This window comes from Schistocerca gregaria, chromosome 2, assembly GCF_023897955.1.
Source record: "Schistocerca gregaria isolate iqSchGreg1 chromosome 2, iqSchGreg1.2, whole genome shotgun sequence".
Lineage (NCBI taxonomy): Eukaryota > Metazoa > Arthropoda > Insecta > Orthoptera > Acrididae > Schistocerca > Schistocerca gregaria.
The window spans coordinates 815723165-815867343 of NC_064921.1; the positions used below are offsets into that span (position 1 = coordinate 815723165).

General features: G+C 39.4%; 1 protein-coding gene across 2 annotated transcripts; it reads right to left on the reverse strand.

Moving 5' to 3' along the window:
• Window positions 1–15376: 15376 nt before the first annotated feature.
• LOC126335146 (adrenodoxin-like protein 1, mitochondrial) lies at window positions 15377–93921 on the reverse strand. Of its 2 annotated transcripts, XM_049998110.1 has the most exons (6): window positions 93621–93921; window positions 78958–79009; window positions 78748–78849; window positions 74930–75036; window positions 29306–29446; window positions 15377–15931 (listed from the first exon to the last, which is right to left on the reverse strand). In XM_049998110.1, exons 1-6 carry the CDS (start codon window positions 93730–93732, stop codon window positions 15828–15830), a joined length of 618 nt encoding a protein of 205 aa, XP_049854067.1. In that variant the 5' UTR covers window positions 93733–93921; the 3' UTR covers window positions 15377–15827. The 2 variants fall into 2 exon arrangements, with proteins under 2 accessions (XP_049854067.1, XP_049854068.1); XM_049998111.1 differs by lacking the exon at window positions 78748–78849 and having other exon boundaries at window positions 15394–15931; window positions 93621–93914.
• Window positions 93922–144179: the final 50258 nt, after the last annotated feature.

Here is a 144179-nt window from a genome sequence, read left to right on the forward strand (position 1 = left end):
AATAACTTAAACTAGAATGATTACATGGATAATGTTGCAGGGAAACCAAACTAAAGACTGTGATTTATTGACAGAACACATGAAAAATGCAACAGGGCTACTAAAGAAACTGCTTACACTACATTTGTTTGCTCTCTTCTGGAGTACTGCTGTGCAGTGTGGTATTTCCATTAGATAGAATTAATGGAGGACCTTGCAAAAACTTCAAAGAAGTGCAGCTTGTTTTGTTTTATTGCGAACTAGGGGAGAGAGTGCCACAGATATTATAGACAAATTGTGTTATCAACCATTGAAACAAAGGCTTTTTTCAATGTGGCAGGATCTTCTCATGAAATTTCACTCACCAACTTTCTCCAAAGAATATGAAAATAATTTGCTGTCTTCCCCCTACAAAGAAATGACCATCATCACAAAAAGGGTGCATCACAGCTCACATTGAAAGATTTAAGTGCTTGTTTTCCTGCAGGCTGTTTGAGAGAGGAAAGGAAAAGAAATAGCTTAAAGACAGCTTGATGAACCCCCATCAGGCACTTACTTGTGAATTGCAGAGTAATCATGAAGATGTAGAAATAAATATATTGATATGAAGAGTGAAGATGAAGAATGTAATAACATTTGTTTTACTAAAAAGGGTTTAAGAGAACTCACAGGCATTACTTTTCTGCATGCCCTCGAATTTCTAAGTTCTGTTTGTTCATTTAAAATGTAATTTGAACTTCTTGCCAAACGTGTGTAGTTTTCTATTTTCTCTAAGATGTTCAAATAGCCACCTTTTTAAGATCTATGAAGAATGGGAAGATTAATGCTTGTGTCTACTAGCCTACAGAAGAGCGGGGACAAAAAAATTTCACCTACAGCACATCTTGTAATAATTGTACTACTGGTCTGCCTATTACAAAACATATTTTTATGGAAGGGGTATTTTCTTCCTCCACCCTTCATGGCCAAGGATAAGTTGAGCGGTTTCTTCCCAGTTAAATGCATCTTACTTCTCAGTTTTGACAGAAGTATTCCTACATTAAACTTAAAGAACATTTGAGATGCTTCACTTTTATGCCCTCTCTAGGACTCTTTTACGCCCCACTTAGCAGACTTGTGGTCTCCCACGAGTGCACCTCGCCACACTACATGACAGTGGTTGAACATGGTTGCTACTCACCACCTCAAATTCTAATGCTCTACTCAATTAAAACTGACATAGCTCTTGAATGACACATCAGATTTAGATGTATATTGCAACAATAAATTACAAAATCCTCAAATCATATATTTATGATATATTCTATCACAAGTTATTCTTTTCCTCAACTTAAGATATTATGTAAGTTTATGCTCGGGAATGAGCTTGGACAAGGAAATAGCATGTCACAGCCACTCCTCAGGCAGCAGTCAGGGAGAGTGAGGAAGCACAAATAGAATGACGAAATGAAGATATGTGATTATTATTATTATTATTATTATTATTATTATTATTGTGGTTGTTGTCAACAAATGGAGATGTTGATACAATTTTTAGTGTAAGGAAACATTAAAGAATAATTATCTGCAGATAATCTTATCTGTACCAAGTATGTCACAAGTTTTGAGTGGAATGTTTGGGACTGAAAGGTGACCTCCCTGTTAGAATCAATATGATGTAGACATTAAGACACAGAATTGTTTGTTTCATGGCTCCACTTAGTGGCACTCTTCACCACAGATATCTCCATCCAGGGCCACAAGCAGCAGGTGTCCATGGCTACTGTGTCAAAATGAGGAAGCTGTGGTGGGGAAACAGGAGTTCTGTCATACAATGCAGGTTCTCATGGCCAGTATTCACATCCTTGATGATTTTTGTTTTATACACACTAAGACATGGTCTAGGGCTTATTTCTACATTTACATCTACATCTATACTCTGCAGAGGGTACGTTCCATTGTACCAGTTATTAGGGTGTCTTCCCATGTGTTGAGCACAAGAAGAATGACTCTTTGAATGCCTGTGTGTGTGTGTGTGTGTGTGTGTGTGTGTGTGTGTGTGTGTGTGTGTGTGTGTGCAGTACTTATTCTAATCTTATCCTCACAATCCCTATGTGAGCAGTATGTAGGGGTTTGTGGTATAGTAATCATTTAAACCTGGTTCTTGAAACTTCATTAACAGACTTTCTTGGGATAGTTTACACCTATGTTGCGGCCACATGTAGTAAGCGTTGCTTCACGCAGTGGAGAATGGCGAAACAGAGGCACGCCGGCGACCGAGGCATTGCGAAGTAGACAGGCACAGATAGCCTTACTGACAGCAGCAGTCTACCAACAGACTGACGGAAGGACACACACAGACTGAGTGCCGAGCAACGCCTGGAGAGTGCTGAGTAAGGGGAAGCGAGGCCAGCACGCTAAGTTACGCTGCAATTTACTGTGGGAGTAATAACAAGAACCCTTCCACCAAGGGTAAAAAAATGTCCTGCTGCCGGATATAAATAGTGGAGTGCAGGCAGACAGGGAGAAGCCGTTAGGAAGCAGTTCGGATCTGAGGACGGACGTGGTCCATGTCCAAATGTTCAATCTTCATAGGTGACAATTCCGGAAGTCTGTTCCAGCTCGCAGGAGTCATCCGTTCGCCTCCAGAAGTCAACTTCAGCTCTGGAGGTCGGCCTGAGTTCGGTCGGCACCATGGCTGACTAACTACAGCTAGAACTTCCAGCAGACTGGTCGCAGCACGGTCTTGGTCACAGGCGCCGCCGGGGACTGGCGCCCGGACTTCAAGGCAACCTGGCCCCAAAGTGTCTGGTCCGTCCATGACAGGACCTCGCTGACATTGCTACTGACGGCTTCCCAGCTGCCGGTGCAGCAGGTATCAGCAGCTGACCTCACGGCGATGCGGCTCCATGGGCATGCCCGTACTGGGGCACCGAGCAGTGACGAGTTCATCTCAACCACAGGGCATCCTGGCTGCAGCGGAGCACTGGTAGCCTGAGGCTCCCGAGTGCGATCAGCGACGCGTGTTGCGCACATTGTCGGAGAATCTACACAGCAGCAGCCAGGCGGAGGGAGCCGCAAGAATTGGGAGAAACAACGAGGGAGAAATTGTAAAGAAACTTCAATAAATAATTGTAAAACTCCACGCCATCTCAGTCTTTGGCACAGCCACTGTGTCTGCTGCTAACAAGTGGTGCACAAGGCGTAACACCTATCTTCAAGGGTCTTCCAGTTCTGTTCCTTGAGTACCTCTGTGACACTCTCCCATGGGTCAAACAAACCTGTGACCATTCATGCTGCCCTTCTTTGCGCACATTCATTATCCCTTGTTAGTCCTATTTGGTATGTGTCCCACACACTTAAGCAATTTTCTAGAACCAGTCACATGAGTGATTTGTAAGTAATCTTTGTAGACTGACTGCACTTCCCCAGTGTTCTACCAATAAACCAAAGTCTACCACTGCAAAGTGTTACACCCAAGAACTTGTTTGAGTTGGCTGATTCCAATAGTGGTTCACTACTTTACAGTCACAGGATACTATGTTTTTTTCATTTTGTGAAGTGCAAAATTTTACATTTCTGAACATTTAAATCAAGTTCCCAATTTTTGTGCCACTTTGAAATCATATCAAAATCTGACTGAATACTTATGCAGCTTCTTTTAGACAGTACTTCATTATAGATAACTGCATCATCTGCAAACAGTCTGAGGTTACTATTAATATTGTCTGGAAGGCCATTAATATACTACATCAACAGCAAGGATCCCAACACACTTCCCTGGGGCACACCTGAATTTACTTCTGCACACACACACACACACACACACACACACACACACGAGAATAGTCTATGGCTGCCAAAGCCAGACTTATACATAACAACACTGTTTTGATGAATATGTGTGTTTCATGACTTCGTGTTTTTCATTACACTTCTTGGAAGGAGACTTTATGGAAATCTGAATTTTTAAAGCCAATGCAGTACTTAAAATGCATTGACAACTAAACCCCAGCTATTTTATGTATTACTACAATAACAGTAGATAGTTAGACCCAACTCACTCATGGTTTATCACTGGACTGACAATCTTATAAATTTGCAATGTAACCATATGAAAACACTCATTTTGGTTATGAGAAATTGTAGGTGAAATCAACTTTGAGTTTACAGCTAATCATTTCAACACAGATCAACTACTGCACTGCACTGTTCCATGAAAGTTTTAAAACATGTAGCAGAAAGTAATTATGCATTCTTATGAAGCCCTGAATCATTTCTTAAGCAACTTCAGCCCACATGCATTTCATGCAGGCCTTCCAAAACATTCTAAAGTAATGTGAACATTCTACTGTTGACATGAATATCTTGTTTTCCTTTACAAATGGGGACAGCAAAATGCACAGGTTTTTCATTTTTCAAACAATTCTTTCTGTGCTTGAAGCTCATCTTGTATGTGTAGTACTCTTTTGATGGTATGTCTCAACTCGTGTGGCGAGCATCATGACAGACTCAACGAGGTCTCTTACTAGTCTTTATGAAGACCAATTTCATCATTACTTGTGACTTTGGATAAGCTTGATACAACACATAAGAATGCACATCACAAGCAACAACATCCAAAGGCCATCTTCTTGTTCAGTGACATGATCAATAAGTTGAGCACTTTTGGTTGAGGCAGTCCCCACCAGCTTTAGTCATGTTGCTCTCAGTTTTTCCTGAGTCTAGGTAATTGCTTATTGAATGGTGCATAGAAGAGACTAGTATTACAGCTTTTGCTTTTTGAACACAAAAGAAACAAGTGTTATGTCTTCAGTACAACCACAGACAGTTGGATTTGTGTGTTGATTCTTATTGGTTGAAAATTTCTATGGAATCTCCTTTTTCTTTCTTTTCAGCATACCAACATGTGAGATTTGTTCCTTCTTTTGTTTTGAATGTTCATTGACTAATTCTACTGGTGAGCACGAATTGAAACCAGTGATATTTCTCCGTGTTTTCAGTAGGTTTCACCAACAACAGAACAGCTTGTGTGGGAACTCTGTTACCTTTTTCATGGTTTGTAAGTGTGTGACCACTGCTACCTTTTCTGAAAGAAATGTACACATTTTACAACTAATTTGCACATGTCAGTCAAACACTAATTTTTGAAGCCATATTTCGATAGTATGTTTGGCATAAACATTGTAAAATCAGATCTACCCTGGAAATGTACAAGCTTTTCACCTACACTCACTGTTGCACCCACATAGTAGCAAAGTTGAGTATTTTCAATGAAACATGAAAGTGTTGTGAAATTTCTGCTGATTTGTCTACTTTCATTCTTTCCTCCTGATCATCTGCTTTGTCTAATTGTAATTCAGATAGAAAAACAAAAAAAAATCTTTCTTTATTAACAACGCATCTGTAAACACCTCCACCTGTTCCACGAGTTTCTAACAAGGAGAGGTCCTCAATGATGGGATCAACTTTTGAAACCAAATATATGGTGACTTCATACCCTGCAGCTACTCACTGCGGTGGGCCCTTGTTTGCGAGTAATTGATGAAAAACATTGTGCATTTTGTGTGATGCTCAATAGCATCAAAAAATTCATATGACATAGAGTGACTGCATGGTGTAATGGATAGAGTAAGGGCTTCACATGCAGCAGGTTGTGAGTTCAAATCTTTTCAGTTGCACAAATTTTTTATTTTATTTTTAAATCTTTATCAAAATGACTTCGATCATGATTTTTATTCAGTTAATTGGTTTAAAAGTAATTTTTATATCTGTTTTTTTGTCACATCATTTTAATCAAAATATGAATTTTTTAATTTTTTTAAATTTATATTTATCATTCTTTTTCAACTCGGAATTTTTGTAGTGTGAATTTCTATTATAACATTCAATTATTTGAAAATTATGATCTATTGACTAAAAAACAAAACATGAAATAATTTATTTCTACTGACTGTACAACGGTGTGAAAAATGTTTGATTTCTTTTTGCATAGTAACTTTCATAGAAACATTTAAAACTTATCCTAAATACCTACTGCGCTATGGGGGGTGGGGGGGGGGGGGGGGGGACAGATGAAGATTTAAACAAAAGAAAGATTTATAAGTAAAATGAAAGTAAAGCAAAATGAGAAATAGATATAATGAATGCAACAATCTGGACAAAAACACATGATGGTAAAAACGAAAGAAATTATATCAAAATTAATACATAAACAAAGATTTCAATGGGAAAAAGAATGCTAGAAAGAAAAATGAGAACAAATGAAGAAGTTGATATTTTGTTTAAAATTATGTGGCAAAGGAACTGAAATAAAAATTACACTTAAATCAATTAACTGAATAAAAATGATGATCAAAGTCATTTTGATAAAGATTCCAAAATATAAAAAAAAAATTAATGCACATGATGAGATTCGAATCCATAACCTCCTGCATGTGAAGCCCTTACCCTACCCATTACAACATGCAACCACTCACTGCAATTCAACTTTTTTAGTATACTGAGGGTCATTTAGAATTCTGAAATTTTTTCATCAATTACTCAAAAATGAGAGCTCATCAGGGTGAACGGTTGCAGTGTGAGATACCTGGGATCTTAACCACATAGGTGATTTCAAAAAGTTGAACCCACTACTGGGGACCTCTCCTTGTGAGCTTAGAATGATTCTATCAACAATATCTTGGGCAAAGAGTGGATTCCATACCTACAAACAGCAAGGTGTCCTCCAAGATTTTTTGCCATCTGTTGCAACCGCAGGGCGGTGATGATGTATTTGCAATGAATTAGCTTATCAGCTGTCACGCATTCATCACTTTCAGTTTTCTCTTCCAAATTAATATTGCAGTCACTAAATATCTTGAAAGCAAGGTCATTCGTGTTGTCTTCATCTAAGAATTCACTGAGTCGTTCTTGAAAATCTACATCTGTCTTGTGTAAAAACACGTTTTATAGACGGTGAAGGTTTCCCTGCCATGGAGAAACGGTAGCATTCAACAGAAACACGACACGGAAACATTATGGTACATCCGAGTCCTCTCAAGGCCCAAAAATAACAAGGTGCAACAACAAGGCAAGAGCTCTAGCTTGCGAAATATGCTATCAACAGGAAGGTACACAGGAGTCACTTCACAGGGCTGAGTGAAATATCACATTTCAAAAAGTCATAGTCATCTGAGAGACTGTTCATAGTACTAAGTGTTACCACTTCTCTATTCAATTTCATTCAATTTCTACATTATGGCATTAAGAATTATGTTTTATTTTTCCATATTTTAGAATAAGAGTTGTTTTTGCTGTTTCTTTAAACGCATTCCCTAGCGAATGAAATGTAAAAAGTTGTTTACACATCGACAAGTAATGCTATGATTCACATTTTTCAGTGAAGCATTTCTTTGTGTTTTTGGTGAATTAGGAGATTTGCGATACAGCAAAATAAGTTTCAGTATGCTGAGAATGAACAGCTTTATTGTTGTATACAACCACATTTTCTATTTATCATGGCATTGGAATACCACTTACTTTATTTTGACTAAGTTATTTGCAGATAACTGCTTATTTAGCAAAAATGGAGATACAGAACTAATCACAGTTTAGATGATCTTCACAAACACTCCTAGTTCTTTGTTTACACGGGGTCAAGTTATGTGTTGTTCTTTCTCTTGAATACTCCTCAGTACAATCTTCCCTTAATTTCTAACATCGTGTATGTAGCTGGTTGGTTGATAAAAAGACAAAGATTAGATAGAGAGTCGGGGGGGGGGGGGGGGGGGGTCAGAAGTAAAATTATCGGGCTGGTCGGTGCATTCACCACAAATGTGCAGGTTAGGGGGAGCAGGTGCAAATCCAGTCATACTCAGGTTGAGACTATTGATTAATCTCTTAGGTTAAGCATCCATCAGAGATCCAATGCCCATGTACAGAAGGTGAGGGATGGGCTTTGAATCCACAGCCCCTAGCAAATGTGTACTGTCAAGAACCGAGCCACAGCTTGTATACAGTGCAGTGTGGTTCGGAGCAGTGCCTGTTAGGTAGGCATTTGGAGTAGCTGACACTGAGTCACTGTAGACCATGCAGTCTTGCCTTACAGCCTAATGGTAGCCGTATTACGTTGCTGTTCTACCAACAGCGGCTAGCAGCAAGGATGGTGTCATCCTGGGAGAGAACAACACATCTCAGTATCTGGCTGACTGCATCTGGCAACAGTAGATGGCAAGTGGGTCAGTGGCTAGAACAGTCCTAGTTCAACTCTAAGCCCATGAGAGCTGAAGCTGGCCCACATAGCAGGCTCTGTAGCTTTATTGACAAAAATGACTACATCAGCAGACAGTGGTAGAGCAACAGAGCATCTCTGGGCCAGACAGCAGTAGTCCACTCCATAGTGGTCACTGATTCAACAACTCTTGTCAACTGGGCAGCCAGTACTTACATGCACCAGGTGTCACAACCTCCCCTGCTGTAATACTGAAGTTCATTAACACCACTGGTTGTAGATGAAGTTGTTGTACCAACATACAGAGGCCAGACATGATGGCAAAATTCTCTGACAGCAGGTTATTGCAATCAGTGCCATTACAGCACACTGCACTATGTAATCAGTTGGTTATACTAAGAAATTTGTCATGGTAATAGAAATATTTGGTCAACACATTCTTTAGGCTCCTCTTAATCCGATGTTGTTCTGGTTGTTGTTGTGGTGGTCTTCAGTCCAGAGACTTGTTTGATGCAACTCTCCATACTACTCTATCCCGTGCAATCTACTTCATCTCCCCGTACCTATTGCAACCTACATCCTTCTGAATCTGTGTAGTGTATTCATCTCTTGGTCTCCCTCCACAATTTTTACCCTCCACGCTGCCCTCCAATACTAAACTGGTGATCCCTTGATGCCTCAGAATATGCCCTACCAACCAGTCCCTTCTTCTAGTCAAGTTGTGCCACAAATTTCTCCTCTCCAATTCTATTCAATACTTCCTCACTAGTTATGTGATCTACCAATCTGATCTTCAGCATTCTTCTGTAGCACCACAGTTCGAAAGCTTCTATTCTCTTCTAGTCTAAACTGTTTATCATCCATGTTTCACTTCCATACATGGCTACGATTTCCTGACACTTAAATCTATACTTGATGTGAACAAATTTCTCTTCTTCAGACACGCTTTCCTTGCCATTGTCAGTCTACATTTTATATCCTCCCTACTTCGGCCATCATCAGTTATTTTGCTCCCTAAATAATAAAGCTAACTCACTACTTTAAGCATCTCATTTCCTAAACTAATTCGTGCAGCATCACCCAATTTAATTCGACTACATCCTTGTTTTGCTTTTGTTGATGTTCATCTTATATCCTCCTTTCAAGATACTGTCCATTCCATTCAACTGCTCTTCCAAGTCCTTTGCTGTCTCTGACAGAATTACAATGTCATCGGTGAACCTCAAAGTTTTGATTTCTTCTCCATGGATTTTAATTCCTACTTCAAATTTTTCTTTTGTTTCCCTACTGCTTGCTCAATATACAGATTGAATACCATCGGGGAGAGGCTACAACCCTATCTCACTCCATTCCCACCCGCTGCTTCACTTTCATGCCCCTCGACTCTTATAACTGCCATCTGGTTAATGCACAAATTGTAAATAGCCTTTTGCTCCCTATATTTTACCCCTGCCACCTTCAGAATTTGAAAGGGAGTATTCCAGTCAACACTGTCAAAATCTTTCTCTAAGTCTACAAATGCTAGAAATAAAGGTTTGCCTTTCCTTAATCTATTTTCTAAGATAAGTCGTAGGGTCAGTATTGCCTCACATGTTCCAACATTTCTACAAAATCCAAACTGATATTCCCCTGAGACTGGTTTCTACCAGTTTCTCCATTTGTCAGTAAAGAATTCGCGTTAGTATTTTGCAGCTGTGACTTATTAAACTAATAGTTCGGTAATTTTCACATCTGTCAACACCTGCTTTCTTTGGGATTGGAATTATTATATTATTCTTGAAGTCTGAGGGTATTTTCCCTCTCTCATACATCTTGCTCACCAGATGGTATACTTTTGTCAGGATTGGCTCTCCCAAGGCTGTCAGTAGTTTCAATGGAATGTTGTCTACTCCCGGGGCCTTGTTTCGACTCAGGTCTTTCAGTGCTCTGTCAAACTCTTCACACAGTATCATATCTCCCATTTCATCTTCATCTACATCCTCTTCCATTTCCATAATATTGTCCTCAAGTACATCGCACATGTATAGACCCTCTATATACTCCTTCCACCTTTCTGCTTTCCCTTCTTTGCTTAGAACTGGGTTTCTATCTGACCTTTTGATATTCATACAAGTGGCTCTCTTTTCTCCAAAGGTCTCTTTAATTTTCCTGTTGGCTGTATCTATCTTACCCCTAGTTATGTAAGCATCCACATCCTTATATTTGTCTTCTAGCCATCCCTGCTTAGCCATTTTGCACTTCCTGTCGATCTCATTTTTGAGACGTTTGTATTTCTTTTTTGCATGCTTCACTTACTGCACTTTTGTAGTTTCTCCTTTCATCAATTAAATTCAATATTTCTTCTGTTACCCAAGGATTTCTACTAGCCCTCGTCTTTTAACCTACTTGATCCTCTGCTGCCTTCACTACTTCATCCCCCAGAGCTACCCATTCTTCTTCTACTGTATTTCTTTCCCCCATTCCTGTTCCCTTATGCTCTCCCTGATACTCCGTACAACCTCTGGTTTAGTCAGTTTATCCAGGTCCCATCTCCTTAAATTCCCACCTTTTTGCAGTTTCTTCAGTTTTAATCTACAGGTCATAACCAATAGATTGTGGTCAGAGTCCACATCTGCCCCTGGAAAAGTCTTACAATTTAAAACCCTGTTCCTAAGTCTCTGTCCTACCATTATATAATCTATCTGATACCTTTTAGTATCTCCAGGATTCTTCCATGTATACAACCTTCTTTTATGATTCTTGAACCAAGTGTTAGCTATGATTAAGTTATGCTCTGTGCAAAATTCTACCAGACAGCTTCCGCTTTCATTTCTTAGCCCCAATCCATAATCACCTACTATGTTTCCTTCTCTCCCTTTTCCCACTGACGAATTCCAGTCACCCATGACTATTAAATTTTCGTCTCCCTTCACTAGCTGAATAATTTCTTTTATCTCATCATACATTTCATCAATTTCTTCATCATCTGCAGAGCTAGTTGGCATATAAACTTGTACTACTGTAGTAGGCATGCATTTTGTGTCTATCTTGGCCATAATAATGTGTTCACTAAGCTGTTTGTAGTAGCTTACCCACACTCCTATTTTTTTATTCATTATTAAACCTACTCCTGCATTACCCCTATTTGATTTTGTATTTATGACCCTGTATTTGCCTCACCAAAAGTCTTGTTCCTCCTGCCACCGAACTTCACTAATTCCCACCATATCTAACTTTAACCTATGCATTTCCCTTTTGAAATTTTCTAACCTACCTGTCCACTTAAGGGATCTGACATTCCAAGCTCCGATCCGTAGAACACCAGTTTTCTTTCTCCTGATAATGACGTCCTCTTGAGTAGTCCCCACCCGGAGATCCGAATGGGGGACTATTTTACCTCTGGAATATTTTACCCAAGAGGACGCAATCATCATTTAACCATACAGTGAAGCTGCATGCTCTCTGGAAAAATTACGGCTGTAGTTTCCCCTTGCTTTCAGCCGTTCGCAGTACCAGCACAGCAAGGCTGTTTGGGTTAGTGTTACAAGACCAGATCAGTCAATCATCCAGTTGCCCCTGGAACTACTAAAAGGCTGTTGCCCCTCTTCAGGAACCACACATTTTTCTGGCCTGTCAACAAATACTCCTCCGTTGTGGTTGCACCTATGGTATGGCCATCTGTATCAATCGCTGAGGCACGCTAGCCTCCCCACCAGCGGCAAGTTCTATGGTTCATGGGGGCGGGGGTGTGGGGGGGGGGTCATCAGCAGTAGCAGGATTTAATGTGATGGGTCGGGAAATCATCTTTCGAACTAGGCCTTTGTGATAATTACGTCTAGTGATGTCTGAGGCAAGAGTGTCAGTGTATCTGGACAAACATGTTTGCCTCAAATGCTAATGCTGTATGGGAGGGGACGTTTAACATGGAAAGGATGGCAACTGTCAAAATGTAAGTACTGTTGTTTGTTAATAGGTTTAATGCGGACTGAAGTATGTAGCTAGCCTTTGATGGACACCCCATTGTGGCTGGTTAATGTGCCCCCACCGAAAGAATTTCAGCCTTCACTGACCAGCACCTCCGACCAACTGCCCACAATCTAGCCTCCCATGTCAAAGACACCAACCCCTTCCTTCACCAACTCTCCACCATCCTAACCCCTTTACCTCCTGGATCCCTATTTGTCACTGCTGACGCCACCTCCCTATACTCCAACTTCCCTCATGCCCATAGTGTTACTCCTATTATTGAACACTACCTTTCTCAACGTCCTTCAGACTCCAAACCCAGTACCTCATTCCTCGCACGATTACTAATTTTATCCCAACCCAGAACTACTACTCATTTGAAGGGAAGGTACATAAAAAATCCACAGCACAACCATGGGCACTTACATAGCACTGTTCCATGCCATCTACTCCCTATTATCGTCTCACACACTGTTTATTTGCAGCCCTCTTCACAAGGATTTAAAGTCACTTACTCTTGAACAAAAAGATGTGTGTTATTCAGGAACACACATTTTCAATAACTTGCCAGCTGCCATAAAAAGCTTTAGAATCAATTAATAAAATCAGTTTAAGAGAAGCCTAAAGGATGTATTAGTGGCCAACTCCTTCTACTCCATTGATGAATTTTTCAGTAGAACCAACAGATGTGTGTGTGTGTGTGTGTGTGTGTGTGTGTGTGTGTGTGTGTGTGTGTGTGTAAAGTACAATCAATTTAACTTCTGCACCATTTCAGTGCAGTAACATGTCCATCATAAGTAAGCATTGTAGTAGTTCCATTATATATTGATTACCTTACAAATAAAAAAACTTTTTTTTTTTTTAAATTTTAAATTCATTGCACTAGTATGATCTTAGTAAATGAGTGTTGTAAAACATCACTACAAATCAATTGGAATGAAAGTAAATCTAATCTAATCTAATCTAACACGTCTGCCCACCTTTACCCGCTCCTTTTCCCGACCTCCCTGCCCCCCAACCACCTAACACTGCATATGTTGCCAGTCTAGTCCCTCCACACTCCACCAGACAGCGTTCATCTCTTCCCTCACCTGTACACTACCATCCTCTCCCCTTCCTCAGCCTCTCCAGATTGTTGCTTGCTTCCCATGTGATAGTTGCACTCCAGCGCGAAATGCTGGAGTTGGCAGTCATATGTCCATGAGGTGTGCTTGCTTGTTGTGTCTCTTTTTACTGATGAAGGCTGTCGTCGAAAGCTTTATGTAAGTGTCTTTTATTGTGCCTGTCTGCCACTTGACATATCTTCTTTATGGTAAGTAGCAATCTGTCTTTTCCTACATTGTAGATATTCCTACCTGGAGTTTTCATTGTTTAATATGCAAAGTCAAAAGATTTTCAGTGAATAGTGTTGAAGATAAAAAAAAAAATTAAATTGTTGTATGTTACAATTGAGACACATTTGATGAAAAACATGATTGAACCCTTGGATACGGAACAAATAAACTCTACTTACAGTTACGTCCTTTTAGATCTGAATTCATCACACGGCAGCCACCGACATAGTTTCTCATTCATGTGAGGACATTTTTAGTGGGCAACAAGGCGTGAAATACTGTACTTGTGACAAACTCGGACAGCACCAGTCAATGCAAGCAAATACATTTACAATATTTATAATAACTTATCAATGAAAATTCATAAATGTTAGAATTTCTAATTCACTCTGATGTTTTAATTAAACAAAAATTTCTTACACTTAAGTGCAGAAACTCAATTACTGCCACAAATAAAGGATCTGCCTTTTTGGCCAAAAGCTTATTTGTTTAACAATATTTTTGTTCTGTCTATCTGCAACTCAGCACCACCACTATATGGTGAGTAGCAATCTCACCATTTCATTTTCCACTGTTGGACCTGGTGTACAATACTTATCTTCTTCACAGTGCTCAAACATCAGTATGTAAAATAACTTTGATTATCAAGACAATGGGAAGTCAAGGATGGAATAACAACAATGTGGAGAGAATAAATTAACAGTCAACACATAGAGGATGCATTAAGATGGTACATTCTTCATCATCAGAAATAGAAAACTCACTCTCTCTCTCTCTCTCTCTCTCTCTCTCTCTCTCACACACACACACACACACACACACACACACACACACACACACAGAGAGAGAGAGAGAGAGAGAGAGAGAGAGAGAGAGAAACTGTCTTCACACACTCAAAGATGACAGAGGTCATGTGTATGCAAGTTGTGTGTGTTTTCTGCTTCTGATGAAGAATTTAGTCCAAAAGCTGAACATTTCTAGCATTCTTTTTCACTGTGCCTGTCTATGCTTAGCCACCTCTATATGGTGAGCAGCTATCTATCCTTTCCATTGGTCACAGAAAAACAGTACACGAAAACACACAAAATACGAGGCACGAGGAGTGCTCTGAGTAACCAAATGGACATACAAGTCAAACAGACCAACCATGAATGAGAGAGCAGCAACTAAATACAAAAATTTTTGTTGAGCAGGCACGATGATGAAGAAACATCAAGCAGTCCTGGCGTGAAAAATGAGCCCAAATATCAAACATGGCTCTGTATATTCATGTGGTGTAAAAGGATATAATGCACACTTAAGATAAGTAGATTTTAATTCAACAAGATCTTGGGAAGGAGTATGCCATGCTGTGGAACCACCCAGGATTCAAACAAGTAAATTATGTTGTCATGAGGTAGAAGCTTGGAAGATACACCTCCCACCCTATGTGTGTGTGTGTGTGTGTGTGTGTGTGTGGGGGGGGGGGGGGGGGGGGGGAGAGCCGGCAGGCAGGTACGTGCGTATGTGCAGGCGTGCGTGCTTTGTGAGGGACAGGGTGCATTTTTCAGTCTTTTTATGCAGATCCTCACTCTCATTGACAACTCTATTTTGTGAAAAGTCATTGGCACTCATGTGAATTATATTAATGTCAAAATTATAGTACCCCTTGCATGATACACAGATAGAGGTGTGATTCTCTTGCTTGGGCACAAGAATTGGTTTATTATTGTGTCACATATTCTGAATGCTTCTGAAGCACCTAGAACCGCTCGATCACACCGCCCGGCCCGAACGTCTGATTCGGAGGTTGTCTGCTCTGTAACTTAGGACAGACGGTGGTCTGTGGCATCTCTGCCGAAAGTGAGCAATGCTGGTGCACGCCCAAGACGTGTTTCAGAGTACATCGTTCATCGTACATTGGGCAACATGTGATTCTCTTACTTGGGCACAAGAATTGGTTTATTATTGTGTCACATATTCTAAATGCTTTATAAGTTAATAGTTCTAATTTCTATGACTTGGCCAGAGTTAGTGTCTTGTAAACATTGATCACTGGTACACTGTATAAGATAATTCAGATTTAAAACTTGAATGTTAGTTCATTTCTTAAATAAAGTTCACAAACAATGCAGTTAATATGCAATATACATATATTTACATCTCTTACAAAATATTTTCTTTTCATGAAATACTGTTGCAAATTACTTTACAATTACTCTTCATTACAATATATTTACAACATTTATGTCTATACTTGCTTTCTATGTGAGATTCCCATTACAATGGAGCACAACATTTTTATACAAAACTGTAGCCATAGAGTACATTAAAAAAACACACACACAAAAAAAATATCTACACAGGCACTAATATGTTCATATAGTTAAGTGAACACTTTAGTGAGGCTTTGGTTTGTGTCCATCAACATAAAAGTTTCGGGTTGCTTTTGGAAGCTGAAGAACCATGCCATCATACTCCTTTTTCAAAATTATCTGGCAACCTGATGATAAAGAAATGCATAAATCAAACCAGTAAAATACATAATCATATAATAGTACATAAAACATTTAGATGAGCTTGGACTAGATAGCAGAAAAGCCTGCATAGCCTTAACTAATTAACTAAGGAACATTGCTGGAAATAAAAGAGCTGTTGACAGAGACCAAGCTCATTTCAGTTTCAGGTATTTTTATTAAAAAAAAATACCAAGTTGCAAGTTGCTTTTTCTATTTATTGTCACTACATAAAAATTTGTATCTGAAACAAAGGGTCCAGTAATTGCCCATATGAAACAGTAATAATATTTCTGTAAACACAACATGTTAAATTCAGAGACCTTTAAAATGGTAACTATCTTATTTGCTCTCAAAGACTACACATACTTTGTGATATCCAAAATACAAACTTATGTACCATACATCAGGATTTAAAGCTCTTTCAAATGTTGCTACTGGATTTAAGTGTTTTTGCTACAGTTTATAAAGAGACAGTTTGTTTCAACATGTGAACAATATTTTTTAGCTTTGTGTGTGCAGGATGAAGCAACAAAACTTGCTAATTTAAAAGGTCAATGAAACAAAAAATATTGTATTTACATTCTGATTTCTACTTTGCATTATTAATAACTGGAAATTTAAAATTACACTTTTATAAAAATTATATCGAGCAAATTACACCATTGTTTTCATCAAATTCTGAAGTTGCCAGTCAATTACAAACAGGCTACTTTTGAGCAAATATTCTCCTTCAAAGGTACAAGAGTCCTCGGATGATTGGTATAAACAAGTTTTAGATATCTCCATAAAGGTCTCAAGTGGCTACATCAGGGGACCACACAGGCCACAGAAGATCAACCATCAAGCAGATCAGGCAACAAGGGAACTTTACTGCAAAATATGCATTACAGTACAGAATGGTGTGCCAGTCACAAATCTGTTAAATACAAGGCAAGAAAGTTGTTATCTTGTTCACAAATCATAGCATTCACAATTATTGCATGGAGATTTTTCAGAGAGAGAGAGAGAGAGAGAGAGAGAGAGAGAGACCAATGATCTCCACCATAACAGATGTTATGTTTATTCACAGTTCCAGACAGATGAAAGGACATATTTTGAGGCAACTCTTCTAGCCATTCTTCACATGAATTTTGCCTGCAACCAAATCCTGTTCAGCACAGCTAACTTGTATGGGTGGAAACTGGGGTCATCATGAAGAATCCGGCTCACAGAACAATCAGAATCAATGGGCAGCTGCATGCTTGCATGTCTAGCACTGAGGAGATCACAAAAATGACCATCTCATTGCTTTGTCATCCCCCTTGTCCATTGTGGTATACACCACTACTAACAAACACCGAACAACGTGCTCCAGTACGCGGCCGCCAAATACATCACTGGCCACACTTCTCTGGGCGGCCCGCTGCTTCCATCGCTGGCCGTCTTCACACGCAGGCTCCCTTACTTGGCCGAGAAATACATCGCTGGCCGCACTTTTCCGGGCGGCTCGCGGCTACCATCGCTGGCCGCCTTCGAGCGCGCCTTTGTCAGCACACAGCAATTGGCTATGCCAGGAAACATTGCGATTGGTTTTCCCTGGAAAACAGCGACCCCAGCTGACGGCTCCATTAACTAGCAAGTCTTATATAAAGCCAGCCGCTGCCGCAAATGACAGTTCTCATCGGGAAGTACAGTACGCCGTGTTCCAGCTGCTTGTGGATGACTCGCCGCACCACTCGAGGTTACCTGGCTGCTCGGCGGAAATCTTGCAACTTCATTTGGAGAGACTGAACGTCACTGGACTCGGGAATAATTACGGGATGTGCACCTCACCATGCACATTTGGACATTGGTATAACCAAACTTTAATTATGCATTACTTCTGAGTGTGAGGCAGTGTAGACGCTTGGCTAACATAATTGTTAAAAAGTGATTTGTGATTTAATAAACCAGACTGAAGAGGTTATTGTGTTATTCCTGGTTATAACAACCATCGTATTGTCACCTAAAAGATTGTGGTAAATCTATTGCTCTTCTTCATACATTTCCAGTTGCCCTAAGGTGTCAACCCACACAACAACTGATTGCCAGTTAGGAACAGATTTTCGAGCAGAAAAATTCAGATGTACACGAAATGTACACTTGTCAACAACAATCACCCGACCATTACACAAGTTGGCCTCTAAGGAAAATGTGTGCTGCTTCTTTGTGCAATGAATTGTCACTACTGAGGCAGGTGTTGTTGTTGTTGTTGTTGTTGTGGTCTTCATTCCTGAGACAGGTTTGATGCAGCTCTCCATGCTACTCTATCCTGTGCAAGCTGCTTCATCTCCCTGTACTAATTGCAACCTACAGCCTTCTGAATCTGATTAGTGTATTCATCTCTTGGTCTCCCTCTACAATTTTTACCCTCCATGCTGCCCTCCAATGCTAAATTTGTGATCCCTTGACGCCTCAGAACATGTCCTACCAACCGGTCCCTTCTTCCTGTCAAGTTATGCCACAAACTTTTCTTCTCCCCAATTCTATTCAATACCGCCTCATGAATTATGTGATCTATCCATCTAATTTTCAGCATCCTTCTGTAGCACCACATTTCGAAAGCTATTCTCTTCTTGTCCAAACTATTTACCATCCATGTTTCACTTCGATACATGGCTCCACTCCATACAAATACTTTCAGAAACGACTTCCTGACACTTAAATCTATACTCGATGTTAACAAATTTCTCTTCTTCAGGTACGCTTTCCTTGCCATTGCCAGTCTACATTTTATATCCTCTCTACTTCGACCATTATCGTTATTTTGCTCCCTAAATAATAAAACTAACTCACTACTTTAAGCGTCTCATTTCCTAATCTAATTCGTGCAGCATCACCCAATTTAATTCGACTACATCCTCATTTTGCTTTTGTTGATGTTCATCTTATATCCTCCTTTCCAGACACTGTCCATTCCATTCAACTGCTCTTCCAAGTCCTTTGCTGTCTCTGACAGAATTACAATGTCATCGATGAACCTCAAAAGTTTTTATTTCTTCTCCATGGATTTTAATACCTACTCCGAATTTTTCTTTTGTTTCCTTTACTGCTTGCTCAATATATAGAGTGAATACCATCGGGTATAGGCTACAACCCTGTCTCACTCCCTTCCCAACCACTGCTTCCCATTCATACCCCTTGACTCTTGTAACTGCCATCTGCTTTCTGTACAAATTGTAAATAGCCTTTTGCTCCCTGTATGTTACCCCTGCCATCTTTAGAATTTGAAAGAGAGTATTCCAGTCAACATTGTCAAAAGCTTTCTCTAAGTCTACAAATGCTAGAGACATAGGTTTGCCTTTCCTCAATCTTTCTTCGAAGATAAGCCGTAAGGTCAGTATTGCCTCAGGTGTTCCAACATTTCTATGGAATCCAAACTGATCTTCCCCGGGGTTGGCTTCTATCAGTTTTTACGTTCATCAGTAAAGAATTAGCGTTAGTATTTTGCAGCTGAGATTTTTTAAACTGATAGTTCAGTAATTTTCACATCTGTCAATACCTGCTTTCTTAGGGATTGGAATTATTATATTCTTCTTGAAGTCTGAGGGTATTTCGCCTCTCTCATACATCTTGCTCACCAGATGGTAGAGTTTTGTCAGAACTGGCTCTCCCAAGGCCGTCAGTAGTTCTAATGGAATGTTGTCTACTCTCGAGGCTTTGTTTCGGCTTAGGTCTTTCAGTGCTCTGTCAAACTCTTCAAGCAGAGCCATATCTCCCATTTCATCTTCATCCACATCGTCCTCCATTTCCATAACATTGTCCTCAAGTACTTCGTCCTTGTACAGACCCTCTATATACTCCTTCCACCTTTCTGATTTCCCTTCTTTGCTTAGAACTGGGTTTCCATCTGAGCTCTTGATATTCATGCAAGTGGCTGTTTCCTCCAAAGGTCTCTTTTATTTTCCTGTAGGCAGTATCTATTTTACATTTAGTGAGATAAGCCTCTACATCCCATTTGTCCTCTAGCCATCCCTGCTTAGCCATTTTGCACTTCCTGTCGATCTCATTCTTGAGACGTTTGTATTCCTTTTTGCCTGCTGCATTTACTGCATTTTTATGTTTTCTCCCTTCGTCAATTAAATTCAATATTTCTTCTGTTACCCAAGCATTTCTACTTGCCGTCGTCTTTTTACCTACTTTACGCTCTGCTGCCTTCGCTATTTCATCCCTCAGAGGCAGGTGGTGAACACATTTCCTGATCTACCATATCAAATGAGACCATCCCCACCATTGGCCAACTACAAGTCCCTTTACAGTGCCCCATTCAAATTGGCAGGTTTCATTGCCATACCCTGTACTTTGAAAGTATTCTCTGCAGCCATCCCAGCTGAATAGCGGACAACAACATTGTAGAATGAAATTTTCACTTTGCAGCGGAGTGTGTGCTGATACGAATCTTCCTGGCAGATTAAAACAGTGTGCCAGGCCGAGACTCGAACTCGGGACCTTTGCCTTTTGCGGGCAAGTGCTCTGCTAACAACATTGTATTTAACAACATTGCATTTAGTTTGCTACATCATCATTCACCCAAATCTTTTCAAATACTAAGAAACACAACAGTATGCCAGCTTTTTTATTAATAAAATAATGCTTTACTATACGTAGATAACTGCAGAAATATCTATAGTTGAATTGTGTCAATAGAAGTTAATATGTAAAAATTTACTCCACAAATTGAAATGTCTACAAACTGATTATGAGGAAACACTGTAAACCACAGTCAGTGTACTAAAAAGAGAAGCAGTCAATGGATAGAAGACAAATGAATTTTGGTTTCTAAACACACACTAGCAAAGCACAATACAGTCTTTTTAATTTCTGTTGTTGTCTTGTCTCCACATTGGTTGTAAACAATTCGTGTCAGCACAATTTTGTCATAGATAGACATGGTTGGAGACCATGGCTCTTATATACACACATCAAAAAACGTTTTGTGTCATCCAGGTTCCCAGAACCCCTGAAGATAGACATTGACTGTGGATACTGTATCACAGACATAGTCCCTTTGACTGTTCAGAGATGTCACTAAACCCACCAAAAGATGTAAACAACCATGCATGAGCAACGCCTTATTAGACAGAGAGGGTCCGACAGCCGATCAGTTTCAGTCATTCCAACAGGAAGGAGGTGCACAGCTCGTGTTGCCTGCAGCTCAACCACAACGAGATGGTCAGTGCCACGGTTCGATCATATCCTCATTGGTACTTTGTTCGAGGAAGGACTCAACAAGGAAAGTGTTCAGGCGTCTCGGAGTGAACCAAAGTGATGTTCTTCAAACATAGAGGAGATACAAAGAGACACGAACTGTCGATGACATGCCTCACTCAGGCTGCACAAGGGCTACTACTGCAGTGGATGACTGCTACCTATGGATTATCACTAGCAGGAACCCTGACAGCAATGCCACCATGTTGAATAATGCTTTTCATGCAGCCACAGGATGTATTGTTACAATTCAAACTGTGCGCAACACAGTTGCTGCATGATGCGCAACCTCAAGCCCAACGTACATGGCGAGGTCCATCTTTGAACCACAACACCATGCAGCATGGGTACAGATAGGTCCAACAACATGCCAAACGGACCGCTCAGCACTGGCATCATGTTCTCTTCATCGATGAGTGTTGCATATGCCTTCAACCAGAAAATCGTCGAAGACGTGTTTGGAGGCAACCCGGTCACGCTGAACACTAAGGCACACTGTCCAGCAAGTGCAGCAAGGAGGAGGTTCCCTGCTGTTTTGGGGTGGCATTATGTGGGGCCGACGTACACTGCTGGTAGTCATGGAAGGCACCTTAACAGCTGTAAAATATGTTAATGCCATCCTCCGACCGACAGTGCAACCATATCGGCAGCATATTGGCGAGGCATTTGTCTTCGTGGACAACAATTCGTGCCCCCATCATGCACATCTCGTGAATGACTTCCTTCAGGATAACAACACTCAACTAGGTGGCCAGCATGTTCTCCAGACATGAACCCTATTGAATACACCTGGCATAGTTTGAAAAGGGCTGTTTATGGACAACGTGACCCACCAACCACTATGAGGGATCTGCACCGAACCGCCGTTGAGGAGTGGGACAATCTGGACTAACAGTGCCTTGATGAACTTGTGGATAGTATGCCACAACGAATACAGGCATGCATCAACGCAAGAGGACGTGCTACTGGGTATTTGAGGTACCGGTGTGTACAGCAATCTGGACCACCACCTCTGAAGGTCTCACCGTATGGTGGTGCAACATGCAATGTGTGGTTTTCATGAGCATTAAAAAGGGTGCAAATGATGTTTATGTTGATCTCTATTACAATTTTCTGTACAGGTTCTGGAACTCTCGGAAAAGAGGTGATGAAAAACTTTTTTTGATGTGTGCAAAATAAATTGTTGGCTAGTTGCTATTCACCATCAACAATCTAATTTGTGTCAGTATTTTGCAACCATGACTTATTACGCCTATGGCTGGGTAGTAGTCAAATCCTGTCAACACTTGTCTCCTTTCAGTCTGGACTTATAACATTCTTCTTAAAATCTAAGGGTATAATGTATCTTGCAGACTAGGAGGAGTTTGTGGGGCCAGCCATACACAATGTAATCTACTGTAGCAACACGAGTGTACTATCATCCACCCTTATGCAATATTTGAAAGTTCAGCAGCGCGCTTGTAATTTGACTGGTGCATTGTCATCAGAGCTGGTCACTCCTCGCCAGCACGACACAAGGCAGTCAGTGTGTGTCGGGAATGGCATAAGCACGTAGAAATAGACACACTGTAATTAAATCACTTTATGCGGAAATTGGCAACACTTCTACTAATGTTTTTCTGCAATGGTGATTCGAGTATTGAGAAGAACTGGACCAAACCATATGTTTTTAAGGAAATTTACTGAATTTGCTAACAAATGGGAAGTTTTGTAGCTCGCAGTGTTGAATTCCACCATATCACTAATAAACTTCAGTAACATGAAACTGATCTGTGCTTCTTGTTTATAGGGTTGGGTTGGGTTGGGTTGTTTGGGGAAGGAGAACAGACAGAAGGTCATCGGTCTCATTGGATTAGGCAAGGAAGGGGAAGGAAGTTGGCCGTGCCCTTTCAAAGGGACCATCATCCCAGCATTTGCCTAGAGTGAAAGACCTTTGATGTGCAGCAACATGTACGCTGCATGTTTTCGTATTATGAAGTTATAAATTTGAATTCCACCAAACACTGCAAATCACTTTCAGAAGCATTGAAATCAGCATTGTGATGTGATTTTGTAAGCCATAGCTCATGTCACGTGATCTCACCAGCTGATGACAGCATGGGACACGTGATGTAGTCAGCCAATAGCAAGATCACACTTAAGTAGTGCGAACACACAAGTAAGAAGAGTGAAAGGTTGAAATTAATATTTACATACCATTTACCTATAATATTGGTCTCTAACATTAATAAGCTGGAAGAGAAGCTAAGCTTCCACATATAATGTTGATCTTTTTTGCATTTGTTACACTTTAAGATACATCACACAAATGTGTCTTCTGGGCTCGAAATTCTTCTAAATGGTCGTCCTCAGAAAGTTGATTTTTAAATGAGAATCAAACACTTTGTGATTTAAGAAATTCATTGTACATTATCACCCATAGCTCATCTTATGTAAAAGAAAATCTCCTTTGAATGTAACGCTTTTCAAAACCACCACTCGCATTATTTTCCCGCGAACTGTTAGAAATAGGTTCATTTCGGCAATTGCAAGAGAGCGCCAGATAACAAGCGTCACCACGCTTGCGCAGCTACGATGACGCAGGAAGCCCATATGTTCATAGGTGTAAAACATTAAAAGATATTACATTATGTCATAAAAGAAACAAGACATCAGAGGATACTTCAAGAGCATCGGAATTTCATAAACCATACTAAAACACACAATTCGGCCCAAGTGCACATTCATATGCAAATTTTCTTGGAGTACCAATACTGTATTATCTCGGGTCTGGTTCTTTATTATGGCATAATGCGAAACGTGCACTTGATATGCAGCGAACAGTTGAAACTAGCCAATAGTGTGAAATTAGACACTTCGTTTCAAATAAATTGACTGCCTCAACAGAAAAGATTAATAAAAGCCAAATCTCTTTTGCGAACCAGCCAAAATAATTTCATTGTTCTGTAAGGCGATTAATGTTTGACTGTCAGAAAGGTGGAAAGAAAATTTAAAACTAATAACATATTTTAGCCTTCCGTAATTACGCGAATGTATTTTAATTCATTTGATAGCTCCCGGCCACAAAAATCCGTTTTGTTATCATTTAACATGAGAGCAATAAACGAAGAGGAAACAACAAAATCACTAAATGTAAACACAGGTCATGTGGAGACGACTCACCTCCCCACCGCAACTCAGACTGCTCTTTGCATCAGCCCCAGATTTACTAATTTCCTAACTGGGGCAATATTAAGCAGTGGCGCCCAACCACACATCTTAACAAGAAGCGGGAGAAGGTACTACTCATACGCAACTTAACTGTGCATGCACAAGAGCCCACCAGCAACTGCCCAAACAAATCTAATTTAAACAGTTGTCACGCCACGCTCATCGGAGGCAATTTGTTGTCACAAATGAATGCATAGTCTTCCTAAAGCCTTTGACACACTTTGCTGTTGGCAGACGCTTGTATGAGCATTGTTTTGTTGTTGTATACTGCACATTTCCTTTGCAACTTAAGTTTTATTTTCTTTATTTTATTTTCTCCTGTTCATGTTTTGTTGCTGCAGAATTATCTGCAGTAGTGGGATACAGTAATATCCTTAGTTAGAGTATTGGTTCTTACCAGTCAAAATCACAAAAATTTAACTGGAAACCAAAACAATGAAAAATTCCCGGAATTCTAAACAATTCCCAGGTTTTTCCCGGTTTTCTACCGGATGAAAAAATTCCCAAGTTTTACCTGGATCTCCCGGTTGTCCCGGGTCGTATACACCCTGTAATAAAAAATGGGGGTTCCTATTTTTTACACACTCACTCGAAAATGGCATAATGGCTAGACGTGAACAATAAGTAAAATATAAAACTTTTGTTCGAATGAATAGACAATCTCAGTGGGAAAAAGTTGTTTCTTTTAGTCTATTTATTGTTCCTGTTTGCCCCAAAACGTAGAACACAATTATAAAGTGCTGGACAACTCATCACTGAGTTGATACATCACATATGCTTTGACAAGCTATTCTATCTTAATAATGTATTGCTTCACCAGTGGTTTATTGGAGTATATGATAATGGCACACTGTGTAATACAGGTTTTACACAAGAAGCCATTCATACATTCTGTAAGGGGGCGTGGTTTGCCATGTCGCATGGCTATGAAATACTAACACCTTGCGTGCATGGAGAAAGTTATTCTGGCAGGCATGCCTCTAAATTGCTTCAACATCTTCCTTTAATCCAACCTGGTGGAGGATTCCAAAACTTTCTCGTAACAACTAGGTTGTGGTAATGACTTCCTAGTTGTAATGAAAGTTTTGGAATCCCCACTAGTTTGGATTGAAGGAAGATGTTGAAGCAATTCAGAGGCATGCTGCTATATTTGGCATCGGTAGCTTTGATCAACATGCAAGTATTACAAAGACTCTCCATGGACTCAAATGGAATCCCCGGAGGAGAGGTGCAGTTCTTTTCATGAAACACTATTGAGAAAATTTGAACCATAACTGCAGAACGATTCTACTGCCACCAAAGTACATTTCACATACGACCCTTGAAGTTAAGGGAAATTAGGGTTCATATGGACACACATAGACAGTCATTATACCCTCACTCCTTCGACTCTTGGAACAGGAAAGGAAACCACTAGTAGTGGTACAAATCACCCTCAGCGATACATCATACAGTGCCTTGAGGGGTATGTGTGTAGATGTAGATGTATTGAGAAAGGTGTTCTCTGTCCTGTTCCTCATTTTCTATTTTCCCCTTTCTTTGGATATGGGGAAAGATAGAAATGAAACAAAATTAAATGAAACATCATGTGGTTAGGGGCCTCCCGTCGGGTAGACAGGTCACCTGGTGCAAGTCCTTTTAGTTGATGCCACATAGGTGACTTGCATGTTGATGAGGATGATGTGATGAGGGAGACAACACAACACACAGTCTCAGAGAGGAGAAAATCTCTGGTCCAGCTGGTTTTCGAACCTGAGCCCCTTGCATAGTGTTTTGCCATACTGACAACTCAGTTATGAAGCCACACAGAAAGCTACAAACCATCACTGGATAGTTTCTCAACAGAAAAGTAATTACAATTTAAGTTAAACTGACAAACACTATTTGTAATTACTCTTAGTTTATACACGGTCCAATCACATTAAAGTGAGCACTACCTATACTCTACATCAACGTGCAATAACCACTCACAGAATGCAGGTGGCAGCACTAGCACCATACAGCATGTAAAGTATGTCGGGGACACATGGAAAACACTTCAGTCCTCATTGTATTGTGGAAACAGAGAGATTTATCAGATGTTCAATAGGGTATGATCACTGGCTTTTGGGCCAAGGGTGGAAGCATCTCCGAAACCACTACGTCTGTAAACTTTTCGTATGCGACCATAATTAAAGTATACTGTGCATGGCAAAATGGCACTATTCAAAACCAGTGACGAGGTAACTGTGATCCACTACAGGCCTTAGAAGACAGGGGTATATGACCTGCAGAAATGTGAGCACGTAAACAGATATTCAATTGTTGAGCAACTGACCACCCAGATGAACCAAGGGCCTACATACAGTGTCTCCTCAATGACCATTCAGTGAACATTACTATGTATGGGCCTCTGCAGCAGGTTGGTAGGATCATGCAACCATGCTGGCTGCTGTTCATCGGCAAGGACAGCTGGAATTTGCACAGCAGTACCGCAACTGGACGTCCACTGGGTGGCGGCAAGTGGCCTTTTCAGATGTCTCATGTTTTATGCTCCATCATCTGAAAGGAAACATCCTGTACCTATTTTTGGAAGGGTCCAGGCAGGATGAGGGAGTGTTATGGTGTGGGGATTATTTTTGTGGCATTCCCTGGATGATCTCATCATTCTGGAGGATACAATGGGTCAATGCAAGTATACATATATCACTGAAAACCATGTCCATCCCTACATCAACATGCAGTTTGATTTTCCTCCATATAATGTCATCCAACAGTGGGACAATCCAATATGACACACAGCTTGCAGTATAAGTGCATCGTTTCAAGAACAACAAGATGAATACTAATTTACTGGATGACTGACGTGATCAAATGTGCCAAACAGTCTCCCCATCCCATTCCCATGCACCCCCCCCCCCCCCCCCGCCTCAAGAGCTGCCCTCACATATTGTAAAAGGCTATTTTCATCTTTTGGGATGATATTAATCGACAGCTTTTGAAATTACTATGTTACTGCTTAGATCTTCTTTTAACCTTTGCTTACAAACAGACGGGGAAAATTGTGTGTGTGTGTGTGTGTGTGTGTGTGTGTGTGTGTGTGTGTGTGTGTGTGTGTGTGTGTGTGGTTTTATGGTGATAAGCAAGCAATTAAATTTCAGTCAGCTGTATTACTTTTTGATTTATATGTTTATGATATGGTACCTAAGCAGGAACTGGTCTCTAATAATTTGACAGGTGTTGACAGATGTGAAAATTACCAAACTATCAGTTTAATAAGTCACAGCTGCAAAATACTAACACAAATTATTTACAGATGAATGGAAAAGCTGATAGAAGCCTACCTCGGGGAAGATCAGTTTGGATTCTGTAGAAATGTTGGAACATGTGAGGCAATACTGACCATACGATGTATCTTAGAAGAAAGATTAAGGAAAGGCAGACCTAGGTTTCTAGCATTTGTAGACTTAGAGAAAGCTTTTGACAATGTTGATTGGAATACTCTCTTTCAAATTCTGAAGGTGGCAGGGGTAAAATACAGAGAGCGAAAGGCTATTTACAATTTGTACATAAACCAGATGGCAGTTATACGCGTCGGAGGGGGGGGGGGGGGGGGGGGGGGGGGAGTGCGAAAGGGAAGCAGTGGTTGGGAAGGGAGTGAGAGTTGTAGCCTCTCCCCGATGTTATTCAATCTGTATATTGGGCAAGCAGTAAAGGAAACAAAAGAAAAGTTCGGAGTAGGTATTAAAATCCATGGGGAAGAAATAAAAACTTTGAGGCTCGCCGATGACATTGTAATTCTGTCAGAGACAGCAAAGGACTTGGAAGAGCAGCTGAACAGAATGGACAGTGTCTTGAAAGGAGGATATAAGATGAACATCAACAAAAGCAAAATGAGGATAATGGAATGGTTGAATTAGATCGGGTGATGCTGAGGGAATTAGATTAGGAATTGAGACGCTGAAAGTAGTAAAGGAGTTTTGCTATTTGGGGAGCAAAATAACTGATGATGGTTGAAGCAGAGAGGATATAAAATGTAGACTGACAATGGCAAGGAAAGCGTTTCTGAAGAAGAGAAATTTGTTAACATCAAGTACAGATTTAAATGTCAGGAAGTCGTTTCTGGAAGTATTTGTATGGAGTGTAGCCATGTATGGAAGTGAAACATGGACAATAAATAGTTTAGACAAGAAGAGAATAGAAGCTTTCGAAATGTGGTGCTACAGAAGAATGCTGAAGATTAGATCAGTAGATCACATAACTAGTGAGGAAGTATTGAATAGGATTGGGGAGAAGAGAAGTTTGTGGCACAACTTGACCTGAAGAAGGGATCGGTTGGCAGTACATGTTCTGAGGTATCAAGGGACCACCAATTTAGTATCGGAGGGTAGTGTGGAGGGTAAAAATCGTAGAGGGAGACCAAGAGATGAATACACTAAGCAGATTCAGAAAGATGTAGGTTGCTGTAGGTACTGGATGATGAAGAAGTGTGCACAGGATAGAGTAGCATGGAGAGCTGCAGCAAACCAGTCTCAGGACTGAAGACCACAACAACAACAACACTATTTCTGCTCAAACCACCAAAGTGTAAACGATATATTTATTCCCCATTTTGATTTTTGATTTTGTGTGGCTTCTATTGTTGTCTTTTATTTTTGGCATATCTCTAACATGTTGCTTATCCCCTTATAACTTATGTTTTTAGATCTTGTATGTTGTTAGCATTATTTGTTGTTTTCCCTCAAAATCTATCCCATTTGACTTTTATTGATATGGATTGGTTCGACTCTTACAAACTGCCTATCTCTCCATTTATTTCCTTAGCCTTGGCCACAGAAGCATTCAAACTTTCAAAAACTACTGAATTTAGCATCTTTTGTACATATCTGTTACAATCTGCTCCTCTGTGCAACTTGATAATCAGAATAATGAGATTTTCTTACCTAGTCTTGAATTTTCCTTAAGAAAGGGAGCAAGATCAAGCAGGTCCTCTTCTTGTTCTTCAGCAGGTGGAAGTTTGTCCAAATAATCTCCAAGCACATAAATATGGCAAGTTGTGCAAGCTAACGATGCTTCACAAGCACCTGCCAATAAAACATATCAATGATATTACAGGTGACAATATCAGCTGAGACAATTAGTAACAGCTGTTTTCTGGAAATTGTCTTAAAAGACTAATTATGTTATTTTATGATCAAAACATTCTTATTTCCTCATGAATTTCAGCATTCACACAAATAACAACAACGTTGTTGTTGTTGTTGTTGTTGTTGTCTTCAGTCCTGAGACTGGTTTGCTGCAGCTCTCCATGCTACTCTATCCTGTGCACACTACTTCATCACCCAGTACCTACTGCAACCTACATCGTTCTGAATCTGCTTAGTGTATTCATCTCTTGGTCTCCCTCTACGATTTTTACCCTCCACGCTACCCTCAGATACTAAATTGGTGATCCCTTGATGCCTCAGAACATGTCCTACCAACCGATCCCTTCTTCTAGTCAAGTTGTGCCACAATCTCCTCTTTTCCCCCATCCTATTCAACACCTCCTCATTAGTTATGTGATCTACCCATCTAATCTTCAGCACTCTTCTGTAGCACAACATTTCAAAAGCTTCTATTCTCTTCTTGTCCAAACTAGTTATCGTCCATGTTTCACTTCTATACATGGCTACACTCCATACAAATACTTCCAGAAACGACTTCCTGACATTTAAATCTATATTCGATGTTAACAAATTTTTCTTCTTCAGAAACGCTTTAATTGCCATTGCCAGTCTACATTTTATATCCTCTCTACTTCGACCATTATCGTTATTTTGCTCCCTAAATAATAAAACTAACTCACTACTTTAAGCGTCTCATTTCCTAATCTAATTCGTGCAGCATCACCCAATTTAATTCGACTACATCCTCATTTTGCTTTTGTTGATGTTCATCTTATATCCTCCTTTCCAGACACTGTCCATTCCATTCAACTGCTCTTCCAAGTCCTTTGCTGTCTCTGACAGAATTACAATGTCATCGATGAACCTCAAAAGTTTTTATTTCTTCTCCATGGATTTTAATACCTACTCCGAATTTTTCTTTTGTTTCCTTCACTGCTTGCTCAATATACAGATTGAATAACATTGGGGAGAGGCTACAACCCTGTCTCACTCCTTTCCCAACCACTGCTTCCCTTTCATGCTCCTCGACTCTTATGACTGCCATCTGGTTTCTGTACAAATTGTAAATAGCCTTTCGCTCCCTGTATTTTACCCCTGCCACCTCCAGAATTTGAAAGAGAGTATTCCAGTCAACATTGTCAAAAGGTTTCTCCAAGTCTACAAATGCTAGAAACGTAGGTTTGCCTTTTCTTAATCTTTTATCTAAGATAAGTTGTGAGGTCAGTATTGCCTCATGTGTTCCAACATTTCTACGGAATCCAAACTGATCCTCTCCGAGGTCCACATCTAACAGTTTTTCCATTCGTCTGTAAAGAATTTGTGTTAGTATTTTGCAGCTGTGACTTATTAAACTGACAGTTCGGTAATTTTCACATCTGTCAGCACTTGCTTTCTTTTGGGATTGGAGTTATTATATTCTTCTTGAAGTCTGAGGGTATTTCGCCTGTCTCATACATCTTGCTCACCAGCTGGTAGAGTTTTGTCATGACTGGCTCTCCCAAGGCCGTCAGTAGTTCTAATGGAATGTTGTCTACTCTCGAGGCTTTGTTTCGGCTTAGGTCTTTCAGTGCTCTGTCAAACTCTTCACGCAGTATCGTTTCGCCTATCTCGTCTGCATCTACATCCTCTTCCATTTCCATAATATTGTCCTCAAGTACATAGCCCCTGTATAAACCTTCTATATACTCCTTCCACCTTTCTGCCTTCCCTTCTTTGCTTAACAACAACAACAACAATAATAATAATAAAAGCCAACTAGAAAGCTTCATTTGAGACATGTGATGCCCACGACGTCACTCGGTAGCACACTGCTCATACTGTTATAAAGCTCATTCACAGTGATATCTTCTTTAGGAAATTACATTTCAGAAAATGGGTTACAAATGGTCTGTAGTTCCTTATGGTACAAATGTATCAAAGTACAAATTGTAGAAATACACCATAAAAATTGTTTAAAAAAATGAGAAGATACATAAAATCTAGTTGCAACATGCTCTTGGAGATCCAAATGACATAATGGTCACTACATGTTTTTATTTCTGTGAGGATCATTTTGATATATGTAAACACTCCATATGAACATATTGTTGCTTGTAGCATACTAGGCAGCATGCTGGAGTCCTAATGCCATGTTCGCAAGACTGATTCTCATTCAGAGCAAGGTTTTGTCCCTCCCAGTTCTCTTTGCTTAATACTACTGTCTCCTTAAATTTATTTTAGTCATAATATAGTTATCCCCCCATGAACCATGGACCTTGCAATTGGTGGGAAGGCTTGCGTGCCTCAGTGATACAAATAGCCGTACCCTAGGTGCAACCACAACGGAGGGCTATCTGTTGAGAGGCCAGAGAAACATGTGGTTCCTGAAGAGGGGCAGCAGCCTTTTCAGTAGTTGCAAGGGCAACAGTCTGGATGATTAACTGATCTGGCCTTGTAACAATAACCAAAACGGCCTTGCTGTGTTGGTACTGCGAACGGCTGAAAGCAAGGGGAAACTACAGCCATAATTTTTCCCGAGGGCATGCAGCTTTACTGTATGATTAAATGATGATGTTGTCCTCTTGGGTAAAATATTCTGGAGGTAAAATAGTCCCCCATTCGGATCTCCGAGCGGGAACTACTCAGGAGGATGTCGGTATCAGGAGAAAGAAAACGCGTTCTACGGGTTGGAGCGTGCAATGTCAGATCCCTTAATCGGGCAGGTAGGTTAGAAAATTTAAAAAGGGAAATGGATAGGTTAAAGTTAGATATAGTGGAAATTAGTGAAGTTCTGTAGCAGGAGGAACGAGACATCTGGTCAGGTGCCTACAGGGTTATAAACACAAAATCAAATAGGGGTAATGCAGGAGTAGGTTTAATAATGAATAGGAAAATAGGAATGCGGGTAAGCTACTACAAACAGCATAGTGAACACATTATTGAGGCCAAGATAGATACGAAGCCAACACCTCCTACAGTAGTACAAGTTTATATGCCAATTAACTCTGCAGATGACGAAGAAATTGAAGAAATGTATGATGAAATAAAAGAAATTATTCAGATAGTGAAGGGAGACGAAAATTTAATAGTCATGGGTGACTGGAATTCGAGTGTAGGAAAAGGGAGAGAAGGAAACGTAGTCGGTGAATATGGATTGGGGGCTAAGAAATGAAAGTGGAAGCCGCCTGGTAGAATTTTGCACAGAGCATAACTTAATCATAGCTAACACTTGGTTCAAGAATCATGAAAGAAGGTTGTATACATGGAAGAACCCTGGAGATACTAAAAGGTATCAGATAGGTTATATAATGGTAGGACAGAGATTTAGGAACAGGGTTTTAAATTGTAAGACTTTTCCAGGGGCAGATGTGGACTCTGACCACAATCTATTGGTTATAAACTGTAGAGTAAAACTGAAGAAACTGCAAAAAGATGGGAATTTAAAGAGATGGGACCTGGATAAACTGAATGAACCAAAGGTTGTACAGAGTTTCAAGGAGAGCATAAGGGAACAATTGACAGGAATTGGGGATAGAAATACAGTAGAAGAAGAATGGGTAGCTCTGAGGGATGAAGTAGTGAAGGCAGCAGAGGATCAAGCAGGTAAAACGACGAAGACTAGTAGAAATCCTTGGGTAACAGAAGAAATATTGATTTTAATTGATAAAAGGAGAAAATATAAAAATGCAGTAAATGAAGCAGGCAAAAAGGAATACGAACGTCTCAAAAATGAGATCGACAGGAAGTGCAAAATGGCTAAGCAGGGATGGCTAGAAGACAAATGTAAGGAGGGTTATCTCACTAGGGGTAAGATAGATACTGCCTACAGGATAATTAAAGAGACCTTTGGAGAAAAGAGAAGCACTTGTATGAATATCAAGAGCTCAGATGGAAACCCAGTTCTAAGCAAAGAAGGGAAAGCAGAAAGGTGGAAGAAGTATATAGAGGATCTATACAAGGGCAATGTACTTGAGGACAATATTATGGAAATGGAAGAGGATGTAGGTTGAAGATGAAATTGGAGATACGATACTGCGTGAAGAGTTTGACGGAGCACTGAAAGACCTGAGTTGAAACAAGGCCACCGGAGTACACAACACTCCATTGGAACTACTGACAGCCTTGGGACAGCCAGTCCTAACAAAACTCTACTATCTGGTGAGCAAGATGTATGAAACAGGCGAAACACCCTCACACTTCAAGAAGAATATAATAATTCCAATCCCAAAGAAAGCAGGTGTTGAAAGATGTGAAAATTACCAAACAATCAGTTTAATAAGTCACAGCTGCAAAATACCAACACGAATTCTTTACAGGCGAATGGAAAAACAGGTAGAAGCCTACCTCAGGAAAGACCAGTTTGGATTCCGTAGAAATACTTGAACGCGTGAGGCAATACTGACCTTACGACGTATCTTAGAAGAAAGATTAAGGAAAAGCAGACATACGTTTCTAGCATTTGTAGACTTGGAGAAAGCTTTTGACAATGTTGATTGAAATACTCTCTTTCAAATTCTAAAGGTGGCAGGGGTAAAATACTGGCAGCCAAAAGCTATTTACAATTTGTACAGAAACCAGATGGCAGTTATAAGAATCAAGGGACATGAAAGGAAAGCAGTGGTTGGGAAGGGAAGGAGACAGGGTTGTAGCCTCTCCCCAATGTTATTCAATCTGTATATTGAGCAAGCAGTAAAGGAAACAAAAGAAAAATTTGGAGTAGGTATTAAAATCCATGGAGAAGAAATAAAAACTTTGAAGTTCGCCGATGACATTGTAATTCTGTCAGAGACAGCAAAGGACTTGGAAGAGCAGTTGAATGGAATGGACAGTGTCTTGAAAGGAGGATATAAGATGAACAGCAGCAAAAGCAAAACGAGGATAATGGAATGTAGTCGAATTAAGTCGGGTGTTGCAGAGGGAATTAGATTAGAAAATGAGACACTTAAACTAGTAAAGGAGTTTTGCTATTTGGGGAGCAAAATAACTGATGATGGTCGAAGTAGAGAGGATATAAAATGTAGACTGGCAATGGCAAGAAAAGCGTTTCTGAAGAAGAAAAATTTGTTAACATCGAGTATAGATTTAAGCGTCAGGAAAAATAAATTATTTTTAAAATAAATTATTTTTAAAATAAATTATTTTTAATCTCTGATTGCATTTTGTAACAGATATATGTATATTGACGAAAAATGCTATCTGAATGGTCTAATCATTCAGAACAACAACAATCTGAGCCCTATTTTTTTAACACAGAAAAATAGCCTTCACTGAGTAGCAAAGGGTTCAAGACCAAGAATTTTGTATTACAGCTGTGGAAAGCATATTAAAATAGAAAATTCAACTCCAAGCACAAGCAGTTGAAACATAACCACAAGTCAAGTCACTTCTGTGATAGTATTCTAGTTAACAGGATCTGTGGATGGGTTCCACAAGTAGTAAAAAGATATTAGAGATGAAGAGTACAGGAGGAGAAATAAACATGAATGGTTACTTGTAAATAACATTGTGATATTGCATATAACAGGGGTTTTGGGGCATTTTTTCACCTCAAAAGTAATTTCATTGACTATTGGCCCTTCCAAGATCTGTAAAGTAATGGATTTTCAAGCATATACTTGGTTCTTGCAATCTTAATGGCCTTCATTATATTTTCTTAAAACTTTCTCCACCTTATCCCCTTCCCCTCCCTTTTACATAGTTTCCTCCTGCTCACACTAACAATGAAACCTTTGTAATACATATTTTTGTTTTTTTTTTAATGTTATCATACTCTCTGTCCAACATTTCATCATTACCCTGACCATTTCTTGCATTTCATTATTATTTGCGTGTTCTTTAAATATTCTTCTTTCTCTTCTGGGGTGTTCATGTCTTTATTACATTCCTCCAAACACCTGGATGTAAAATGTTAGCCTCACTCCAATCCACAGCCTTTCCTACCTACGAGGGTTTTAACTTTAATTGTGGCAACTATTTATTTACAGCTCGTACAAAATAGATACGTGTTTTAAAGGTTTACTGACCTTCAAAGTAGTCACCAGTATTGTGTATAGCCCGTTGCCAGCAATGTGGAAGTCTTAGGATACTCTTTGCAGTGCCAGTTGTGTTGACAGTTCGAGTGGTGCAGTCTATTGCCCGACAAATTTGTAGCAGTTCTGAAGCAAATGCCGTGAAGTGTTTCCTTCAGTTTAGAAATCAAGATGAACTCATGAGGGCTTAAGTCAGGGGAGTGCAGTAGGTGGTATAGCACTTAGTAGCCCCATCAGTCACAGAAATCAGTAACAGCTTGCACTATACTTATTTGAGCATTGTCCTGCAAAATGATGGTCAGCCCTGCAGAAATTGACATCACTTCTGTCTCTATGCTGTTCATTTTTGAAACACAACCTACAACCAGCTTACAGACAGAAGTGATGACACTTTCTGCAGGACCTGACCATCATTTTGCAGGACAACGCTCCAGCACGTACAGTACAAGCTGTTACCGATTTCTTTGGCTGATGGGGCTGCTAAGTGCTATACCACCGACTGCACTCCCATGACTTAAGCCCTCCTGAGTTCAACTCGATTTCTAAACTGAAGGAAACACTTCACGGCATTCGCTTCAGAACTGCTACAAATTTGTCGGGCAACAGACCGCGCTGCTCGAACTGTCAGCACAACTGGCACTGCTAAGAGGATCCCACGACTTCCATATCACTGGTAACGGGTTACACACAATACTGGCGACTACTTTGAAGGTCAGTAAAACTTTGAAACACATGTCTCTTTTGTACGAGCTGTAAATAAATAGTTGCCACTATTTAAGTTCCAACCATCAGTTTTTTTTTCGCCCTCAAAGTGAAAATGATGTGTTGTTTGTGCAACTGCATTATATCTGAATTAAACAAGACTAATTCTTTGCCATTTTTATCTTAATTACCTTCCATGTCCACTGCACCATTTTGGAGCACGCATGCCTTGATGCACTGTTCGCTATCTGCCTCGTTTTCTTTTTCTGTATTCTCTCTCCCTTCCTTTGCTCTCATTTTCTCCCTTTATTTCAGTTTCTGTATTTGCATTCCAAGTCTCTCAGCTGTCTTGTCTGAATCTCTCTCCTTCCCCGATCATTATTTCCACCGTTCCAACTTTTAAAGAAGCCTCTTCAGTTAATCTTCTTCTTTTCCCCACATCTATTATTTTGCAATCAGTTTTTAAAAACATTAATAGTTTCATGTTTTATTTTGGACAGTGAGCTCAAGAACAGAGGTTTAATGATGGAAGTGAAACAAATAGGTTTAGAAATATTTTGTGAAACAATTTTGAAAAGGAGGGATGGGAAAGGCAGTCATCTCAAGGGGGAAATGTCAATAACAATTCATGACAAGTATCAGACACAATACATCAATAAAAAGTTTATTTCTACCCATGTAATGAGAGTTCAACAAAGACATCAGACCCAACAGTTACATTCACCAATTATAGCTGCCTTTGCAACAAAAAACTAGATGTTCTTATGTGGATCAAGAATAACAGCAGAGTTCCTCAATGACAGAGCCAACTTCCCTAGGCTAAGCAATTTAAAGTCAAGTGTTCAAGAATCAGAGTACAGGAAAATATGGTTGAATCAGCTGAGAAACTTGACAAGTTGGACAGGCCATAACACATTTCAACTTGTTTCACACTTACTAGCCTCAGGTGAACACTACTACACATTTTGTATGAAAATACTTTAATGCTTGATCACACAGTGAAGAGAGAAAAGACTTGATATGTTCAGGGATGTAACTGAGGTAGTGACATGAATACTATTCTTCTTCCCTGAAATATAATGACAAGGACTGTCAACTTTCCCTGTATGAACTGATGAACGCGATTAAAGCCAACTTTCATCCAACAATAAAAACTGTGAAAACCCAGTAACCAAGAATCCAAATAGTGCCAATTATATGCTGCAGGATCTTCACACAATTCAGGAGACAGCTGAGACTTATTGTCAAAGCCATTTAGTTCCAGGTGTTCATTAATACACAATATCTAGGAAAATTACAGGGAGCTCATTTCAAAGATACTTCGCTCTTTTATTGACACAGTTGTCCTGAAAAAAAAGTGCACAAATGATACAAGGAATACAAAGTTAACTGCAATTGCATAAGACATTATGGGTGACGTGATCCAAAATTAATTTCTTTTATCATTGCAAATACATATGATATTACAAATTTACAAAAAGTAAGACTCCTGGAAGTTAACTGATGTGTGGTGTTCCTGAGATTCCATTCCACCTAAAATGAAGCTTCACATTTGATGTGTTGGCGTTCGTGAGATTCCATTCCACCTAAAATGAAGCTTCACATTTGGAGTATTAACCATCATGAATCTAACTCTGAAAGTTCACGGTTGACATTTCTCTCAACACAGATTTCAATGCATGGACATTTGATGGTTACAGCATTTCTCTCATTATGGAAGTCAGTGTTTGTATCACCCCAAAATTTGTGGTTGCTCCAGACCAAAAATACCCACAGACAAGGAAAAATTTTAAAGTGTAAATAAACAATCTTGCTGAAACTTGGCAGATGTGCAATATGTATTTTTTCATTTTTGTCCAATTTCATTTTTAAGGGGTAAAACACACCCTGAAAAGTAATTTGGTTTATTAGGTTTAGTGGGAATAACTACAAAACCCTGATATACAAAAAAACACATTTCACATAAAAGGTGAAACATAATTAACATTCTTGAAAACTGTATAACTAACTTTACAATAACATGAAATTTTGCAAAATACCCCACTGCCATTACTTAATTTTGTAAAACGAAAACTTATGTTAGAACAAAAATTAAGGAAGCTTTCACAACACATCCATTCATCTGTAATAAAGCTGGTTTCTGAGATACTGATATTGGAAAAAAGGCTGTACACAATATGCTGTCAGAGCATCATCATTATACTTAATTACCTAGTTTTCTTTTATGTTTTTAATTAATATATTACATTTTAAATTCATGTCTTTTTTGTTTTTAGTTTACAGGTTCACAGGTGTCTATTTTGTTAACTGAAAATAAAAAGTATTTGTTAATTGAAAATAATAAGTAAATCATTATTATGATACAAAATCATTATAATAATCATAATTTCTAAAGAATGCTTAAAACATAACTTTTTTTGCACGACGCACACAAAGTTATTCAAATTTCTTCACATAATGCACACAATGGACAACAAAATACGAAACAAAATTCATAAGGGTTCTCAAACTGAGGTAGGGAATCTTCTAAATATCTTGATTTGTATCAAGCATATTTCAGTACATTGTGAAACATTGGCAAAGAGAAATGATCCTGTAATGACTGCAGCTTAATTATGTTGTTTTTCAAGTGGACACAAACAACATAATCATTGATCAGAAGCCTACCTGACAATCTTCTTGCTAAGTTCTTCCAAAATTAAATATAATGTATGTTCAAGTGCTGTACCTGTTCCATTGATGCTTTTGGGATCACCAGATGAACAAGTGCCTTGTCTTGAGGTACAACACTCAAAACTGTTCATTCACATTGGCCACCACACAAATCTAACAACACAGATCTTTCTACCACACTGGGAAAGAGAACTTTTGTCAAATATTTTCTGAGGTGGACCGGTGATTGTTTACCAGATTTTGATGTTGTCACAATAATATTTGGGCTTCAAAAAGCGATTCCTGAATTCTTCGTCCAAACTGTCCGTAAATTTCTTTTAAAACTACGAAAAGATGGGTGCTCAATGTGGCAGAACCATTTTGAGCATCATACCTGAGGACAAGGAAACTGTTCATCTGGTAATTCCAAAAACTTGATGGGACAGCCATAGTATGTACACAGTCTTTGGTACTGGAAGAACTTTGTGAGATTTTCCAATCTGGTTCTGGTGAATAATGATGATGTCAATGTGCACTTGATGAACAATGTAACCCAGCTGCAGTCACTATTATATTATCTATTCTCTTCACCAAGATTTCCCAATGTACTGAAATCTACCTAATACAATTTGGGATATTCAGAGGATTGCCCGCCACAATCGGAGAATCCTGCTGAATTTGTTTTGTATTGTGTTATTTCTTACACATATTACATGAAGAAATTTTGTTGACTTTATGTGTATGGCGTAAAATAACACACACACGCACACGCACACGCACAGGGTGGTCCATTAATTGTGACTGGGCCAAATATCACGCAAAATAAGCATCAAACGAAAGAACTACAAAGAACAAAACTCATCTAGCTTTAAAGAGGAAACCAGATGGCGCTAGGGTTGGCCCGCTAGATGGTGCGGCCACAGGAAAATGAATATCAACTGCATGTTTTTTTTTTTGTTTTTTTTTTTTTTTAAATAGAAACACCCATTTTTATTACAGATTCGTGTAGTATGAAAAGAAATATGAATGTTTTAGTTGGACCACTTTTTTCGCTTTGTGGTGGATGGCACTATAATAGTCACAAATGTACGGCTCACAATTTTAGACGAACAGTTGGTAACAGGTAGGTTTTTTATATTAAAACACAGATCATAGGTACATTTGAACATTTTATTTCGGTTGTTCCAATGTGATACATGTACCTTTGTCAACTTATCATTTCTGAGAACGCATGCTGTTACAGTGAGATTACCTAGTAAATACCACATTAATGCAATAAATGCTCAAAATGATGTCCGTCAACCTCAATGCATTTGGCAGCACGTATAATGACATTCCTCCCAACAACAAGTAGTTTGCCTTCCGTAATGTTCGCACATGCATTGACAGTGCGGTGACGCATATTGTCAGGCGTTGTCGGTGGATCACGATAGCAAATGTCCTTCAACTTTGCGCACAGAAAGAAATCCGGGAAAGTCAGATCCGGTGAATGTGCGGGCAATGGTATGGTGCTTTGACGACGAATCCACCTGTCATGAAATATGCTATTGAATATCGCTTCAACCGCACCCGAGCTATGTGCCGGACATCCATCATGTTGGAAGTACATCGCCATTCTATCATGCAGTGAAACATCTTGTAGTAACATCGATAGAACATCACATAGGAAATCAGCATACATTGCACCATTTACATTGCCATTGATAAAATGGGGCCAATAATCCTTTCTCCCACAATGCCGCACCATACATTAACCCTCCAAGGTCGCTGATGGTCCACTTGTCACAGCCATTGTGGATTTTCCGGTGCCCAATAGAGCATATTATGCCGGTTTACGTTATCGCAGTCGCTGAATGACGCTTCGTTGCTATATAGAATGCATGCAAAAAATCTGTCATCATTCTGTAATTTCTCTTGTGCCCCGTGGCAGACCTGTATACGACGTTCAAAGTCGTCGCCATGCAATTCCTGGTGCATAGAAATATGGTACGGAAGCAATCAATGTTGATGTAGCATTCTCAACACCAACGTTTCTGAGATTCCAGATTCTCACGCAATTTGTCTGCTACCGATGTGCGGATTAGCTGCGACAGGAGCTAAAACACCTACTTGGGCATCATCATTTGTTGCAGGTCGTGGCTGATATTTCACATGTGGCTGAACATTTCCTGTTTCCTTAAAGTAATGTAACTATCTGGCAAACGGTCTGGACACTTGCATGATGTCGTCCAGGATACCGAGCAGCATACATACCACACGCCCGTTGGGCATTCTGATCACAATAGCCATACATCAACATGATATCGACCTTTTCCGCAATTGGTAAATGGTCCATTTTAACATGGGTAATGTATCACAAAGCAAATACCGTCTGAACTGGTGGAATGTTACGTGATACGACGTACTTATACATGACGTACTTATACATTTGTGACTATTGCAGCACCATCTATAACAAAGTGAAAAAAGTGGTCCAACTGAAACATTCATATTTCTTTACATACTATATCCGTTTTCCCTAAGGCAGCGCCATCTAGCAGGCCAACCATAGCTCCATCTGGTTTCCCCCTTCAAGCTAGACGAGCTTCGTTCTTTGTAGTTTTTTCGTTTGATACTTATTTTGTGAGATTTTTGGTCCATTCACCATCAGTGTACCACCCTGTGTGTGTGTGTGTGTGTGTGTGTGTGTGTGTGTGGTGTGTGTGTGTGGTGTGTGTGTGTGTGTGTGTGTGTGTGTGTGTGTGTGTATTTTAAGCATTTCTTTACAGATTATCATTATTATAATTCCTAGTTGTCATATTTCAAAAGTAATGAATGGTGGTGGGGTATTTTGAAAAATTTCAAATTAATAAAAAAAGTTGAGTATTCAGTGTTCAAGACTAATGACAACATTTTAACTTTTATATGATACACATGTTTTACATTGTACAGTTTTGAAGGTATTCCCTTTAAACCTATTATGTCAAATTATCTTGTAGGCTTTGTTTTGCCTCTTAGAAGTGAAACTGGGTAAAAATCACAAAAATATTTATTAGATTATTTTTCCTCATCCACACACCCGCAAAGTTGTATCAAGATCAAGACATAGCCCCCAACTATTCCTGTAAAGTTGCAGAACTATTCACTAACAGCTTTTCAGCAGAATAATGATGTTGGGCTAACTGTAATTAAAATACGTAACATAAAGTCCCACACTCGAGGAGTGAGGGCTGGGGAGCAGATGCAGCAATCCTGCATCACCGAGCAAGGAAAGGTCCTAGTGGAAGTGGCTTGCTGTTGCCTTTCTTCAGTCAGTTACAGAGTGCCAACTGTGTATCCTTGAAGTGCCGATGACCGACGAGTGTGCTTGTACAGCATTGTGTCAGGTTGGATGAAAGAAAGGGAGAGTGTGAACCCAGGTGCTAGTACAGTGCATCAAGGCAGCTGCCTAATGTAAAGTCTGCATCCTACAGGTCACATGCCCTCACTTCACAACAAACTGTGGTGAGATCTGGAATTTAATACAGCACATTGGCGCAAAGACTAGTGATCAGGAACTTTACACCACAAACTCTCCTCCCTTTGCCAGCCAAATTCTGGCAGTGAAAATTTCCACCACAAAGATTCAAAGCAGCTTACCTCCAAGAAGAGCACACTGCACATCAGCGATCCTGACTAATGAGGCAGGTAACTGAGATACAAGGTCTTTGTATTATTCATTCACTCTTATTCCTTCACAGTACGACTTTGTAGGGAAAGCAAAGACCTTCCAGGTACTAAACGCTGGAACAAATCCCAGAGCAAGTCACCCACGATCTTTCTTGTGAAATAACCTTTGCAAGCTGCCACCCATCCAGAAATACTAGGATAGTTTTGTGGAAAATACTGAAGAATTGCATCAGGAATCTTGTACATATTATCAGTGACTGTACCCAAAAGATATTTTAGCATCTCAACATTGAGCCCCAAATTTTCAAATTTTGTCATAAGACCTGGTGGATTCCATCACCTAATGTCCTTAATGGGAGTTATAAGTTTTGTAAAGAGAGTATCCTGAAGGATCTGCTCATCATCTTTCATGCCCTATCAGCATCTTTCATGCCCTTTGCAGGTGAGCAATGTTTTGAGGGAAAGGATCCCACACTGCTTGAATCTTCTACAATAAAAGGACAGAGTATAACAGAATGTAAAATTCTGTATGTCAGTAATTTCTTTACATGTAATGTTTTATGTAAATATAGCCTTTGACTGCGAGTGTAACAACTAAGAGACGGTTGTCTTTGGTCATGGGGGAAGGAGGTCGGGCTTTGAAGGTGGTGGTTGATGGTCTTTGGATCGGGAGCGTGGGTTGGAGGAGGTGGCGATACAGATGTGGTGTAAAACAATGTCTTATTTCATATTATTGTAGAAGTGTTAAATGTGAATAAATGAATTAAATAGTGATGTGCAAAAATAATTTAACGTTTGCTCTCTAAAAACTAAAATACCACGTCACCCTACAAACCAGTTAGTCTCATCCAAACACAAAGAAAACTGCGGGAATATCGCAGTGGAATCACCTCTAGACTTCACGAAGACAACAACGCAGCCATCGATATGAGTTAAGTACCAAACTGTTCGTACTTGTTAACGACCTCGGCCTATAAATTTGAATCTCCTGTAGTGCCTGAAGTCACCATGTGGACAAAGGAGTAGGACAACTTATAGACCGTGGAAATCTTAGGAAGAGATCCGTTGAACTTGGGGGCTCGTCCAGGATATTACAGTTAAATGCGATGAGACTAATTGTGCTTCGTTTGCAGAACATTATAAAGTTTATAAATCGTAAAACATGAACAACATTATACACATTTCCTGGACCAGAAAAAGTTGTGTGAGAACCAAGAAAGTGCTGGCTTATCAGAGAGGTGGACCTGTGATCGACGTCGTGGTGTGAAAAGGTAAGAACAATTCTGCTTTGTTTTAAACTTTTCGTCAAAACTGTGTCCAAACACGTGGTGCCATCATGACGTTATCAGAAGAAATGAAAAAGGAAGTGGGAGAAATGTTAGACTCGAACGTGTGTGGTGTAAGTGCCGATCCAAATGACTCACAAAACGAAAGAAAACTGGATCAACCGGACTGAGTAAGTTTACTCTTTGCCAGAATGGGACAAATGCAGTCCGAATTAACAATGGCAATGAATTCAAATAGTCAATTCCTAGAATCAAAAATAAATGCATCCAGTGAGTCGCTAGAAGCGAAATTAAACTTAACTAGTGAATCACTGGAAGCAAAAATGAAAAGCAACGGTGATGTACTGAAAGAAGAGATCTCAAATTTAAAACTTCAATTAGGAGAAAGTTTGAAGGGCGTGAACTCCAAAATTGAGGCTATAGAAAATAAGTTTGTGAACTTAGAAAATAAACTGGCCACAGTTAGCTCAAGTCAAGAAAAAGAGATTGAAAGGTTAACTGCAGCTCAAAGAACTGTGGAGGAGAGAGTAGATAAATTAAGTCTAGATACAGAATCAAAAGTTAATGCCTTAGATGCTGAATTAAATAAGATACAAGAGTCTGTAACATGTAATTTAAATGTAATAGACAAGAGATTCACTGAGATGCAAGATAATTTTGTGTCTAGAAATTTATGTATGAATGGTGGGAATGTGTGGATTAATTCACCTGTAAAAAGTTTTCCTTGTGATAATTTACACCCTGTAGACTTTTTACAACACTGCTCTGACAACCTGGTTCCTGGCATGTCTGATAATCTAAAGATTAAGTTTGTAAAAAAATTCCTTGGGGGAGAAGCTTTGTCTTGGGCAAACCAACATTTTGATGAGTGGAAAACATTTGATGATTTTAAGAAGAGATTCTTAAATAAGTTTTGTTCTGAGACTGAACAGAGTAGAATAAAAAGTGAATTTTTAAATGGGCCTAGTTTCAGGGGCAAAAACCACTCAATGAAAGACTTTTGCAGGGATCAACTTAGGAAATTGGTGCATCTAGATAAACCCTTCGACGAAATGACGCAAATTGATGCCCTTAAAAGGAGGTTACCTGAAAGAATACAGTGGGAATTAGTGCATGGACCTGATGACTGTTTAGATCAGTTTCTAAAATATATAGTCAAATTAGACAGGGCAATGGAGAGAAATGTGCAACAGTTTAGTAATGAAAACCATTACAGTGGGAGGTGGAATTCTGATTACCGTGAGGAGAACACTAGAAGGGACGCTAGAGATTTTCGGAATGAACACTAATGTGATAGAACAAGAGAGTACAATGCTAATGGGAGAGGGAGTAACTGGGAAAACAGTGGTGTAACTAGGAACAACAGATGGGAAGATAACAACAGAATGAATACAAATTGGAGGAGTGAAATAGAGGTAGACATCCGGAAAACTCCAGTCCGCCTCAATGAGGGTCCCCAGCTTTGGGGCGAACAGATTTAAACATAATAGGACCACTAACGTTCACACAAAACCCAATAGTGTAAATAACTGTACCATTAACAAACAGGTTAAAAACCAGGAATATCAAGTGAATTATATAAATTTTGATAAAAAAATTTGGGATGCTATGTGGCACAGTAGACCACCACAAAATAAACATAGGATAGATCAAAGTTCTGAGTTAATTCTGGATGAGGAGATGTTAAATGATTTTTACAGCTGGCCAAAAAGGGGAGAGCAAGCTACTAATGAAGAGAGTAATAAATGTTTTAGTTCAGAATTGGGAGGATTGTTCACACAAGAAGGTAATAGTGAATCAGCTAATGATATACCTAAGCAACAGGAAAAAGAATCAACCATAGAAAGTGAGAAACAGAGAGAAATAGATGAAACTGGCAGTAAAGTATACCATAGTAGTGATGATGTTAGTATTATTGATGTGAAAAGTATGGTACGCAAACCAGAAGGTGAGTACAATGTTTTTATTGAAATAAATAATGAAGTGTTGAAACGTGATGATAGATGTGGTGATGAATCAAAGGAATATGACAAGAATAATGAAGTGACAGCTGAAAATCAATTGCTACATGCCTGTCCTGATGATTTCATAGTTAATCAAAGTGGTGATAACAAAAGTGAAAATATTGTGAAAGAATTAGATTTGCGTGATATTATTGAAAGTAAAGGAAGCCAATTTTTAGAAATCCTGTGGAACCAGTATAACGAGAGTTGTAGTAGCAAAGTGTTTTGGTATCATCTAAGTATAAAGTTCAGTTTTATGCCCACGCTGGTGGGAGAGTAAAAGAAAGAGTCTGAGTGAAAGGTACATAAACAGTAGGGAGGTATTTTGTGTGCAGGCAAAGTGTAAACTTGACACTAGTAACTTAGAATCTGAAACTCAGGTGAACCTGATGAAGACTGAAAGGGAGGAAGTAGATGGAATATAAAGAAATTGAAAAAGATTTATTATATTAAGTCCCTGAGGGGAAATCAGATGAAAAGGAATTAGGCTGTCCATACATTCAAATAAGAGTCAATCAATGGGAAGGACACTGTCTTATTGATAGAGGAAGCCCCATATGTGCAATATCAGAGAAAATTTAGAGATAAAATTAGAGATGGTAAGAACTTTGTAGAAATGCCGGTTGTAGGGGTAAAAATCAGAGGTGCCACTGGCAGGCAAAGTAAGGTAGTTAAGAGTCAAGTATTGTTAACGTTTGAAATTGAAAATGTGGAGTTTGAGCAGGGTTGACGTATGGTCCCAAGGTTAGAAGAAAATATCATTTTTGGCATGGATTGGGTCTTAAAAATGGGTGTAAGCTCCTCTTGGGAAGGTAAGAGTGTTATAATTACTGAACCTGAGAAAAATAGTATTCTGAAAACAGAAATGTTCATCCTTAACTGTAGTAATTCTTGCAACCTTATCAAAGCTGTTGTAAGCGAGGTAGATAATCAACCCATAAGTGATAACACACCCTTTGACCTTCTAAATGAACAAAATTTCGAAGAATTAGTCGAAGTCAAATTGAAGGAAGCTGTAAATCTAAATGAAAGTCAGAAAAATCAGTTAAGAGAAGAGTAATGGGAATTTCAGGATATATTTATTGATTTATTGATATACTGATTTATTGATATATTATATTGCTCAAAAACGTGTAATCAGAATAATTGCTGGAGCCCACCCACGGTCATCCTGCAGACATCTATTTAAGGATCTAGGGATCCTCACAGTAACCTCACAGTATATATATTCACTTATGAAATTTGTTGTTAATAATCCAGCCCAGTTCAAAAGTAATAACAGTGTGCATAGCTATAACACCAGGAGAAAGGATGATCTTCACTATGCAGAGTTAAATCTAACTTTGGCACAGAAGGGGGTAAATTATGCAGCCACAAAAGTCTTTGGTCACCTACCAAACAGCATCAAAAGCCTGACAGATAGTCAACCAACATTTAAAAATAAATTAAAAGAATTTCTAGATGACAATTCCTTCTACTCATTGGCTGAATTTTTAGATATAAATTAAGGGAGGGAAAAAAAACTAACTTAAGCATTAGTGTCATGCAATATTTTGTGTAATGTAATATCTTGTACAGACATATTTCATTAACCTGACACGTTCCACATCATTACGAAGTGTCGTATTCATGATCTATGGAACAAGTATTAATCTAATCTAATCTAATTTTATCTAGAGACCAGGGAAGGTAAAAGACTATCAGTGCAGACTTCAACTCAGAGATCATCATCCTTTCTTCTTAAAACCATATGATATTCCATTCTCCAGGAAAAAAGATGTAGAAAGGGAAATCCAAAAAATGGAAACTTGGGGAATCATAGAAAGAAGTAGAAGTGCTTACAACAACCCATTAGTAGTTGTGTCTAAGAGAAATGGTGGGGTTCAACTTGTGTTAGACTCTAGGCACCTTAAGAAGTTCTTGATTAGAGAAAATGACCATCCTGACAATATGGGTGAACTTCTGCACAAATTTGATAATGTAAAATTTATGAGTAGCCTAGACTTGACATCTGGTTTTCACCAGATACCACCTGAACTTGATTCTAAGAAGTATACTGCCTTTTTGTATGGTGGCAAAAGTTACCAATATTCTGTTGTCCCTTTTGGATTGAATGTATCTGTGGCTGAATTTATCAGAGCACTGGATTTTGTATTAGGTGATGAATTGTCCTCAAAATTAATAGTATATGTAGATGACATTCTTGTAACTGGAAAAACCTGGGAAGATCATCTAAATCTTCTGAGACAAGTCTGTTCAAAATTGAGGGAAGGGGGAATGACTGTAAAATTGGAAAAATATTGTTTTGGAGTTAATGAACTGAAATTTTTGGGGCACAATATTTCAGAAAAGGGAATCTTACCTGATAAGGATGAACTTGAGGCCATTGTAAACTTCCCTAACCCCAAGAACAAAAAACAACTCAAGTCCTTTTTTGGTCTCACTGGATTCTATAGAAAATTTCTTAGTGCCCAAGCTTTAAATGCAAACTGCTTATGTAACTTACTAAAAAAGAATACTGTTTGGGATTGGACACAAGAATGTCAGGATGCATTTGTGAAAATAAAACAACAACTGTCCCAAAGTCAGATGTTGTATAGACCTGTCATGTCGTTACCATTCTGTATAACGACAGATAGTAGTGAGGCAGGTTTAGGGGCACACTTGTTTCAAAACATAGAAGTAGAAGGAAAATTAGAACACCATTCTATTGCTTTTGCTAGCCGGGTTTTACAAAAGTATGAAAAATCATATACAGTCACAGAGAAGGAACTACTTGCCATCCACTGGGCATTTAATTAAGTTTCAAAGTTATCTGTTAGGGCACAAGGTAATTGTTTTCTCTGACCATAAAGCTCTATCTTACATTCAGGAGTGCAGACTCTATCATGACTGTATAACAAGGTGGGTTTTATTCCTTCAACAGTTTGACTATGAGATCAAATTTATTCAGGGTAAACATAATATCACTGCAGATGCCCTTTCCAAACTACCAGTAGGTGCAGATGTTGAAAATACTTATGGAAAAGAGGAGAAAGTGTTCAAACTTATGTACTTAAAGGGTGTAAAAGATGAAGCTGAAATACTGAAAATCTGTAATGATATTCGTAGAAACCAAAACCATGATGAAAATTGGAAGTTGGTTAAAAGTTATATAGGGAAAAAGGGAGGAGAAAAGGTAGATCAATATTATAAAGTACAAAAAGGGATTTTGTTTAGGAGACCTAGACCTGACTTAGACAATTGGAAACTATGCTGGCCTGAGCAATGTATTGACACGTTAATCAGGTACATACATGAAAGCTTCGGACACTGCGGAGCAACAAAATGTATACAAAAGGTACAGGAAAATGTATACTTCTATAATATCAGTAGAAAAGTGAAGAAAAAACTTGAAACCTGTGATCGTTGTCAGAGGGTAAAAGTGAGTAACCAGACTTCTAAAGGGTTGATGCAAAACATTTTACCAAATAAAAACCTTGAATTGACAGCTATTGATCTATATGGACCACTACCAAGATCAAGGGGAGGGTACAGTTACATCTTCGTTATACTTGATGTTTTCTCTAAATTTATAAAATTGTAACATTAAAGAGAGCAACCAGTAAACAAATTATCATCAAGCTGAAGAATCATTATTTCACAAATGTTGGTATACCCCAGGCCATCATGTCTGATAATGGGTCACAGTTTACATCTAAATTATGGAAAAATTTTATTGAAGATACAGGAATTAAACATATTTTGATTTCGGTTTGTCACCAATCAAGTAACCCAGCAGAAAGGTAGATGAGGGAAATTGGAAGGCTCTGCAGAACATACTGTAGTAAAAATCATGTTAATTGGACTGAAAATGTTACTGACTTCGAGGATATAATGAACAGCCTACAGCATTCATCCACTGGTTTTTCACCTTATGAAGTAATGTTTAATAGACAACCTGCAAATTTGATTTCTGAGAATGTTGATTTCCCACCTTGTCAAACTATGACACCCCAGGAAAGAGAGACAGCTGTTAGGAACACTATGAAAAGGCAGGGAGAGGTAAGAAAACGGAGACATGATGCAAGAAGTAAAGGAGTACAGTTCAGGACGGGAGATCTGGTTTTAGTAAAAACACAGGAAAAATCTAAATTGATGAGTCTGAAATAAAGAAATTTTTCAACATCTATATAGGCCCCTTTGAAATCAAGGAAAACCCGCACCCTAATGCCTATAGGCTAATCTACCCAAAATCCAAGAAGTTATTTGGACTGCACAATGTTACGGAGTTAAAACTCTACAAACATGACCCATAAAATAGTCATTAATAAGTAAAATGCTGCTCGGAAAGAACTAGTTGACTGGCCCAACTATATCACTTTATTGCTTTATCATTCAAGGAAAACTTCATGTCAAAGTGTGGGACTATGTCAACTAAAACGATGAGGTAGATTTTGTGTATGTGAATTATGTCTGTACTAATGTCTCTTTGTTCTCTAATATACCCATTCATTAAATTTGGTATGAGATCAGTGTGTCAGACTACGAACCAGTCTACAGTGTCATAGTAATGTCTCTTAACAGAAACCAAAGTTAATGATGTGGACACTTTTAAAGTAATAAGATATGAATAATGATTGTGCGTAAGAAGACAAAACCTTGTCATTTGTAAGCTGTCAGACGGAACATTATTTAATGGATAAAGCAAAATGGAGGTACTTGTCAGATTATGAGAGTGTGCATTGAAAGACCAGGCATATTATAGTGTGTTAAAAATATAGTAGATAGTCATGAAATTTAATTATGCAAATTAAGAATATATTGAGGTTTAGAGCATTATGGAGACAGATGTTGTGTTACTTTTGAAACCCCTGTGATGGATTTAAGATTATGTGATACTAATTTTGAAGTTTATATTGTGGGAGAATATTTTTTAATAGTTTAGATAATTTAATGCTAAAGTGAATGAAGAGCTGTTAGGAATTTATCCCATACCCTGTTACACAATTTGAAATAATTTCCATTCATGGCAATATGCTATTTGAGCACAAAAGAGTAAATAAATAAATAAATAAATAAATAAAAATGAAACACTGTTTAATAATGATGTAAAGTTAAGGTATAAATACTAACAATCTTACACAATTTAAGTGTAGAGTTTGTCATAGTTTGACCTATAAAGCTGATATAGATGTACAATGTGAGGATACTGCAATGATAGTCACAATCATATATGGAACATCTCAGCTACCTCATTATAAAGGAACATTAAATCATACAATATGTAAACCAATCTGACTCTGAAAATACAGTGCGGATCACACATAACTGAATTTGCACTGGATCCACCATGGATTCTATTCATCACATATACATGAATTTTCCCTAAGAGACAACCATTTAACATTGTGTATAAGTATTACAATATTTTGAACTATGTCTATTTTATGTATGTGGTTAAAAGAACCTGTTTATTTTAGAATAATGATTTCTTTAGATTTAATGGTTGTTTTGGGCACAAGCCATGCCATAATGTATTTTCTTGAAGCACTAATATTAAAAGATTATGAGAGATGCATCATTTCACAGTTCACTTAATACATTCTAAAGAAACCACTGATAATGTTTCCTGCTATCAGAAGAGTGAGTTTAACTAAGATGCATTAAGTCTGTATTGAAGTAAGCTTGAGTTTATACATATACTATATAATTATGTACCCATCTTAACACGGCTCTGCAGCTAACATGATCAATTAAATTTAAGGTGCCATATTTTATTGTTAGTTATAAACTCGTTACACTTATTCCTCAATACAGCCAATGTAACCTTCAAATTGTATATCTTGGAAAGTATATATACAAGATCACTTGGGAAACCAATTTTATTACTAACTTTTGGAACTGGAAATTTTGTCATGATGTGTGTATTAGATTATTTTATTCCATAGTGACACACAATCCCATGCATGGACTTTGTGTGTGTGTGTGTGGGGGGGGGGGGGGGGGGGGGTGTATATTAACAGAACGTAGAATCATGTATGTCAGTAATTTCTTTACATGTAATGTTTTATGTAAATATAGCCTTTGACTGCGAGTGTAACAACTAAGAGACGGTTGTCTTTGGTCATGGGGGAAGGAGGCCGGGCTTTGAAGATGGTGGTTGATGGTCTTTGGATCGGGAGCATGGGTTGGAGGAGGTGGCGATACAGATGTGGTGTAAAACAATGTCTTATTTCATATTATTGTAGAAGTGTTAAATGTGAATAAATGAATTAAATAGTGATGTGCAAAAATAATTTAACGTTTGCTCTCTAAAAACCAAAATACTACGTCACCCTACAAACCAGTTAGTCTCATCCAAACACAAAGAAAACCGCGGGAACATCGCAGTGGAATCACCTCTAGACTTCCCGAAGACAACAACGCAGTCATTGATATGAGTCAAGTACCAAACTGTTCATACTTGTTAACGAACTCGGCCTATAAATTTGAATCTCCTGTAGTGCCTGAAGTCACCATGTGGACAAAGGAGTAGGACAACTTATAGACTGTGGAAATCTTAGGAAGGGGTCTATTAAAAGAGGGTACCTAAATTTCATCATTTACTTTCTGTAATTTTATACTTTTCCCATACATAATAATGACATTATAATAATGATAAGCAACAAATTAACTGCTACTGTAATTTTCAGAAGCAAATACTGCTAAATGTCGCAACAGTCCAGAAAAGTCATTAGACTCAAGACTGCAAAGTTCTAATATGATAAATAATGGTGTTACTTGAAAAATCAGTCTTTCAAGTTATGAGAGAAAAAAAAAACTCTGTATTTCTTTTTTTTATTTAAATCTTTTTACAGTTTTTAGTTGGGTTTGAGAAAGTCATGTTGAAATTCATAATCAGCATCCCAAACAACATAAATGAGCAAATTTTCAGAACTTCTCCAAAACATTCCACGTAAAATTACCAGACAGACACCTTCCACCCCTTTTCATATAAATGTTATCAGCTGATGTAATAAAAATTTATACACAATGTGAACTGTTTTGATACCAATAATTGCTTGATTTTTGCTTTACTGGTGTCTATTAGAAGCTTGTCAAGTTGATGTACTTGGCAAAATGGTTGTAGTTGCTGTTCAAAGACTGTATGTCCATTGATGTTTAAAAGTGATGTTGTTATGTTATTTCTATAGTAAGAGATATTCTTCACCTTAATTGCATTGAAAAACTGATGATGTATGCAATGAAAACAATTGTTGACAAAATAATTTCACTGGATAGATAAAAAAATGTACTCACCACGCGGTGTTGGAACACACACATAAAAGATGGTTCTAATTGGCAAGCTTTTGGAGCCAGTGGCTCCTCCTTCAGGCAGAAGTGTTGAAGGGGAAGGGAGAGGGGCAAAGGAAAAGGGCTGGAGAGGTCCAGGGAAAGTGGTAGATTTCAGGAAAGTCACCCAGAACTGTGGGTCAGGGGATATTTACCGCATGGGATTGGAAGGGAAAGACTGATTGTTGAGTCCCCAGCAGTCAGTGTTCCTTACCATCCCGTCTGACAAGTCTCCACAGACACACGGTTCTGAGTGACTTTCCCGAAATCTACCACTCTTCCTGGACCTCTACAGTCCTTTTCCTTTACCCCTCTTCCTTCCCCTTCAACTCTTCTGCCTGAAGAAGGAACCGTTGGCTCCAAAAGCTTGCCAATTACAACTGTCTTATGTGTGTTCTGCTGCCACTTGGTGAGTAGATTCTTTAATCTAACCACTTCAATTATTTTGATGATATATGCATCTTTATAACACACTGAAATACTATAAATCAGTGGACTACTGGTAATGTGTGTATTCCTTGGACAGAATACTAGTTACTGCACTTAGGAGTGTTCTACAGGCAAAGCAGGTCACTGGCAGCACAAATGGCTGTTCAAATTAGGGAACGGCTGACAAACGAAGATAATATAATAATCAAATTAGCTATCCACACAAAATACAGAATGGAGCAAGACCTGCCAACAAAATAAAACAGCAGTTAATACAGATAAGATGAGCAATGAAACTACTGATCTTTCTAAGCATCACATATTAATTGTGCCTTTTGTTAGAACAAAAACAGAAACAACAGAATAGGGGCACACCAAATTAATGGAACCGAAAGCCTCATTTTGCATTGTGGAGAGGACAGGTGGACAAACAAAATTACTTAAGCAAATTACATGTAAATGTCCTTAGTAAGACAGAGCATATGTTGCAACGGATACAACACTATTACAGTGAAGCAATGACATTTCTAGCATTAAAAGTAATTTGCAACAGCAGAGTTCTGAATTTTCTATTTGTCAACCTCTGCATAAGCACTCGGGCCAAGCTTGGCCAAAGTGTAGATCAGCTGGACCAGATGGACAAATGACAGGTTTAGATATGTAGAGGTAATGCAGAAGGATACAAAGAAGCTAACAGAGATATGAGTATTGTAATAAAACTAGGCAGGAGCAACTGTAATGTATAATTGGCAAAATGGACAGTTTATTGTAGTAGGGAGTTTCGAGGTACATCCGGAAAGTAAGTACCGTTTCATCCTACAGTCACTGCAGCAACAGTGTCTTGGTTATGCACATTCACAATCACCTCCCTGGTTCACTGCCTTCGCAATGATGTCATTACAGTCAGATTGTGATGTGTTTACCTTTTATTAGTGATCAATCAAAATGTTTAAGGCAATCTTCGAACCCACCGACTGTAGCATGTTCCATAATATGGTTTTTGAATGCAAATAATGTTAAACCAGTTGAAATTCATTGCCAACTTGTACAGATTTATGGTAAAATGTAATGGCTAGTGGAACGATGAGAAAGGGGGGTCAGATAATTCAATGATGGACAAACCAATGTTCATGACAGGTCAATGCTCTTGTCAAGTCAATGTTATGACAAAGCATAGAGTGGGTGGGCTCCTGTCGTCAATGCTGATTTGGTGGAGAAAGTTAATAAGAAAATTAATTAAAACTGACAGTTCACAATAAGAATTCTTTGTGAAGAGTTTCCACAAATTTCAAAAACTCTTTTGCATGAGATGGGCACAAATCACTGAAATTTTCACAAACTGTTTTCTCACTTGGTTCCAAAAATGCTTACAGATGTCCAAAAAATGAAGTGACTTGGCAGTGCTTTGACATTTTTCACCCTGCACAGTTATGAAGGAGAGGACTTCATAAACAGAATTGTGATCAGTGATGAAACTTGGATTTGTCGTGTCACTACAGAATCAAAATAACACTCGATTGATTGGAGGCACTCACGATTCCCCAAAAAATAAAAATTTGAAACTATCTAGTCAGCACAAAAAAAATAAGAAAGAAAATCATGTGTACTGTGTTCTCTTTGCTGAGCCCCCCCCCCCCCCCCCCCCCCCCCCCCCCAGATGTAAAACCGTCAATGCAGTACAATACTGTGAAACACTGAGAAAATTTTGGCATGCAGTTCAAAACTAAAGGTGTTGAATGCTCAGTCAACACACAGGGTTACTTCTTGACAACAAACACCCACATTCTGCTGGCACCACTACAAGACCTTTTTCAACAATTTGGATGGGTCCAGTTTGACCATATACCACAGAGCCACAATCTCGTACCTTCTGACTACCACTTGTTCGTAAGCAAGCATTATTTTTGGAGGAGGGTGATAATGACTTTTGGCTGTCTTCACTGCAGCATCTTCCTACACACAGAGCATAGAAAAGTTGGTTTCCCAATGTGACAAGTGTCTGAACAAAGGAGGCAATTATGTAGATAAATTGTTTAAGAATTGCTCTTTCTTGTAAAAATATATTTTGGTTTGAAAAAAGTGTTTATGGGGTTTTTTGCAAAATAATACTATCTCAAACAGTGTCGTATAAATGGGTAAGGAGTGTGCCAAGGAGAACACTACAATCCAGAAATAGATGGTTTGAGTACAGAGCCAATGTATTGCTGAATGTAAGGGCTTATGAGGACAAACGTCACTACTGAATGTCAAAGTGCTGAAGGTAGAATGGAAAACTTATCAAAAAGAGTCCAATTTGTCTTAAATGAGTACCAGAGTAGATAATTGCTTTTGAAACTAAGCCCACTGGCAGCAGATGTGTAATTAACAGCATAAATTTCATAAGATTGATCCACTTGAAATTGTGCACCCTGTGGAATTGCTGAAACCTGCCGATGTTCTGGGTTTGTGAAAGACTATCTTTAAATAAAACAATCGGATGATGTATGGAAACTCGATTGTACCATATCTAAGGACACCATGCTCTTCAGCAGTCAGACAGACATTTGATAGGGATTGTGGTGTTGACAATGCAAGTTTCTGTTTGAATTCATGAGTGTTTTTTGTCAAACGTTTTGAGTGTAACAAAAACATGACTCCTATAAATTACACACAGGTTTTTGGTCTGAATTTTTGTAGCCAAACAGAGTGGAAAGCGATGTGTAGTTTTGGAGGGGGGGGGGGGGGGGGGGGGAGGAGAAGATTTGATTGCTTGAAAGCATGGTAATTAAGAAAAACTAAGTGATTTGAGGGAAAATTTAAATTGAAGTCTCAAAGTTCATCTCTTCAAGGCTTAGCTGCTCCACGCACAAATAGTTGCATTGGTGTGACATTTAATGGTCAAAATCGCTGCCTTTGAACTACATACCAAATTAAAGACATTTCTACAACAGAAGATGCCAGGAAAGTGATTTTGTAAACATCTCTAAAGTAATGTCTCAGTGTTGTCAAGGCTGTACATGTGCAGAAGTCTAGGCCCTGAAGAGTTAGTTTTTCTTTATTTTTTACACAGGTAGCAGGATTTTTTCACAAAACACTTCAATTTCCCCTCAAATCACTATGTTTTTCTTAATCACTATTTTTCGCAAGCAATTTAATCTATATTTTTGCCAAACTACCTATCACAATGGTCATTTCGTTCCCGCGTATTGTCCATGTCCCACTCTTTCGGTTATGAAAACACAAACCTTTCCTCCATTACCCACTCCTCAATTGGCAGTGAAACATCAGACAAGAATCTGTTGTGTAATTTATAGGAGTCATGTTTCTGTTACACTCAAACATTTGACCAAAAAAGAAAGAGCCAGCCACTCACCATTCAAATGTGCTACTTAACAACTCTCCTCTCGCCGATGTTCTTCAATCTGTATATTGAGCAAGCAGTAAAGGAAACAAAAGAAAAATTCGGAGTAGGTATTAAAATCCATGGAGAAGAAATAAAAACTTTGATGTTCGCCGATGACATTGTAATTCTGTCAGAGACAGCAAAGGACTTGGAAGAGCAGCTGAACGGAATGGACAGTGTCTTGAAAGGAGGATATAAGATGAACAGCAGCAAAAGCAAAACGAGGATAATGGAATGGTTGAATTAGATCGGGTGATGCTGAGCGAATTAGATTAGGAAATGAGACACTTAAACTAGTAAAGGAGTTTTGCTATTTGGGGAGCAAAATAACTGATGATGGTTAAAGTAGAGAGGATATAAAATGTAGACTGGCAATGGCAAGGAAAGTGTTTCTGAAGAAGAAAAATTTGTTAACATCGAGTATAGATTTCTGAAACTATTTGTATGGAGTGTAGCCCTGTATGGAAGTGAAACAAGGATGATAAACAGTTTGGAAAAGAAGAGAATAGAAGCTTTCGAAATGTGGTGCTACAGAAGAATGCTGAAGATTAGATGGGTAGATCCCATAACTAATGAGGAGGTATTGAATAGGATTGGGAAGGAGAAGAGTTTGTGGCACAGCTTGACTAGAAGAAGGGATCGCTTGGTAGGACATGTTCTGAGGCATCAAGGGATCACCAATTTATTATTGGATGGCAGCGTGGATGGTAAAAATCGTAGAGGGAGACCAAGAGATGAATACACTAAGCAGATTCAGAAGGATGTAGGTTGCAGTAGGTACTGGGTGATGAAGAAGCTTGCACAGGATAGAGTAGCATGGGGAGCTGCATCAAACCAGTCTCAGGACTGAATACCGCAGCAGCAGCAACAACAACAACAACAACAACAACAACAACAACTGGGAGGGAGTCATGATTACCCCCAAAATTTTAACCTTTTGACTGCTATAGACGTCCCTGCGACTTGCCGAGCTGAATTCTGCATCATTATTGCCTAATGCATCTCCTGTGCTACGGACTGTGTGTTTGGGTTTCTATCCGGTCAGGGGCTACCTGTGTGGCCTGCCTCACCCTGTGCTGAATATTTCTGGAGTGCTATCTCCAAAGTCTCCTCCTGCCACATTAAGATTTGTCACAGCCAAGACAAACAATAGTGTAAGTGCAAAATTTGTTTCTGACCTGAAGCTTTGCTGTAAATTTACAGTTGTTACAAATCTACACAGACCTAAGACTGGTCTTTTTTTGGTAACCCATTCTAAAAGTTACTATCACTTTCAGATTCTTCGGATTTGAAAGCACTATCAATTACACCACTTGTTGAAACAAGAGTGTATACAGTGTCACACCTATTGACAGACAGCTGGGACTGTTGCTTCCACAATCTGGAGGACACTGAATAATTCACTCCCAGTACTGCCAATCATACCTTCATGGTCTCACAACTAAACACTTGTCATTTCCTTTATTGAACAGATGATAAGAAAAACACTGATACCAGTCCTGGTGAATAGTAAGATTTAAAGTAATGTTGAATGCAGTAAAATGAAATCACAAAAGGCAAGGGTATCTGAACACAACTAAGCAGCCAAACTGTCAAAAGTTACTGAGTTATGGGGTGGAAATTCTTTACTATGATTAAACTCATGGCATATCTACACTCGTCAGTAGCACTATGTTGTCCACATTGATATCCAAGTTACTCGTCAATAGCACTGGAGAAGCTGAGTGGGACATGATGACACATCAAAAGCAGTCAATTGGGTTGCACTAGTGCTACACTTGCTCAATCATCACTTCAAATAAAAGGCACATCTCCAGTCAAACCATTTAATGCCCTCTTATTAGTACACAAACAATATTCAGTTAAAATATGGCATTCTGTTACGACGATGCCACAAATTCTGTAGGCTCATCACGACAAAGAATGAAGCCATGGGTTGAATGGCAGTGCCCACTACAGAGATGAGCTAGAAAGATTTCATTTCATTTCATCTAGCAACAAAACCAGCCAAGTCAAAGACAGCCTATTTTTTCAATAAGGAGGCAAACTCTCAGTCATAACAATGGTCAGAAATGCCCTCTTGTTTTGTGAAAATTTATTCATGATGAACCCCCTTTTTTGTTATTTTAGGTTTTGACTTTGCCCTTTTTGTCACTATTTTATACAATTTTACTCTTTTTTATGAAACTGTAGTCTTTTTTAAATTCCAAAAATTTGTGAAAAAGCAATTCAACGAAATAAAGTGACACTGCAATCATTTTCCTTTATAGCAATACAAAAGCATTTTGACAAATTGGATAACACAGAAAGAACAACATTAGAAAACTGAGGCATATACAAAATACGATTTCTCTCACTGAAAATTTGTATTTCACTTAGCTCTTTAACACAATAAGAAGAAAATGATAGGCAAATAATCAAACATGTTAACAGAACCCTTATTATGATAGACACTGTTCATTCATACTGAGTAACACTGTTATTTTAGTTCAACTGGCTCTCATTTAGTTTACAATATCAGGCATTTCACGTGGACCACAGATGCAATATACACATTACACTCCACAATAACAACAAAATACAAGCACTCAGGAAACAGAATTGTTTTTGTTCCAATTATAGTATGAAGCCTGTGAATACAAAAATTTGTGCGAAGGACTGCTGTTGCCAACATACAAATGAAATATTATGGACAGCAAAGAATATACAACATAAGTAATTATTTTGCCTACAGACAGTCATGTTGCTGCATAATCTATGTGCACACGATTCCAAAGAAAAATGCTGCAGCATGAAGATTTTTATTCATTCCTTGAAATGGTGGTTTGAATTCACTGCCTGCAAGCTTCCACCCATTCCGTTGCACAACAAAGAATTCAATGCTCGGTAACATGATAGATTTTGAAGTATATTCTTGTTTCATCTTAGTGATAAATTTCTACTTTAGAAACTTCCTGGCAGATTAAAACTGTGTGCCAGACTGAGACTTGAACTCGGGACCTCTGCCTTTCGAGGGCAAGTGCTCTTCCAACTGAGCTACCCAAGCACGAATCACGGCCCATCCTCACAATTTTACTTCTGCCAGTACCTCATTTCGTAACTTCCAAATTTCACAGAAGTTCTCCTGCAATCCTTGCAGGACTGGAACTACTGAAAGAAAGGGTATTGCAGAGTTTTAATCTGCCAGGAAATCAGCGCACACTCCACTGCAGAGTGAAAATTTCATTCTGGAAACATCCCCCTGGCTGTGGCTAAGCCATGTCTCTGCTGCAGAGTGAAAATTTTATTCTATTTCTACTTTAAATTAATAACTTTAACACATTTCTGTAAATTTTGTGACTGGCATTTTAGATACTAGACACCTCAATTGCAGATTTGAATTAAATGATTGATAATTCAACAATGTAACAAAAGCTACTTACCGTAAAGAAGACACGTCAGGTTGCAGACAGGCACAATTAAAAGACACCCACGTGTAGCTTTTGGCCACGTGAAGTGTGTGCACACGAGTGTGTGTGTGTGTGTGTGTGTGTGTGTGTGTGTGTGTGTGTGTGTGTGTGTGTAATCTCTACTGACGAAGGGTGCGGCCAAAAAGCTACATGTGAGTGTCTTAATAGTGCCTGTCTGCAACTTGACGTGTCTTCTTTGCGGTAAGTACCAATCTCTCTCTTCCATCATTTTTTGAGGTTCCTACCTGGAGTTTCCATTGTTTGACAGATGATTCAATTGTCTTTAAATCTAAACAGGGACATGGGAGGGATATTAGGCACACAGTCATGACCATTAACCTTACATTTCTTAGCAGCACATAATCAGTGACGCAAGGGGATTTGGTCTGATCGTAGCAGTGATTATTCAGTTTCTCTTGACATAGTTATTGACTGAACAGTACACACAGTCATGGAGAGAGAGAGGAAGCCACACTGGCTTTTTATCACACAACAGCGTGCTTCTAGGAAAAATCAGACCCACAATGAAAAGGCAGCCAGTACGAACTGTATTTTTTCCACCCAATAAAACAAGGGTTCTTTTTTCTCCGTTCCATAGATTCTTGCTGAAGAGATCCTTGTGGATGTGAAACAGGTCATTTGGTGTTATTGGGGTGAGTCAAAGATGACCTCAGTTTATGGAAGGCAGGGGTATAACAGGTCCTGTGCCAATGTGGCAACATGTAGATTGACAAACAGTGCGCACCACTGAACATCGAAGCCAAGAACATCAGTTGCACACTCAAATAATGTATCCCAACAAGTTGACAGTCACAGAGCTCTGTCTGTCCATGACTTATGCGATGGAACACGAACCCTGCCTGAATTAGCACAAACTTCAGAATATTGGGACAGCACAGACACTGAAAATATGTATCAGGGACAATCTCAGACTGGAACTACACCTATAATCTCAGCAAGGCCTGAGAATTAGTACTGGGTGTAATGAAGAAGACACTAAGCAAACACTACACTCTGGCACCCACGGTGGACAGAGTAACTATACTCAAGCTACCGCCACCGGGCCACCCTGCCAGGCATCGCTGACCAGAGGGCAATGCAATTGCTGCCTCAGACAACAATGCACTCCCTTAGGTGTGGGCAGCATACAGAACAGCTCACAGGAGGAAGGGATATAAATTACTCTTGCACTCGAAGTCAGTTTGTCAGCACACCTGTCGATGGCAACATGTGTGATCACCAAAATACTGTGCCCACTGGATACTATGAACGAGCACTACACCCATAGATTTTTCAATCATTAAATGAGTTGTTTGAAATCACTCTGGAAATGGGGATTAGTAAAGTGCAAAATTACAGGAACCAGCTGGAAACAAGTATTATGATTTCAGGATCATAAATTCAGTTATCTGTGTATATGAGGCAGTTGCTAAGCTGCACAAAGTGATAAAATGGAAGGATTTATTACCTTTCTTGGGAGTACACAAGTTTCTCGTGCAGACAAGAGGAAGTATGTCTATGAACTTAACTGTGTGATGAAAATAATAGTAATCAATGCAGAATGAATGTAATAAGGACAACTTGGTCAAGATAAGACAAATTTAATGTGGCAAGCTGGGCATGAACAACAATATGCCATTGAGACAGCAATGTCGAATTGTACTTCAGTTTCTCTGGCCCCATCTAAGGCCTATTAGTATGAAGGAGAGAAAGGAGATTGATCAATGGGAAATAGAAGAAATGTAAGATAAAGTTGATAGCAATTACTATACCAATAAGCAAAGGCATGTACCAAATGACAAGAGCAAAGTGGATCTGAATTAACTAAAATTCTGGAACAGGCTACACACTTATGAGGACAAGGCTCTGAGCACTATGGGACTCAACTGCTGTGGTCATTAGTCCCCTAGAACTTAGAGCTACTTAAACCTAACTAACCTAAGGACATCACACACACCCATGCCCGAGGCAGGATTCGAACTTGCGACCGTAGCAGTCGCATGGTTCCGGACTGAGCGCCTAGAACCGCGAGACCACCGCGGCCGGCAATGAGGGCAAGTACTGGGGTAGAGTTCAAACAAGATATACTTCCTACAAAATTTTGAGTGAAATGGCAAGTTATTCTACAAGGTGTAGTTTCAGTTTTCACCTTGAAAAAATAAATTTACATAATGAATTATTTGTTTGCAGATACATGTCCACAGTCCTGGCACACACCGAAATCCCACAACACAATACTATAGCACTCTGCTAAAGGAATCAAAACAAAAAGATACTGCCAATTTTTAAACCAGAGAGAGGCTGTGCCATTTGGTTTTGCTTAGTGCAGTGGCATGTTAAGGTACTGTGGCATGGGATTTCAATGTGTACCTGCAAATTATGTAGCCATATTTTATGAAGGTGGAAATTAACTCTCTGTGTCTACTTCTTATAGTAACATAAATAGAAAACAATGATGGGGAAATGAGGTTATAGGAAACAAACTGCTGAAAAAGGAAAGTTGCTGGTTGAGACTGTGCCTACTTCTTATAGTAACATAAATAGAAAACAATGATGGGAAATGAGGTTATAGGAAACAACCTGATGAAAAAGGAAAGTTGCTGGTTGAGAGTGGTGAACTTGGGAGCTTTGAAAACAATGGCAATATGAGAAGGAATATTTATTATTTGTTTTACTTATTATCAGGCTCCGTGAGATCAGGATAGGATAGGATAGGATATGGTGGATATGGGCGCTCAACAGTGTAGTCTTTATCGCCCGAACGGAAACAACAACGGACGAGTGTCACTAAAATGCAGCAAGTGCTAAAATAGGACTAAAATTAAAATTGAAAGGCTACATATGCAGTTTGCACGTCAACAGCTGCAAAGTGGAATGCAGCACATAAAGAGGATAACTGCAAGAGAACGTAGGTGAAATTGTTAAACTGAAGCACATAGCACATGTTTGGAACTGGCCTATAACAAGTATAAAAGGAGTGGTAAGCCACTCGGCAACACACTAAAAATTCCAACCTAAAATTTTTGGCTGAAGCCCAGAAACATCACAGTACCTTAAAACTTTCTTGACACTCGCCTCGTCATCGGCTAGAATCGAGGGCAGATCCCCACTAATATTAACTTCTGCCCTGATAGAACGATATAAATCACACTCAACTAAAATGTGGTGTACAGTGATTCGTACGCCACAGGCATCACACAGTGGGGGTTCCTCTCGCCGTAGTAAGAAGGCATGCGTAAGAGGACAGTGTCCTATGCGAAGACGTGTAAGGGTCACTTCGTCACGCCTAGGTGACCGGCAGGAGGAACACCACGGCTGGATGGTGGGTTTCACCAATCACAGCTTATTTTCCCTCACCGCCAGCCATTCCTCCTCCCACAATTGCATACACTTCCGCCACAGCACAGAAACAATATCTTGCAAAGGAATAGAACATAGTGTCACCTTCGGTAATCTGCAGGCGTCCTGGGCAGCTCTATCAGCTTGTTCATTTCCCCGTATGCCCACATGCCCTGGCACCCAGCAAAAGGACACTTGCTTGCCTTGTCGTTGGAGGATGTACAGTTGGTCGTAAATCAGCTGTTCCAACTTCTCCGCTGGGTACAGGTTCTGCAGTGACTGTAATGCGCTCATTGAGTCAGAGCAAATTAGAAAGTTTTTGCCCTGAGTACACCGTATCTGCTCCAATGCCTTCAGGATCGCGTGAAGTTCTGCGGAAAAAACAGTGTATTCCTGGGGAAGGCGAATCCTGATGACACGTTCGGGGAACACTACTGAGCGTCCAAGAAAATCCCCCTGTTGGGATCCATCAGTGTATAGTACAGTAAAATCATGATGCCTATCTAAAATGTTAAAAAATAAAGATTTGAAAGTAAAATCTGATGTACTGTCTTTCTTAAAGTTTGCCGAATCTAAAATCAGTCTGGGCCTCTGGAGGAGCCAAGGTGGGTATCTGCTCCAACCTCGACATGAAACATTAAAACCAGCCACACCCATCTCTAAAATGCAATCCTTTGCACGAATCCCATAGGGCCTTGTTGCTCGTTGCCGGTTGCGAAAAAGCCTTTCCAGTGGAGGCCGAGCAACAGTGTCGTATGCAGGCGTGTATGGTGTGGATAATGTTTTATAGGCCTGGCGCACCATTAGTAGATGCCGCCGGAGGTGAAGTGGCGATTCACCTGCCTCTGCATACAGGCTCGGTATGGGGCTCGTTCTGAACGCCCCAGTGGCCAGCCGAATCCCCTCATGGTGCACCACATCCAACAGCTTCAAATAAGTGGGTCTTGCAGACCCATACACCGTGCATCCATAATCAAGCCGGGACCGCACGAAGGCTCTGTAAAACCGGAGCAGACAAGTCCTGTCTGCTCCCCATTTGAGGTGACTAAGACATTTTAAAATAGACAGCGCCTTAAGAGACCGTTTTTTCAGTTCCTTAAGGTGTGGCAGCCACGTAAGCTTAGAATCAAAAGTGAGGCCCAGAAACTTCACCGTGTCTTTAAAATTCAGAACGGTGTCCCTCATCCTCAACTCAGGCAAGTCAAACATGGAACGAGAACGGTTAAAAAGAACACACACCGACTTATCAGTTGAAAACTGAAAACCACTCCTCTGTGCCCAGTCATCCAAATGACGGAGAGTGAGTTGCAACTGACGAGTCGTCATTGCAAGGCTGGAAGAAGAGCAAAATACAGAGAAATCGTCCACAAACAAGGAACACTGCACAGGAATTTTCACAACAGACGTAATACTATTAATAGCAATAGCAAAGACCATCACACTTAAAACACTACCTTGAGGGACACCGTTCTCTAGTTCAAAGCGACTAGACAGTATGTCTCCGACTCGGTACCGAAAATAACGTGGCGACAGGAAGGACCGAATAAAATTGGGAAGACATCCACGAAAACCCCATTCGTGGAGCTGCCTGATGATAAGATGCCTCCAAGTAGTGTCTTATGCCTTTTCAATGTCAAAAAATATTCCCAACAAGTGATGCTGGCGCAGGAAAGCCTGTTGTATGGCCGCCTCCAGGAGGGCCAGGTTATCAAAGGTGGAGCGATACCTCCTGAACCCACACTGAAAGCGACTAAGGAGTTGTCTGGATTCTAGCATCCAGACAAGGCGGCGGTTGACCATCCGCTCCAAGGTCTTTCCCACGCAGCTAGTGAGGGCAACACTACAGTAACTACCCGGGCACGTGCGGTCTTTCCCAGGTTTTAAAAGAGGAATTAAAATTGCTTCATGCCACGACTCGGAGAAGTGACCGGACATCCAAATTAGATTAAAAAGTCGGAGGAGGATTTCTTTATTTCTCCCTGTGAGGTGCCGCAGCATGCTATAGTGGATTCTATCGTGACCAGGGGATGTATCACGAGCCACACACAATGCAGAATCCAGTTCCCACATGGAAAACGGGCAGTTGTACTCTTCTGTATTGGGTGAACGGAAGTCAAAACTGCTCCTCTCAGCAGCCACTCTGTGGGGCTGGAAAGCTGGATTCTGACTGGTGGTTGCACTAATAGCTGCAAAATGAGCCGCCATAGACTGGTCAATATCTTTTGGGGTCGTGTGGAGAGTACCATTCCACATTATAGCAGCCATAGGGCACCTCCCACCTCTCCCAGAAATCCTCCTGATGGTCTCCCATACAATGGAACTTCGTGTAGAAAGCTTAATGGTGTTAAGGAACTGCTGCCATGACCTCTTCTTGCTCTCTCGTATAATCTGACGACACTTTGCCCTCGCCACCCGAAAAGCTGCAAGGTTCTCTACAGTTGGCCGGCATTTGAACCTACGCCGAGCTGCCCGCCTAGCCCTGATTGCACAGCGGCATTCGTCGCTCCACCAAGGGACAGGCTGCCGCTTCGGTTGTCCCGTGGACTGTGGGATGGATGCTTCACTGGCGTGGTGGATCACTTCAGTAATATGATCCACCCATTCCTGGACACTGACCCGATGTTCAAACTGGACGAGTTGACTATACAGTGCCCAGTTGGCTCTACCGAACACCCATCGAGGCAGTTTCCTTTCTGGTTCCACTGCATGTGGCAGGTGAATCCGGATGGGGAAGTGATCGCTGCCATGTAAGTCATCAACCACTTCCCATGCAGCAGTGTCGGCGATGGCTGGAGAGCAAAGTGATAGATCAATGGCAGAGAACGACCCAGTTGCAATGCAAAAATGCGTGCTTTGACCTGTATTTAGCAAATGGGCACTGGTAGACAGAAGAGGCCTCTCAATTGCTCTACCCCTGGGGCAAGTACTCACAGAGCCCCAAAGCATATTGTGTGCATTAAAATCACCACAGAGGATGAAGGGGTGGGGGAGCTGTGTAAGAAGATCACTGAGAGCCTCTTCGTCAAGCACATCATGTGGGGGCAGGTAAAGCGAACATACTGTCAGCATATGGCGCACATGTACTAATATTGCAACTGCCTGTAAATCCGTCGTGAGGGAGAGAGGCGAGGAGTGGTAGTCGGTGTTGACGAAGATACCTACTCCTCCTCCTCGAGCTCTCTGTCCACTCAGGTCGTTCTTTTTGTGGAGGACATAACCATGTAGCTCTGGGGTGTATGTTTCACTGAAATTTGTCTCTTGCCAACATACACACATAGGTCTATCCTGAATCAATAGGCGTAGTTCCTCCACATGTGTCCTGAACCCTTGCAGGTTCCATTGTAGTATGGGAGCCATCACGGTGGTTGTATTTTCTGCCTCTCTTTCCGCCGAGGTGGGGAGACTGCAGCGGGTGGAGTTCAGTCTTGGGGCGAGATGATTGCCCCATATTCTCAGACTCCATCAGCTCTGGGGAAGAGTTTGATGAAGCGTCTAGCGGGACCACATTAACATGATCCGAGGGTTTACCAGCCGATTTAATCTGTTGGTGCTGCTTCACATGTGCTTTCCTTTGTTTAGAGGGCTTTTGCTGGAACCGGAGCTGGGGCGTTTATGACCATGCTGGGCTTTGGAACAGCCTCAGCAGTCGGAGATTCCTGGGGCTCTTCAATGTGAGCTACTGTACCTTTCTCTGCTGTTCTAGGAGGGGCTACAGGCTCTGATACAGTTGCTGCCTTGCAAGTGCACTGACATGTGCACGTGTTCGTGCCAGCACTAACAACCTCCGTCTGTGTAGGTGCATCGACCTTAAGAGGCGCCTTCTGAACAATGGAAGCAAAGGACGTAACGAATGTGGGGGGCTGCATAGCGTTAAAGATCTTTTTGGCTTCACTGTAGGGGATACGCTTAGTTGTTTTTATTTCTTGTATTTTACGTTCCTCTAGGAAGATTCTATAGTCCCTACTCCAAACAGGGTAGCTTTCAGAACAGTTTATACATCTGACAGGCGACGAACAGTCAATTCCGTCATGGGCATCCTTACTACAGTTGCCACACATCGCTTATCCCTTACATCCTAGAGTTGTATGCCCAAAATGCTGGCACTTAAAACAGCGCATTGGGTTTGGGACATAAGACCGGACGTTTAGTCGAAGAAATCCTGCCTTGACGTGTTCTGGGAGTTTGGTGGTATTGAAAGTAAGAATGAAGGAGTCTGATTTCAACAGGTTCCCATCCACCCTTTTCATGATGTTCTGAACGTCAACAATTCCCTCCTGAGCCCACTCACTCTTTAATTCTTCTACAGGAATGTCCACGAGATCCCTACAGGTAACAACACCCTTACTGGAGTTCAGGGTGCTGTGAAGCTCTGTATCAATAGTGTATTCCCCCAAGGTTTTAGCTGTTTGAAGGTTAACTGCTTGCTGAGCAGTTGATGTTTCAACAAGCAGTGTCCCATTCCGTAAACGCTTCACTGATTTTATAGTTCCAGCTATTCCTTCTAGACCCTTTTGGATACAGAATGGCGAAACCTTTTCAAAGGAACCCTCTTTCCTTTTTATAATTCTTTTTATAATTAAAAACACATTCTGGTTTTCAGTATGTGCTCTGTTACTCTGAACTGCTGTATGTTTGCTGACGCCAGAGTCAGGAGGACTGGCTAACCTAGCCCTCTTGTTGGATTGGGCGGTAGTGCCTACCAGCGGTCCACCCATCCCACTGGCCAGCGAAAAATTAGGAGGAGGAAAAGAGGAAGAGTTCGTGGTATTCATGGTCGTGCCATGAGCAGGTAGGGAAGCTTACGTCCATCCAGACAGAGCCCCGCATGCCTGGATAAGCCTTGTACAACTGAGGTGCGGCAGGTTCCCCAGAGGTTGCCCGCTAGCGACTGTTCCACCTCAACAGCCATGCATCTTATCGGCACGCAGCACACCTTAAGATTGAAGGGTTTTTTATGGAGTTATGTACCATCCTCGCGATCCAGGCAACCAAGCCAAGATCCCCGGTCCCTAAGACACACAACGTTCCACCGTTGCGCCAAACGGTGGTCGCTGAAGCATGCCCAGAGCTTACGGTATCAGCAGACTGGCGGCGCACACCAGTCCACAGCTCGAGGACCCCGGGTTCGCCAAGCCCGTACCCAGCAAACGAATGCTGAGCCCCCTGAGGGATCTGTGAGATCAGGCAAGTCAAGACTGCTTGGATTAAATCAGCTAATCAGCACAAAGTTCACAGAAAGCTGATTAGAAAATTTATAAACAAAGAACTAATAATACACAAGATCACAGTATATGAATAAATAACACACTACAGAGAGAAGTGATCAACTACAGCAAGGAACTCCTGTAGAGGAGAGGAAAAGTTTGCTTTAGTAGCAATTAGGGAGATAAATGGGTAGGCTAATAAGTCATGATTGCAAAGAATACTAGCAGAAGACACAACGGTCCCCACATGCTACATAAACAGATGAAATGTGTTTTAAAGGAAAATGGCATCGAGAATTCCAAAGAATCACAATTCTACCTAACAGTAGCAACTTAAGCCCACGCTTAATGTTATTCGTAATATCTTTTAGCTTTTAAATCTTTATAAAAGTAATACAAACAATAAAATAATGAATTGTCCACCTTGGGGACAATCAGTACCCAGTTGCTGCGCATGCCCTGCAGCATCACTGATGGGATCCAAGTGCCTGCTACCAACTAGTTTCCTTGAAAACTGGAAATAGGAACCCCCTATCTAATGTATCCTCAAATCCTGCCCTCGTCCTTGACTATCTCTGTTTAACATACAAAACCACCACTCCTCCATTTTCTGACAGGATGTTAAACCCCAATCTACCTTCCTTTCTGATCTTTATTAATATATATCTTATTTATGTTTCCCCGATTATTTTCTTTCCGCCCACCTACTCACTGCTCCCCCCCCCCCCCACTCTCTCTCTCTCTCTCTCTCTCTCTCTCTCTCTCTCTCTCTCTCTCTCTCTCTCTCTCTCTCTCTCTCTCTCTCTCTCTCTCTCTCTGTGTGTGTGTGTGTGTGTGTGTGTGTGTGTGTGTGTGTGTGTGTGTGTGTGTGTGTGTGTGTGTGTGTGTGTGTGTGTGTGAATTTCATTATTCATTCCACTTTCCAGTCATCTCCCTCTATTCATCTTTATTTCTTACTAAGTTTCCACAGTGCTTACCAATATGCCATCTAATACCACCTACTGCCTCTGCTGTCTCCCCCTTTGTCTATCCTCATACTCACCATAGGCGTGCCCCTCTCATCCTCAGGTCTGAGCGATAGCCTTCGTTTATAACTTTCTCCAATCTGTCCCTCTTTCATCCATAAATGAGGGCCAAATAATTCCAAATGCTAGGTACAGAGTTTCACTTTTACACATGTCCACTGGCAGTTCTGCAATTTAGTCCCCTGACAATAAATAACAACCAGCTATTTGATGTCAGCAATTTTATAGTTTTCTGAAGTAAATTTTCAATTTGATACACCCACAAAGTAAGGCTTTATGGTTTAGTGGTTATGTGCTACATCACAGATACAAAGGTCTGAGGTTCAATTCCCAGTTGTTACTACAATTTTTATCTGCCACTTTTCACTCTGGTAATGTTCGACAGTGTGAAATGGACTAAGTTTAGCCATGATTCGGAGCCCATGTTAAACTGAAGGCCTCCATATTACTCACTCAATAGAACCATCCCAAATTAAGCCTTGTGGTGTCCAAATCACCTTTTGAGTGAATTGCTTTAACATACACTGAAACGACTAAGAAGCACAAGCATTTAAGGTAACTGTGCTAACTTATTGTCGTAACTGTGCTAACTTACCATACTACTATGTAAGACATACACTCTTGGTATGACTGTTCTACATATTTTATTATTAAAAACTGCAGTCTACACAGTAAGAGGGGGGGTGGGAGAGGGATGGAGAGAGAGAGAGAGAGAGAGAGAGAGAGAGATTGGTTGGCTGGATGATTTGAGAGAGGGATCAACAGCAAGGTCATCAGTCCCATCAGATTAGGAAAGGATGGGAAGGAAGTCGACCATGCCCTTTCAAAGGAACAGCCCGGCATTTGCCTGAAGCGAATCAGGGAAATTGTGGAAAACCTAAATCAGAATGGCCAGATGTGGGTTTGAACTGTTGTCATCCCAAATGAGAGTCCAGAGCATTAACCACTGTGCCACATCACTTGATGAGAGAGAGAGAGATAGAGAGAGAGAGAGAGAGAGAGAGAGATGGGCTAGCTACACAATCACTGTGCACCATATTTCATTCCCTTTTCAATGCTGCCGTAGCTCTCACATTCGCTTGGCACTGAACTTTTTAGGCTTTACTGATTCTTTTCAACTCAAACTTTCCTCCAACTCATGATTTCTATAATTATGAGCATATTTATAAGTCACATGAGACAACATCTTTCACTATTTTGTAATTTTCAGTTTAACAGATGTATGTTGACCAACCTGATTTTCAGAGTCTCTTCTCCAGCACCTCTTTGGTATCATGTCAGTCTGTCATCTTGAAGCTGAAAATACTGAATACTGGATGGTGCTTGCTCAGTAATGTACACCACAATTCTGATTTCACCTCTCCACACTTTTTTTTCCACAAATTTCTACTGTTAGGACAATGACCAGTTTTTCAACTTCATAAGATTTATAGTGCATAAATCAGGTCGATGCGCACAAACAGAGTCCAGTGGCAGACTTCACTGAATAAATTATAAAATCTTAAGCACAAGCTAATAAGACTCTGTCCAAGAATCAGTGGTAGCTCTAACAAGTCACTAAAAGTAAGTCTGGCATAGAACACAACTCATATTTACACTAAAAATCAGTTCACATACAGTATTGTCTTATAGAATCCACCAGATAGGAAAGCACACTGCACTACTTTGTCCTTAATGAAAGTCACCTCTCTCGACAATCACTTATTCTAATGACAATGATAGTCCACACCTCATATCAATCACAACACAATGCAGTCAAAATATTCATTAACTTGAGTTTAACTAAAAGCTTTTAAACATTGAAATTACTAAGTTTTTGTAGATGATACACATATTTTCATGAACAAATTGAACATAGGCATTGCATGAGAACACTGGGAGCACACTTGACATGGGTGTTGCAAGTTTGATAGCTTGCTCGGGACTGGGCACAGACTGACTGACTGAATGACATCAAATTATTTAATATGAACAAACTGTTATTTCGGAAACCACACAATCATTTGAAAAATCACTGGGTTAGGTTCTGCTGCTGAGGATGGACTATATAAGAATCAATGAAAATTCAGTTTATAGAAAACATAGCGATCTAGAAATTCAAAGAAGTTTAGATTCGTAACGACTTAATCAACGAAGTATGTTCACTTGTGCATAAAATTGAGGTCTACAAAAAATTAATGGCGAAGGTCGGATTTTAGCAAGCATAAAGGTAAAATCTCCAATGCAAAATGGAGCTATTTCTGAAACTCAGTATTAAATATCTTTTAAATTAATGAGATCCACATAAATTTAAAATCTGTAAGTTGAACTGCCGATCTTTATAATTAGGAGTGTCACTACAACTAGAAATACACGTTAGATAACAAGGTTTTTCTTATCACGCAATGATGTGGAATTTTCAAGTAGGTATAACTTTTAGTTATAAGATGCCCATTTTTCCCCTTCAAAAGTAGTCCCAAAAACTGGGTGTCTAACACGGCAGTAGCAAGTTAAGGTAGGTACCTATTAACTCCATTTATTCCAAATTTCTACATTTCGGCTTGAAGCAATTCATTGTTAGCTTCCTTGTGAATTTTTACCATCCCAGTTGTATAGAGTTCAGTGGATGCACCTGCGCCTTTGTATGCAGTTTTTACATTGTTCATTAAAGCACCAGTTATTGTTGTGTATGTTTAGTATTGAGATCCACTCATGTCATACCTATACTGTGGTTTCATTTGCAAAATATTCCTGAAAAACAGCATCACTATACTATTGCATTTAAGCTGCAATTGACTGCATATGCTAAGGAGCAAAGAAACAGTGCTGCAGAAAGGCATTTCAGGCCATCTCCAACTGAAAAAAAATGATAAGAACTTGCTGGAATCTAGATGTTTTAAAGAAAGCACAAGCAGAACTCATTACTTGGATTTTAGAGAACAGACAAGCAGGAATTTCAGTTTTTACAAAAATGATCATTCATCAAGCAGAAGCAATATCAACTAACAAAGCAGACAAGCTGGAATTTCAGGTTTTTTTTAAATCATCATCAAGCAAAAGCAATATCCTCTAACGAAGGGATTTCTTACTTAAATGGATACCCTCCTCCACACACCGTCAGGTGGCTTGCGGAGTATGGATGTAGATGTAGATCAACATCAGGGTGTCCAAGATTTATGAAGAAGTCTTGGCTTTGTATGCAGGCCAAGACAAATATCACAGAGAGGCCAGACAAATGTGAACAAAAAATTGTTAAATTTCACTTTTTTGTCATTAGTGGAAGCAGAAGAGAAAAGTCAGAACTTTCATAAATTGGAAATTTAGATGAGACTCCGCAAATCTTAGATGTGCCTTCTAACAGAATTGTGGATCCCAAGGCTGTTAAAACTCAGGGTACGAAGAGACTTAGTACACAGTCATTTCATTCTGCTGTATTGATGGCACAAAATTGCTGCCACTTTTGACTTTTAAAAGAAAGAAGCTTCCTAAGGAAAAATTACCAAAAGGAGTATTTGTCAATGTACACAATAAAGGCTGGATGGATGAATGGAGGAGGAATGAGATCGTTCATAGATAAAATTCAGTCGAGGTGACCTGGACGCCTACTAAAGAAGCCTGCTCTATCAGTATGGGATCAGTTGCATTCTCAACAGAAGATGTTAAAACAGTTGTAGTAAATAAGCTGACAAGTCAATTACCATGCAAAATATCAATAATAATAATAAGTTTTGGAGTGGAGTACAACTAACAACTTCCATGAAATCTGGTGGTCACAAGCTCCTGCACACTGCTTCATTCACTTGAAGATATTTTTACAGTGATGTGCAACAGGTGGGAGTACTTGTGCATAAAGAAAAAAATGAACATTCAAAGATGTGCATGTGAGATTTCCACTGAGGAAAAGTATTTCTCCTTCAGCTAATATACATTAAACATTAATGTACACTATAGTAGCTGGTGGGTTTGAAAGGGGTATGCTGGCAAGTACAGTAACCAATTTTCCAGTGAAACTAGAACCAGCACAACAAGTACATTACCTTCAATAATGAGTACAATAAGAGAAATAGTTTAAATGGGGTTTTGAATAGCTGAACACCTTTCACATATATACTACTTAATGTACAAGATTTTAAAAGAAACAAAGCGAAAAAGAAAATTGTTATTAACAGAAGCTGAAGGCATGAAAGATGCAATAGTTTCAAATACGTATTTTCAGTTATATTGTACTCTCTCTCTTTAGGTCACAGTAGTGATCCACAAGCTCTTCACAATACACCAGTATCAATTTCCCAGTGTAATAAGTATGCACACCACAAATTTACACAATACTAATTCTTAATGATCAAGAACATGCGCCTACACTGAAACTAAGACGTCACAGGTAAAACAATCACTAAACGATAAGCACGTACAGACACAATCCATCCACTGTGGGATCAACCACAGTTTATGAATTATTAGTCTTTTAGTAATAAGGGATTCAAGCCTGACGGTATTTTGCCACACAAGAACATTCAACCAACAAGTGAATCTATGTCTTCATTTCCATTAAATTTTTGTCTTGTTTGCACCTGAAATTAGGTCATCATTATCTTCCTCCTCCTCCTGTATGATTAACCAAATTCTCTCTTCTTTTACCTTCTCAGGCTTCTTCCATTGTTCACTTCCCTCGATTTCAGTACCATTTTGCTGTGATTTTCTCTCCTTTTTGATTTCTACTACTGTTAAACATTTCAATGATTTTTCAATTAATTTTCATTTTTAATTTTCACTTAATTCAGTTTTTAGCCATTATCCATCAAGCACAATCCCTGCATTTTATTACTACTAATACAAAATTGAAACAGTCACCGCATAATTACACTGCTTCTTCCTACTTTTTACATCTTGGTAACATCAACTTTAGTGTGTGCCCCATACAGATCAACTAAAATTAGCATAAAGAAATAAATTTAATAAAAAAGAATAACAAAACTTGCCTTCCATCTCAATTCCATATCTATGAGCCAAATACAGGACATTGTCACCAACTTTCCCTCGTACTTTTATTTCGTTTCCATCTTTATCTATGAATGTCACATTAACTCTGAAATTCAAAACAAAAATAATTAATAATGTTAAATATAAAACAGGAATAGTCAATCAAACCACCCTTCACCAAAAATAATAAGTATGACAACTAGACTACCCAGTAAGTGCCCATTTACAAATTCCCTGAAGTGCACAACAAAGCACACACTATAATGAAAAGGAAAAGTCATGTGCTTACACATGCCACAAGGTGCTCATCAATACAGCTTGCACAGAAAGCATGCTATCGTGGCGTCAAGTGCCAAAAGGAAATTAGTAGTTCTTGTGTTCTCTGGGGCCACTTCATTATATGCAGCGGTAATAAAGAGGAAAAGAATAAAACATTAATTATGGATGAGGTGACAGGAAGAGTGGGGAAGCTTGAGATTTCTTCGAAAATAACATCTGTATGAGAACAGACAATCATTTCAAAATTAAGGATGAGTGAGTATAATTATCAGTTTGTACTAGATCTTGTGCAACAGAAATTAACAACACAAGACAAGATAATGAGAACATCAATTACTTAGTCTGAGAAGTTTTGGGTACTTATAAGAATCCATGCCACTGGATCGTAGTCTATCAAATTATACTTTTTATAAGTAAACATCCTCACTGCCAGCACCACTTTTCATTCAGGTCTCCATAACATATTTCTCAGTAGTACTGGGAACAAAGTTTTTATTTTATTTTTAATTTTTTCCACAACTGTCTGTGGCCTACATTCTTTTAATGTACTGCATACTTTGTTTAATGCTGCTGTAATAATCTTTATTTCTAATACCAAAAAAACATGGTCTCATTTCTTACTGTCAAAACATTCATGTGTTCTTTGCCCCCAAATTGCGATATTCTACCTTCTTTCTTCTCAAAGCCACTTTTGTGAGTGTGCAGTAGGAGCAGCAAACTGTATAGCAGCAGATGTCTTCACTTGAAGGTATTTGTGTATCATAATATGCACTTTCACACATGGACAGGTTAGGGATAATGAGTTTGGGCTGCCTGCACAATTCTGTGGAGTCTTGTGTACCAAAAGAAAAGTGTTAACAGGCAGTAAGAAAACATCCCACACATGTAAACTGAGAAAAATACATTTATAAAAAATCACAAACATATTATTCAAGTACTGAATGTTCTATTAATATCATACTGAAAGACAGTGTTGATTCAAAATTTTATTCAAATGGCATGAGTTATGAGACTGTATACTGTACTGTCTGGTTCTTTCATGGAAAATTTTTCAAATTGTCAGCAGACATGACTTGACTAATATAGCTGACACATTAATGGCTCCTACAAGAGACTATTACATCAGTTACATCTCAACACGAAACAACAACATTCAATAAAAGATAATTACTATGTTTCTACACCTGGAATTTGAAACCAGATCTTGAAACGGGGGATACTTTAATACTGTTACTCCCCAAGATAGTATCCTCAGCTGACACTAAAAATTCATCCAAGTTGTACCTTGGCAGCTCCTGGAAGCCAAACCACCTGAGTCAATGACCATTACACCACAGTAGAGGGAAATGTCGAGCAACTTGCGGCAAACGTGGAAGTTATCACAGCACTGGGGAATGACCGAGCGAGTAAAGCGTAATGACATCATGGAAGGTGAAATACAACATCGTATCAGTGACAAAGCAGAGTTTTGTAAGGAAGGCTAGGTACAAGGCAACATTAAGTATTCAGGTGTTAAAACAGAGGGGAAAAAGCAGCATTTGAAAGGCGAAGTTGCAAAAGTTCGAAGTCACTAGGAGAGCTGACAGAGAGAAAACCAGGAAACATGATATCATAGCCATCCGCACTGCCACAGGCGTACATGAAGTGCCAACATAAATACCCCACCCTTCTTAACAAATGACTGGCTGCTAACAAATAACTGGCTGTTGAGTAATGACTGCGCAGTGCATACTCTCAGCCATAGTGTCAGCTGCAGCAGTCCAATAAGAGGAGAGGCTATGGATGTTGCCCTTGGCATGACTAGCTGTCTTCAATCGTTTATGGAACAACAAGCCCAACTGGAAGGACATTGTTGCTGCTGCTGCCTGCTGCACTTCCAACTTCCAAGACACATCTAACTGATGGGGCGCAGAGGCCACCATTTCCCAGTAGGCCTTCTGGACATTTCCCAGTAGGCCTTCTGGAGGTCTGATCCGTGAGACCTGGATGCTGTTTGTCATCCACATTTGAATGAGTGGGTGTCGCTGCAGCAGCTCCTGTTCCTGTGGCATCCACCAATGCAGCTGGGTTCTGTCTCCTAAAAGTGTGTCTGACAGCCAACCCTAAGTAACTCCTGAGTGCAAATCTTCGATGCAACAAGACCACTTTGGAGATGGATACATAGAGACAGATGTCACAAGTTGACAGCTATCCTGTGACATACTTCTGCCACCACCCGATGCTTCGTTGTACTGGCCATACTGCACATCCTGCACACGCCAGCTTTCTGCTGCTGATGAAGTGTAATCCGCTGATCCAACTGTGGCATGATGCTTTGAAAGAGAATCCGGTATTACTGCCTAATAAATGCATTATTGTAAATGAAATTTCCCTGGCACTCTCAAATGTATCTAGGACCTCACCATCACACATCCTGCATGCTGTTCCTGATTACTTATGAATCTGGGACCAGAACCCTATACTATCACTATAAAAATATTCTAATACTTAAAAAATTAAATTCATGAAAAATTGTAGGTTATTTACCTACATGACTATCATTGCCTTTCTGTAATGCAATGAGATTTAGATTACTCAGTTAACTATGAATTGCTCCACCACACTTGTTTTTCCAATGTTGCTGTTGTATCTCGTCTGAAAACTGCTCTAATGAAGGGCTCCATGTTAGTCTATCCTGTGAAAGCCTATTCATAACTAATCCCTTCTTTCAGTCAAATGGTGCCACACATGTATTTTCTCCGAATCAGATTCAAAACCACCTCATTAGTTATCCAATCTTCCCATCTCCAACATTCTCCTATGGCTCCACATTTCAAATTCTTTGAGCCTGAACTGTTTATTGCCCACATTCCACTTATGTACTAGGCTACAATGCAAACAAACATCCTCAAATACTTCTTAATATTCAAATTTATATTGATGTTAACAATTTAAATTTTTCAGAAATGTTTTTCTTGTTACTGCCAATACGCATTTTATATCCTCTCTACCTAACTATCATCACTTATTTTGCAGCCCTAACAGTAAAATTCATTTCTCACTTTTAGTGTCTCATTTCTGAAACTAATTCCTGTAGCACTGCACAATTTAATTCAACTACATTCCATTACTCACATTTTACTTTTGCTGTTTGTCTTGTACCCTCCTTTCAAGACACTCCAATCGACTGCTCTTCCAAATCCTTTGCTGTCTCCAGCAGAATTATAACGTCATCAGCAAACATCAACACTTTATTTATTTATTTTTACTGAAACTTAACTCTCTCTCCAGCTTTCTCCTTGGTTTCTTTACCAGCTTGCTCCATGTGAAATTGTGGCACTCCCTTTTCAACTATTGCATATCTTTCATGTCCTTCAACTCCTAACAACTCTCTGGTCTATACATGTTTGTGGATAATCTCTCTCTCTCTCTCTCTCTCTCTCTCTCTCTCTCTCAGCAACCTTTAGAACTTTAAAAAGAATATTCCAGTCAACATCATCAAAAGTTTTCTTCCACTCTACAAGTGCTATGACTGTAGGTTTGCATTTCTTCAATCCACCTTCTAAGATCAGTCCTATGGTTTGTACAGCTTCGCATGTTCCTAATTTTCCCCAGCTTTATAAACTTTGTGAGGACTGTATTTTGATCAATGCAGGCAACACTGAAAACAAATTAATGCATGTTTTTATCTTTCGTTTTTCTTATGATATTGCTCATCAAATGTTTTAGATACAAGTTTAATTTCTTAAGTTTAAAGTAAAATACATACACTTCTTCCTCAGACTGTGGATCTTTCCATTCATATTCTCCATGGGAAACACCTGCAAATACAAACAAAATAATAAATCATGTAAGATCTAAATGATTAAGTGTACTTTCTTGTTAATATACTTACATATTTCTTCAGATGAGACAAAACATGGATAACTTTAGACAACAAAAGCAGTAACGCCACCTACACTCAATGAACCTACCATTCACCCCTTAAATGAGCATACTGATTATTATGAGGTGCTGCATATGTTGTAGAACTGGTAACAGAGATTCATGTCATCATCTACTAGTGACATTAGTCATAGCAGATACATGGTGTGTACGGAATCTGCAGTAAGATGAGTCAACACAGTGATGTCGCAGAAAGGAAATATTGTGTTTGAATGTTTGCATATGCACTTCTACATTTTGTTGATATATCAATGTGGATTGTCCAACGTGTTATATCTTATCTATGACAATCATTTCAAAGCCAATGGGAACTGCTGCTGTCAGTGAATGAACGACCATCTCAAATAGTTTCCAAGTGAACGTGCGGAAGGGAAATGCAGGCGATGGGCATTTGGAGTTGGATATCTCACAATGATCGTTGCTCACAGTGGTGTATAAAACTGCAAGTCTTCAATGGGCTAAATGACACACAGAAACCAGACAGCAGTTGACTAAAGGTTTTTACTGAAGTACAAAGAATCATGATTTAGCTTCTCTTCAAGATGATTAGTGTATCAAGGACCCAATGAGGAGTTTAACCTGCAGTGTGGAGAGCATACACTTTAGGTCAGAGATGGTCTATGTTGTTTTGGGGATTGGTCTCACCCCCTCCCCCACCATGACAACTACTGGCTTGATCATTCAATTACTGTGAACATAAACCACGATGTTTATTATAAAAGTGAGAAAGTTTTGCCCTTTCTTCTATATCTTCATAATGAGTATGCTGTGGACACACCCTTCATCCAGCTGCATTTATATGTTCTCTGCCTGAAGGCCCAAGTCACACCTCAACTCACCTACTAAATTACCAGGTTCTAATCATATGGAAAATATTTGCAACTATACTTCGATCAATGAGTGGTTTCAGCTCAATATAGCATACCCGCATAAACTTGCAGTCTCTGTTCCTCGCCAAATTGAGGTTACTATCACGGCTACTGGTACTTGTAGACGGTACTAGTATGTCGTTTCCCTTGTGGTGACTAATTTTTTCCTCTGTGTCCACACACACACACACACACACACACACACACACACACACTCTCTCTCTCTCTCTCTCTCTCTCTCTCTCTCTCTCTAGCAGATGCTGGAGGATAATGGTTAGCATAAACAGCTGCTCCCACCTTGCTTTCCCCAGTTCCCAGCTCCATCCACACATTAGTATATACCTCAAAGTGTGAGAACTATGTTGGTGTACATAGCTGTGATATCTTCCTCTTTTAACTTCACTGAAATTGCTCTCTGGTACTACATCACTTACTACTACCAATTTTAGTTACTATTAATTACATTAAATATGAAGCAAATGTTGGCAATAAAAGGTTCTGTGTGAGGGAATAAAGAAGCGTCCAATCCTACCCATCTGCTTTGACCCATGACATCACCAATATGGTGGAAACGACCATTCTTAGTGTTTCCAATATGGCGCCTACGATGTCATTACATAAATGACAACAAACATGAAAATACATATAAAACCAACACACACATCTCTCTCCAAAAATATAATCACACTAACGGAATCAGCACGAGAAATTGGGGGTTTTTTGGGTGGGGACAAACTAAACATAAACACATACAAACACACACAATGGTCCCAAACCACACAAAACAACAACATAAAAACACCACAAAATTCCCAAGTTCTGCTACACTTACAATATCAACAGGAATCGGTCACTTCCCTTCACCTACATAGCTCAACCACAATTGTCGATACCGCAAAATAAAAACAAACTACTCAAAAAATTATAAACACACCGCAACTAACGTTACCACAAAACCAACACCTAAAACAACAAAAACTAGAATCCGACACATCCCTTGACCTATATAGGTCAACAGCAACTCATGATACCAAAACACACACAGCTATGATGACACTTTGGAATCTAACACTCCACACGACCTATGCAGTTCAAATACAACTGACAATACCAAAAATTTGAAATCCTGTACTTCCCCCTAATAGACATAAATCAACCACAGGTGCTGATACCAAAACATCAACCACCAACACATGCAGTACATGACACCTACCCAACAACACACAAAAACCCCACTGATCATCATAACACACGAACAATAGACCCAAAAAAAGACCACTTACCATAAAAAAAGTTCCGGCACTACACACTAACCCCCAACTCGCATATTCTGCTTGGATACGCCACAGTTCACTATCTCCGTAATAAGCCCATAAAGTTGCAGAAACTTAATGACAGACAACATGTAATCCCCCATTTCAACCCACAGACGCGCACTATTAAACTTAGAAGTAATATCCATACCTAACAAAAGAAGGCACTAATTGAATTAAATGACTTACCGTGTGACAATCAGCATACCAATAACATCAAATGACACCGCAATAACATAAACACAACAGAAACTTAATTCTTAACTCACTGAAACTAATTTCTGTTCTATAAGTCACGACCGATAAATGCAAACTGCAAGTACTGACACCCAAATGAACCCAATACGCCACCAGAGGGCACCACCAACCGCAACAAGACAACATCTACAAACACAACACACTCATAAACTAAACTCTGCGCTGTCATGACGCCACACAACACAACACCCTCATGTCACGGGTCAAAGCCGATGGGTGGGATCGGATGCCTCCATTGATCCCTGTCTGAATTGATCAGATGGAATTAGATTTCTCGAAGGCATACGAGTCTCAACTTTATCTTCGATACAGATAGTAGCTGAAGCAATGAATTTAAGTTTGTGCACAGCCTGGCCTTGAGCCAATGTCTCCTGCTTACTCAGCAAATGTGCTACCCACTACAGCAACACAGCATCAAGGCTACCACAACCGCACAGACCACCCTAGTCCAATGCCCTCACAAGTACAAACTTCAATTCACACCTTCAACCCATTTTCCCCTTTTAAAGATTCAGTATTGCCGAGGCTCTCAGATATCGAAATAGCACCCCAGCTTTGGACTGAAGATTATTAAAAAAAAAATGGTCTCAAGGCTGTTCCATAGCAGTATTGGTATATATGTAGTTATTTTTGTGGATAATTTGCACAATAAATTGTAATTATGTGGAACAAGTCATTCTACAGTCACACTGCACTTTCATTTGTAAATACAACAACATGCTGAAAATTTAAAAGCATTTATATTTTTTAAATCTGCAGGGGTGGGTAATTCCTATCAGCCACCTTTTACACATTGCAATAATAGAAATTCTTCTGTGGAATAGAAAGAGTTGCCAAGGGGCGGATGACAATTGGTGGTTTCTTAGACCTATTGATGGTGGGTACAATAATCTAAATTTTGGCTGTCAGACAGCTTAAATCAGTTCACCCTCTAATGTTACAGGTACATCCCACCAGCATTTCAACTTTCAATTGTATGTCATACTAGTCTGATGGATGTCTATGATGCATTGTGCTCGAAAGACCGCCCATCTGTCTTCATGTGGATCCAAGTGAGGCATGCGTCTAAGCACGGACTGTTGCCATGTGCAGGAGGCTTTCTGGCAGGCCTATGATTGAAGACTATATTCTCTTGCAAGTCATGTACCAGGGGGGGGGGGGGGGGCATTATTTTAACATATTTTAATGATACATGAACCACAGACCTTGCCGTTGGTGGGGAGGCTTGCGTGCCTCAGCGATACAGATAGCTGTACTGTAGGTGCAACCACAACGGAGAGGTATCTGTTGAGAGCCCAGACAAAAGTGTTGTTCCTGATGAGGGGCAGCAGCCTTTTCAGTAGTTGCAGGGGCAACAGTCTGGATGATTGACTGATCTGGCCTTGTAACACTAACCAAAACGATCTTGCTGTGCTGGTACTGCGAACGGCTGAAAGCAAGGGGAAACTACGGCCGCAGTTTTTCCCGAGGGCATGCAGCTTTACTGTATGAATAAATGTTGATGTCGTCCTCTTGGGTAAAATATTCTGGAGGTAAAATAGTCCCCCATTCGGATCTCCGAGCGGGGACTACTCAGGAGGACGTCGTTATCAGGAGAAAGAAAACTACGGATCAGAGTGTGGAATGTCAGATCACTTAATTGGGCAGGTAGGTTAGAAAATTTAAAAAGGGAAATGGATAGGTTAAAGTTGGATATGGTGGGAATTAGTGAAGTTCGGTGGCAGGAGGAACAAGACTTTTGGTCAGGTGAATACAGGGTTATAAACACAAAATCAAATAGGGGTAATGCAGGAGTAGGTTTAATAATGAATAGGAAAATAGGAATGCGGGTAAGCTACTACAAACAGCATAGTGAACGCATTATTGTGGCCAAGATAGATATGAAGCCCACACCTACTACAGTAGTACAAGTTTATATGCCAATTAACTCTGCAGATGACGAAGAAATTGAAGAAATGTATGATGAAATAAAAGAAATTATTCAGATAGTGAAGGGCGATGAAAATTTAATAGTCATGGGTAACTGGAATTCGAGTGTAGGAAAAGGGAGAGAAGGAAACGTAGTGGGTGGATATGGATTGGGGCAAAGAAATGAAAGAGGAAGCCGCCTGGTAGAATTTTGCACAGAGCATAACTTAATCATAGCTAACACTTGGTTCAAGAATCATGAAAGAAGGTTTTATACATGGAAGAACCCTGGAGATACTAAAATGTATCAGATAGATTATATAATGGTAAGACAGAGATTTAGGAACCTGGTTTTAACTTGTAAGACATTTCCAGGGGCAGATGTGGACTCTGACCACAATCTATTGGTTATAAACTGTAGAGTAAAACTGAAGAAACTGCAAAAAGGTGGGGATTTAAGGAGATGGGACCTGGATAAACTGACTAAACCCGAGGTTGTACAGAGTTTCATCATTGACATGGATACGTTGAATTACTAAGTGCAATTTTCTGCATTCTTTTTGTTAGTTTTGACATTATCCTTTGGTCGGCTATGTCATAAATCCCATAAAACTACAGTTCATCTATGTGTGATTCACATAGCCAAATGTTTTCGATAGGCCACAGAAAAACCAACTGGTGGTATTTTGTTATTTAATGTTTGTAAAATTTTGTGAGGGAATACATAAATGGCATTCACAATATAGCAATTCTATTTTTGTTGCTCAGGTGAGATACTATTCTAGAATACAGTTCAGTATCTCTGGAAAAATGCATTGTGTTAGTGATGCATTACATATTTCTGATAAGGCAGGGCTTACTATATGGGAACAAATCTTTAGTAGTTCAGTGGAAATACTGTCAAAATCAGATGAGCTTTTGTTTATCTTAATTACAGAAGGAGAAGTCAGTGATAAATCCTTGTGAATGACTTGTATGAGAGTTGCTTTTTTAACATACTGATATGATTTTTTTCTTGAATTGTTTGTCCCTATACTTTCTATTGTACTTCAGAAGTGATTACTAAATACAGTTTACTAATGAGAGGTCTTGCAGAACTGTTTGGTGATGGCATTTACTGTGTTTACTGCACAGAGCAACCAGTATTTTATATTTGTTGTGAGACTTAGATTATTGCTATTTTGATTAATTTTGACATACTGCAAATCATGAGTTCAGGATGACTGACTTTAATTGCAAAAATAGATGAAATGTTACATAAAATCTGGAAATATTTGCATGGTAAATTCAGCGAAAAGGAAAGATTTTAGAATGGATGATAATTTACGGGTACACAAAGGTGAATTAATTCACACAATCAATTGTAAATACATTTTAATAAATAAAAGGCAGGAATAAATACTGCAAGAAATAGGACTAATGAGTACAGAGGGAGAGAGACAATAAACGATAAACTATAACATGCACTGAAGAATGACAAATGGAGCATAAATGCCACTAAGTTTTGAGCTAATCAACAATAGCCAACACAATACCAAGAGAAATGAAAGAAAGGATTAAGGGGGGGGGGGGGGGGGGAGAAGGGAGAAGGAAAGAATATCTGCACTCAGCTTTCCATTCCTGACAAGCCAGCAGACAAAGTACTAGTAATGACAATATAGACAGATCAGAAAACTGGACTCTGGAAAGGGCCAATTTCCACTTTTGAAAAAGTAAGTAAAATCTAAATCTGGAGTATAAAGATTTCAAAGAAGTTTTACCCACATACGAGTCAGTCTAATGCCTTTGTGGGTTTGAAACACAGCTTACCAACTGCGATAAAAGGGGATACAGAACCACATTTCATTTAGTAGATCAGTAATGGCAGGTTCTGGATAAAGAAGTTGGGATGAGCGAGGTATACAAAATTTCACTTTACAATCATCTATATGAAAAAAATAGTGGAGAGAATAAATAAGAACACACCCCAGCCTTTTTGCAAGAGACAATGCTCAGTGCATTCAGACAATAAGAACACTCCCAATAAAGTTTGCAACCAGTCACACAATAACCAAGATGTCTTTTACAACTGTAAAGACTGTTATATAGGGTAAAAACACCTGTTGCAGTACATGAAAGAAGATTAAACTAACAAAGTTAAGCTATATTCTTGGAACAGTTTATCACAGAGGTGGAAAGCAACAATAATGAGCAAACACACAGTCCATGAACTTGCATTACCTTTGACATAAATTTGAAAGGAAGGAAAGATCACATGTTTATGTCCCGTTGAAAATGACATAACAAACACCATATACTCAGGCTGGAGAAGGAAGTTAACCGTTCTCTTTTAAAAGAAATTATGCTGACGTTTGCTTTGTAAAATTTAGAGAAACCATGGAAATGCAAAATCTGGATGACTGAATGGTGAAATAAACCTACCAAATGCAAAATTTAACGTCTTCCCACAGCAGAATCTTATTATGTACAACACAGGAGGGAGGAGATTAGTGTTTAATGTCCCGTTGATAACAAGGTCATTAGAGACCACGCACAAGCTTGAATTAGGGAAGCATGGGGAAGGAAATCAGATACGCCCTTTCAAAGGCCCCATCCCGACATCTGTCTGAAGTAATTTAGGGAAATCACAGAAAACCTAAATCAGGATGGCTGGACACAGATTTGAACAGTCCCCAAATGCAAGTCCAGTATGGTAATCACTGCACCACCCCACTCGGTTGTACAATTTAAATGAAAGCCTGCAGAAAATATATCACTCAATGCTGTAGTAGATGGGTCAATCCATACCAAGTGGTCCAAGGAAAAACTAATTTGTTGCTTGACCACCTCAAAAAAAAGTTATATTTGCTGGGTGAATTCCCCAATGTTTAGTGGACACAATTTTTTTTAAAAAAAACTTCATCGTTAATTATTTTGAAATGGTAGCCATATTTGTTCCAGGCTGCATTTGTTTTTTCATATTTGCAAGCATCTACATTTTTTAGTTATTCATTAGTGGATTGTCCCAAGTCTTTCAGATAAAATGCATTTAGTTCAACACACTCTGGCTACAAATTAACATCATTATCACTTAGTTGAATGTATTGTTTAACATATTTTTAATAGTTCAAAGTTATCAGCCACAAATTAAAAAACTCAATTTCTGAACAGTGGTTTTCCAAAGAAAGATTAATTTCTCAGCTTTAATATTTTTTCTGCTATTACACTGCATAGTATAGTTACTTTTTATAGAGTATCAACAGTGAGCAGCTTACACTTAAAAATACTGTCAAACGGGGTGATTTTGGGTGGTTTTGTCGTTATTTTGATTGTATCTTTTGTATATATTGTTAGATTAAATTGATTGTTATGGAAGTGGTAGGGTATACGTGTAACGAATAAAATATCGCAGAACCAGAAAGTGTATGTGTAGGTATAATTATCTGAGGCAGTTAAATAAAGTGTCCAAAGTCACCCCATGGATTGGGGTGATTTCGGACACGCATTATTTAAATCTCTGTCCTAAGTTACAGTATGTAGAGGGCAAATTCGGAAAGTTACTGCCTTTTTTTTTAAAATTCTACATGCTTTTTATTTTATTTTGGGGACATTTTACACATTTTAAGGGAGCCCTTTGTTATGAATAAGTGATATGGAATGATATAAGATTTTATTTTGTAAAAATTTAAATAAACAGTCTCTTTGTTAACTTCTGCATGAGCTCATTTAATATTTTCGCTTAAGTAAATGGAAAGATCTTCTGACTGCCGTTAGAGGAATAAATGCACCCATTCTTCTCCTGCGACGATATTACGAAATTTTTTCTCTTTTCGGCTCGATTTATCAAGGTAGCCTTTAACTAAATATCCAATATCCAATTTAGTGAAAAGAAATCCCCAATGTGCAGCTCTCAATACACCTTGCTTCAACATTTCATCTTCTTCTTTATTTAGCACTGGCTCTCCTCCCATTTTTTTCTGATGTGCTTTCTGCACTTTATTTTGTAGGGTTGATTTAGGTATACCACACAAATCACATGCTTTTCTGTACGATAATTTACCACTCTGAATATCACGAACAGCTTTCTCTAAAAGTTCCCATTCATAATTACAACAAACTATAGCATCTTGTATGTCCTTGGCATTGTCTGAAATCACCACACACAGTACACAGTTATACAAAAACAATCATTATTTTATAACCTTGCATGAGAAACACGACAAACATTTACAGAAATTGTCTCAATGCTTTTAGCTACTGAGCGCGTGGACAATTACAGTTACAATAAGTTCCCACTGGGCATAACAATAGAAAGTTTCCACTTTACGATAATGCATGGATTTTTAACACTAAGCCTGTCCATAAATTATTAACTTAGGGAAACAATTGAAGCAAAATAAAAGTAGTGGAAAGTGATAAATGCAATCTTGCACTTAAAATAACTGACACATGGATGTTAAAATAAGTAACTCTTTTTTCTGTCTGGTAGCAAAGAGCAAATAAGCCATACTGTCCGAATTCGCCACTGTGTCCAAAATCACTCTGTTTAATGGTACACCACTTAAATTTATTTTTTTTAGTTTTTCCATTTTGTGGCCTGCAATCTCTTTGTTGGGGCACCAGATAAATACCTGAAAATTTCACAATTAATAGACCTTTATGATATCAAACTTCAGTATAAATTTCAACTTTGAGATTAAATTGGAAGCTATGGAAAAAAATTACAAACATGAGTCAAAAATATGTTTTTTCACATATGTGGTATATAGGCTTATGGAATAAAACATATCAGTTACTGTATATAATTTAATAATATCTATGATTACTTAATTTTTTAATTGAAAATATATCTACTAATTACATTATATTGTTCTCTTGTTATTTGTTTTTAGTACAGCGCTCACTAGACATTTGAGAAATTTGTTCACTCAGTTTGGGTGTTAAGATTATAAGTTCGCCCAGTCACAGTTGTAAATTCCATGGAAGAGAGCTTCCTTAGTAAATTTTTAAGTGGCATCCAAACTTGATCCTTCTCAATTTTCTTAAAAGCTGTCCTTGGTCCTGTAGGGTGATAAAATACATGTAGATCTTGGTTTTGACAGTCAATATTATCAACTTCGCCGATCCACCACAGTTCATCATAAACACAAGCCACTATGTCTTTATTTTGAAGAAACAGCTGTACAAGCTTTCCACAGCGATGAAGTTCACTATCAGGCAAAGTTGATGTGATCTTACACTTCAGTAAGTTGTGTAAATGGGGTACAAAACAATGAAAAGAGCCGAGTGCCTTTAATCTTCTGACACATGTTGTACTTTTCCTTCAAGACACTGTCATGACTTCTTATATTTCCTCACATTGTACAAAAACATATGTAATTTCTTTGATATGTTTTTTTATAGAATTCAAACATTTCTTGAGGTGTTATATGATTGTCATCAGTCCACTGCAGACTTACTTTTGTGACAGCTCGCTTTGTTGTACCCCTAACACCATCACAAGCATTCTTCCCATGGCATGAAGTGAAAAAGTGCCATTCTACATCAAACACAAAATCTTCTTTATGAAAGATGTTAATAATTTTTTGTTTAACTTGCTGCCCCATCTGAAAAGTAAATCAGTTTTTTTTTTTTTTTTTTTTTTTTTTTTTTGGAATGGTGTTGTTATTTAATGTAGTTTATTAATTTTGTTGAAAAATGTGCACTGCTGTAGTGTTGTGTTCAAGGTAGTCACTTATGACACAAAAACTGTGGCTCATTAGTTTATCTTCATCTATATAATAGAATACAAATGGATGAACTGTGGCCTGTTTGTTTACCCAGTGGTGCCCTGGTACTTAACTTAAACAACAAAGGAATAATTTTCTGAAAAGTCAGCAAGAACTAAGCATTCATCAGCTGCCAAGGTTTGCTTTTTGTCTTTCAAAAATTTACTTTGAGCTTCTGCAATAAAATGATGCATTTTCAAGCTTAGCCACTAACACTTCAAAAAACTCTTCTCTTGATTTTATGACTGTCATCACTTCAGTTCTGTCTTGTGTCACCCAATGTTCGTATTTTATAGTATCAGGCATCAAATCGTCTTCTTAGGAATCTTCAAATATATCAAGTAAGTGTTGTTTGCCTGGAGAATCTTCACATTTTCCCTTGATCATACAATCATAACTGTATATTGCATATCATAGCTTCCAAAAGGTCTTTATAGATTGGCCCATCTGTCATCAACTTTACTTTCTGGTGATAAAACCAAACATTATGGGTGCCAGATGACCCTGCAACATTACACCATCTTGGTCTCAACTCACAAAGCCTTGATCTTCCAATTTTAATGTCAGGATTTCCTTTTTTAAATTCAGTGAATATTTCATTTACATTACACATTATTAACCTTTTTTGTCTTTGACTCTTAGAACCATTTTTTTTCACAGAAACACAGTCTTTTGTGCCAGACGTGAAACGGCTGTTATTGTCATCATCATAATACTTAATAACTTTATTGATTATGTTTTCAGCTACCAAATTAGATGCACTTTTCTTTTGTAATACTGGTAAAACCCTGTTATTTTACTAATTGCCTTGTTAACTTAAGAAGACATTCTGACACATCAAATTACTCACTTCTGCTCGACTCCAGGAATTCAGCAGTAAACTGATAATCTTAATTTTATCCACTTTGTTTGAAGTAAAGTACTGCATTTAGTGTTTAGTTTTTCTATCAAATCATCATATTCAGCTGGTGAAGTTCTAGAACTTCCACCTGTTTTAGTACAAATTGTATTTTGAAATGAAACTTCCAGATTCTTTTTGACTGTAGCTACCACTTTCCCAATTTTTGTGTTCAAGGCACTTGTTCTTTTATCTTGACTTAGTTTTCTAATTTTACTAGCAGGCGACATACCCAGGATTTCATAAGCTGTATCTACTTTTTTAATGGTTGCTGATAAGTCACAAAATTCTGTATCTGAGGTTTCACTATCCTTTCTCTTCCGAGTTACAAATATCTTAGAATAACATGTTGGACACAGATTTTCCTGGTATGAGATTGAAAAAGGGGCTTTTTATTTTTAGAATAATGATCAAATGTTATTTCCTGCAGACTTTTTATGTTTCTTATGTTTCTCTAAAGGGTCCATGGAAGACTTACCAAAACAGTGATGAAATTTTTTTAAGTATTTCATTTCATGGTACTTGCATGTCAATTTGGCCTCTGGGCCGGCTGAAGTAAAACACTTTTTCTTCTTCACTGCAATCTTGGATTAAAGTAATGTCTTTAGGATACACTCCATACACCCTTTTATGACATGCTTTATTAATAACAACAGAACACTGAGACGTCATTTTTCAACTGCACACTTCAAGAGCTTCTAGCTAAATAAGTGTGAGTAGAAAATTGTTGGTGTGAGGGGGGAAGACAACAATTAGACTTGTATAGGCTTGCAGATGCAATTGTTAGCTGGTGAAACAATTATCACAGCACTGTTCTGACATATAATCATTAGCTAGAGTAATTTGGTGTGTTACATTATGCAATTGGTATACTTTATTAGATTAGCCTACCAGAGGTCGCAGATGTTGAACATATTTTTGACTTGTGTTTGTAATATTTTTCCATAACTTCCAACTGAATCTCAAAGTTGAAATTTATACTCAAGTTTGATGTCATAAAGGTACATTAACTGTGAAAATTTCAGATATTTACCTGGTCCCCCAACAAAGAGATTGTAGGCCACAAAATGGAAAAATTAAGAAAAAAACTTTTTTAAATAGGCCTAGTGTATTTTTTAAGTGTAAGCTGCTCACCATTGATACTCTACACAAAGTAACTATATTATACAGGGTACTACCAGAAAAAAATATTAAAGCTGAGAAATTAATCTTTCTTTGGAAAACTACTGTTCAAAAATTGACTTTTTTTATTGTGGCTGATAACTGAACTATTAAAAATATGTTAAAGAATACATTCAACTAAGTGATAATGATGTTAATTTGTAGCCCAGTGTGTGTTGAACTAAATGCATTGTATCTGAAAGGCTTAGGACAATCCACTACTGAATAATTGTAAAAAATGTAGGTGATTGCAAATACAAAAAAACGTATGCGGCCTGGAACAAATATGGCTACCATTTCAAAATAATAAACAATAATGTTTTTTAAAAATATATACATATTTGTGACCACTAAACATTGGGGAATTCACTCAGTAAATATAAAAGTTTTCTTAGATGGTCAAGCAACCAGTGCTGCACCATTTGATATGGATTGACCCAGATATAAAATAATGCAGAGCTTGTGCAGTCTTCATTTCTCATCCTTTATGTACAATATATGTATATAATGGAAAATACAGGGTAGAATGTAACAATATTGTAAAAAGGGTAGTTGCTACTCACCATATAGGAGAGATGCTGAGATGCATGAAGCCATGAGGCTCACAAAGTGGCCTCAACAGCCAGAGACAGCAGTTGTGTGTGCAACCTGTGTTTGTGTGTGTTTTGTTGTATCTTCGACAAGGGTATTGTTGGCCAAAAGCTTCATTTTCTGACAGTCTTTCTGTTGTGTTTATCTGCGATGCAGCATTTCCAGGTACTCGGTAAGTAGCAACTATCCTTTTTCATCACACTGATATATGTACATAATATGTAACAAATGATGAAAGTGCATTAAATATGGCATGGACATAAAAATTATGCTACACTACAGCTCTACTCAACATTCCTTTGGCTTTCACATCTGATGGGTTCACCAACTCTATCCTACAGTTGTACACCACAAGCAGAGGGGGGGGGGGGGGATATACTTCAACCCTGAAAATTACCTCAATGGGTTATGCCATGTCAAGTGACCCAATTTAGAAGATGCTCCCAATTTAACCATCTTCAGTTTTAAAGAAAATTTTCCAGAATATGCCTAAGACAATTGCATGAACTTCACCCTAGTTTCAGCTCTGTCTATAGCTTTGTGTAGGTGCACGAGCTGTTTGCACACAGGACACTTATTCGAAACTGGGGAAAAAATGCTGCAGTTTGACATACTGTTGTTCCTGGCATAACAGATCAAGGATCCAGAAATTTGCTACCATTGTACAACATTTATTGAAGATCACTGAAGTAACATATTTAGAATCTTCATGGCGCACACACACTCTCCTAATGTGCTGAAAAACTGTCATCACACATTTTCCCCATAATTTGGCAAGAAATGAGTTATGTGTAAAAAAGACACTGGAAACATTATTTGTCAAAAGCACTGTATGTTATTTATCTCGCTAAGAACAAACTCCTGTACCTAATGACTTTCACGACTGGCCGTGGGCAGTGGTACATACCACCACAGCTCTTACTATCCCATCAGTCATATTGCACTGAACACACAAGGAACTTTTATACAATGTAGATATGAACTAACAAAATTTTTAACACAGGTATCAATAGAAATCCTTCGTGTTGGATATCTAGCACACCCATCCACCATTTTACGAGAGATTAATTTTCTGCGACAACAATAGTCTTAGAACAAACGTACTTCGGATGTAGGCTGCGTGCTGTTAAGTATATAAAAGATAATTGTTTTACTGGGCAGTCAAATACCAGAGAAATGTTTTCCATGCCGTAGTCCTATCAGAAACTTATTACCCACTGTGGCGACACATTATACAATAACACCGGAAAAATTAATAATTCTTCGAGCTATTATTTAATAATAAACTACGGGCATTCCTGATAAAGCATGGCTATCATTTTGTACAACAACTTCTAAATATGTGCAACCTGAAATTCTTAAAACATATGTCCATGAAATTAAGAATGTAAGAACGTTATGCGTATTTTCCTCTTGTTTATAGGTCTACTGCATGTTACGTTATTTGCAACTGTCCATTAAAACTTACACGAATATGTACTGCATGTTACAGCTGGATCAATAAATATACAATAAGAGTTTGATTTACCCACTAAATAGAGGAAAAAAGCTCTGTACATACGAACCGGCTCTCCAGTGAACTACGCTTGATATTTTACTTTGTCACGTAGCCACCACTCTTGCTGACGCCTTTCGAAGCAATTGATTTTATTTATTTATTGTTTAGTTATCCACATGTCTCAAGAAATGTTGAAGCGGAAATGTTAGCCATACTCATAATGTTTACATAGACAAAAACTTACTGCTGGTTATATGAAATTTTCTCTTTGATAAACGATCTGGTGTTACAAATTTTCCTGCTCTACGTAGACGGAGTAATGACGAGACCATTAAATTAGCAATACGACATGACATTACGCACAACTCAAATTGTTTGATGAAATCAACACATACAACAACCAAATCCTACGCCGCCACAATACTATACCACGATACTGTGAATCAGAGACATTAGACACAGCAGCACTTCGTATGTGACAACGATTTTGCACTGTATTCAGGCAAGTTAGCGCGCAACGATCTATCTGCGCAGATATTTGCGCCAAAGGCTGGGCAGGCAATAGATAGCTGCGAAAGTGGTATGTTGACATAACGAAAGTTCCAATCTATAGCTCGCCTACCATCTGTCGGTGCAGAAAAAAAATTTCAGTTGCAAGTGACTAGATTCTCCCACAGTAGCCACAAAGTTTCAATCATTTATTCAGAAATGAAGGAAATCCTATTAGTTTCTGTGTTGCGGAAAACAAAAAGCAAATTTACTTTACGAGTTATGAGGGAAACTCGACACTACAGTAGCTGAGGATTGATTTAGAAACGCGCAAATATCATCTGACGCTTATAAATCCTAATATGAGACGGGAAAAACTTGTATGAAGAGAGAAATTTTTCCACATGAGCGGCTGGCGGTGACTAGGATTCTTGGCAATAGGAACTACAAGTATCTAGAATTTGCTGCTGCAATTTCTAAAGAAGCATAGAGTGAAATCGTGTAGAAAAATCTTGAGCTATTTACACTGTCCTGAAGGGTGATTTCATGAAGCGAAGTGAGGTGAAGTAAAGTACTGTGCCTCAAATCTGACAAGTTACATATCACTTTTTTACACTTTTAGAGACAATATGTCCTTGGAAGCTACATATGTGGGCAATGAGCTGTAGTTCAGTTTGTTTCTAACAAGGGAACCTCCCCATCACAACCCCCTCAGATTTAGTTATAAGTTGGCACAGTGGATAGGCATTGAAAATCTGAACAAAGATCAATCGAGAAAACAGGAAGAAGTTGTGTGGAACTATGAAAAAAATAAGCAAAATATAGACTGAGTAGTCCATGCGCAAGATAGGCAACATAAAGGATACTGTGAGCTCAGGAGCGCCGTGGTCCCGTAGTTATCGTGAGCAGCTGCGGAACGAGAGGTCCTTGGTTCAAGTCTTCCCTCGAGTGGAAAGTTTATTTTCTTTATTTTCGCAGTTCCGTTTCAGCCGCGCTCGCGAGTGGCCGCTGTTAACTGTTGCGCTGCACTCCCGTGTTTACATCGCTGTACTTGTGCTTCGCCAAGTGCCGTCCGTCCGTTAATCTCAGTGCTCGTTCCTATTCCTTGTGATCTGATCGCTCTTTCTGGTCTTGCTGCTGCTAACTGCAATTTCGGTTGCTACAAACCTCAGGAAGAATACTCTGGTATTTGCTTTTGACAAGGAATCCCGTCCTGTTCAGCCGACATCCCTGGAAACAGATGACTGGATTACGCAGGTAATTGGTCTAAATTCCGAAACCGTCCATACCTAGAAAATGGATCAGGAAAAAAAAACTATGTTTTGTCAAGTTAATCAGTGCTTCGACTGTTGATAAAGTGTTACGGAAGTGGGGCTATGAAGTAGATTTTGTGCATTGTTGTTGTTGTTGTTGTCTTCAGTCCTGAGACTGGTTTGATGCAGCTCTCCATGCTACTCTATCCTGTGCAAGCTTCTTCATCTCCCAGTACCTACTGCTACCTACATCCTTCTGAATCTGCTTAGTGTACTCATCTCTCGGTCTCCCTCTACGATTTTTACCCTCCACGCTGCCCTCCAATGCTAAATTTGTGATCCCTTGATGCCTCAAAACATGTCCTACCAACCGATCCCTTCTTCTAGTCAAGTTGTGCCACAAACTTCTCTTCTCCCCAATCCTATTCAATACCTCCTCATTAGTTATGTGGTCTCTCCACCTTATCTTCAGTATTCTTCTGTAGCACCACATTTCGAAAGCTTCTATTCTCTTCTTGTCCAAACTAGTTATCGTCCATGTTTCACTTCCATACATGGCTACATTCCAAACAAATACTTTCAGAAACGACTTCCTGATACATAAATCTATATTCGATGTTAACAAATTTCTCTTCTTCAGAAACGCTTTCCTTGCCATTGCCAGTCTACATTTTATATCCTCTCTACTTCGACCATCATCAGTTATTTTACTTCCTAAATAGCAAAACTCCTTTACTACTTTAAGTGTCTCATTTCCTAATCTAATTCCCTCAGCATCACCCGATTTAATTTGACTACATTCCATTATCCTCGTTTTGCTTTTGTTGATGTTCATCTTATATCCTCCTTTCAAGACACTGTCCATTCCGCTCAACTGCTCTTCCAAGTCCTTTGCCGTCTCTGACAGAATTACAATGTCGTCGGCGAACCTCAAAGTTTTTACTTCTTCTCCATGAATTTTAATACCTACTCCAAATTTTTCATTTGTTTCCTTTACTGTTTGTTCAATATACAGACTGAATAACATCGGGGAGAGGCTACAACCCTGTCTCACTCCTTTCCCAACCACTGCTTCCCTTTCATGCCCCTCGACTCTTATAACTGCCATCTGGTTTCTGTACAAATTATAAATAGCTTTTTGCTCCCTGTTTTTTACTCCTGCCACCTTCAGAATTTGAAAGAGAGTATTCCAGTTAACATTGTCAAAAGGTTTCTCTAAGTCTACAAATGCTAGAAACGTAGGTTTGACTTTTCTTAATCTTTCTTCTAAGATAAGTCGTAAGGTCAGTATTGCCTCATGTGTTCCAACATTTCTACGGAATCCAAACTGATCTTCCCCGAGGTCCGCATCTACCAGTTTTTCCATTCGTCTGTAAAGAATTCGCGTTAGTATTTTGCAGCTGTGACTTCTTAAACTGATAGTTCGGTAATTTTCACATCTGTCAACACCTGCTTTCTTTGGGATTGGAATTATTATATTCTTCTTGAAGTCTGAGGGTATTTCGCCTGTCTCATACATCTTGCTCACCAGCTGGTAGAGTTTTGTCATGACTGGCTCTCCCAAGGCCGTCAGTAGTCCTAATGGAATAATGTCTACTCCAGGGGCCTTGTTTCGACTCAGGTCTTTCAGTGCTCTGTCAAACTCTTCACGCATTATCGTATCTCCCATTTAGTCTTCATCTACATCCTCCTCCATTTCCATAATATTCTCCTCAAGTACATCGCCCTTGTATAAACCTTCTACATACTCTTTCCACCTATCTGCCTTCCATTCTTTGCTTAGAACTGGGTTTCCATCTGAGCTCTTGATATTCATACACGTGGTTCTCTTCTCTCCAAAGGTCTGTTTAATTTTCCTGTAGACAGTATCTATCTTACCCCTAGTGAGATAAGCTTCTACATCCTTACATTTGTCCCGTAGCCATCCCTGCTTAGCCATTTTGCACTTCCTGTCGATCTCATTTTTGAGACGTTTGTATTCATTTTTGCCTGCTTCCTTTACGGCATTTTTATATTTTCTCCTTTCATCAATTAAATTCAATATTTCTTCTGTTACCCAAGGATTTCTAGCATCCCTCGCCTTTTTACCTACTTTATCCTCTGCTGCCTTCACTACTCTATCCCTCAGAGCTACCCATTCTTCTTCTACTGTATTCCTGTCAATTGTTCCCGTATGCTCTCCCTGAAACTCTGTACAACCTCTGGTTCTTTTAGTTTATCCAGGTCCCATCTCCTTAATTTCCACATTTTTGCAGTTTCTTTAGTTTTAATCTACAGGTCATAACTAATAGATTGTGGTCAGAGTCCACATCTGCCCCTGGAAATGTCTTACAACTTAAAACCTGGTTCCTAAATCTCTGTCTTATCATTATATAATCTATCTGATACATTTTAGTATCTCCAGGGTTCTTCCATGTATACAACCTTCTTTCATGATTCTTAAACCAAGTGTTAGCTATGATTAAGTTGTGCTCTGTGCAAAATTCTACTAGGCGGCTTCCTCTTTCATTTCTTAGCCACAATCCATATTCACCTACTATGTTTCCTTCTCTCCCTTTTCCTACTCTCGAATTCCAGTCACCCATTACTATTAAATTTCGTCTCCCTTCGCTATCTGAATAATTTCTTTTATTTCATTGTACATTTCTTCAATTTCTTCATCATCTGCAGAGCTAGTTGGCATATAAACTTGTACTACTGTAGTAGGTGTGGGCTTCGTATCTATCTTGGCCACAATAATGCGTTCACTATGCTGTTTGTAGTAGCTTACCCGCATTCCTATTTTCCTATTCATTATTAAACCTACTCCTGCATTACCCCTATTTGATTTTGTGTTTATAACCCTGTAGGCCTCCCCCCATGAACCATGGACCTTGCCGTTGGTGGGGAGGCTTGCGTGCCTCAGCGATACAGATGGCCGTACCGTAGGTGCAACCACAACGGAGGGGTATCTGTTGAGAGGCCAGACAAACGTGTGGTTCCTGAAGAGGGGCAGCAGCCTTTTCAGTAGTTGCAGGGGCAACAGTCTGGATGATTGACTGATCTGGCCTTGCAACATTAACCAAAACGGCTTTGCTGTGCTGGTACTGCGAACGGCTGAAAGCAAGGGGAAACTACAGCCGTAATTTTTCCCGAGGACATGCAGCTTTACTGTATGATTAAATGATGATGGCATCCTCTTGGGTAAAATATTCCGGAGGTAAAATAGTCCCCCATTCGGATCTCCGGGTGGGGACTACTCAGGAGGATGTCGTTATCAGGAGAAAGAAAACTGGCGTTCTACGGATCGGAGCGTGGAATGTCAGATCCCTTAATCGGGCAGGTAGGTTAGAAAATTTAAAAAGGGAAATGGATAGGCTAAAGTTAGATATAGTGGGAATTAGTGAAGTTCGGTGGCAGGAGGAACAAGACTTCTGGTCAGGTGACTACAGGGTTATAAACACAAAATCAAATAGGGGTAATGCAGGAGTAGGTTTAATAATGAATAGGAAAATAGGAATGCGGGTAAGCTACTACAAACAGCATAGTGAACGCATTATTGTGGCCAAGATAGATACGAAGCCCACACCTACTACAGTAGTACAAGTTTATATGCCAACTAGCTCCGCAGATGATGAAGAAATTGAAGAAATGTACGATGAAATAAAAGAAATTATTCAGATAGTGAAGGGAGACGAAAATTTAATAGTAATGGGTGACTGGAATTCGAGTGTAGGAAAAGGGAGAGAAGGAAACATAGTAGGTGAATATGGATTGGGGCTAAGAAATGAAAGAGGAAGCCGCCTAGTAGAATTTTGCACAGAGCACAACTTAATCATAGCTAACACTTGGTTTAAGAATCACGAAAGAAGGTTGTATACGTGGAAGAACCCTGGAGATACTAAAAGGTATCAGATAGATTATATAATGGTAAGACAGAGATTTAGGAACCAGGTTTTAAGTTGTAAGACATTTCCAGGGGCAGATGTGGACTCTGACCACAATCTATTGATTATGACCTGTAGATTAAAACTGAAGAAACTGCAAAAATGTGGGAAATTAAGGAGATGGGACCTGGATAAACTGAAAGAACCAGAGGTTGTACAGAGTTTCAGAGAGAGCATAAGGGAACAATTGACAGGAATAGGGGAAAGAAATACAGTAGAAGAAGAATGGGTAGCTCTGAGGGATGTAGTAGTGAAGGCAGCAGAGGATAAAGTAGGTACAAAGACGAGGGCTGCTAGAAATCCTTGGGTAACAGAAGAAATATTGAATTTAATTGATGAAAGGAGAAAATATAAAAATGCAGTAAATGAAGCAGGCAAAAAGGAATACAAACGTCTCAAAAATGAGATCGACAGGAAGTGCAAAATGGCTAAACAGGGATGGCTAGAGGACAAATGTAAGGATGTAGAAGCTTATCTCACTAGGGGTAAGATAGATACTGCCTACAGGAAAATTAAAGAGACCTTTGGAGAGAAGAGAACCACGTGTATGAATATCAAGAACTCAGATGGCAGCCCAGTTCTAAGCAAAGAAGGGAAGGCAGAAAGGTGGAAGGAGTATATAGAAGGTTTATACAAGGGCGATGTACTTGAGGACAATATTATGGAAATAGAAGAGGATGTAGATGAAGACGAAATGGGAGATACGATACTGCGTGAAGAGTTTGACAGAGCACTGAAAGACCTGAGTCGAAACAAGGCCCCCGGAGTAGACAACATTCCATTAGAACTACTGACGGCCTTGGGAGAGCCAGTAACGACAAAACTCTACCAGCTGGTGAGCAAGATGTATGAGACAGGCGAAATACCCTCAGACTTCAAGAAGAATATAATAATTCCAATCCCAAAGAAAGCAGGTGCTGACAGATGTGAAAATTACCGAACTATCAGTTTAATAAGCCACGGCTGCAAAATACTAACGCGAATTCTTTACAGACGAATGGAAAAACTGGTAGATGCAGACGTCGGGGAAGATCAGTTTGGATTCCGTAGAAATGTTGGAACACGTGAGGCAATACTGACCTTACGACTTATCTTAGAAGAAAGATTAAGAAAAGGCAAACCTACGTTTCTAGCATTTGTAGACTTAGAGAAAGCTTTTGACAATGTTGACTGGAATACTCTTTTTCAAATTCTAAAGGTGGCAGGGGTAAAATACAGGGAGCGAAAGGCTATTTATAATTTGTACAGAAACCAGATGGCAGTAATAAGAGTCGAGGGGCATGAAAGGGAAGCAGTGGTTGGGAAAGGAGTGAGACAGGGTTGTAGCCTCTCCCCGATGTTATTCAATCTGTATATTGAGCAAGCAGTAAAGGAAACAAAAGAAAAATTTGGAGTAGGTATTAAAATTCATGGAGACGAAGTAAAAACTTTGAGGTTCGCCGATGACATTGTAATTCTGTCAGAGACGGCAAAGGACTTGGAAGAGCAGTTGAACGGAATGGACAGTGTCTTGAAAGGAGGATATAAGATGAACATTAACAAAAGCAAAACGAGGATAATGGAATGTAGTCAAATTAAATCGGGTGATGCTGAGGGAATTAGATTAGGAAATGAGACACTTAAAGTAGTAAAGGAGTTTTGCTATTTAGGAAGTAAAATAACTGATGATGGTCGAAGTAGAGAGGATATAAAATGTAGACTGGCAATGGCAAGGAAAGCGTTTCTGAAGAAGAGAAATTTGTTAACATCGAATATAGATTTATGTATCAGGAAGTCCTTTCTGAAAGTATTTGTTTGGAGTGTAGCCATGTATGGAAGTGAAACATGGACGATAACTAGTTTGGACAAGAAGAGAATAGAAGCTTTCGAAATGTGGTGCTACAGAAGAATACTGAAGATAAGGTGGATAGATCACGTAACTAATGAGGAGGTATTGAATAGGATTGGGGAGAAGAGAAGTTTGTGGCACAACTTGACTAGAAGAAGGGATCGGTTGGTAGGACATGTTTTGAGGCATCAAGGGATCACAAATTTAGCATTGGAGGGCAGCGTGGAGGGTAAAAATCGTAGAGGGAGACCGAGAGATGAGTACACTAAGCAGATTCAGAAGGATGTAGGTTGCAGTAGGTACTGGGAGATGAAGCAGCTTGCACAGGATAGAGTAGCATGGAGAGCTGCATCAAACCAGTCTCAGGACTGAAGACGATAACAACAACAACAACCCTGTAGGTACCTGACCAGAAGTCTCGTTCCTCCTGCTACAGAACTTCACTAATTTCCACTATATCTCACTTTAACCTATCCATTTCCCTTTTTAAATTTTCTAACCTACCTGCCCGATTAAGGGATCTGACATTCCACGCTCCAACCCGTAGGACGCCAGTTTTCTTTCTCCTGATACCGACATCCTCCTGAGTAGTCCCCGCTCGGAGATCCGAATGGGGGACTATTTTACCTCCAGAATATTTTACCCAAGAGGACGACATCATCATTTAATCATACAGTAAAGCTGCATGCCCTCGGAAAAAATTATGGCTGTAGTTTCCCCTTGCTTTCAGCCGTTCGCAGTACCAGCACAGCAAGGCCGTTTTGGTTAATGTTGCAAGGCCAGATCAGTCAATCATCCAGACTGTTGCCCCTGCAACTACTGAAAAGGCTGCTGCCCCTCTTCAGGAACCACACGTTTCTCTGGCCTCTCAACAGATACCCCTTCGTTGTGGTTGCACCTACGGTACGGCCATCTGTATCGCTGATGCATGCAAGCCTCCCCACCAACAGCAAGGTCCATCGTTCATGGGGAGTGCATAGAAATGGTTATAAAAGTAATGTTTCCATCTATAGATCTGACATTCATTACAAAACCGCTCGTATCTTGAATCTTCCCATTGAAATTGAAAATGATAAGATTAAGGAAGCTCTTTCAAACTATGGAGACGTTAAATCAATTGCAAATGAAAGATGGTCACCTCGCTTTAAACTGCAGTGTTTTGACGGGGTCCGCTGTGTAGAGATGGACGTCAAGACGAATATTCTGTCTCACATAACTGTTTGTGGGTATAAGGCACAAATTGTTTATACAGGTCAAAAAAATGACTCTGAGCACTATGGGACTTATCATCTATGGTCATCAGTCCCCTAGAACTTAGAACTACTTAAACCTAACTAACCTAAGGACATCACACAACACCCAGCCATTACGAAGCAGCGAAAATCCCTGACCCCGCCGGGAATCGAACCCGGGTGTGGGAAGCGAGAACGCTACCGCACGACCACGAGATGCGGGCAATATACAGCTCAGGAAGCTACTTGTCATATATGTAACGAAACCGGCCACTTCAGACAGGAATGTCCGCGGCGAACTGTTGTTCTTAAAAGTAATTTGATACAGCGTCAGAAGCTTACTTTAAATGATCTGTTACCAAAGAATAGCCTGGATCAACTGGTTGAGGATGTTACCGCAGCGGGCCAAGCTGATGCCTCCCTTCACGATAACAGTCAATTTCCCCCGTTAACAACAAAAGGAAACCCTGTTGCCACTTCTCGTGAAACTGAAATGCAACCGAAAAACGACCTCTGGAGATAACTGATAGTTGTTCAGACGACGAGCTGTCTTGTCCCTCTCCCTCACTTCACAAGCAAAAACAGTGCGATGAGGAGTCAGACGAACCTGAAGGCAAAATGCGAATAGAAACTAATGAACAGAAAGATAATACACATACGTTACCAGAAAATGAAGGGGGTGTAAACAGCATTAATTTGCAAGGAACAGTAGCCGATTGCAAAGATCAGGCCGGCCGCGGTGGTCTCGCGGTTCTAGGCGCGCAGGCTGGAACTGTGCGACTCCTGCGGTCGCAGGATCGAATCCTGCCTCGGGCATGGATGTGTGTGATGTCCTTAGGTTAGTTAGGTTTAAGTAGTTCTAAGTTCTAGGGGACTGATGACCACAGCAGTTGAGTCCCATAGTGCTCAGATCCATTTGAACCATTTTTTTGCAAAGATCAGCAGCTATCTACTAATAAACAAATTCAGGGAGAAGTTACAAAACTGCAGTCTCCATTTGTTTCCCGCGATCAGAAAGTGAGTGAAATTAATAAAGACCGAGAAATTGGTGACCAAACTGAAATCACGGTCAATACCTCAGGGCAGGCGCCGGCAACCGAAATTGCGAAAGCGTCTGCTGCTGCTGCTCCAGATACGCCGCGAAGTAAAATGCCAACGCAACCAAATGAGAATGTAGTTCGTAACCAAGGGAAGGGAAAATCCGGTAGGGGCGACCCAAGCCCAAAGAATGTTCGGTCCGAAACGGTCCTACACGAATCACCGGAGGAAAAATCAGGAAGTTTACCAGGAAATCAGTCTGCTTGCGGTACAAGATAAAACATCAGAAGTAGAAAAAAACGGGACAGTAACTAAACAACTGATGGAAGTGTTACTCTATGTTCAGCCTTCCGAGAAAACTGTTACAGCTTAACTGAACCCTGAACCACAGGAAACTAAATTAGTTCATCAAAACAACTACATAGTGACAGCACAATGATGCAATCTTATTCTGTCACCACTATAAACATAAATAAAATTACGACCGGTTTGAAATAATCGGCCCTTAAGGAATTTTTGTACGAATCCGCGACTGATATTGCCCTGTGACAAGAAGTTCTAATTTCGGATTTGGTAATTCCCAGTTTTGTCAGTTACATAAATGTGTCTCCCAAAACAAGCGTTGGAACAGCTACTTTGGTGAGGGAAGGGATTACAGTAAGCGAGGTGGAACGACTGGAACCCTGAGCCAGCCGCGGTGGTCTCGCGGTTCTAGGCGCGCGGTCCGGAACCGCGCGACTGCTACGGTCGCAGGTTCGAATCCTGCCTCGGGCATGGATGTGTGTGATGTCCTTAGGTTAGTTAGGTTTAAGTAGTTCTAAGTTAAAATGGCAAAGCCAAAGTAGAGGAAGATTCTTATTCAATACAGTGCTCAGAGCGCAATGGAAATGAAATGCACTATGGAATATTACTATTCCGTTTTGAGAGTTCTATATGATCATGTCTCAGCAGGTTCTCCACTTCGGATAGCAGACATAAAAAAGTCAAAGCCAAATTACTTAATATCAAAAGAAGTCAAATGGAAGGCTTGAAAATAAAATCGAAGGCAAATTCGGTGTTAGATGATGAAACTACTTCCCTATACCATTTAGTGAAGCATACGAAAAACGGGAGAAGAACTTTTATTGATGAAATTCGAACAAAACATGGCATGATTCTCAGAACCCAGCAGGGTATCATGGACGAGATTTATCACTTTTATTGCGAGCTTTATTCTGTACATCAGAGTAGTGATACTTCCTTGGAAGAATTCCTCGACATCCTAACCCCACAGCTGACAGAAGATGACAACGAAAATTTTCTCGAAATTGTCAGTGAAGAAGACGTGTACGAGACTCTGTGTGCCTCACCACCAAAAACATCCTCAGGACCAGATGGTCTGCCAGTAGAGTTTTACATCCTTTACTGGCCAATAGTAGGTGCGAAAATCACGGACATTGTAAATGAGGTTATTCAGGGTAAAATGATCCTGGCTGAGTTTAAGGAGAGTAAAATTGTTCTAGTGCTAAAAAATAATGGAAACAAAGATTTAAATAATTTTCGTCCAATTTCACTGCTGAATTCTGATTTTAAAATAATAGCTAGAGTAGTAAACAAGAGAATTTCATGCCTTACAGATAAAATTATTAGTCAGCATCAGAACTGCCCACAAGGCAGAACCATTTTTCAAAATCTAGCAGAATTCAGGGATATCATTGCAATAACTTCTGTAACAAACATAAAGTGTGCTTTATTGTTATTAGATTTTTATAAAGCGTTCTATGTAGTAAAAAATGAATATCTTCTACAGACATTGAAGAAAATACGTTTCAACGATAGGGTCATACAGTTGATTAAGAACATAGCAACTGGAATAACTGCTAAAATAGCGGTGAATTGTCAACCATCCAGGCTGATGCAAATACAATGAGGTGTTCCTCAAGGAAGTCCTCTGTCCATGTCGCTCTTCGCCATTTCGCTGGAACCTCTCCTCCGACATGTCCATGTTAGATTAAAAGGCTTAATATCATCAGGAAATAAAACAGTTATAAGAGCCTATGCTGACGATATAGGGGTCATTATAATGAATAATGATGAGGTAACCACACTAGCAACAGTGACTGATTCGTACTATAGAGTATCTGGAGCCAATGGAAACGGAAAAAAGTAAGATGTTAAATCTCAGAGGTTTTGATAATATCAACATCGAGTGGGCAAAATTAGTCCGACAACATAAAACACTTGGGGTCACCCTGACAGCGTGCCCTATGAAAATGACGGCTTTAAGTTGGAAAGTTGCAGCACATAAAGTGCAAGAAGCCACTATAGAGAATTTCACTCGATATATGAACCAAGTTCAAAGAACATTGTATATCAACTCATGCATCCTTGCTAAAGGTTATTATACTGTCAAACTGTTTCCAATACCGAGAATGATAGCGAGGAGAATAATGTCTAAAATCACCAACTTTTTGTGGAGAGGTGAAGTGTTCAGAGTACCTGCTAAAGTAGCCACTTTAGATCCTAAAAATGGTGGACTAGGATTAACTGATATAACAGATAAAGCCTCTGCACTTTTTATCAGAAGGCAAGTTAATTTAATAAAATACTCGCGAGAAAGTATAACCAGCCAACTTTTCAAGATCATTAAGCCCCAAAGCCTGCTTCCCCCGACTGACGTGCAGAAAACCAACACTCGCTTACAGCATGTGAGGATTTTCTGTGTTGAGTTTAGTTATGACAGTGTCGAACTCAGGCAGTCGCGACACTTAACATAGAGTGCCATAATGCGGGAACGAAAGAAGAGCAAAGGAAGGAACAAAATAGAACGACAGTTTCCAAACATTGAGTGCACTGAGATTTGGAAAAACATTAGTTCTAATGTGCTCAAGTCTGATATAAAAACGTCCTGGTACAAGACAGTTAACAACATAGTTAGCACCAATGAAAGACTGCACACAATTAGACTCTGTGAAACAAATTTATGTCAACAATGCCATCTAGTTGACACAATAATTCATAGACATACTTGCAGTGATCACATGAATAGTTGGAGGTGGATCTGGGAGCAAATAGCTCTGATTACAAGAACATCCCCTGAGTATATATCGCTGTCATTGATACACAGACCTGAAGCACGCTATTTCCCAGAAGCAAAAAATAACGCTGTGTAATGGTTACTGGGAAATTTTGTTAATTGCGTCCTTAACAAATTAGGATCCGATAGCATCATAGAGTTCAAGGTACACATGCTGTGTGAATTGCACAAAATTAGAAGGTATTCGAATCACAAGAAAAAGTTCAGTAATATGTTAAAAATTGTATTTGAAAGAATGGGCATTGGTTAATATAAAAAAGAAGACTGGGTTGACAGTGATGTATTGTAGTTACCTCAAGGATCTTATTTAAGATTTTACAGTATATTTATGATGTGTGCTTTTTCTATTTCAGAGAGTAGTTTTTGAAATTTATAAGCTAATGTACAGAACGTACGTGACATTGAGATTGTGTGTCGAGTAGTGTCAAAACACAAAACATTAAAGGTGCATCATTGACTTGTATTATAAATCTGGAAATAGACAGTTTTTATAGAAATGTCCTTATCGATTGGTTAAAACCAAAAGATTCTATCTGATAAATGTAATATTCAATGACTGGCACATTGCCCTGTTCATTGTTGCACTGTGATGTGCAAGTCAATTTCACAGTAAAAGACTGAATATTTAGGTCTGATCACTTCAGATACTTAACATTCAATTAATGTCCAGAAAGTGTAGTTGGAGGGCTAGTCAACTTTATTATATATCTCCTTTCCGCCATTCTCAAGTATTTCAGAATTTGTCTAGTTTTATTATTAAATTGTTTTATATTTAAAATTATCCTACCAACTTGTTGATATCCATCATAAAGAACTAATTATGCTTCTGTAAAGATTGGAGCTCATGTAATTCAAAGCACAGATTTTATTTCTTCAGGATGAAGTTTGAATGTGTTTAAAAAACGGTTTTTTGATGTTTAACTTAATTCTTTCTGGTAATTTAGTCAGTAACACGATCTTCTGTTGTCTTTCTTTGACATCAGCGTAATGGAAATGATCTAACCGTTTTGTTTAAATAACTTCATGTATAACATCTGTACATGGTTAGTACATGAACTTAGTATGTACTTGAAATGTGTAACATTGTTTTTGTAATAAATGTTTTTATAAAAAAAGTGAAAAGTTTACTTTCTTTATTTTCGCAAAATTATGATAAGTTTATTGTCTGTGTTTTGCGACCGCAACGCAAAACCGTGCGATTAGTAGACGAAAGGACATGACTCCCCAATGGGAACTGAAAACGTTTGATCGCAAGGTCATAGGTCAACCAATTCTTCCACAGGAAAACATGTCTGATATATTCAATATGATACTGGTGACGCCATGTGCGTCACATGACAGGAATATGTTGTCGACCCACCTAACTTGTACACTTGATGAATGGGTAAAACGGTTCTTCTACCTTGCCCGATTTAGGTTTTCTTGTGGATGTGATAATCACTCCCAAAAAAGTGATGAACACATAAGAGTTTGTCACATAAACTGCAACAAATGAATGCAACAGTTTCACGGTTGCACAATTTTCCCTGTGCTCTGTCAAAACATATGTGTTTAACATTTTCAAATTTTTCCATGTGTAGACCGTCAAATCCTGCATATGTCCAAGCAAATCTGAACATGTCCTGGAATTTTGGAGAGCGATGTTGAATATGTGTGAGTGCCTGAACTTTGATAATTATCTTAAAATAAAAAAATAAACTTTTCACTCAAAGGAAGACTTGAACCAAGGACCTCTCATTCTGCAGCTGTTCACGCTAACTACCGGACCACAGCGCTCCTGAGCTCACACTGTCCTTGAAGTTGCCTATCTTGCACATGGACTACTCACTTTGTATATTTTGCTTTTTTTTATAGTTATAAACAACTACTTCCTGTTTTCTCGATTGATCTGTGTTCAGTTTTTCTAGGCCTATCCACTGTGCCAACTTGTAACTAAATCCGAAGGAGTTGCGATGGGGAGGTTCCCTTGTAAGTCGGGATTTTCAGTTCCCTGTCTGGAGTCTACTAGTAACTTTTGCACTAGAATATAAAATTCCATTCTGAACTCTGTACAGGGATTCATAATATATCTCGAAAGTTTTACTTGTAGTACTAAGCTAGTGAATTCTACACCTCACCTCTAAATCATTCTCGTTATGAACAACAAATTATTTGTTCTTAAGGTAGAGGTTCACATCCTCAATGTATCATCTAAATTATGGAGCCATATTAACCACCATAGGCTGTCAGTTTTATTCAATTACTGGCCAATTTCTGCCTTGGATCATTATCAAATGTATGATATTGGTGGTGTGTGTGTCACATTTGCATGCATGGTGCATTAAAAGAATAAAACTGGCAGCCTACGGTGGTTAAAATGCTTCCATCATTTAAAACACGAATTATACAAAGAAGTAAAAAAAAAAGTGTAAAAGAACTATGTCCCTGAAGGCACTGTTCCAGTCTGTTGCATTATTAGCTTCACACAATATCCTGACTGCACCCTTTTTAGAACAAATAGGGCCCTTTCTTTTCTACAATGTCACGATTCACATTAGATTATGGCGTAGGACAGTATTGAGTGCAGGTACACTAGAAATCTCCCAGCACTAGATCGAATAGATTTCGTTACTTTGCTTAACTCTTTATGGGAAACAGTTCTCAACGATTTTCTTTTATTTTGTACCGCTTCACTGCTTGCCAGAAGGTCAACCGTTCATAATTTCTGTGTTAAAAAGAATAGGCAGCTGACTTCTTATCCCTATCGCTATATTTCCTGCTTTTAATTTTCCACAAACATGTATGACTCCTATTGCAATAAGTTTCACAATGAAATATCAAGAACACTGATGTGTACCTGCTATTTTAAAATTCACTCTGCAGACACAGAGGACAAACACTTTGAGTGAACCAACAGCTGACTGAAAGACATTTTTTGCGATAGATTTGTGGCGATCTCCTGTCCACACACTTCAACGTCTTTGCACAGATGCGACATGAACGTAAAGATTTGAGCAGTTTTGCTCAAACCTTCAACTCCAACTTCCAGGTTTGCGAACATCTCATATCTGCACAAAACTCCTGTCCACAAGCAACGATCTGTATGCACAGATGTGATATGTGCAGGCATTTGCGCAGACAGATCATTGTGTGGGAACGGGGCTATAGACTGTCAATCAGGGGAGTGTCTCAATCTAATAAGACGCCCGGCTGCGCTAACTTTCGGACCAGAAATTTACTTCACTTCATCATACACAATATAGGTTCTGCAGCCATCTCCAGTTCACACAGACGACTGCCGGGTTGGTGAAGACAATAGGCCTCGCCCACGAGGTGCAAGCAGAGCTCGTAATTTCCAGCATTGTTCCCAGTGTTGATTGGGTCCTTTGGTTTGAAGCCAAGTAGAAGGTCTGAACCAAAGGCTTCATCAACTATCTGACTGTCTTGGCAACAGAGTTTTAGACATGTGTTTTCTAATGGAGATTTATAGGACTCCCCTCGATAGGTTAGGGGAGCACTACACAAAGAAAGCAGCTACTCGGGTAGCAGACTGGAGTGCACATCAGGTATTTTTAGGCTAGTCGGTAGTTTCAGGTGCTCTGATTAACACTCGCCAGTTGATATGCAGAGGGCTTTCAGCATAAAGACACTTTAACTGTCAATATTTTATCAGTAAACTATCAAAGTATTCGTAATAAAGTTCCTGAATTTACTGCCCTCCAGGAAAGTTCTTGTGTTCAAATTATTCTTGGGACCGACACCAGCTGAAACTCTAAATGTAAAGCTCTACGGTATTTAGCAAGTCGTGGAACTTACATCAGAAATACAGATTACAGACCACAGAAAGGGGAGTTTTTATTGCAGTTGACAAAAATATTCGATGAGATTTCGGGATTGCAGCCGGATCACGTTGACTTCTTGCCACGATATCTTCAGGTGAGTGTGCGTCACTGGAGACTGCAAGTTCCGGGAGTCAGCTTTATAGCAAAAAATTGGCGCGAAAACGCATGCGCATTGGCCACCGTCACAGGAGCGTCCTCTGTCGAAGTCCGCGCCCTCTGGAGCTACTGTTCTATCTTTGGAGCGCAGGCACATGCGTAAAGGTGAAAACTACATGTCCGCCCTCTGTCGGAATGCGCGCCCGCGTCGCTAAAAACAGACGTCAGATGTCGCTAGACGTGTCATTTAGAATAAACCGTCTTCTCTCAGAGGAAATTAGAGAGATCACCGGGTCCCAAGCCTTGTCCAGTTGAAAACCGCCGTCACGATTTATAAGATTTTGCGCTAGGCGTATCTCCACAGATTCTTTAATAACGGAATCCCAAAAAGTTTTCGCTGGGGCCAAGATTTTCGTGGCCGAAAATTCCATAGCGTGTCCTGTGGTAATACAATGCTCAGCTACGGCCGACTTACTGGGCTGCAAAAGGCGAGTGTGGCGTTCGTGTTCAACGCACCTTTCATGTACTGTGCGCGTCGTCTGACCGATGTAAGCTTTGCCACACTGGCAAGGAATTTTATAGATTCCGGCCTTCCGCAGACCCAGATCGTCCTTTACCAAACCGAGAAGGGCACTAATCTTCGCCGGTGGCCGGAAGATTACTTTTACTTGATGTTTCCTTAGGATCCTGCCTATTTTAGATGAAAGGTTGCCGGCGTATGGAAGGAACGCCCTGGACCTGAAAAGCTCCTTATCTTCTTGATGTGAGTGGTCACGTTTCTTCCTTTTTAGCGCTGCTCTAATCTGATGTGGAGAGTAACCATTACCTCTGAACACCGACTCTAAATGTTCCAGCTCCTTTGTAAGGCTGTCTCCATCAGAAACAACATGAGCCCGGTGCACCAACGTTCTAAGGACACCAGTAGTTTGTGAAGGATGATGACAACTCGACGCTTGCAGGTAGAGGTCCGTATGTGTGGGCTTACGGTAGACAGAATGCCCTAATGACCCGTCCACTCTCTTGGTAACCAAGACGTCCAAAAACGGCAAGCAACCATCCTTCTCTATTTCCATCGTGAACTGGATGTTATTGTGGATTGCATTCAGATGCTGCAAGAACCGTGACAGTTCTTCTTCACCATGGGGCCACACTACAAAAGTGTCATCTACGTACCGCCAGAATACACTCGGTTTAAGTTCTGCCGAATCTAGTGCCCTTTCCTCAAAGTCTTCCATAAAAAAGTTTGCTACCAAAGGCGAGAGAGGACTTCCCATGGCAACACCGTCAGTCTGCTCAAAATACTCGTTATTAAATAAAAAGTAGGTTGAGGAAAGGACGTGATGGAAAAGTGCTGTTATGTCGGCCGTGAACTTATTGCTGATGAGAGACAAAGAGTCCATAAGAGGAACCTTACTGAAAAGTGAGATGACGTCGAAGCTGACTAGTAAGTCAGTTTCACTGAGCCGAAGTGACTTTAGTCTACTAATAAAGTCAGCCGAATTGCGAACATGATGCGCACACTTCCCCACAAAAGGTCTCAGTAGAGAGGCGAGATGTGTCGCCAAATCATACGTGGGGGCGTCGATATTACTGACGATCGGCCGTAAAGGAACCTCTTTCTTATGGATCTTCGGAAGACCGTATAACCTGGGTGGCACAGAACTGTGAGGTCTTAGTCTTTTCGCCACTTCTTGCGGAATAGAAGAAGAATTCAGCAGTGCTGATGTTTTCCTTTCCACTTTCGCTGTGGGGTCTTTGCCAATCTTCCGATACATTGGTTCATTCAGCAAGTTGTAAATCTTCTGATTATAGACCTCACGTGGCAAAAGCACTGTAGCGTTTCCCTTATCCGCTGGTAAGATCACTGTATGAGGATCTTCTCGTAGCTTTCGTAATGCGGCCCTTTCCATGGCAGAAATGTTGCTCTTCTGACGTGGAGCTTTCGTGAGTGCACGGCAGGTTTCACGTCTAATTTCTTCTGCAGCATCACTAGGAAGAGGTCTTACAGCTTCCTCAACAGCACTAATAAAATCAGTTAAAGGCAGGGTCCTCGGCGTAGGAGCGAAGTTCAGGCCTTTCCCAAGCACAGACAGTGTTACGTTGTCCAAAACTTTATCCGTTAAATTGACCACGGAGCGTCGTAAAGCATCTTCTTGCGGTAACGTTGCTGACAGCCGGGTGAACTTCGAAACCTGTCTTGATGTAGATTCTTTATGAACCCAGTCCGATTTAGCCCAGGTCACGCCATCGACCCATGCCCAGGAAAGTGATGGCAGGCTGGATGCAATCTCCATATGCAGATGAAACAGCTGTTTCGATATGGCGTCCAGTTCACGCCGAGTAAACCGGATCCTCTCCTTCACTAATGCCAAACTCGCCTTTCGTGTAATGAATTTTGCAGCGGCGGTCTGGATGATTTGGCGACACATCTCGCCTCTCTACTGAGACCTTTTGTGGGGAAGTGTGCGCATCATGTTCGCAATTCGGCTGACTTTATTAGTAGACTAAAGTCACTTCGGCTCAGTGAAACTGACTTACTAGTCAGCTTCGACGTCATCTCACTTTTCAGTAAGGTTCCTCTTATGGACTCTTTGTCTCTCATCAGCAATAAGTTCACGGCCGACATAACAGCACTTTTCCATCACGTCCTTTCCTCAACCTACTTTTTATTTAATAACGAGTATTTTGAGCAGACTGACGGTGTTGCCATGGGAAGTCCTCTCTCGCCTTTGGTAGCAAACTTTTTTATGGAAGACTTTGAGGAAAGGGCACTAGATTCGGCAGAACTTAAACCGAGTGTATTCTGGCGGTACGTAGATGACACTTTTGTAGTGTGGCCCCATGGTGAAGAAGAACTGTCACGGTTCTTGCAGCATCTGAATGCAATCCACAATAACATCCAGTTCACGATGGAAATAGAGAAGGATGGTTGCTTGCCGTTTTTGGACGTCTTGGTTACCAAGAGAGTGGACGGGTCATTAGGGCATTCTGTCTACCGTAAGCCCACACATACGGACCTCTACCTGCAAGCGTCGAGTTGTCATCATCCTTCACAAACTACTGGTGTCCTTAGAACGTTGGTGCACCGGGCTCATGTTGTTTCTGATGGAGACAGCCTTACAAAGGAGCTGGAACATTTAGAGTCGGTGTTCAGAGGTAATGGTTACTCTCCACATCAGATTAGAGCAGCGCTAAAAAGGAAGAAACGTGACCACTCACGTCAAGAAGATAAGGAGCTTTTCAGGTCCAGGGCGTTCCTTCCATACGCCGGCAACCTTTCATCTAAAATAGGCAGGATCCTAAGGAAACATCAAGTAAAAGTAATCTTCCGGCCACCGGCGAAGATTAGTGCCCTTCTCGGTTCGGTAAAGGACGATCTGGGTCTGCGGAAGGCCGGAATCTATAAAATTCCTTGCCAGTGTGGCAAAGCTTACATCGGTCAGACGACGCGCACAGTACATGAAAGGTGCGTTGAACACGAACGCCACACTCGCCTTTTGCAGCCCAGTAAGTCGGTCGTAGCTGAGCATTGTATTACCACAGGACACGCTATGGAATTTTCGGCCACGAAAATCTTGGCCCCAGCGAAAACTTTTTGGGATTCCGTTATTAAAGAATCTGTGGAGATACGCCTAGCGCAAAATCTTATAAATCGTGACGGCGGTTTTCAACTGGACAAGGCTTGGGACCCGGTGATCTCTCTAATTTCCTCTGAGAGAAGACGGTTTATTCTAAATGACACGTCTAGCGACATCTGACGTCTGTTTTTAGCGACGCGGGCGCGCATTCCGACAGAGGGCGGTCATGTAGTTTTCTTCTTTACGCATGTGCCTGTGCTCCAAAGATAGAACAGTAGCTCCAGAGGGCGCGGACTTCGACAGAGGACGCTCCTGTGACGGTGGCCAATGCGCATGCGTTTTCGCGCCAATTTTTTGCTATAAAGCTGACTCCCGGAACTTGCAGTCTCCAGTGACGCACACTCACCTGAAGATGGCTGGACGATTGCCAGCCGAAATATCGTGGCAAGAAGTCAACGTGATCCGGCTGCAATCCCGAAATCTCATCGAATACTCAGTACGCCGGGAAAACTTCAAGAATCACGACAAAAATATTGTCTCTCTTGGGGTTGAAGTTGAGTGTGACAGTGAAGTTATCTGCTCATGTATAACAGGTGTATGTGAGACCAAGTTAATTGTTGGATGTTTTTACTGCCACCTGATTCTACTGTGATAGCTCTAGACTCATTCACAGAAAGTCTAACAGTCAGTAATGCGCAAATACCCATAGCATGCTGTACTAGTTGGAGGTGACTTTAACCTATATAGTATAGACTGGGATGTCTATGGATTCACTGCAGGGGGTACAGAGAGAGCGTTTTCTGAAAACTGTCTTGAGCAGCTAGCTAGGCCGTCCACAGGCAATATCTTGGACCCTGCAGCTACAAACAGGCTGGACCTTAGCGACAATTTCAGTATAGAAACCGGCATTGGCGAACATGATGTCGTTAAAGCAACTACAGTTACGAAAGTTAATGTCATTCGAGAAGTCTAGGAGAGTGTTTCTGCTAGATAGAGCAGATAAGCAGTTGTTAGCATCTCTCTTGGACAGTCAACTGAAATCATTTAGCTCCAGTAAGATGGATGTAGAGGCATTATGGGCAAAGTTGAGCAGATTGTAGTGGTCTGGAGAGTTAAGGGCCTAGTAAACGCGCAAAGGATTGAAAAGACCAACCATGGTTTAATAACGAAATTCTGAAGATGCTGAGGAAGCAGATGCTGTTGCACTCTCATTTAAAAAAAAACGCACAAATAACGACAAACCAAGGTTAGTAAGGATTCGTGCATTTGTAAAGCATACAACAACTACCATCAGAATGAGATTTTCACTCTGCAGCAGAGTGTGCACTGATATGAAACTTCCCGGCAGATTAAAACTGTGTGCCTTTCGTGGGCAAGGGCTTTAACAACTACCACCATCACGTCTCAGCAAAATATCTGGCTGAGAAACGGAGAAAATTCTGTTCCCATATAAAATATTAAGGAGAGCTAAGGCTTTCATTCAGTCTGTTGTCAAATCTGTTGTAGCAGTTGAAGACAGAAAAATGAAAGACAAAGTTTTAATTTTCACATTCAGGAAATCATTCACACAGGAGCATTCGTACAAGCATACCACAGTTTGACCATCGGACAGTTTCCCATATGGACAACATAGTAATAAGCAAACCTTGCATAGAGAAACAACTGAAAGATTTGAAAGAATGAAAAAAAGGGTAGGTGGCTCCAGTTTATAACATGGGTAAAAGAACGGAACCACAAAATTACAAGACAATATCCCTAACTTCGGTTTACTGCAGAATCCTTGAACATATTCTCCGTTCTAATATGACAAAGTTTCTTGAGACTGAGAAGCTAATATCCACGATTCAGCATGGTTTTAGAACACATCACTTTTGCGAAACTCAGCTTCCCCTTTTTCATATGAGATACTGTGAACTATAGATGAAGGGCAACAGGCAGATTTCACATTTCTAGAAAGCATTTGCATGATGCCCCAATGCAGGCTGTTAACGAAGGTACGAGCATATGGAAAAAAAAAAACAGGCCTTGAAGGCCCATCAGTACTGGCCAGCAGGCGTGTCATCTTCAGCCAATAATCGTCATCAGATGCAGATATGGAGGGGCAGAGGTGCTAGTCAAGCCCAACAGTGGTGAGCTTCGATTATCTGATGAGAGCCGGTGGTACCACTGCGGCAAGGCCTTTGGCAGCAAATGGAATAATTCTACAGATATGTGAGTGGCTCAAGGATTTATTAACTGATAGAAACCAATATGTTGTCCACGATGGCGAGTGTTCATCAGAGACAAGTGTATCATCAGGTGTGCCCCAGGGAAGCGTGATATAACTGCAGTTTTTCTCTATCTACACAAACGATCTCACGGACAGGGTGGGCAGACATCAGCGGTTGTTTGCTGATGATGCTGTAGAGTACAGTAAGTGTCAAAGTTGATTTACTGTACGAAGATATGTGGCGATTTAGACAAAATTTCTAGTTGGTGTGATGAATGGCAGCTAGCCTAAATGTTGAAAACTGTAAGTTCATGCACATGAGTAGGAAGAACAAACTTGTAATGTTCGAAGACAATATTACTAGTGTCCTGCTTGACACAGTCAAGTCGTCTAAATATCTGGATGTAACTTTGCAAAGCGTTATGGAAGGGAATGACCATGTGAGAACTGTGATGGAGAAGGCAAATGGTAGACTTTAGTTTAATAGGAGAATTTTAGAAAAGAGTGCTTCATCTGTAAAGGAGACAGCATATGTAGGATGCTGGTGCGACCACTTCTTGAGAACTGCTCTAGTTTTAGAAATCCATACTAGGTCAGATTGAAGGAAGACATCGAAGCAATTCAGAGGCGATCTGCTAGATTTGTTACTGATAGGTCGGAACAACATGCAAGTGTTACAGAGATGCTTCAGGTTCTCAAATGGGAGTCTGTGGAGGGAAGGTGACGTTATATTCGAGAAACACCTTTCAGAAAATTGAGAGAAACTGCATTTGAAAGTGACTACCAAATGATTCCACTGCCACCAGCATACATTGCATGGAAGGAACACGAAGATAAGATACGGGAAATCAGGGCTCATATGGAGGCATACGGATAGTCATTTTTTGCTCGCTCTATTTGTGAGTGGAACAGGAAAGGAGATGACTATTAGTGGCGCAGGATACCATATGCCACCCACCTAAGACGGCTTGTGGAGCACCTATGTAGATGTAGATAACCACCCAGCTACAAAGAACACCTGGTTACATGTGTTCCACCATTGTGACAGTAACTGCTCAGATATGTGTTATGCTTGCCCAATCCCATTTCGCTTACTTATTCTCATTTTGCTTGCTTTCTCTTGTTTTATATTTGCTGCTGGTATTTACTTATTTTATATATTGTGTATGCTATTAAAAAGATTAATAAGTCAGCAGGTTAACAATGACAAAGGTTGCAGTAGTTATTCGGAAATGGAGTGGTTTTCATGGAATAGAGTAGTATGGAGAGCTACTTCAAAACAGTTTTGGGACAGAAGATAACAAAAACCGCAACAAAAACGTTGTGGTGATGACTGTTACTGTTTAAATAGACTGCTATTCCTTACCCATTATGTATGTTTTAAAAAAGAAAAGTGAGTCACCATAATGGAATATACCATAAAGGTAGAATACCTAAAGTCTCAAACAAGCACTTAGAAGAGTTTCTAGGTTTAATCATTTATGATTATAATGACCTTGTTTTGTACAGCGAAAATTTGTTTAGCTGCTGCCAAATTACCCCAGAATATGCAATCGTATTTAAGATGGGAATGGAAGTAGGCATAATAGGTCCTCTTGTTCTTTTCACATGACATCCAAGTTTCAAATAACATTGAAACTGAAACTTCCTGGCAGATTAAAACTGTGTGCCCGACCGAGACTCGAACTCGGGACCTTTGCCTTTCGCGGGCAAGTGCTCTACCATCTAAGCTACCGAAGCACGACTCACGTCCAGTACTCACAGCTTTACTTCTGCCAGTACCTCGTCTCCTACCTTCCAAACTTTACAGAAGCTCTTCTGCGAACCTTGCAGAACTAGCACTCCTGAAAGAAAGGATATTGCGGAAATAGCAAAAATAGTTGGACTAGTCCCATCGCAGACGTGATATAAACAGAAATGACCCTACATATGGTAGTAATCTACATTTTGCTTTTACATTGAACAAATGTTAATAGCTTTAACTTCGCTGGGATGAAGATGTCAATAAACGATCTTTACCAGTACCACATATGCCTAAAAAATATGCAAGTGTCATGTCATACACCAAGTGCTAACAAGTGTTCATGAAATTTGAAGCTAGCCTGCAGTGATGTGGCCAGCTGCAGTACAAACATAAAAAGAGACGATTGAAGGGACAATACAGCTTCGAATGTCATTTAATTTTTAAGCAGAACGAAACAATACACTGCAGATCTCCCACAATACGCTCCTTAGACGACTAGGCGAAAACCCCAACACGTTATCGTTTTTAGCTAACTTAATATTGTAATTGAAAACAAGAATGGTAAAAATTCCTGACTTACACTCAGAGAATTTTTCTGCATAAGCTATGTGTAACGTAAGAGAATATTGAAGGATTTCACCGTGTAGTTAAATATTGAAGCTACTGAAGGTGTTACTTACAGTCAGTCGTCTGGTAATGTCTTAGCACTTTCCTTATCCGAATCCGAGAAATACATTTCAGTTCTGTAAGTGTCACCTGCTACGTTGATAACGAGATTATCAACAACAGAATCCACGAAGCCAACCAGGTGCAGCATTTTCTCTTTCATGACGAGCCGTTCTATAGCCCTGCGCCTGCTATACGGACGTCTGAGTCACAGCTCTCGTATAAGATAAGTAATTTAAGTAGTAATAAACTGTTTTTAACACTTTAAATTAATTTATTACGTTAATTATTATGCTCTTCAAGCGTACCATTAAAGGTTTTTGTCTTACTCGCGTATTTTCACAGTAACCACGTAAAGTTCGTTTTGTTTACATATCGCGGCCAGGCCGAACTTTTGAGCTTTCAGATTAAACTAGATACCGCAATTTTTAGTGCATTTACTGATAGTTTAGTGTGCTAAATACGTTTGCTGCCCCTTTAGATCTGTAGAGCATCGTCATCTCTTAAGTAATTTCCAGTAAAAAACTTCTGAACCACTGTTTACATAGTCGCGAGTAGGCCTAATTTTTCGTACACTTATTTTCATTGTTTTCCCGTAACTTAATTGACTTTCTGTCAGTAAAATCGATTTGTACCATGAGTGTAAAGTGCCTGACGTGCCGTAGAATCGTTAGCTCCAGGGTCTGGTGTGACAGGAGGGGTGTGGAACAGGAGGGGAAAATTGCTGCCCTTCAGGCTGAGTTAGAAGAAGCTAGGCGAGCGCTGGGCAGGTTAAGGGGGGAGAAGGGTAAACAGCGGTGGGAAGAGGCAACAGGCATCAGGAACAGGCCAAGAAATTTTGCTGACAGCTTTGTTATTAATGTACAAAAAAGGTTTGACCTGTTGCCTCAGTCAGAAACTGATGAGCCTCTCACAGAAGTAGATGTAGGCAGGGCTCAACAAGCTTTCAGCAGCAAATTGAATAAGAATGTAGGGAAGTCTGCAAAGAGAAAGAAAGTCTTGTTGCCAGCTAGTTTGCATGCTAGAGGTGTGGGCCAACTTCTGCAGGATGAATTAGGGTCTGAATACCAGGTCACATGTTTTTTCAAACCTAGTGCTGCACTGGGGCAGGTTACAGAAGATTTAGGTTCACTATGTAGAGGCTTTACTAAGGAAGATAGTATGGTAATTGTGGGTGGGCAAGGCAACAGTATTGACAAAGATCCAGGGTACAGCATAGATTGTGACCTGACAGAGATTGCATCAACATCGAGTCATACCAGTGTTGGGTTTGTATCGGTTCTGGAGCGCCACGACCGACCTCATTTGAGATCTTCTGTCAGGAGAGTTAATTTGGAGTTGGAATGGCTACTTGAATCTGGTGTAGGCTCACACATTGTTGTGGTTCCTATTGATTCACTGTGTAGGTGGGACTACACTAGACAAGGCCTACACCTCAACAAGAATGGGAAGGGTAAACTGGCTGGGCTGATAGCAGGAAATTTAAAGGGGGGAGGAACTACATCTCATGGTGGAAACTCTTTTTTTAGTGTAAGATCAGTGTCCGCTGGGAAACGCAGCCAGGCAAGTACTAAAGAAGTTTAAAAAAGTTCAAGATACTCACAAAAGTAAAGTGAAAAATAATGTTAGTATATTTCATCAAAATATTGGGGGACTGAAGAATAAAACTGATGAGCTTCTGCTTTGTTTAGAAGATATAGAAACTGAGAATGTAATAGATGTACTATGCCTGTCTGAGCATCACATTGTCACTGATATGCAAAAGGTTAGCATCAATGGGTACAAATTAGCTGCACATGTATGAAGAGATAATATGATGAGAGGAGGAGTTGCCAAATATGTCAAAAGCTTCCACAGTGTAAAAAATTTAGAAACTAAAAAATTATGTGTAGAGCAACATATGGAAGCACGTGCCACTGAACTTAAACTAAATGATGGCTCTTTCATAATTGTAACAGTGTATAGGTCCCCCTCAGGGAATTTCCAGCTATTTCTAGAAAACTTGGATGCCTTGTTGTGCTATCTGTCAGACAGGGGGGAAGCAAATATCATTTGTGGGGATTTCTATCTTCATTCCCTGAAAGAGTGTAATAGGAAGAATGACCTTGTAGTATTACTCAGTTCTTTCAATTTGAGCTCTGTCATTGATTTTCCTACTCAGATAACAAAGAACAGCAGTACATTGATAGATAACTTTATTTATAGACTAAGATAAGTTTAAGGACATAAATGCTTATCCTTTTGAGAATGGTCTTTCAGATCATGGTGCACAGCTAGTTACTGTACATGACATAACACCAAGCAGTATATCAAATCAGACTTTCAAAACAGTGCGTACAATTAACAATATAAATATTGCAAACTTTAGGGAAAGCCTGCAGCAGCTAGACTGGGATGAAGTGTATAAGGAACCCGATGCAAACTTGAAATATAACTTATTTCACGATACTTTTTAAGGGTATTTGAAAATTGTTTTCTCAAGAAAATAGTTAAACATAATTCCAAGAAAACATATTAAAAAACTTGGCTAACTAAAGGAATAAGAATATCTTGGCACCGTAAAAGAGAACTGTATCTAACAGCAAGAGGGAGTACTGACCCAGAAATTGTTCAATATTATAAAAACTATAGTGCGGTACTAAGAAAAGTTATTAAGAAGTCCAGAAGCATGTGTATCATGTCTGAGAGCAGTAACTCTGATAATAAAATTAAAGCAATTTGGAATATTATTGAAAGGGAAACAGGGCAACCAAGAGCACAGGAAGACATTAGTGCCATAAAACTGAATGACAACTGTACTAACAATCAGAAATAGAAAATATTTTCAATATCATTTTTTAAATGTTGTGGAGAAAATAGGATCTAGATCTTCACTAGAAGAGGCAAGGCTAATAGAAGAAGCCATACCTATGCAGCTTGAAACAACTGTTATTCCACCAACCTCTCCCTCTGAAATCAAAATAATAAACTCACTGAAAAGTAAAAGCTCTTACGGAATTGATGGCATTTCCAGCAAGGTACTTAAAGCTTGTTCCCCACAGATAAGTAGGGTTCTCAGCCACGTATGTAATAGCTCTTTGGAGCAGGATGTTTTCCCTGATAGACTAAAATATGCCATGGTACTGTAGCAAATGTAAAAATGCAGCATTTGTATGATGTGCTTGATGCTGTGAAAATGATTGTTTTTCATGGTTCTACGATACTGATCTACCTTGTGGTATAAAACGATGGACATAGTCCAAATAATGAGGATTTGATTTTCCATTTTTGCCTTAAAAATTAAACTTATGTTTTCCTAATTTAAACAACTTTTATGAGCAGTCTTTCATAAAACATCGACAATTAAGAATTTCTATTTGAAATGGAAATGGGAGTTACATGTCCCATATGTAATTAGCTAGAAACAAGAAGACATGCATTATTCATAAAAAATGATTATGAGTTTTATAATTACGAGATGTAGGTATTTGAAATTGAAGGAGAAAAAAATGATTGTGGGGTGATTAGAACCAACGCACAAATAACCGCATTGTATTCATATTTCATTACGCTACCAACTGCGCTACCTGTCCAATCTTGGTGTGTTTATCAACTGCTTTATGCGAATCTCGGAACACTTCAAAGCCGATTACCTCTGTAAATTTATGAAAAACATGAAAAACAGCCTACTTCTCGGCACTTTTTAACCGATTCACACGCATGTTTTACTACGGAACACAAAGCAGCCTCAGCCATTTTCATACTGCATAGTAACAGCGCGAAATCAGAGCACATCGCTGCAGAGGCGGTGACTGTACACGATTTTTGAAATAAAAACTATGTAACTAAAACGTGATTAAGAAAAACATTGATGGCTGTTAATACATTTGAACATCTTGAAGTTTCATTTAACGTAACTTATTAATAAGATATCTAATACATAAATAGGACCTACTTCCACGAGTGTGACAACAGCAGTGTAGGTGTGCTATCGTTTCTGACCAATCATCGCGTTTGTGTTTGTTTACATCAGGTTTACTCTTATGTGGAAAGTCTTATAGGTATAACACTGTGATGGTGTAATAGGTGGAACATCTGCCTAATAAGAAAGAGTCCTGTGTTCAAGCCCTGGCTGTGGCACACATTTTAATTTATTGCTTCAGCTTCTATGCTTATCGGAAATTTTAAATCGTATGTCTGTATTAAAATGTTACAAGATCATTGTTGATACCACCACTATTCCACATGAAAGTGTTTTCACTTTTAAGCAAAGGCAAGAGTTGGCATTGTTGCTAAGGAGTACTGAACTCAATACCTTGCAAGACACTCTCTTGCAATTCCTAAGATTGTGTGAAAGCTCCATTCTTGTTGCAAGCAGGATGAGCTGAAGAATGTGAAGTTATTCACAGCGGATAGTGTCATTTGATGCTTGCATGTCATCTGCAGCTCCTCATTGTCCATGGTGTTGGATTGTAAGAAAGCATATTTCCAGATCCCTATGAACCAAGAGCACATTCCAAAGACAACTATCATCACCCCTTTCAGAATGTATGAATTTACCTTATTTTCTATATAGACTTAAAAATGCGTCACACTTCTGGCAAAGGTTCATGACAATTCTCTTCACAAATTTCCCTTCGGCAACACTTACTTGGATAACATTTTAGTTCTCTCTGCTTCCCAAGAAGAATACAATGAGCATCTCAAACTAGTTTCCGATACTTTTGTTTCGAGTGATGGTACACCTGAATGTGTTGAATACTATTAACTGCACTCCACAGATGCAACAATCATTTTAAAAATTAAAGACTGCCTCTATCAGACTACAACGCTATCTCATCCATTACTCACTGCTAAAATGACAATCGCCATGGACGCAAATGATTTTGTGATCAGCGCTGTTTTCCAACAATCGATAGCAGGCACACAACAACCACTGTGTTTCTTTTCCAAAAGGTGACAGACTTAGACCATAAGTGGTCCGCCTATATTAGAAAACTGTTAGCAATGTTCAAAGCAATACGATACTTTAAAGTTGACATTGAGGGCTGATATTTGACAATCTATAAGGATCATCACCCCTTTGCAGATTCTGTTCGAAACTCCACAAAAGACTGTTGCCCATGGTGTTTCTGTCATTTGGACTTCATCTCACAATTCGAACAGATGTCTGACAATGTAACTGCTGGTTTCCTTCTATGGATAAACACTCTATCAATAGATACTGATTTTGACAGACTTGCAATAAGGCAGCCAGAGGATGCACATTTACGTGAACGCCTACATGACAACACAGTGGTATCAGGCATCAAACGCCGTGACACCAAACGCCGTGACGTCCCTGGCACATCAAAACAAGTTCTATGCAATGTCTCCCAATACTGCCTTCGTCCACTAGTACCACGCACCATGAGATGAGACATTTTCGATTAATTATATGGACTTTTACACCCTACAGTTCGTCCAACAACAAAGCTTGTCACAGACCGCTTCATTTGCCCAAATGTCAAGAAAGACTGCAATTCTTGGACGCGAGCATGCACTGCTTGCCAGTGTTCCAAATTAGGATGGCATACGCAACTATGACTCGGCGGTTATTCTGTTTTAAGGGCCATTTTCAGTACATCCACTTAAGATTTTGTTAGGCTCCTCCCTGATTCAAATTGTAATGGTTCTATTCTTTCAGCAATCGACAGAGTAATACACTTCATTGAGGTTACGCCAATTCTGAACGTCATTGCCAAAACCATTGCAAAAGCATATGTCAACGTTTGGATTTCCCCTTCGGTTTTCCTGCCACATGAACAACAGTCTAAGACAGGCAATTCGAGTCAACAGTTTTCACTGAATTCTGTCGTTCATGAGTTATCGAGCACCTTGAAACAACAGCTTACCACCCACAAATAATCATCTTGTAGAAAGCTGGCACCAAACGGTAAAAACTGCTCTCATGTGTCAGGAAGGGGAATAGATGAATGCACTGCTTGGGAGCTTTTGCATGAACGTACAGCTTATAAAGAAGATCTACATGCATTTCTGGTGGAACTCCTTAAACCCTCACTCTTCCAGCTGACCTCACAGAAAGATCACTATTGTGCACAGACAAAAAATTGCTGCCGCTTGTCCACAAAGTTCAGCAATATATTGCACACATAAAGATACCACCTTGAACGCACATAGATCTCAGAAAATTTTCGTCCACAAAGCTCTACAAGACCCTGGTCAGGTAATACTGCACGATGAGATTGTCCAACCGTTATTTCACCCACCCTACTCAGAACCTCGTAAAATGGTTAGATGGGAACACAGTACCTTTGACGTTCGCTGCACGGCAGGTGTTGGTAGCCCTGCACAAGGACGCACGTACGCAGACAGAGCTTTCGTGAAAGATACGTAATTTAGGCTGTAATAAATTGTAGTTGAACACTTTTAACTAATTAAATATGTTCTTTGGTGTACTCTTCAAGCTCACTATTAAAAGTTTTTATTTTATTTGCGTAGTGTTCCAGTAATCGCGATGTTCGTTTGTTTACTTACTGCTGCTTAGGCCTAATTTTTCGAGTGTGCATATTTAGTGTTATACCGCAATTGTAAGTGCATTTGCTATAGTTTAACTGATTAAATACGTTCATTAGGGTGCTTTTCAGGCTTGCCATTAAAGGTTTTTTTTATTTGCGTATTCTTCCAGAAATCGCAAAAAGTTCGTTTTGGTTACATTCGGCTGTTTAGGCCTAATTTTTGAACATGCATATTTAAGAGCGTTTGCTAAGAGTTTACTTACATATTTGCATATTAGTTTCCAGAAAATATTTAGTGTCCTTTTATATCTGTATTTAATATATTATCGTTATCACTTAGTAAAGCTCTTAACTAATTTCCAAAGTGCCATGGATACTAAGTGTGTGAGCTGTAGTAGGAAAGTTAGATCAGGGTTTTTTTGCAGCTGTTGTGACAGGTGGTTTCATTGGGGTAGTTGTAGCGGTGTGGGAATTGGGGAAGCAAACGAGACTCTTCCATTCTTTTGCAGGGTTTGCTCAAGAGATAGGATTATAGCTGAACGGGAGGGGAAATTTGGTCCCTTCAGGCCGATTTGGACAGAGCGAGGGAGGAACTGAAGAGGTTAAGGGAGGAGGAGGGTAAAAAGCAGTTGGAAGTGGTAGCTGGGAACAGGGGCCACAGAAAGAGAATAGTGTCTGACAGTTTCCCAATTGACACAACCAATAGATTTGCCTTGCTACCGCAGTTAAATAAGGAAGAGGCTCCAGTAGAAGTAGATGTAGTTAAGATGCAACAGAAACTCACTAGGAAACCAACTGTTTCAAGAAAAGTAGAAAGTAAGAGGAAAGTTATGTTGCTAGGTAGCAGTCATGGAAGAGGTGTGGGCCAGATTTTGCAGGAAAAATTACGTGACAGGTACCAGGTCACAAACTTTTTCAAGCCAAGTGCATGTCTTAGACACGTGGTAGAGTATATAGGTTACTTGTGCAAGGATTTCTCAAAGCAGGATCAAGTGATGACAGTGGGTGGAATTGGAAACAGTATTGATAGGGATCAGGGCTACAGTATTGAGTGTGACCTGGTGAAAAGAGCCTCTGCAACGACCCATACCAATGTTGGGCTGGTGCCTGCTTTCGTGGATCATGAGCAGCCCCAGTTGAACCGCTCAGACAGGAGTTGGACCAGTTGAGTAGGGCGGCCACTCTGTCAGACATTGGAGTGGTTACTGTCGAGGCTGTTGATAGGGGGGGATTTCACAAGGCATGGCCTACACCTCAATAGGAAAGGGAAGGGTAAACTGGCAGGGTTGTTAGCGAAATCCATAAAGGGGACACTAGTACTCATGGATGTACCTCTTTTTTAGATTAAAATCAGTGTCCATTGAGAAGTTCAGGCAGGCAGGTGCTAAAGTAAATAATAATGTTACCATATTTAACCAAAATATTGGTGGATTAAAGAAAAAAGTAGATTCTCGCAAAAGTTAAGTAAAAAATAATGTTACCATTTTTCACCAAAATATTCTGGGATTGAAGAATAAAGTAGATGACCTCCTGATTTGTTTAGATGACATTGAATCTGATAATGTAAAAGATATAATATGCATGTCTGAGCATCACATTGTGTCTGATATGGAAAAGGTAAATATCAGTGGCTATAAACTAGCTGCACACATGAGTAGAGAGAATAAGGTAAGAGGAGGAGTTGCCATATATGTCAAAAGTTATCACTGTGTAAAAAGCTTAGATACAAAAAAGTTTTGTCTAGAGCAATATATAGAAGCATGTTGCTGTCAACTTAAACTGAAGAAGGGCTCTTTTATAATTGTAACAGTTTATAGTTCACCTTAAGGAAACTTTCATTTATTCCTGGAAAACTTGAATGCCTTGTTGTGCTATCTATCAGATAGGGGAAAGGAAGTTATTATTTGTGGGGACTTCAATGTTGATTCACTGAAAGAGTGTAATTGGAAGAATGACCTGTAAGTCTTGGTCAGTTCTTTCAATTTGACATATGTCATTAATTTTCCTGCTTGGGTAATAGAGGACAGCAGCACATTGATAGATAACACTTTTTAGACCAAGATAAGTTTAAAAACATAAATTCTTGTCCTGTTGAGAATGGCTTTTCTGATCATGGTGCTCAACTAGTTACAGCATATGACAGCTCCATTCGGTAACTCAGAACCGCCCTCCAAAGTTGTGCATTCAATTAATGACTCAACAATTAGAAATATCAGGGAAAATCTTCAGCAGTTAGACTTGGATGAGGTGTACAAAGAACCCAGTGCTAATTTAATATATAACTTATTTCATGATAAACTGTTTCCCCAAGAAAGTAGTAAAATCTATTTATAAAAAACCACGCAAAAACCTTGGCTTATTAAAGGAATAAAAATGTCTTGTAACCACAAATGGCAACTTTATCTAACAACAAGGAAAAGTAATGACCCAGAAACAGCCAAATATTATAAAAACTACTGTGCTACATTAAAAAAGGTTATTAAAAAATCCAGAAGTGTGTGCATCATGTCTAAGATTAATACCTCTGATAACAGAATGGTTCAAATGGCTCTGAGCACTATGGGACTCAACATCTTAGGTGATAAGTCCCCTAGAACTTAGAACTACTTAAACCTAACTAATCTAAGGACATCACACACACCCATGTCCGAGGCAGGATTCAAACCTGCGACCGTAGCAGTCCCGTGGTTCCGGACTGCAGCGCCAGAACCACACGGCCACCACGGCCGGCTACCTCTGATAACAAAATCAAAAGAATTTCGAATATTATTGCAAGGAAGACAGGGCAACCACGAGTACAAGATGACAGCATTACCATCAAAGCGAATGGAAACTTGACAAACAACAACCCGGAAGTCGAAAACATTTTGAATAATCATTTTTTAAGTGTTGTAGAGAAAAAAGGATCGAAATGTTCATTAGAAGAAGCAAGGCAGTTAATGGGAGAGGCCTTACCCACACAATTTGATACAATTGAAATTCCACCCACCTCTCTTTCTGAAACTAGAAAGATAATAAACTCTCTCAAGAATAAAAGCTCACATGGAATTGATGGCATTTCCAGCAGGATAATAAAAGCTTGCTCCCAAGAGATAAGTGGGATCTTAGCCACATATGTAATAGCTTTCTGAAGCATGGCATTTTCCCAGATAGGCTGAAGTATGCCATTGTTGAAATACTGCATAAAAAAGGGGATACGTCTGATGACAACAACTACTGCCCAATCTCTTTTCTGGCTGTCTTAATAAAAATTGTTGAAAAAGTACTGTATTGTACAGTAGCTTCACACCTTTGTAAAAATAAAGGTTTAACAAAATGTCGGTTTGGTTTCCAGAAAGGTATTTCAACGGAAAATGCTATATATACTTTCACTAATGAAATATTAAATCCTCTGAGTAACCGGAAGTCACGCTTTGGGAACTTTTGTGATCTCTCAAAGGCTTGTGATTGTGTAAATCATGGAATACTTCTAGATAAGCTCAAGTTATGTGGCATGAATGGGACAGTTTTCAAATGGTTTAAATCATCCCTGATTGGAAGAGTGCAGAATGTTGAAATAAGCAGTTCACACAGTATGTAAAAAACTGGTGATTTCTCAAACTGGGGAACAATCAAGAATGGGGTGCTGCAAGGTTTGGTCTTGGGTCCTATGCTGTTCTTAATATATATTAATGACTTGCCATGCTATATTCACGAAGACGCAAATCTGGTACTTTTCGCCGATGATACAAGTATAGCTATCACACCCAACAGACAAGAATCAACTGATGAAATTGTAAACAATGTTTTTCAGAAAATCATTAAGTGGTTCTCTCCAAAATGGGCTCTCATTAAACTTTGACAAAACACAGGATATACAGTTCCATACAGTAAATGGAATGACACCATTAATAAATATAGTCTTCGATCAGGAATCGGTACCTAAGGTCGAATATTCAAAATTTCAAGTTGTATGCATTGATGAGGGGTTGAACTGGAAAGAACATATTTAAGATCTGCTGAAACGTTTGAGTTCAGCTACTAATGCTATTAGGGTCATTGCAAATTTTGGCGATATACAAGTACATCTCAGTAAATTAGCTTACCACGCCTGCTTTCATTCTCTGCTTTCGTATGACATCATATTCTGGGTTCTGGGGTAACGCATCATTGAGTAATAGAGTGTTCATTGCACAAAACCGTGTAATGAGAATAATTGCTGGATCTCATACAAGGTCATCCTGCAGACACTTATTTAAAGAGCTAGCTGTAGCCTATATATATATATATATATATATATATATATATATATATATATATATATACTCACTTAAGAAATTTGTTATTAACAATCTGAACGAATTCAAAAGTAATAGCAGTGTACGTGGCTACAACACTAGGAGAAAGGATGATCTTCGCTGCTCAAGATTAAATCTAACTTTGGCTCTGAAGGGGTAAATTATGCTGCCACAAAAGTCTTAGGTCACTTACCTAATAGCATCAAAAGTCTGACAGATAGCCATATAGCATTTAAAAGGAAATTAAAAGAATTTCTGAATGGCGACTCCTTCTACTCATTAGATGAATTTTTGGATATAGTAAGTGGGTAATTTCCCCACCCCCACCCAAATAATATTAAGTGTCTTGTAATATTTTGTTTAATGTAGTATCCTGTATAGACACCTTTCATTAACCTGACACATTCCACATTATTACGAAGTGCCGTATACATGATCTTTGGAACAAGTGCTAATCTAATCTAAACTACTGTTGCAGTCAACAGACTTAAACTGGTCTGGACCCTGCTCGATGCTACCAGTACTCCTTAAAATATCAGTAACCACACAGACGACATCCTGAACATTAATCTGAATGACATCGAAATTATAGTGTGATGGACTTGCATCAGTTGTAAACTAAGGAGATCTCAGTCAAATTAACCGACAATTTTCTCATCATAAAAGGAGAACAAGATAAGCAATCAACCCCTGACAGCACACCCTCCAGAAACATTCTCCTCAAAATTCAGACTTTTGTTGCATAACGACCCAGATATAATCATTTTCACATTTTCAACAGACTGGTTTCTCACAGTCATGATCACTAGAAAACTCTTTCAGCCCCAGCTTCCACCACTAGAGCAAGACACAGGCGCATTGATACCATCACCTCCCATTCTTCAGCCTCTAACACTCAGCAACCCCATTCTTTGTGTGAGCAGTCAATCACTGTTCAGGGGGTTGTGCTCCTGTAAGGAAAGGTGTGCCATAACATCGTCCACCCCCTCCCCCACACCAGGTACTCTACACTCCTAGGAGGGGGCTGGGGGTCTCTATGGCGATCTGGCAGTTATAACGGTATCCAGCGAGGAAACTCTTTGCGCCAACTCCACAGCTCTGCTGCAGCGACTATCTTTGACTCAGTTCGTTACTGGCTACTGATGTGTATGCATGTATGTGGATGTGTCTCCATCCTGCAATGAAGTGTACATTATTGGTCTCCATTATTCTACTTGGAGACTCCTCACCTACATTTACCTCTACAATGTGTTTGTATATATATTCGCTAGCAAGAATATTTGTTACGAAGTTTGCTTTGACCATTAATAGACTTTTTCGACTTTAGTTCCTCAATTCCGACCCAGTACTCTGATCTTTTAAATGATGGATGTTATCTCATTAATACCACTTTCACAATTCCATACTCCACTATGAGAAGTGACATAACATGACATCCACTGTGAAAACAGCCTGATAATGATGTGACATGGTGGTCAGTTGACATAACTGTTTATTATTATTAAATAAGATTTTTCAGATGCCATACAAATACATTGTTACTGAATAAGCAAAAATTTGTCAATGCTGTTGCAATAAGAATTGCACTGTGAAATTCCAGTTCTCAACAGACACCGACAAGAATGTAGCAGTTTTGAGGAAAAGTTGGATAATTTGCTAGATATTCATGGTCTATGCAAAACATATGAACCCTGTGCCAGTCCCTTAAATGTGACCTGCAGAGTATCCATGTAGATGTAGATTGCAGAGGAGGACATTAATAAACAGTAACACTTTTCAAGATAAGAAAGTAAATCAGCAGAATTTCCCAAGAACCCCACTGAACTTACATGCAGGTGTGACTCAGAGAATTTTTCCCAGTCTACAACATTATTTAAGTAAACAAACTAAATCTGAGTCGTCAAAAGATCCTAATGAAACAATACTGAAGCAAGGGCAAGATTTTTGTAAGAGAAATGAAGAGTGGCTTGCAGAAATTTTGATTAAAAGTGTTATCAAAGAGTGTGAAAATGCATATATGATTATAGGATGTGAAAAGTTGTATCATAGCGTAAAGTTGTTTGTGAAAACACCCAAATTCCATTGGTGTCAATTGAGTGTCACCACCTTTAGCCATGCCATAAAGGTTAAAGTCACTTTAACTATGCAATGCTACATTCCTTCCTCCACCACCGATTAGCATCTTTTGACTGCCATCTCATGGCTAAATTTTGTAACACCATCTCATAGTTTTTCTTTTCGTGTCAACAAATTGATCATATGTCTTTTGTAGTATTTAAAAAGTCTAACAAAGTATTTGTTAGCAACAAATGTACAGTTTATTGAACCATAGCCTGCTAGTGTACTCTAACAGCTGTGGCACTTTCTGGAATCGGGTGACTGTGGCGACGGAGATTGCGCCGGCCAGAGTGGCTGTGCGGTTCTAGGCGCTGCAGTCTGGAACCGAGGGACCGCTATGGTCGTAGGTTCGAATCTTGCCTCAGGCATGGATGGGAGTGATGTCCTTCAGTTAGTTAGATTTAATTAGTTCTAAGTTCTAGGCGAAGTTAAGTCGCATAGTGCTCAGAACCATTTGAACCATTTTTGATGGAGTTTGCAATTTTTCACACAAGTGATGCAACACACTGACAGTTCCCCAGGCCATAACCCATGATCATACTAGTGGGCTATACCCAAGTATTCCTGGACTGTGTAATTGTTAGTGTCAAAATGATACATACTTTTGTAGGCTGTGTGCAGCAAATATGTAATAGATGATTTGCTGGATTTATTGTGTTTGAAGATTATCGTCTAACTGCATTCATCTTTTAACACGAAGGTAAACAATACAGAAAACATACTGTGTTGAAAATATTATTGTAGTATTTGCATTCATACAACATTCATGGATTCTACTGATAGTGTTGAATATTTGCGCTAAAGATACATTGATACTGCGCTTATGTGGTATATAACTGAAATACACTCTTTATTCCTTACAGGTGTCTCATTGCTGTATGCTGTTCTGTAAGGCTGAAAAAGGAAAATTCATGGCATAAGCTACCTTGTCTTTCCAGTTCATAATGATCTATGAAATGTATGGTTATGATTGGTTTCTCAACAAGATTTCATAAAAAACACGCTGTCAAATTAATCATTGGTTTGCAGTCATCATTTTACCGAGGCAGCTAATGAATCTTGCTCCAACAGAAGATTCTGAAAGCATTCCCTGTATATTTCCAGTGTGTTGTCTCGTTGCACTTCCAGTAGTCGCAATATCGAGATGAAAAATTGACAAGCAATCTCCCAATAATCCGTTGTGTCTAAAATGTAAAAGAAGTGTAAGCCCTACTGAAGATACTGGCACAAATATTCGATTAAATGCTTTTATGCAAACAGGAATTCAAAAAGAAGAGGCGTGCATTCCACACGAAGAGCGTTGGAAAAAAATAAGGTCACAAGAAACTAAAACAACATACTAGCTTTACACAAGAAATGCAACATAAGGCTTTGTAGGCTGTGCCTAAGCCATGTCTCCACAATATCCTTTCTTCCAGGAGTACTAGACTTGCAAGTTCTGTGAATTTTGGATGGTAGGACATGAAGTACTGGCGGAAGTAAAGCTTTGAGGATGGGTCGCGAGTCGTGATTTGGCAGCTCAGTCGGTAGAGTACTTCCTTACAAAGGCAAAGGTTCGGAATTCGAGTTTCAGCCTGGCGTACAGTTTTAATCTGCCAGGAAGTTTCGTAAATCTTTGTGTGCACAGTTATTGTCTTATGCCTACAACTATGTTAAAACAATCTACAAACATCAAAAAACGTTTTGCATTACCCCAGTTACCAGAACTCCTGAAGGTAGACGTTGACTGTGGATATTGTATCACAGACACTGTTCCTTTGACTACACTCACCCAAAGATGTAAACAATCATGCATGAGCAGCGCCTATTAGATGCAGGGCTCCAACAGCCGATTAGTTCCAGTCATTCCACCAGGAAGAAGGTACACGGCATGTCTGTAGTTCAACCATGACTAGACGGCCGATACCACGGTGTTTACTTTGTGTCAGGGAGGACTCTCAAGAAGAGAAGTGTCCAGGCGTCTCAGAGTGAAACCACGCGACGTTGTTCGGACATGGAGGAGATACAGAGAGACAGGAACTGTCGATAGCTCGCCTCGCTCAGGCCGCCCAAGGGCTACTGCTACAGTGGATGACTGCTACCTACGAATTATGGCTCAGAGGAAGACTGACAGCAACGCCACCATGTTGAATAATTCTTTGCATGCAGCCACAGGACGTCGTGTTACGACTCAAACTGTGCGCAATAGGCTGCCTGATGCACAACTTCACTCCCAACGTCCATGGCGAGGTCCCTTTTTGCAACCGCGACACCATGCAGCATCGTTACAGATGGGTCCAACAACATGCCAAACGGACTGCTCAGCATTGGCAGCACGTTGTCTTCATCTATGAGTGTCTCATATGCCTTCGAAGAAGTGTTTTTAGGCAACCCAGTCACGCTGCCGGCCTTAGACACACTGTCCAGGGAGTACAGCAAGGTGGAGTTTCCCTGCTGTTTTGGGGTGGCATTATGTGGGGCCGACGTACTGTTCTGGTGGTCATGGAAGGCACTGTAACGGCTGTACGACATGTGAATGCCATCCTCTGACCAATAGTGAAATCATGTTGGAGAGGCATTCATCTTCATGGACGACAGTTCGCGCCCTCATCGTGCACATCTTGTGGACGACTTCCTGCAGGATAACGACATCGCTCGACTAGAGTGTCCAGCATGTTCTCCAGACATGTATCATATCGAACATGCCTGGGAGAGATTGAAAAGGGCTGTTTATGGACAACGTGACCCACCAACCACTCTGAGGGATCTACACTGAATCGCCATTGAGGAGTGGGACAATCTGGACCAATAGTGCCTTGATGAACTTGTGGATAATATGCCACGATGAAACAGGTATGCATCAATGCAACAGGACGTGCTACTGGGTATTTGAGGTACTGCTGCATACAGCAATTTGGACCACCACCTCGGAAAGTCTCGCTGTATGGTGGTAGAACTTGCAACATGTGGTTTTCATGAGCAATAAAAGGAGCAGAAATGATGTTTATTTTTATCTCTATTCCAGTTTCCTGTACAGGTTCCGGAACTCTCGGAAACGAGGTTATGAAAAACTTTTTTTGATGTGTGTAAAATAAATTGTTGGCTGGTTGCTATGCACCATCAACAATCTAATTTGTGTCAGTATTTTGCAACTATACTCATATGGCTGGGTAACTGTCAAATCCTGTCAACACTTGCCTACTTTCGATCTGGAGTTATAGTATTCTTCATAAAATCTGAGGATATAACGTATCACGCAGAACAGGAGGAGTTTGTGGGGACAGCCATACCCAAAGTAATCTACTGTAGCAACATATGCAATATTTGAAATTTCAGCAGTGTGCTTCTAATTATATTTGAGGCTTTGTCATCAGTGCTGGTCATTGTTGCCAGCGTGACACAGGACTGTTAATGTGTGTCAGGATTACCAGGAATACATTCTTAGAAAATTAAATTTTAAATCTTTCCCTAATAAATCAGTTTGTAATAATAATTAAGAAACAATAAATTTAGCATTTGAAAATTTGAAACTTAGCTTGCTTGTAAAGGATTGTGTATTTATTTTCCAGATACACAGCATAATAATGTTCATCCTTTCCCTTTGTTGGTGGATAAGTCGTAATGAAACTAAGAAAGGAAATATACTGTTAAACCGTCAACCACATGATTCCAACCAATTAGCAAAAATCTCCAATATTCTCATGACATCACGGAAAACAGCATGTCAATGCCCTGCATGAATTTGCTAAAGGCTTTGTCGGATTTGCAAACTTATGATGTAAGGAAACATTTGGAAATGGATATAGTGCCAGAACTAGAAAATACAGAATGTTTTTATTGTAAGAGTGGGGAGAACCATCCAATTTTTCTTAGTGCTGTGGCATGTAAAAGTCTTTTCCAATAGTTCTATAGCAAATAGCTTACATTGCTATAGAAGCATACAAAAAACGGAATTTTTGAACTCCAAACACTCAATCGAAAAGATTAATACCATGGACTCTCTACTCAGCAACAGCTAGTAACAGTCGATAGTCGGAGCTTTGTTTTGACCATCTGAGCTTCACATCATAACAAGCTCAGATAAGGAGTGACAAGGCTCGTAGAGTATATCAGCAGACTATGATTCAACTACACGAGGAGTGACCTTCTTAATAGAAAAACGAAATCGAGTGCTACAAATACACAAGTTTGAGCATTGTTTGAAATTGTGGATTGTATGGGGGATCACATGACCAGTTGGGATATATTTATTGCAAAAGCAAAAACAAGCATTCACAATGCCCACATTAGCAACACTGTATTAAAATTTAGTAGAGTAAATAGTCTGCTGGTCCATGTGGCATCCAAAAGACTGAGTTTTGGAATATATGTAACAAATACATAGTCTGGTTATGCAAAAAGTGTCATGTTCATTTATGTGTGTTATAGATTCAATTTCCTGCACTTCACTTAAAATACAATAGTTTGTGAAAATTGTACAAAAATAATTTTATTAATGTAATTCATCAATACAAAAAATCATTTTACGCTATATGGTAAGTGATCGGCAATAATGACTACAAAATTATGTGGTGAAAGATTTCATTCATGTGTTGAGAACCGAAAACATGATGTGTCATTTTTTTTCTAAGAGATGTGTGCCTAGAACCATAACAACATGGTGCGTATTTTAACAAGAATATAATATCAGCTTTACATTCAGGGTGGCTGGTAGCTAAAGATTTCAGCATTGCAAATTACCAGCACAGAAAGCTTAATTTTTGTATTAAAAGTGTGTAATATTTCTGTTATCTGATGCAAGAATATTTGTGTATGCAAGCATTATTGCGTAATCAGTCAGTCTATTTCTAGTTTCACAGAAGTGCACTCCAATTTTCAAATGGTGAATAATAATGCAATTCCTGTTACTCTAGTCAGATTCTGACAACTTCAGTGCTCTGTTCAATGGATTCAAGAAAGGATGGAACAACGTTTCCAGTAGCAGAATAATTTCAGCTTAACTGTAGTTATCAATAAAGGAACATGAAGTCCAAACAACAACTAGTGCACTTGGAGAAAGCGTAATCCAAAATTCGACATAGAACACCTTTAACTAATTTTGGGTGCACGAGTTAATGTATTAGTTCCCTCACATAAGTATTGAATTTATTAATAGAGCTCTATATACCACTTAATACGTACTTGAAATTTGCTTTTGTGATTCGAAAGTAATTTTCGAATGGATATTTCGTTTGATGCCCCTATGTTATATCTGCACAAAACCCCCTCTCAGACCCAAGATTTAAAAATTCTCTTCTTCATATTAAAAGCAACTTCGATCAATCGTCATGAGAGACATAATAATTCACGTCTTAACGACATTGCGTCCACTGCTCCACTTTATTTAGTCTGCATGACATTGAGAGGCGAGAACATCTGACACTGCTTTGTGAAGAATTGAAGTATAATTTTTCTTATAATGACAGTTGTTTAATTGCTTCCAATAATTATCATTTACTTCCACAAAAATAACTTCAAGCACAAATCGAAATCATTGTATTTCCTTGGACAACTTCTTCTACTCAATACAATTTTTAAAAATCTGTAAGGTGTGTGTGTGTGTGTCTTTGTGTGTGTGTGTGTGTGTGTGTGTGTGTGTGTGTGTGTTGGGATGTGTTTGACTATAGTTAAGTATAATCACTGAGCATAAAAAAGAATTAGTGGTACAAAAGGCTGATGTAAAAGAGTATCCTAATAATGGTCAGTAAGTTGTCATATTTTTCGCTGTTAACGCGCATTATGAGTCTAAACTAACTCGTTCCACATTACAGTGGGAGACAGCATTTATAATCCATTGAACAAAGAAACAATTAACAGACATCTGCAAATAAATACACCGAATGCTGACCGATAACATCGAAGACCACCAATATCTCGAGAAGTAACACTTACTGTCATTTTAGAGCCTGATCCAGTTCTGGGCTTGTAAATGACAGGGGTTTATATATGGAAACATCGGACTTGTGACGAATTTCTTAATTTCTTCTTGGGCACTATATTGAACATTATAATCTGCATAATTCAAAGGATACAAACTCCTAATCAAAGATGTTAGGAAGTTCTCATTACGACATATACAGCTGATATATTGATAAACACATTTTTTAAATAATGAGTCTTTAAACGAAGAAATATTATTATTTTGTTCCAAAGTCTACATCGTAATATCATCATCACATCTATTTGAGTCTGTTTCCAAACAATGTGATTATAAATTTATGATGATAGGTTCGAGGCTTATATCCATCACTGCTTCCCTGTCAAACTCTTCTTTCTGTAGTCTTTCAGCAGTCTGCACAGACTGTTCCCAGGCTACAGGTGGGATATTTTCTATTGCCTCATGCTCAAGTGATGCAGTGTAAGATATATTACCTTGAATGTTTTGTTTGTGTCTCTCACATAGCCTTCACCCTTTGCCCAAATAAATTCGATGGAGCTACACTGACAGTGACACATTGGTAAACGTAAAACTGTGAGACCACATTCACGTGCAGGGAATTCACGTTTGTACGTTGTCACATGACTTGCATAAATTAACGAGCTGCATGAGATCAGCTAGAGTCTGGTTTATACTGTGCTTAGTATTTTTATTTTCAAGCCAGGGAAAAATATCCGCTTTTCTCGTGTTTGTGCTTTGTGTTTTCTGTGCAACAGTTGAATTATAACTGGCAATGGCCGACTTCGAAGCAAGATATGACAAGAATTGTGAATCACTTCAAGAAACTAACAGCCTACATTTCCGACTGGTAGTCTTTGCCGTTTTTCTTACATTTAATACAAGTTTATTCTCAGAAAAAAAACACAGAAGAAGCATCAGCATGCAGAATAATTATCTGAGAACCTGTTCCTAAAGAGAACTTTTTAAACCGTCAGTACCATCACTCAGTTTCTAGCATATCTTCGTGGAATGATTGTAATCGATCCATGTTTCATCACGGTAAGAGACTTTGACCTACCTCCTTCTCCTGTATCGTGAATCTTTCTATAGGATATAGTTCATGCTGCACCTAGGTCACATCTTTGAACTAAACACTCTCTTCTTAACATGTCTGGAACCACTGTCTTTTAAAATGCTTTACATTGACAAAGCACTTAGCATCGAAAATTTTCTCCTGCGTAACTGTAACATGTTTTTGTTTTGTCGGGCATTCATCATTCATATGGAGCACTTTAAAACATTGTTGTTAAACCTATCCATTTCATGCTTTTCAGGCGACACAAAAGCAACTTTTTCTGCTGTTCCTACTTTTCTGACACTTTCGTTTACAATTCTCTTTACAGTTCTCTGGTTCTCGAGTCCATTCTTGTGTCTTAAAATGTCAATGGTAGAAGACCTGTTTTCAAATTGACATTTGAAAACGTTATAAATGTGGTGTATAATATCTCTCGCCTGCTTATGAAGCACTTCACATTTATTGCCGTCGCCTAATTCTTTTCAATCACACTTAAATATTTGTACACATACTTCACAGCTATACTGCTACAAGAAAAAAAAGACAACAGGGAAAAGAACTGACAGCTGAATGAATAATTTGGTTGTCGCGAAGTTCGGCAACAGTGTAACATGTAGGAGCGAGATTCTCGCTGTCTAACCGTAACTCGCTGCTAGCCGCTCGAAAACAGGATGAATATTATTGACTGCCAGTGACTAGTGGAGGGAGATGCGCAGAACGGCTGAAAATTGGGCCGCCTTGCTACATGATGCGGACTTTCGTATTGTTCAATTTCAAGAACCTCCAGCAAAATTTCCTATTGTATAAGTTGACCTCTCTGGCCATCCCTTCTAATTTCATATGGCTACAAATACCTGCCCACAGTCCTGCTTATCTGGGTGGTAACGTGCTCATCTCCCATGCAAGTGAGCCGTGGTACAGGGTGTGTGTTGTCATCATCATTTCATTATCATCACCATCGCGCAAGGCGGCCAATGTGGCGTCGACTGAAATAAGACTTGCACTTGGCGGTCTCTGGGCCAATGATGCCATACTTTCATTTTTTTCACCTGCCCACAGCAGCAGAAAAATGTACTCGAAGGGCAGAAGTTGTACCCATTACAGACATTTCTGCCGAGGTGACTACAAAAACGTTAATCGCCATCTGGATAGCATAATTCGGTTGCCCCCTCCACTCTAATATGGATCAGAGTTGGTAATTCCAATCGAATCTTTTTAAAAAATTGTTCAGACCGTGCAGTTTCCTACATCATCATACAGCAAGCTACCATCCTAGAAGCAATGACGTGGTAGATTCATGGCATCGAGCCTTAAAGACAGCTCTCATGTGCCACTGTCAGAAATGGAAGGAACCTCTTCCATAGGTCCTTATAGACCTGCACACTGTATACAAACCTGGTACTGGAGCTTTGTTAATGTAAATGGTTTTTGGAGAACCATTACAGATTATGGCAGACTACCTCACTTCTGTATCTCTATTAGTGTCGATGTAACTGCTGCAGTTGGTGTAGCAACTCTAAGGTCCTATGGCCTACAATTTGCCCCTCAGTGAACACCCCATTTTCGTCCATAAAGCTTTCATCAACAGCACCCATATCATGTTCCATACTGATTTAGACATATGACCACTTCAGCCACCATACATGAATCTGTTTCCGGCATTCTGATAAAGAGCCCATGCCAAGGACATACTGCAGAATATCTGAGACTAAAGCTTCATCAACTGAAACAAGCCAGTGTGGACCCCACTTTCCTCCGCACCAGACAACACACCGCCAAAGCATCACAGGACTGCTTACACAAACCTCACCTGCACTTTCCACACCTTGCCACACCATCACTCTCGACCACTGCTGCACAGATTCCATAGCCAACAGTCTGCACAAGAGCTGGCTGACAGATAAGGTTCCAATTTCCTTACATCCTTGGCGCTCCACACTTTAGATGGGGCTGTGTGGAAACAATCTACCAATCGACTGTGATATATGTTACCATTCAAATAGTCTGTTATCTCTGAACGCTCTTTGTCTTTGTTTCTGGATCTACATTGTTAATGGAATATGTAGTTTCCGATTTGTGCAATAAAGTATTTCTGTATGTTAAAAGTCATTGATTGTGTGAGGTTATCTACGTCCAATTTTACCTTTTGGTTTTTCTGATAAAACAGCATAAAGCAAAGTATACGCCAACACCACACAAAACCTAATTCGCTTACAAAACGTTTAAAACCGTTACTTAAAGAAAAGTTGCATTCATGTTGCACATGTTTTCCGCATTCCATTTAAGTAACTGCTTCTGGATATGGATACATTTGGAATATATCTACCAAAACACCTAATAGGCAAATGTTGCTTGACAAAACAGGCTTCTCACTACTTTTTACTGTTTACACTGAGGAAACTGATAATGATATTCCTTTGAATTACATGATTGTATAATAACATTACAAACCACTTTGTGCATTTATTTTTAACACATGAGAACATTTTGTCTTCGTATTGTACAGTTGTTGCAATGTTAAAAAAACAATTTTTAACATCTTATGTACATGTATGCCACACCATCTGCACTATAAATGACACCTGCATAAAGCTTAGGTTTCATATATAATAATTTTCGTCCTTTGATAACATTCCATTCTTGCCCATTTACATGAGAATTGTATCCCTAATTCCTTCTGGTACACATGTGTTAATTGTAGTATAGAATTATGTATGAGCATATGACACCTCCTATTATATACAGTACTTGATTTCCGCATTGTGCACACTGTTCTATTATTGTGTTTCTTGAGTTTTGACATGTGTTAAAATTATATCCGTGAATATGTAAATGGGAAAAATCATTGATTCGTTCCTCTGTACATCTTTGTTTTTAATGTGCAATGAGACAAACGTTTTGCGATTCCAGTCATCTATTTGACAGTTGTGCAGAGGTGTCATGTAGAAGGCTCTGGTTTGTGCAGAGTAGGTATTGTCAGGACCAGTCACAGCTGACTTTACACAAGCCAGAGTCGCTGGTCTGACAACAATGCACAATTGTCAAACAGGCAGCTGGATTTCTAGAATGTACATCCTGTTGCATGTTTACTTTGTCATAAGTTCAATTGTATGACTACAACGAGCACACAGAATGAATCACTAATATTTCGCACTGGAATGACTACAGCCATTATGAAATACTGGAAATGTATTTACAATTGCAAAGTTGGATAACCATCAACTGTATGTATGAATGTCCAGAGAACAATTGCACCTACTTCTGAATAACACAACAACTGCAATATATATTAACGTCTTGCCACTCTATTCATGAAGATGCAAAGTTAGTTGTTTTTGCTCATGAAACAAGTTCAGTAATCACACCCAAGAAGCAAGAATCAACTGAGGAAATTACAAATAATGTCTTCCAGAAACTTATTAATTGGTTCCCTGCAAATTCTGAGAAAACACAGTGTATCCATTTCTGGCATAACACTATTGATAAATACAGACTACAGATAGAAGTCTGTTGGTAAGGCAGAATATTCGAAGTTTCTGGGTGTGTGGGTTGATGAAAAATTGAATTGGAAGAGAGACATCGATGATCTGCTGAAACAGTTAGATTTAGCTACTTATGCTATTAGGCTTATTGCAAACTTTGGTGATAAACATATTAATAAACTAGTCTAATATGCCTATTTTCATTCACTTCTTTCATATGGCATCATCTTTGGGGCAATTTGTCATTAAGAGAGAAAGTATTCATTGCACAAAAGAGTGTAATCAGAATAATAGCCGGAGCCCACCCAAGATCACCTTGCAGACATTTATTTAAGGAACTCGGGATATTCACAGTACCTTCGCAATATATACATTCACTTATGAACTTTGTCGTTAATAACCAATCCCATTTCGAAAATAACAGCGAAGTGCATGGTTACAACACTAGAAGAAAGGATGATATTCACTATTCTGGATTAAATCTCACTTTGGCACAGAAAGTGGTGAATTATGCTGCCATAAAAATCTTTGGTCATTTTCCAAATAGTATTTAAAGACTGACAGATAACCAACCAACATTTAAAAGCCAATTAAAAGAATTTCTGAATGGCGACTCCTTCTACTCATTAGATGAATTCTTAGATATTTAGAATATTAATTAATTAATTATTTAATGTAAATAAAATCTATGTTAAAGTGACAAGTTCCACATCATTACGAAATGTCGTATTCATGATCTATGAAACAAGCATTAATGTATGTATGTATGTATCATATTTATCTACCAACACAACACGAACGACTTTCAATTAAAAATATCACACCTGTACACGAATATATATAATGGATGTACAAGTGCAGGTTGTAGACACATGGTTGACGAAATATGGAAGTGTGGCTCTGACTGTGAAGTGTGTTTGGATAGCCTAATAATAGGATTACTGCTTGCAGTAAGCGGAAAGTCTGGGTTCACATACCAGTCCAGCACATTTCGTCAGCATCAGGTATGTAAAAGCAAATATAAAATTGCTTTATTACAGGTTGCAATATCACACCATTAATTAGCTTCTTATTTTATTTGAAATTTATCAACCTTCATCTTAATTTTGTTACCGTCATTTTGACTGTAAGGAATCATTTTTTATATTTCAAACTATAATGAATACCTCTTCATATTGTCACTTCCAATATTACTTTGTATTACATCACAAACAAGTATTATGAAGTCGGAAGTTGAGACTGAGTCTGAAAAAAGAATTCTTTTTCCAAATTAACTTAGGAATCTGCTTTTGGTTGTACATTTTTAAAACGTGTGATTTATGGGAATCAGACATTAGCATGCAAACAGTACTTCAAACTAGGTTATAGTTTTGTAACAACTGAGGATGGCAACGTTACGCCACCCATATTTACAGTGTCAAAATAAAGACTGTAGCATTCAGTTGACTTTAGAACTGCAACACAAGTTTCACAGGACCTCTTTTATACAGCCTTCTGAGCGTCATACTTAGAAAAATAAACATGACTTTGACATATGACTCTTCAAATTTTGCATTTACTAGGAAAGTAATATCATCCACATCAACTTCGTCAGAATGGACCATTCCAAAGTAACCATTCAAAATCTAGTGGTTGCAGTAAATACACCCACAATGTGGTGAATGCATACCAAGTAAACACTTGACAAATTTTTTTCACGTTCTAAAATGTATGAGATGTGGTAATTTGCTCAAGACTGTTTTCCATTCTATCCAAATCTTGCTTCTAAATTATTCCGAATGTTTCCAGACCTAAAATAACGAATTTTGAAATTATTAAGACATAACTGAATAATAATGCAAAGATGAAATTCGTTTGAGTTGTGCGATGCTTTATGTGTTTCTCTTAAAATGTTGAGCTCTTTGCATTTAGTGACTGCCACATGCTTAACCAACATTTGAAACTTTCTGGAAATGTAGCCTGGAATAATTACCAACAAATCTGTGAACAGGGTTTCTCACATTCACTATCTTCCACCAATCTGTAATTATTTGTACAGAGTGGGATGTGCACACACTCTGCACATCGTGAAACAGCAAAGCAGCAACAGTTGGATCATGAAAATCATCATTGACCAAGTTCACAATTTGATGTTTAACGCCATTGGGAAACACAGTTTTCTAATTGAGCTTTGGAGCTGCGCTTATAATGGAGGTGTCTCAACGTTTTGCTCGACTCAAGTTAACCACATCAGAAAACTTCACTTCTAAAACGTGATCAAAATTTTGACCAAACAGTGGAAATACGTTTTTGCCGAGACATGCTTTCACTGGATGTTATGAACCAATTTTCTTCATGCTATCAAATGCAATTTACTATTAGAAAAGTCAATTCTGTTGTAGCTTCAGTCCATTGAACCGAAATTTTGGATTAATATGGATATCGTCCAACTACAAAATAAGAGGTGCGACAATAAAGTAATGAGACTGATGTGAAAAAAATGTTGCTTACCGTTTTTTTCAA

Coding starts and splice junctions, on each gene's coding strand:
- LOC126335146 (XM_049998110.1), bottom strand. CDS start 93,732: ATGTCATGTCGTATTGCTAATTTAATGGTCTCGTCATTACTCCGTCTA. Junction 79,010..93,620: donor AAAATTTCATATAACCAGCA/GTAAGTTTTTGT, acceptor TTGTATTTGCAG/GTGTTTCCCATGGAGAATAT. Junction 78,850..78,957: donor CCACAGTCTGAGGAAGAAGT/GTATGTATTTTA, acceptor ATTTGTTTTCAG/TGTTGCCTGCATTGATCAAA.